The sequence below is a fragment of the Alosa alosa genome, chromosome 3 (assembly GCF_017589495.1).
Source record: "Alosa alosa isolate M-15738 ecotype Scorff River chromosome 3, AALO_Geno_1.1, whole genome shotgun sequence".
NCBI classification, from domain to species: domain Eukaryota; kingdom Metazoa; phylum Chordata; class Actinopteri; order Clupeiformes; family Clupeidae; genus Alosa; species Alosa alosa.
In genome coordinates this window covers 34,860,584-35,004,762 of record NC_063191.1, presented here as the reverse complement: position 1 = coordinate 35,004,762, position 144,179 = coordinate 34,860,584, and the positions used below count along the sequence as shown (strand labels likewise).

The window sequence follows — 144,179 nt, the reverse complement described above, 5'->3', positions numbered from 1 at the left end:
CCTCATTCCCCATCCAGGGTTCAACACACACACACACACACACACACACACACACACACGCACGCACACGCACACACGCACGCACGCACGCACGCACACACACACACACACACACACACCCTCCCTCTATCACCGCTTATTCATGAGCAAACTCTTTCATCGTCAATTAATTCACCGTGGTTAGCCTTACCCTCAAAGCCCTTATCCAAAGATTATCTCTCTTAAGGCAATAAGAAAAAGGCACATAAACTTTTGAGTCCACGCAGGAAAGAAAAGGGGAAACAAATGACTGGATAGAGATAGAGACTTAAAGGCACGTAAGTCGATGGCCCTATTTCTCTTCTCCACAAATGCAATCCAACAAAATGAAAGACTAATTTCGTTTTCTTCCTTGAGCAGGTGGTTGACCAACGGGATGAGAGGGACTTTGTCCAATCTCATCTGAAGTTAGGTATAATCTGGAAGAAATCTGCCGCTCATCACGACCGACGGCTCTCTTCCTGTGTAATCACACCCCACCATGCAAACACACGCTCCATGTGGCGGACAGTGAAGAGAGCACGCAGCTGCGATAGCAACAGAAACCCGCTGGACTGTGGTCATTTCGCTATTTTCGGGTGCAGGATTGAACGTAATCATTTTGGAAATGTCAGCGAGACCCCTAGACACAGCGATGTGATGCTAACAAAATACGTCAGACGTCACTGTTCCTGACTTCAAATAAACACTTCCCCCGAGAAAGTAAGCATGTGTTTTTTTTTACACATTTACCCTATAGTGAACTCCTACCACTGATCACCCAATGTATTTCTTAAGGAGGGGGCATCAGTGAAATGCCTCCTCCTTTGAGGCCTTCTGGTCCTCAGTGACTGACCCCTGCCTGTGCCCACTGAGTCCACTGGGAGGCATGTTCCCTCTCTTACCCCTCTCTCTGCTCACGAGTCCTGACAGGCCATAGGTTAGAGAGAGCCTTGAGAGACTATCACTACAGCCCAAACTCAAGCATCCCCCGTGCCTCTCCATGTCGTGCTGGACCTCATACTGCCTGCTGTGTTTCATTACATGAGCCTACTTCCTCAAGCAGAGTTATTTTATTTTTCACATGTTAGCTCTTCATCAGTCATAGTTTATTGAGTGAGTTATCATAATTAGAAATACTTCCAAAGTATATACTCATTAGTTACTCTTCATTGGCTCCCTATAGCATATACACTACCGTTCAAAAGTTTGGAGTCACATAGAAATGTCCTTGTTTTCATCATCAATGACTGTTGTAGAAAGAAATAGCTAAATGAGTATACAGTTGCCCATTATCAGCATCCATTCATCCAATGTTCCAAAGGCACATTCCGTTTACTAATCTGATATCATTTTAAAAGGCTAACTGAGAAAACATTGGAGAACCATTTTGCAATTATGTAAGCACATAATGTAATCTGAAAACTGCTGCCCTGATTAAAAAAAACAACGCAACTGATCTCAGCTGATGTTCTGTCTATAATGGAGTGGAAGGGAAATTTCGAAGTAACCCCAAACTTTTGAACGGCAGTGTACCGTATTTTCCGGACTATAAGTCGCACCGGAGTATAAGTCACACCAGTCAAAAAATGTGTCATGAAGAGAAAAAAAACATATATAAATATATATATATATGTTGCATATGTTGACTATAAAAAAGTGCTAGTCCACCATTTTTTTTTCCATTGTTGATAACAGGTATTTTTATCATTGATATTGTTGTTGTTATTACTGATATTATCATTATGCTTAATGCAGGCCTTTTGACTTTATTTCAAAGCATTATTTTCAATTTTATATACTGTAAGTCACTTTGGACAAAAGCATCAGCCAAATACCATAAAGATAAACATAAGCATAGTCAAACCAATTATTGAACAGCATTTTTGTGTAAAGGCCCTCCATTAATTTGTTTGATATGTTTATACATTTTGTGAGATTGATCTATATTCCTGCTTACCTGAATCACATGCTTCCGGCTTGACTTATCCTTTGTCCATTCCACACTGGCGCCACGAAGGTCCACTTCATCTGGTCGGTTTCCAGGCTTCTGAATCACGGAAAGTGAGCAGAAATCCAAGTGAAACAAACTGAGATAGCTTTCATTTTATAGTATAGAGGAACCATAATCTTCTATTTCAATAGTTAACATTTTAGTATGGTACTGTAGTAGTATAGTAGCACTCTATTTTCTCCAAAGAAAGCTAAACACTTTGAATACAGAGTCATTGCCAAATATCAAAACCAGTCAGAAAGAATGTATTTATGAAATTCATATGTGTATATCGCCTTCTGTAGGTGTTGCCTAATTCATGAAGACAATGTCCAGTAAACAGTTCTCATTGTTTTCAAAATCCGTGAAAGGTTGAGATGAGCTTGTTTATTCGACTCACAAGCAAATATAAACTCGTTATTCCTGATTCTCAGCAGTGGCCATTTATTATGGTTCAGTTTGTTTAATTCACAGCTGAATTGCTAAAAACATTAGGGATGGACAGTTCAGTCACATCAACACATCAATGAAAATCTGCCTGAGGGTATTGGGGTCAATTAACTCACTTTTGATAGAGCTGGCAATATTATTTCAGAGTCTGCATCACTTAGAGTATTTATACACTTCTAAAAGGGTAAAGTTTGAGGCACTGCATGGATGCCATCTCCCTTCCATTACAAAAATCTTTCTCTCTATCTGACAGTCTCTCTCTCTCTCTCTCTCTCTCCATCTCTTTCTCTCCCTCCCTTACTCCATTACTCCCTCCCATTCTCTCTCCCTCTCTCATTCTCTCTCTCTCTCTCCTGGACCTCATCACAGTCAGCTGGATTAAAATAACACTATAACGTTCTCAGCGTGAGAGGGTAAATATTTCCTCACCAGCTCTCAGAGAGGGGTGAACTCAAGTCCCTAGGATCAAAGCCAAAAGTTAATTTGCCAGTTTTTGAAAATATAGGAACATTTCATTTCTTGCATCCAGCGAGGGCTCAGAGTGTGGTTGCCAGATATGTGCATTTGTAATTAACATTTGACTTGTGGTAGCTATGATAGACAAGCTCAGAAGGGGTTGATTTGGGGCCACCGTTAAATGCTGCCTTTTTTCAGTGGCAGGCCGAGAGCGTACGCAAAGTCATACGCACACCGTAAATAGGATTTCCATGACGATTTTAGCATGAGTGACATACAGCTTTCGTTTCTATCTCTTCGGAGCTGACACATTGACCCAAGGACTGGTCCATGAGCTGCCTTGGAGAACATGTTTGCATTGTGCAGAAGAATATAACTATTCATTGGTGTCTTCAGAAAAGACTGAAAATCAGGTTCACATCTTGCATACTGAGAAACTGTTATGCTGGAATTATGTCTGCTGAAATAGAGCATCAAATCATTATTTTCCTGAAATATAATTTAATTGTTTCAGTCATTAGTCACTGTGTCCTGTTATTCAAGAAAGCCGTTGGTATGTGTGAAACACACACACAAGCTACTTACCTCTGTATGAGTATGCTTGTGCATGCGTGCATGTGTATGTATAAAATAGGCTATGTGGTGTGTGTGTGTGTGTGTGTATGCACGTGCACATGCGTGTGTTAATCTTACCAGATTAACCACTGTTTCCTGTTTGCTTTCTTTGTAAAATAATAGGTGATCAGAGCCGAGGACAACCCATGCAGAAGTCCAGTTCTTCCTGAAAATACATGAGCAGTCCATATAGAAACAGCATTCATTCGCTCACTCACTCATCTTATTTAGAACAGTGGCAGTCATAGATAGACAGCATCTGTACAACTGTATTCCGCTGTGAATGAGTGTGCATCTTTCTTCTGTGCTATACTAGTCCTGATTTACAGTACACTTTATGGTTGTGGTATGCAACAAAGCTCAAAGCTCCCATAACGCCATGGAGTGGTTCAAACAGTATTGACGAGACCGGATCTCAAAATCCGAAGGCTTACACATCCCCTTAATTGAAATCCAATACAACCTGATAATGCTTGAGGGTGACATGCATGTCTGACTTTCAAGCCTGGTGTCTAGTCAGACCTGGTCAATATTACAAGACAGAAGAAAACAATCATCTCTGACCACACAACTGACTGTGTCTTCGGCTCTAATGCAGACCTACCTCTGTTTTTTGCCCCCCTCCGCAATCTTGGCTTTGTTCAGATACACACCCTGCAGTGGAACCTGTCACACAGAGCAAGGTGTGAGCGCTAGCATCTTTGCAGAGTAGCAGTTTCATTAACACACAACATACAAAAATGAGCGTATAGAAAATAGCAAAGAAAAAACGGTGTGCTGTCTTTGCCAGACAATGTCAATCATCAACTTCAGCTCTGGCTTATAAGCTGCTCATAAGCATCTATTGGAAACCTATGACCTATGCATCAAAACTCACAGACAGATCGGCTCCTCCTGGACCACCAATATTATGTTGTGACTGATTCCTCCGATGGCGAGATATCTTTTTAAAAAAAGTAACACAATACATTTTTAAATAATTTTGCTCTGCTACAACACACTGAGTCAGGCACATGGACTGTTCCTAACTAACGTTTGCACAAATTCCCATATTGAACCCATCTGTTTAATTTGGTTGTGTTCAGTTCCCCAATTTAACACACTGACATAACATTAGGTGTTTGAAAAATAGAAGAGATCCCTTTGCACAGCCAACTTAAAAAGGTGCTGGTGGATTGCAGGTTTTAAAGTTCATATATAAAAAGAGGTGGCCACCGCACACTCTTATATTTCTTAGTGATTTTTATTGAGCAACGCGTTTCGCCAGTTGCTTCATCAGGCTCATAACATTAGGTGTGTTGGCACATGGAGAGAAGGACAAAATACGTTGCAGACATCTCCTAGAAACATGACTTCAAATCTCTGTGGTCTTGCTCTATTTCAAGAAGCCTTAAGTACAATGTGCTTCTATAATTAATGTAATTAAGGCTTGTAAAAACAGTAGAGTAACTCATCTGCACTCCTCTGGTGCAAGTACACCTTCTATAAGTACACACAGTATATAAATCACTCATTATGTATTAAAAACTACTACAGTGCTACTCCAGTACATTGAGTTAGGTGGTAGAGTGTCCTATGCATTAGGGTAAATGATAAGTGATGTCTCAGTTCAACTATAGTACAAATGGGTGCTATTGGACTCCAAATAATTAGAATTGACGTGATGTGTCCTATAGAAGAGGACTTTTCTTAGTCTGTGAGATTTTATTTACCAATCAGTCCCCTACCAATATCCACCAGGACTACCATTATAAAGCCTTAAGTCTCACTCTCTCTCGCTCGCTTTCTCTCTCTCTCTCTCTCTCTCTCTCTCTCTCGCGCGCGCTCTCCCTCTCACTCGGTCGCTCTGCTATCTCCAAAGCCACAGATTACACCCATATTTTTTCGAGACTTTCAATGTCTCTCCACTTTGTACCCTCCAGCACTAGCTGCCTGCTCTCTCCATGCCAAAACATTAGCCGCAGCGACTTTTTCAGATCTGACAAATTGAATCCTAAGAAACGAGCAGAAATGGGAGGAACTGAAACAATAGAAAGAGGCCTTTTAAAAAACCCTTCTCTATTCCCGGCCCCTTTTGGAGCGGGTGTTCGTCTGTTATCACTTGTCAAGCTAGCGCTCTGTTGATCTTCGCGCTTTTCATTAAAAATAGATTCAAATGAGAGGCTGGCAGACGGGAGGCCTAGATTTATTTCAAACAGCTGGTCAGTGCTCCAGAGATGTTTGTATGTGTGTGTGTCTGTGTACGTGCATGCACGTGTGTGTGTGTGTGTGTGTGTGTGTGTGTGTGTGTGTGTGTGAATATGGAGTTACGGCGTGTTAAAACACACACACAAATGGACCTTCACTTCATGACTGTTGTTACATCACTACATCACTACACCAGTGCGGGCGAGTCACTGAATGATGACATGGGGCTGGCCTGTGTGTTTAGACACAAGCTATGTAGCTGGGAAAACATCTTTTAACATGGATTTGTTAAAGACAGTCGGGAATCTGTCGAATTGATTCAGCTTACATGGTATTTAGGATTCAAATCAAATAAATGATTAGGGGTTGTTTTTTTATTTCACATATGTTTTTGCATACACACAAAGGAATACTTGTTTGAATAATGTTTGAATTTGAAATTCCATAATGATCCACTATAACTAGACATGGGATTGAAGAAGTCTATCAATACTTCCAAGTATTATCATTTTACTCTTTTGGAAACTTACCCATCACTATCCTGAAAGTTGTCTCTTTTAAACATGAAAACATTTAAAATTGCAGTGCTGGCTTAACTGGGTGTTGCAGAGGTAGTTCAGATGAAAACCTGAATAAGTAGAACTTTTTGAAGTATTTTGCTGATGCAGTTGTGGATGATTTTACAGTGCTACGCTGCCCTCTGCAGTTAATAAGAAGCCATTGTGCAGCCACACTGAGACACAAATAAACATATTTGGCCATATCTTCCCTCTCTCCAGTGGGTTGTGAGACCGGGGAGCTATTTCTGACTCATCTTTATTCTGATCCACTTCACATAGTGACATAGTGGTGCAGTACAAGTAAAGGGGTCAATCGTGTTTTAGGAATGCTTACGTAAGCTTGGCCAGAGAATGGATCAACCCAATTTGACAGCATTTCAGGAGAGGGAAAAATGGTTCACATGGAAAACTGGCTGTCTTTTTTAGTGCAGATTACTCATGTTTAAATAGAGGGAGGGCCAAGTCACACCAGATAACAAACAAAAGGTTACGGGCACATAGAAAAGGGAACAGCTTCAAACTAAACATGAGGGCTAAAATTCAGATCAGAGGACACACTTTTGGACATTGTCACAGCGAATTACCACTCTTTCCCAACACCTCTGACCAAAAAGTGATGCCAGTGGTCCACAGAGACTTTATCAGGAGCTATCTCCCCCTTTGCATCTGTGTGTAGCTGGCCTACTAATCCTGTGATGACACTGCCGTGCCGACAGTGCTGATGACATCACTTACTCTGATGCAACATTCCTGTGATAAAGTAACCTCTATACAGGTTGCACCTGACTGTTGGCATATGCTGACTACCTGCAAGCGTATTAACCATCAGTATAATCACCAGAGAAGTAATGAGGTGTTTTAATTAAACTAACATTACATCAGACTCCTTCAGTGACCTATGAAACAGATTTCCCACTCTATAATCTGTAGATAATGATTCAACATTTCTAGTAAAGAGTCAGGTAATGGTGAAAACAAACATGAATAAGAAACCAAAAAAAAAAGAAAACCAAAATGGCTTTAACTAGATGTACCGCATAGCGGTACAAAATATGACCGCCGCTCAGTCCTGTACATCCGTTCCGCGAAAATAAATCACACTTCAATTTGTCTCCATATTTTACTCCATCCCCCACTCTTGAAACTTTTGTGTATGCTTGTTTGGCATGCCTGAGTGTGTGTGTGCGGCTGCACAGAAAGTACCCTACTGGTGCTGAAAAGGTGAATAGATTGTAGAATAGCCAAAGAAGATGTAGAATTGTTATAAAACCTTTAAAATCTCTAAACAATCACAAGTAGGGCAGTTCATCACAGTTCATCCATTGCAACTGGATTGATGAAAGGTCACTTACACCTGTAGGCTACATTGTATTTGGGAAAAGCAAAAGGTATCAGCATAATGTTATTTATTTATTTATTTTTTATGTATTTATAAACAAAAACATCTCTGTCAGTTCCATGCCGTTTTCAACAGCTATCAAAAACAAAGGTCATTTTGGATGGATGGATTTTTGTGAATGTTTCTTCTTCTCCATAAGATTTTAGTCATCTTTAGTTCATGTAATACTTTTATTGTCAATGCACAAATTAAGTAACAGTAGTCTGAAACGTTATTGTTAATGCACAAATTAAGTAACAGTAGCCTAGTCTGAAACGAAATGCTGTTTTACATCTAACCAGTGGTGCAAATAACTGACATGTCCAAATGGGCCTTGATGAAATGCGTCGCTAGACTGTTCATACACATTTTAACGGGCCAAAGTTGAAGAGCTTTTGTCCGTTATTGTTAGTGCAAATATAGGCTGATTCATGTTCCCTTGCATTGTTTAACTGAGGTCCATGGCTAGTCTGGCTTTCATCAGACCAAGCTCAATCTTTTAAGAAATCAAAAATAAATAGCGGGCAGATCAGGCTGGGTTCACCCAGCCTAGTCCATAGGCACCCGATATTGTTTAATTTTCCGATTGAGATATACACGCTCTGGCTATTCTAAATGCAAAAATGCATCAGGGAGTTATGACAAAACGGTAACTAACAAACTAGATCCTAATAGAAAGTTGTTAGCTTCCCTAAGCTACAGGTAGGATTATAAGGTAGGCCTATTGACAACATAAATTGTCAATAGGCTATGCTGGCGACACAAATAAAATCTCCTTTGGAAACCAATGGCTTACGCCTTACAGTATCAAGCGGACTTAAACTGTCATATCTTGGCGAAAAGTTGTAATAACATTCACGCAGCTCCATGAGTCAAGGAAAGCGCGAATGAAGTAGCCACTTCTAAATGGGACCCACCACACAGTAGCTTAAGGTGTTTTGCTAAAGCAGCCATTATGAAATGAAGGTGTCATTGTTTGGATACTTCACACACACGTGCTTTTTAATTTCACAGACTACAACTACCAAGCTGTAATCAAAGCACATCGATTCCCCTCTCACACCCTGCACGCACTTAAAACAAAATAAACAGGCGTCTCAGTCTCACACATGTATAGGCAAAACTGTATCAGACCGGTGTAAGGGTGGTAAATCTTCCATTGCACAGAATGATTTTGTAGCACGTGCAATAAATGACAGTCGAAATATACAAACAGTGCTGCTATACATTTGCTTGGTATAACCGCATTTATAGTTTTCTACAAATGCAATAAATCAAATGCCTCCATCACTCAACCAACGCTAACGGTAACATTACCTAGGTCCTTATTGATATTACAAGATTAACGTACCTGCAGTAAAAACCAAGCATTATTTCGGCTTCAAGAAGAAATGGGAATTACACTTCATGTGAACATCGTCCTATCCTTATTAGATGTTCGCTGCGGTAAATTACAGTCCTTGTATGAAGCGTCCATTGTTTTTTCCAACCCACTTTTAACTTCCAACAAAATTACGTCTCACTGCAACGATGCACCATCTAGTGGACAAACGACTACTTCTCGCCAATAATGAAACTGCAGCCATGATGATGATGATGAATATTTATTTTGGCTTTCTTTTAATCCTACTGATTTTCATTTTTTACCGGGGGCAAATCACAAATGAGTGATTATGAGCCAGGTTGATGTGGGCCCTTGAGACCAACATACCATAAAAGATTCACAGAGAACTGTGTCTGCCCTACCCTCCTTTCGGGGGGTCCAGTCCAGCGGGGGCTGCAGATGAAAACGAAAAATGACGGTTCCATGCTATCCATGTGGGGGTACATGCTCACCAAGTTTTGTGTACCCGGTCTTTCAGTGTCCCGAATCCTTGTTGGTGTGCGTCACTAAATGTACACATAAATTATTTTATTGTAAGGCCCCCCATGAACGAAAGTACACAAAACTTGGCATGCATTCAGAGGGTGTCATAATGATCCTACACTTCCAATTTCATGCAGTTTTGACTATGTTAGGTCACAGATACCTTCAATTACACCACCTCATTTTTACTTTTTTGTGTTTAACTAGGTGGCGCTATACATGAAATGAGTGGTTATGGAATGGGTTGACATGGCCCCTTGAGATCAACATACAAAAAAAAATTGTCCTCCTAAACCCTACGGTTTTCGAGATATTCACAGAAAACTGTGTCTGCCCTACCCTCCTTTCGGGGGGTCCAATTCAGCGGGGGGGCTACAGATCAAAACGAAAAACGATGGTTCCATGCTATCCATGTGGGGTTACATGTCCACCAAGTTTCGTGTACCCGGTCTTTCAGTGTCCCGGAATCACTGACGGAAATTTGGGCATGCGAAAAAGAAAAAAAGAAAAAAAAAAAAAAAAAAAAAAAAAAAAAAAAAATCTGACTAAACCTATATGATCACTGGCCATAGCTGGCGGGGTCATAATTACAGAAATGTGTAGGTTGGATTTTGAGTTCACCATTTCTGACTTCTAGCATCAGTGTGGAAGAGGCCTGTTTAGCAGAGCATCTGTTTGTGATTATACCAACGGGAAGCCTCCGAGAGAGTGGCGTGAGAATCTGGCTCCAAACACACAGACATTTGTCCACATGGATTTCTCTGGTCAGGGAAACATGTATCTCACACATGCAGCTTATGAGCCAATGTCTGACTGTGACCTGGCACCCTAACCTTTGGCAGTATCCGCAGCTCCCAAATCTAGCACTTCAGCTTGCCTATGTAGGTTTGAGAGGAGGGTTATGATGGTGAATTCAGTTCAATGACCCTAAGTTGCTATGCAATGTCTGAAGGCTTGGCACTCAAATATGTATACGTAGAAACTGGGTTTGTGCAGAGGGAAGAACCTCACTGACACTGAGAAGTTTTTTTTTTAAGCATAATTTTTTACCATTTCACAATGCATTCTTTTACCACTCATGAAAGCCAAGCACAGCAATAGTGTAGCTGACCTTCCAGTCACAGGCTTTCTTATTTATTTTTGTTTCCCCAGACATGACGAGCCCTCACTCGACACAAGTATTATTTAATTCACATAATGTATTAATAGGTGTTCCATCTCACTCACCGACAAGACTGAAGCAAACTCCTGCTCATATTTACGAGAATATAAAAGCTTCTTTTACACAGCTGCAGAAGAACAATGACTTTTCACACTTCATGCAACGCAGATAAGGGCACTGTTGTTCTATTCTATGCATATTTAATACGTGTTGCAATGCAAATGTGTTGCATTCACAGTCACACTTCTATCTATACTATTTGACACAGAGGAGCTACCAGCTTAGCAGATTTCACTGAAATATCATTATACCACCACTCACATGTGATGCACATAGGGAGTTAATCACCTAATGTATTGCAGCAGGTTGTAGAGAAAGTAATCCTCATTAATTACTGTAATTTCCTAAAAGCCGCTCACCCAAAATGTCTGGGGAAATTCCAGAGTTATTTCCAAAAGATATGCAGCCCTCAGTATGAATTTCTATTGTAACAGTATGCTTATGCACAAGCTGAATTATACTTTAATTGTTGCCATTTTTTCAAGAGGAATATTACCATTATCAAACAACAGAGCAGAGATCAGTGTATATAGTGTGGATGGGATCTTGCAAACTCACTGGTTTTCCAGGTGCTTCAGGTTCTGTGATGACCATCGACTTGGTTTGGCTCAGTCTTTCGCCACTACTATTGGTTGTTTTGATTCTCATTGGCACAGTTCCATGTGGGGGCAGAACCAGACCTGGCTGTTTGGCCGCAGTCTGCATATTAGTAATTCTACAGGAAAAGGATATGAGGACATGTTCTAAAATGAGGATACATTCTAAACGATTACCATGGAAATATAATAACCGTCTACAAACAAATTGAGAGTAACATTTACAGTGGCACATCAAAGTTTTATAACATCTAAATGTCCAAATCAATATGGCTTAAAACAATTAAACAAGACTGCAGCTCATGAGATCATATAGCCTATGTTAAAAGATGAGGAGCCCCTCTTTTATGATCTATCTCAAAACGTCAGAACTTATACCATGTAGTGTTCGATGCTATGGTGAGTGGAAAAATAAAAGGAATTTGTAATTTAGCAGAAGTTTCCTGTAGCCTTGTTGCATCACAGATGTCTTGCAACACATGACTCTGTTCTTGGTCTGTCTAAAACAGCATTCTTGTAGCCACGTTCTATATATTTTCAGTCTATCTCGCTCTCTCTGCTTGTTGTTGTTATAAATTAAATATCTAAATGTAGACACAGAAGATGCTGTGAACTTAACTGAGTTGACATTATATGTATTCCTATTGGTACCAAGGCATCTCCACCTCAACCTTGCCTAACCTTAATAAACTTGTGGATGTGGCAATCCTTGAAAACCATCTGTGATCTTGAAAATTTGTGAAGTTTAGCGAGTCAAAAAGAGAGTTCAGTAGACTATTCTCAGCTTAACTTGGCACTTTGGCCATTTGCAAAGCTGATTTGAAATCAACTGCAGTAACAGGAAATCTTGTGAAGCACAGAAGAGAGTGCGGAAACAGACCTTCAGATCAAGTCATGCAAATGTCCTCACATCTCCTCATCTTAAAATCCTCAACTGCAAGAATCTGTTGCTGGTAAATGTTTTGCTACTGGCCCGAGATTCATTTAAATTTTGATCCAACTTGTAGTAAAGCAGAGAGTGAATTGTTATGCGTCTCTGTTTGAGGAGTTATGAGGATGGTATTATACTATATGTATTCTTAACCTCTATATTTTTTTTAAAGTACAGATTTCACTCTACAATAATTCACCCCCCACTACCACACACACTCACACACACACACACACACACACACACACCCACAGCCCATGAGTTTGTCTACTGTATGGCCTTAAATTTGTAAAAAATACTTCAGCTTCCAGACAAAATATTTTAAATATAGTAAAATAGAACTATATCAGCTTTGCCTAGGCCTTATTAACTTAAAGAATGCATATACTATTGCATTTTTTTCTGTCATAGTATCTTACACAACAATATTTACAAACTATGGTGAAGTAGAGAGGACGGAATCATGATAAAAATCCTTTGATCATTTTTATTCTAAGCATCAAGATGTCAGCCACCCAAAGTGGCTTGAGAAACTCGACAGTATTAAAAACTTTTACTTCACCAAAACATAGTCAAAGCTCCCCTACCTGGTTCCTGCCATGTACCCAGAAGACTGTGCAACAGATCAATAAATTGACAAAGAGGGAAAGAGAGTAAGAGACTGACTGTGTCTTCCACTGTGCGGAAGTTTGACTGCATGACGTGGGTTGCTTAACTCAACGTCCCATGTCTTAGGCTGTTGTACAACTGTCTACATGATCGCTGGGGTTTCACGTCTGCAACCTTGCAGCTTCCTGTCAAAGTCTGCCTACACATAAAAATAGCCAGGCCTATGAGCCCACAATATGTAGCGTGCTTCAGCATCTCTGCCATTTTGATGAGGGGGCATTGCAATATCATTGCGGCTCTGATCGCCCATTATTTTACAAAGAAAGCAAACAGGAAACAGTGGTTAATCTGGTAAGATTAACACACGCATGTGCACGTGCACACACACACACACACACACAAAGGCTGTCAATCTGATAATGAAAAAAAAATGAAATAGTTGTTGCTGGAAGTTAGAACTCCTGCTAGCAGTGTGTGTGTTTTTGCCTACTTCTCCTACTTCTCCTTTTCAGGTTGTTTATTCACCATTGCACGCCCTGTAATCATTTGGCGAGCGCCTCTTTCGCAACTATGAAAGTAAACAAGTGATTTTGATCGTGGCAGCCATAGACAAAATTAATTATCTTTTTTCTTAGTCAATTCTGAAAGAAATAAAAGTAAACGTCATTGTCCATGAAACAGCACCAGCCAATTGCTGCAGTCATGAAAACTGACGCGTGGAGATCTATTCTCACTGGTTTCACCCTTAGGCCATAAATGGCAAGCTGAAATTTCACTGAGCTCAGATAGTTTTGTCTTGAGAACTTGAACCATTGTGGCTTTGAGGTGTGTGTGGTTAGACACTCTAAAGTGCCTACATGCTTACGAGTGCCAGATTCAACTGTCAGATCTGACCTTGCTTATTTTTCAATAGCAAAGGGCTAACAATCACACAAGAAAATCATAACATTTTAGGCTAAGCCCTAAGGATCTCAATATCAGTTTAATTAATAGGCTATCCTTAAGTTCAGAGCACACAGTTATCAACACTTTCAAAATAACAATGAGCAGCATGACATTACCAGTTAGCACTGACTGTGGTCCTGCTCTAGAGTTGTGGATACCATACCATGTCAGGTCGAGGTTCCTCACTTTAGAGCCAGGAGCTGTGCTGGTTATCCTCATATATTTGTTGTAGATGACTGCTAGAAGTATGATCCTGTCAAGGCAAAAATGGACAATGGCACAGTCGCTGATGCAGAAGTATAATAGTTCTGGTGGAAATATACCCTTTTAACAGCGAAGGCCTCCATTGTCAAACGTCTATTCTGAGTAATAAGTCTATAGACAAAATAGTAGCTACACAAACATATCTAGAAAATATTTGGTCTTGGATGTCTATGTCAGATCAGGACTTCTCTGTCATCTATATCTATATCTATCTATAAAAAGCATCAGTCTGTGCCACTTGTGTAGACTTTTGCATCTGACTAGATTAGTTTATGGAAAAAGTCAAAGATTTATCAACGGATATTCAATAAATCCAATCTGATGCTTGTTAAGGTTTTTATGTGTTTAAACACACACACAGTCAATGCCCTCAGTTAAAGGTGCAGTCAACGATTGCGCAGGAAGTCACATTTGTTTATGTTTATATTTAAAAGTATTAGCAGACGTTTTTTTGCCCAAAACAACATGCACTATTTTTTAACCAAGGACCAAACGAAACACACCAGGGAGGTAGCTCACTCCTCCCCTCAATATTCCCAGAGAAACTCCACACAGGATTTAATTTTGTTTAGGGGACAGGCCTGGGCTGCCTACAGAGAACAGGTTTTTTTTCCACAGTGTACTCACGAAATGGGCAGCTAGAGGAGACGATTGCTGACAAAATGTGACAAAAAATGTTCTGAGTTTGAAATCGTGTACAATTGTTGACTGTGCCTTTAACAACAACAATGCAGCCCAACTTTCATGTTACAAATAACCCTGTGAGACTTTGAACCTACAATGTTACCAGGCCAGCCACCCCCACAGAATAGCCTTCCTGTAGGCAGAACACCCTTAGGTATAGCGCACATGGAACCTCTCACAGCTGCAATATGGAAGAGAGTGGCTAAATCTGATTCTCCCCCCTAAGGCCTAAGCCCTGAACCCTAAAAGACTTAACTGACACCCATCGATAAGTGATTGTGTTTGAGAGGCTGTAAGTATAATAATAATAATAATAATAATAATAATAGGCTTTATTTGTATAGCACCTTTCATACAGAGAATGCAGCTCAAAGTTATTTGCATTTGGAGCATTTAATACAATAATAGAGAAAAAAAAGAGAATTTGCAAGATGGTAAGGAGATAGATACAACAACACACAATACAACTAATGCAGTGAAAATAGGAAGACCCTGTAAATAGCAGCATAGAATTTAAAATATTGTGAAGAAATAGGGTACAAGTAGCCTAGAAATCTAGACGCACCCTAGCAGCAGCAAATGTAATTTGCAGCCAGGGTAGTCTAGCAACTGGCTTACGAGCTGGAATAATGAAACTTCTATCAGGCCAATCACATCGTGTATAGAGTCGGTGGCGGTTCGGCGTGAATTTCCTGCTACTTGAAAATAGAGAAGATGGATGCTGCTGCTGGCGAACAGCGGTCTTTGAATCGCGACTCGAGTTAAGCTTTTTTTAAATTGGCAATAGTTTGATCAACCAGCCAACTAGCTCTGCTGGTGGGAAAATGCATGGGACTCATGAGTTGTAGCGCTACCCTATTGTGTGCAGAGGAAATTTGAAAGATAACCGTTTATCCCGCCCCTCGGATTGAGCAGTGCCTATGGTAAGTTCCCAAACCCAAAAAGCATGAAGTAGAGCTGCGCCTTGTTTTTAAGTCCTCTTGAGAAAGGTTCTCTGGTGCAGTGGTCAAAAAGTCTTAGTACATTGGCAAGGAGGACTTGCACTCTGAGACCAGTAATCACACAAGGTTGGTTATTAGACCACTGTATTTTTTTTTTTTTCAAAAGTTTTTTTGAGGCAACACAATGTGCAAAAAGTGCAAGAGTGCTGTACAAACGTTTCAGTCAGTGAAGACTATCTTCAGTGCAAAAAAGAGCAGCAGCATAGTGAGACAACCTTTTAAACAGTCTAGAGCAGGTGCATCCAATTAGTGGCCAACAGGCCTAGCAGGTCACAGCTCATTCAGATCACATAATTGAACAATTACATCACAATTTCATTCAATGAGTCTACCTTATAGGGCATAGTGATCAGACATATAGAAAAAAAAAACGTACAATAGACACACACATGTCAAATACATTTGACAGAAAACAGGACATTTCCAATTCTTCGTTTAGACCATTAGGATGAAGAGTCTTTCGATAGAAAATATATCTGCATTCACATTGCAATAAACATTTGTCTAAATTTCCACCTTTTGGGAGTCAAATGATCAATGCCACAGAATTACAGATCCTTAATTGAGTGGTTTCCGTCAGCAAAATGTCTCGCAACAGCTGATTTGGGATCAGCCCTGCGAATAGAGTTTTTATGCTCATTAATTCTGAATCTGAGTTGTCTAGCGGTTTTACCAACATACTGAAGGCCACATTTTAAACATGAAAGAAGGTAAACAACATTGTTAGAGCTGCATGTAATAAGTATTTTAATCTTGTATTCTCTCGTTGTCACATAACTTGAAAAGGTGTTGACTTTTTTAGCAGTGGAACAAGCAGCACAGTTACGGCATGGGAAGAAACCTGTGGCATTGTTCAAACGCTCCTGATGGGTGGATGTTCTGTGTGTATCTGCATGTACCAGTATATCACAAACATTTTTTGCTCTAGAAAAAAGAGAACAGAGGGGGAGAATTAAAGATCTCTTTACCAACATCATCAATTGACAAGATATTCCAATGTTTTTTAACAACATCACATATAGAGTGGCCTAGAGGTGAGAAAGTAGTATTGAAAACACAAGAAAAAGATTTTTGTCTCTTAGGTCTAGCTTTGTCAAAAAGGTAATTTCTATTCTTGCTATGTGCTTTGATGAATGCTCGGGGGGATACCCTCTTTCCAACAATTTGTTAAGAAGCTTATGGGCCTCTACCTGAAAGTCATCATCCCTTGCACATATACGTCGTAGCCTTAAGAACTGACTAAATGGTAAACCTTTTTTGAGGGACATCGGATGATGACTAGTATAGTGTAGGAGACTGTTTTTGTCAGTGGGTTTAGTGTAAAGTGTGGCGTATATATGTCCCTCTTTCAAAAATACCTTCGTATCGAGGAAACTCACTTGGTGATCATCATACTCTAGACTAAATTCAATTGACTCCATGCAAGTATTGAGATGTTGAAGGAAGGTTTGAAGGTCACTGCTTGAACCCCTCAAGATCAAAAATACATCGTCAATATATCTTTTCCAAAACACAATAGATGGTGAAAAAGGATTGTCATTATAGACATATTGGAATAAAAAAAAAAACCCATAAAAAGGTTTGCATAATCTGGGGCAAAACTTGCACCCATTGCTGTGCCATGTGTTTGCAGAAAAAAGTTTTTACCATGAAGAAAATAGTTTTTAGTTAGTACAATTTCAGACATATTAACCAGGAAATCTGATGGTGGGACATGATCAGATCTGGAGTCTAGAAAGAACTTAAGTGCATTCAGGCCAGAGGGGTGAGGGATGTTTGTGTACAAACTCACCACATTCATAGTGGCGAGAATGAGCTCACCACTAGTCAAAGTCAGGTCACTTAGTTGTGTAATGAAGTCTCCTGTGTCCTTGAGATAAGATGGAAGTTTTTCCACTAGTGACCTTATGTGATAGTCAACAAAGTTAGATAATGGTTCGGTTAAAGGTCTCATTCACTGAGAAACCGTTTAATACTTGTTACTTTCGAAATACTATAGCTCACTCCAAGTTGCATATGCATGCTGCACGTGAAAATGATCTTCTACCCCCATTGCCCGCATTAGCCAATGAAAGAAAATACACGGAAAAACAAGCGAATCAGAAAGAGCCCTTCCCAATGACGCCGAAGGGAAACTGATTATTCATGGCCTTGCCAACCTTGGCTTGTGACGCCTACAGGAAGACTGGAAGATTTTGCGGCTAGGGGATTGTCTCTCTGCAGCTAGTAGGAGCTAACAGCAAGTTGCTAACATCGTGAAAAAAAAAATCGTGCCTGTGTTATTTGTGGCAATAACACATCAATGTTGCATGTCTTGCCTTAGAAACAAGAGTTGAGGAAGAAATGGTTCGGATTTATCGTTGGAACACCACCACCGAAGTAGTGCAACATTAGTTCTGTGTTCCAATCATTTCGACCACACTCACTGCCTACAGTTAGAAAGTGGTTTTGCATCGATGTTCTGAAAACCTGGTTCTGTACCATCATGACGATCGACCACCAGCTCACAGGCTGTAAGTACAAACAAACTTTTCCACCTAACGTCTGTTACAAAATAACATGTTCATATCCTTCACGTTAGCATGCATGAAAAGGGTACAGGCTAGGCTTAGGCTAGCCTATATTACAGGAAGCTACACCAGGCACGTAACTGAAGTGTTTTGTTCGCGACGTGTGAAATCAGAGAATGTCTAACAGGAAGGGCTCTGGTAAAATCTATTAGAGGAATGGTCTATTTTCCCGAACGTAGCCTACAGGCCACTAACACGCCAGGTGTAGCTACTTCCATTGATTAGGCCTATTGGAAGCTAATTTCTGTTTATCACCAAGTCTTGGCTCTCTGGTGATGACATCATTGCACTTGGTGACCTTTGCCCTGCTCACTGTAGTTTTTTAAACTCACCTAGGGTCTCTGGTCGTGGTGGTGGTCTAATTACAGTGTTTAAGAACAGTTTTAAATGTAGAATTGTACCAACTGATCTGTTTTCTACTTTTGAACTACAGCTGTTTAAGATCAATGCATCTGTACTTTGTGCCTTAGTCTACCGTCCACCAAAAATTAATTGTAATTTTATTCAAGAATTTGCTGAACTTCTATCTTTTATGGCCTCTCGTGCTGATAAGTTATTAATCTTGGGGGACTAACATCCACATATGCTGCCCATCTAAACCTTTGGTCAATGAGTTTTTAGGCCTTGTGGACTCTTTTAACCTTGTGCAGTCAGTTATGGCCCCACACATCAGAAGGGTCACACACTAGTGTTGTCCTCTGGTTTCTCAGTTTCCAATGTTAAAATAGTTGATACTGGTGTGTCTGACCATTTTATGATTTTATTTGAATCTTCACTGTTTTGTCCCCCCCCTCCACCCCCCTCATCCTACTCCCTTGTCAGAGCTATTAATTCCACCACAGCCTCACAGTTCACGAATACTTTTATGCTCTCTCTTTCACCTGTTGTCTTAGATTCTCTTTCCCCCTGCACCGACACTGAGGATCTACTTACTCTTTTTTAAACATCTTGCCTTGCCACTCTTGATTCTGTAGCTCCTTTAAAACAAAAGCGGTGTAAATCCAATAGGTCTACTCCTTGGCTAAATTCCACTACCTGTTTGCTCAGAAAGGCTTGTAGGAAAGCAGAGCGAAAATGGAAAAAAGATAAACTACAGGTCTCCTATGATATAGTTAGAGATTCTCTTAAGGCTTATCAAAACACTGTCAAAGCAGCAAAGGCAGCTTTCTATGCTGAGCTTATTCACAAAAATGCTCACAGACCAAAAGTGTTGTTTAACACAATTAATAAAATCATAAATCCTCCTACTACAATGTCCTCTCTTCCTGCTACAACAGAAACCTGTGAGATGTTTCTCAATTTCTTTATTGACAAAATTGACAACATAAAGTCTCATATCACACCCTCAATTTCTGATCCTGCTTTGTATCGGTCTGTAGTTTGCCGCCTCCAACAATTCCAACCAGTCTCTTCCTCACAGTCTCTCATATGAAGCCCTCTTCTTGCCACTCTGATATTTTTCCATCTCATCTTTTCAAAGAACCTTTTGCGGCTATTTGCCATTTTATCTTGAGCATCATTAATAGCTCCCTGGCTAATGGAGTAATACCCTCTGGCTTTAAACACGCTATTGTGCAACCTCTCCTGAAAAAAACCTTCCCTTGATCCCATTGATTTGAAAAATTATAGGCCCATTTCTAAACTGCCCTTTCTCTCTAAGATCTTAGAAAAAGTTGTTCTGTCACAAGTCTCTTCCTATTTAAACACCTCTAATATCCTTGACAAGTTTCAATCTGGTTTTAGACCACTTCATAGTACAGAGTCTGCCCTACTTAAGGTCCATAATGATCTATTGCTCTCTGTTGACTCTGGCTCTTGTGCCCTATTGGTCCTGTTAGATCTTAGTGCTGCTTTTGACACCATTGACCACAAGATCCTTTTAAAACGCCTGGGTGTTGAAGTTGATCTGCAAGGCACTGTATTAAATTGGTTCAGATCTTACTTAACTGATAGATCTTTTTCAGTGCATTTAGGCAATGCTTCTTCGTCATCTGCTCCCATTAAGTGTGGTGTCCCCCAGGGTTCTATTTTAGGGCCTCTTATTTTCTTTATACATGCTTCCCCTGGGCTCCATTTTCAATCAATTCAATATTCGTTACCACTGCTACGCAGATGATACCCAATTTTATATATCGGTGGCCCCTGAAAATTCCTGCTCATTGACAAACCTTTTTCTTTGTCTTAATGACATTAAGAATTGGATGGCTAACAACTTTTTACAGCTAAATGACAGCAAAACTGAAGTAATCATTTTTGGACCACCAAATTGTCAACAATGTAAGCAAGTCTCTTGGCCCTCTGTCTGTTAACCATCACAGTGTGGTCAAGAACCTAGGTGTTTTCCTAGACTCTTCTCTGACTTTTAATAAGCAAGTCAACAGCGTTGTCAAGGGAAGTTTTTACCAACTTAGGACAATAGCAAAGCTCAAGTCTTCTCTCTCCTACAGTGATTTAGAAATCCTTATACATGCCTTTATTTCCTCTAGGCTTGATTATTGCAACTCACTGTATGTAGGTGTAACTAAATCTACTCTAAACAGACTCCAGTTGGTCCAAAATGCTGCAGCCAGATTACTGACTGGATCTAAGAAACGTGACCACATTTCACCTGTGTTGGCTAAACTGCACTGGCTTCCTGTGGAACAAAGAATTAATTTTAAAATTCTTCTGTTTGTTTTCAAAGCTTTACATGGTTTAGCACCTCAGTATTTATGTGATCTTTTAATTCCTTACTGTCCTCCTAGACCTCTTCGATCATCTTCCCAGTGTCTTTTTTGTGTTCCTTCTGCCTCTCTTAAATCCAAAGGTGACAGAGCTTTCTCTGTCTATGCTCCCCAGCTTTGGAATAGCTTTCCTGATGTTGTGAAATCCTGCCCCACTATTAGTAGTTTTAAATCCAACCAATCCAATCCAATATTTTTATATTGTAATTTAATATGTTTATATGTATGTATATACATATTTAATATGTTTATATGTATGTATATGTATTATTATTATTATTATTATTATTATTATTATTATTTTTATTATTATTTTATGCAAAGCACTTTGGTGCAATGCTATTGCTTTGAAATGTGCTATATAAATAAATTTGACTTGACTTGACTAATTGTTGCAGTACATAATGCGAACGGAATGCTTCAGTTACGTGCCTGGTGTAGCTAACGTTACACTCATAAGAAACTGACCACACTACCCAGAGATTTAGCTTGTTGAACCTATATTCTTCTAACCTAATCGTTAAACCACAAATAATAATATTAGCAACAATATCTTATGCTCAATTAAGTTCGGGTATTGTTCTAGTCTAAAAAACAATACCCGTGCACTATTAGGCTAAGTTGCTATCACTAGAGCTCAGGTATATTTACACTTCAGTCTAATTTATGTCTTCTTGCCATTATTACATTGACCTTTGTAGGCCTACAATGATGTTTTGTTTGATTACTTGCTGTTTACTTAGTGTTTTGTATGTCTTCCAGAGCACATCCTCATGTCAGGCTACACAGCTTTCTAGCCTACATTAGGCCATCACGTTAGAAGCAAAGGTTTGTGATCTAACTTTTATTGTTGTGCTAGTTCGTTTCTAGAAGTCTTTTTCTAGTAGGCTAATACAGGTTCTTATGTGCTCGTCAATGTTTGGGAAAGTCAATTCATGGGTTTCTTCAGGTCACTTTCCACAGGTGTATAAAATCAAGCACCTCGATTATGAATGCAGACTGCATGGTGCTTGATTAATACACCTGTGTAAATGGACCTGATGAAACCCATGAATTGCATAACAGATAGAATTGATATTACCGAATGTCTTCTTGTGGGTGTGCTACTTAGTACATCATACACCTTACCACAGTCACTAAAATCTTTTTGTTTCCATTGTGCCAGTACAGTTTTGTGTGAGATAGTGAATGTCCTGTGTACTATTAGTATCTTGTAACTTGACAGTAATACACATTTATTTACTTTAGGTACCCAAACAGAATACTTCATGAAAAGTATGAGTATTGGTACAAGCACTTCGGATACACCATGGGCATGGGGGCCTGCTACCTCTACTGCAATCAAGCCTGTTCATCCAAGGCCAGCTAGAAGACCTCGGGTTGATCAAGAGGAGGAGGAGGATGAAAGGGACATCTCCACAATAACACCTGATGGCTCCACCTATGGTCCAGCGCAATCAAAGAGCAATGTAATAGAATCATGACAGCCAACGAATGTGTTTTGTGTGTTGTCCCTTCAGATCCCCAGGACAATACAAGCCGAAACAACAACTCACACCTTTTTTCCCTAAATAATCCCAGCACCATCTTAAAAAGGATCTGTAGGCCAGATGTCTGCCTCGTCTGGCAAAAAGAGGACATTGTTAATTCTGTGCATAGTTTGGATGTTCTTGTTTTGTGTTTGCATTATTTTAATAGACTGCAATATTACTATTTGTCAGTGTTTCACGGACCACCTAGCAAAAAAAAAAAAAAAAAAAAAACAGTAGACCTACTTCAACAGTATATTTACACAATAGGCCTTCTCACTAAACCACCTTGCTTATGGTGTCAGAGGATTCATATGATTTAAACTGGCATAGGTTAAAATCAGTGTTGCAGAACTGTTGGTTCAATATTCCAAACAACTCATCTATTATATTTTACCACATCTACTTGTGGAACACTTGAGATAGCTTGCGGACCACACTTTGAGTACCACTGCTGTATGTAAATATAATAAAGTTATTTATTGAAAATTGACCTGTTTTGTATATTTGTTTTAGGAGTTTTATCAGTTTTTGTCCCTTTTAAGCCAAAATTGTGAGTGATGCAAGTCACCCCGCTCACAATTTGTTTGATCTACTGCCCTCTGGGAAGAGGTACAGAAGCCTGCGCTCCCGCACCACCAGACTCACCAACAGCTTCATACACCAGGCTGTTAGGATGCTGAACTCTCTCCCCCCTCTCCCCACTCCACCCTCAGCTACATAACATCCTGGACTTTTAGACCCAAAATGGCTGCCTTGCACTACTCCACTTGCACTACTCCACTTGTACACTTGCACACTTGCAACTTGTTGTTGTTGTCCTGTTGTCCTGAACACTTCTGAACACACTTCTGCTGCTCTTACATAACTTGCACCACTATGCCACTTGCATACTTAGGTCAAACAAAACTACCTCAGCCATTTATTGGCCTGACTTTTGCACTATTATATTGACTGTCTACTGTTTGCACAATTGCACAATTTCTACCAAATTTTGCTGCTCTTATTTCTTCATTGTATGTGCCTTCTTATTTTTACTTTTTATATTGTTTACTTGAATGTTATGTTTGTCTGTGGACCTAATTGGTAAAATATGTCTTGTCTCCACCGTGGGATAGTAGGAAACGCAATTTCGATCTCTTTGTATGTCTTGACATGTGAAGAAATTGACAATAAAGCAGACTTTGACTTTGATATTGGGCTATGTGGTCTTTCAATGATAGTATCATGGAATTCAAACCATAACTATCTATTCCGATAGCATTAGCAGGCTAGGTCAGTGGCAGAACTGCATTTAGGGTGCTTACCTGTGTTGTGAAGTAAAATATCTACTAGGAAGATTGCAAAGACTTTTGACTGTGTAAAGAAATAGGTCTTTATTTTAAAACGGTTCCAACTGTTTATTACTTGAAAGCAAGATGACGATTGTCACAAACGTTTACCTCTTTTAGGAGAAATTAAGCTGACAGGCAATTGTTACCACTCTATTAAACCAACGTTCACCGACAAACAATCAGGAAGCGGTTCTTCTTCCTACTCGGATACTAGGATCAAACACATGAAGTTGTATCTCCGAAGACATTTTGTGCAACAGTTTTGACTCGAGTTTTAGCCAGGTTTTAGCACTGTAAAGTTGAATATGGAGCATAGCACAGGCAGAATCGGATGAGGACGCACTGGAGGAAGCGTCACAGTACTGTTAGCCAATCAGAGGTGAATTCATTAGCATGTCATTAATATTCATGACTAGAGGCGAAATCCAGTCGTTCCTCCCCGCCCACCTTCCCCACCAAACTAGAACAGCATGAAACAGACGCAGGACAGCATTTTTTTTCACCAAAACCGGCTCACAGAGCATTCATCAATACTACAGACCACTGCAAAATTAATGAAAAAACGATGAGATGAGACCTTTAAGGAACCAATACTAGCAATGAATTTGGAAATGGTGTACTAGAGATTGAAGAGTAGGAGTCTGAGCGAGGAGCTCCTCTGGTTTTCCGATACTTTGGCCTTTCAGATGTCAATAGCCATGGGTACACCCGTCCACCTTTATAATCCATTGTATCCCTCTTAAATTTCACAATCTTTCTTTTCTGTAATTCTTGCTGGTATTTCTCATTAATGGCATTAAGCTCATCTTCGGGTCCACATCACTGCTGGTTTTTAGTTTCCCTTCTACTGAATCAATCTCTTGATGTGGGTCTGGCTCATCAGGCTAGGGTACAAGTTCCCAGACCAAACATCTTGATAGGGTATTGATCTTTGAATAAAATAGAAATGGGTCAGCACCTATGACCTATCCTTAAATTGACAACACCAAAACCGTGTTTATAAACACATTTGGATAAGTGTGGTTTTTGAATAAAATAGAAATGGGTCCACCTATGACCTTTTCCGTTTGATGGCAGTTGTTTAGGCCCACTGATGTTTTTCCAGCCCTCCAGCCTCCCTTTGGGTAACCCAGTGTTTCATGTCACAACGCTATGAATTGTTGGTAATTCCCTTGAGTAAAGTCTGCATAGATGCCGACTTACGGAAAGGGCACAGAAAGGGTGTGAGCGAACACGCATGCACTTCACAGTTTCGCACTGGGACAGCCCTAAGCCCTCACAAAGTTCCCGGGAACGCACAATAAATTCCGTGAAGCAGTGAGGGGAGAGATTGGGTTTCAGCCTAAGTTTTCAAGAGGGGTCTGGCTGCAGACCATGGGGAGAGTGGAGCTCCACTCTAAAACGGAAACACGTGACTTCCACTCCAACAGCCACACTACTTTGTCTTCACCGCGACACAGTTTCAATTTAATAAGCTGCTTCACAGACCAGTCATAATGACTTGCTCTCAAAATGTTGTGTCAATTATAAAACTTCAAATGTTTATTATGAATTGTATGTCAAAGGAAATAAAACAATGTTCACCCATGTGGGCTAAAATCTATCTCTGCTCCAAAGCATTTAGAATAGAATTTGCTATTGAATTCAACATTGTGATTGATTAAAATTATTGTGTCAAGCATGAAAAACTCTAGCCTACAGTATCTAATATCGACGTGAAGACCTGCCACATCAGTGCCAGAAGTGTAGTGGTAAAATAAGAGGTGGGTAAACTATGAATTCTGTGATCACGGTAAGGTGGACTGTCATATTCGGTATTGGATTTTTTAAAGAAGCATTCAGAACTTGTTTGATGATGGTGGAGGTTACTGTCCAATGTTTATAACAATACCAGTGGTTTTAAATGGTTCCTAGAGTGTTGATGAGTGTATATATTGTGAATGTGGTATACAGTGTGATTTTTGAATGTTAGAAGGTGAATAAACTCTTTTGAGAGGTGGATAAACTCTAATAAGAGGTGGATAGACTCTATTTCTGAAAATTCAGATGTGGATAAACTGTGTTTATTTGTGTTTAAGCCTCCAGTACAGCCTTGGTGGCAACACTTATAAATTAATCAGATTTTCTGTATCTATAGCTTAATTAATCTATCGTGAGAATCATTAGGCTATTATGATTAATCCGGTCTAAACCCATCAAAATGCCCTACAATTTCGTTTAGCCTTTAATTTGGGTATGCATTAGCCCAACTTCAGATAGGCTACTTCAGATAGGCTAGGATTTTATTTGCACAAGCGTTTATGAAATTCTCCATCATAGCTTAATAAACCATTATGAAACACAACAAGCTTAAATGGTGATATTAAGATATTGTGATATTGCTTTGGAGCAGAGTTTTTATTAACTCTACATAACAAACATTTTGTAACCTTATTAAAATAGGGAAAAATGTCTAGCGAAATTATGCTTTAAAGCAGTTTTATTGAGTTTTGCAGAGCTTCATCTTTGTAGGCCTATTGTGCACATTGACACCATGCTGCATGGTGATTTTACTCTGTGGACAATTCGCTGATTGTTATAGGCAATACCCTACCACCTTGGCTGAGTTTCAATTTCAGAACGTCAAATAGCCTGACATTTGACACTCGAATCTAACCCCCTTGCAATCAGAGGCAGAGTCGGGGGGCGGGATCTTGGAGTGGACGTGAGTGACATAGGCCCTACTTCCGTCCTATGGAGCTCCACTCTCATGGCCAGTCTGCAGCAGACATGGCAGCAGACCCTCTTGAAGTTTAAAGGAGAACTTGGCAACTATTTCAACGTAATAAACCCGTTTAGTAATCATTTGGATGGTTAAATGACCTGTTCTGGTGAAAATGGTGACTTTCCCCGCTGCACCTAGCGTCCCCAGGCGGAAAACCAACCTTGCAACATTGACACTACCATCCTGGAAAGAGAAGTGAGAAACAAGAAACTCGTTTGAAATCGTGTTTCTTACCTAGTAACATAGTTCTGCCAAACTTATGCTAACCGTTCGCTAGCTTGTAAACAAATCCATGTGCTATATCGTTACCTTTTCCCAGTTTGAAATAGTAGGCTATGCACAATTTCTCCAGCAGAGGGGGAAATCCTGCCAAGTTTCCCTTTAAGGAAATGAGCCTGTTTCCTGTGTTTGCAGTTGTTTCCTGATATTTCTTCAAGCATAGGCCTACCCTTTGGATAACCCTGTTTTTTTACATCATAATGCTATGAAATGTCGATTATTCATTTGGGAAAGTTCTGCATAGATGCCAATTTACTGTCAGAACGTCTGTGAGCAAGCCCTCACTTGACGATTTTACAGTCAGGACAGCACTCACTCACAGCCTTCACGAACTTGCCGACAGCGCGCATGTGAGTCCTTGCGTGGGGACAATGGCATTGTAAGTAAGCAATTTTGGATGTAGGCTACATTTTAGAATGGAGAAAGGGGTGCAGGCACAGGGGAGAGAACGGTCTGGCTTCCAGTAATCTCTGCTGCACTTCTTTCCTTCCGGTAGGGAGCTCCAAGTTTTGTCATCATAACCGATCATATTTGAAACTGAAAGTGCCTTAACTCCAACTCAAATTAACTGAACGACGGTAGCCCACGAAGAAGAGACACGCTGTAGCCGACTGTAGCCCTTTTCCAACACCATGATAACATTAAACCGGTCGGGGAATTAACTAAATGTGAAAGTGAAGTCTACCTTTTAATCTTTTCGTTTTCAATCATCGACAGTGAAAGAAACATCAATCAATATCTAGATTGACATCAAACCGAGTTTACTGAGTTTGAATTGACTTTAGTTTTCGTTCAAATATGATCGGTTATTATGACAAAACGTAGGCTATATTTTTTCCATCCAAGATGGTAGGACCAGTGACGTGCCAGCGCAAAATCAATTATAGTCTAAGTGGGTTTGGTAAAAATTGTAAACATCTTAACGAAAATAAACTCATTTAACATCATTTTAAATGAGTTGGTCATCTTTGGTTTAGTCATTTATTTACAGATTCCTCGTTTGTGTGTGAACCCACATCTGAGCATTGCACTCATCCACCAGAGTTTCTGTAGCCTAGGCAATATATGGTATTCATTAGCTAAATTATTGTATTTATTCATTTATTTACCTACCTTTATTTGGAATAGAACATATTGAGATCTCTTTAAGTGGGCCCTGGCCAAGAAGGATGCACACAGAAAAAACTAAACAAAAGACAATTGACCAAGACAGCAATGACAACAGTGACATACACAAATAAAACTGAAACAATACCAAATTTAAAAACATGAACAGACAGATCAGTGTTTCCTAGAGAATTGAAATCCATTTGTGGTGGTTGGTTTGCAGAATTAACTTGAATGCAACAGTTTTTAACAAATTAGCACAGTGTGGTTATGATGCTAACCAGATTTAAGCACAATTTAGTACAACCTGGAAAATCATTGTGTGGTGGTCAATGTTGATATTGTGGTGGGCTGCCACAAATAAGTCAATGTATGGGAAACACTGCAGATTGATAGAATTGATTGGAAAATGACACAATCTATTAATGAGATGAAGAGCTCCAGTTTTAAATGTTTCTACAGCGTGTTCCATGTAGCCTACTATAACTAAAGGCTGTCTTGCCAAACTCTGATCTTACTGAGGGATCATCAAACAGACCTGGTAGACATTGTACCCAGTTTCACTAGTTTAGTGCAGACATATAAGAAGCTGACCAATAATTGTTGTGTACACAAAGATCAACCAGTGCATTTCTCTCTTTACATAAAGTGAAAGCCAACCAACCATGTCATAAAATACAGTGATGATGAGTAGAGAAATTTGCACGTTATAAATCTCAGTGCTGAATGATACACAGAGTCTAATGACTGTAACACTGTCTTGGAGATATGTCTATAAAGCACATCACCATTAATCTAAAATTAGGTAAAACGTAGATTTATCTAGCTTGCTGTGTAAAACAAAAGCCATTTTTAAAATAAAAACCCAACATTCAGCCAACAACAACAACAAACATTTTTTGAGCTGTTGTTTGACATGCTATTAGAAAGACAGGTCATCCTTCAACATAAAACCCAAGTATTTATATGATGAAACCTGGTATGTTTCAGTAAGTGCAGTAAGTGAAGGTGCAAAACAATAGGTGATTATCATTGGCATACAAATTAATATTGGCATTTTAAACATTATTGCTGAGATGGTTATTATATATATGATTTTGCCTAGTAATTACATTTGCATTCATACACATGGTCTGCTGTGTTAAGCACCATATCAAGCAGGGCATAGCATCTCGGTCCTTCTGTGGATCTGGATGCTGGAGCCATGGGCGGATTATGAACTTTCGGGCCCCTGAGATGCATTAAGGGCCCAGATGCATTAAGGGCCCAGATGCATTAACGGCCCCTGGGCCCAGATGCATTAAGGGCCCCTGAGATGCATTAAGGGCCCAGATGTATTAAGGGCCCCTGGGCCCAGAAGCATTAAGGGCCCCCCACTTATTGTCGTATATGTGGGAGGGGGGTTTGGGGGTCCTCCCCCAGAAATGTTTACATTTTTTTGATGTGATTTCCTGTATTCTGGTGCATTTTGGGGATGGCCAATACTAAATTTAATCAGATTCATAGCCTTCATCCTGATTTGTTGATATTGAGGCAATGATTCCATGCAAAGGCTTGGGCTTCAGGGCCCCCTGACCCCTTGGGCCCCTGGGCCTGGGACCGGTAGGCCCGTGCAGTAATCCATCCCTGGCTGGAACTTTGACTTTTTTAACATTGCAAGCGATCTGCTAGACTGGCCATTGGCCATCTCCTTGGTACGCTTTGCTTCTACAAGGGTCTGGGATCTCGGCTATTGACGAACGTTTGCAAGCTGGATGCGTGGACTCGAAGTTTGAAACGATTGGTTCTGATTTCACCCAATCGCTAACGTTTGGCCATGACGTATGTTATGCGCCAGCTCGATCATGAAGTAAGCTACACTACAACGCTCACCAGGAATTGCGTGCACTGCTGTATACAACAACCATTCCCCACCAGAGCGAATGAGAGTGTGGGTAGAAGATGTTAACAAGTGGCCAGAGATTCATTGGCTCGCTAAATATGGCTGGTATCTGGTTGACAAGCCCACGAAAAAGTAGTACAAGTAGCCATTTTTCTTGATGTTTTCTTGACGTTTTAGTCAATTCACATGCTCACAATTCAATGGGATGGAAAGCTTTGTGACGTGAACCGTGAAGGGGTGAACTGTAGGCTACCGATGCCGGCTTTGCGATACAAATTTAAGAGTTAGTGGAAGAATAGCAAATTGCAGATTACTATTCGACAGTAAGGTTGAAGATAACATATTGTAGGCCTAACGCAGATGAGAAGTTAGGAGACAGGGAGGCTGATATATCGTTCCAAAAACTCCCGTCATTTATTTCCTATAGATGTACAGGCTAGTGCACGGGCAACAGGAGGTGTTCACTACAAAACAACAAACTGATCGCTGATAAATCATGGTCTCAATCACTCGTCATTCATACTCATCGGCCAACAACACAACGCAACACAACTCACTCGCACGTAATCCACTTCTACTCTGACTAAACTTACTAGACGTCTTAGAACCCCCTATACGAACCCCTAAATATTCCCTGGAACTCATTGACACATTCCATGACACAAGAGGGAGAGGGAGACACAAACACGCACGCACACACACACACACACACACACACACACGCCGGGAAAACAGAAGACACAGGGGAAAGCCCAACACGGGAGCAAATAGCCTCGGCGCTCAGATATCAGCTGTGATCATTGAAAACACGCCGCTTCGCTCATAGCGGGTCTGCCGCACATGCTGTAGGCTAATTAATATCGAGGCTACTGCGCAATGCAAATCAAACTTTTCCCAAATCCTGTAGGGCCACGACATCTTTGCCCGAAATAAAATGTGTTAAACACTCCTATTGTTCGGACTTCAATTCCTGAATATTTGGAAACGTAGCCAGCACGGACTGAATTACTTCATTAACTCCCGCCATTGCCAACTCCTCGAGGAGTGGACTACAATTCAAACACAGCGCAGAATCTCAACGTCGTCTCACAACTCCCGCCTCCTGCTCGCTGATTGGCTCGGGGTCGAATTGCTCGTTGCGAGCGAGGCCAATGGCCGGAATGCCAGACGGAGTCGTGGAGGGAGATGAAAATCGAGCGGAAGTACGTAGGAAGGCCAGGCTAGCGATCTGCAGTCCCTTGACTGCTCTTGTTTACTTGGTTTCTCTTGTTAAATGACAGCACCATTAGACAGTGTCAGACGACAATGTTTGAAAGCTTAAAGGTGCAGTCCATGATTTAAGCTCATAACAGTTTTTGTCACATTCAGCAATCATTTCCTACCTGCCCATTCAGGGAGTACAGTGTAAAAATCCCCATTCTGCTAATTAATTTAAATATAAACGTGACTTCCTGCACATTCAATGACTGCACCTTTAATGTGCAGTATTGGATACTGCCGCTGATACTGCCTAGACTAGTCACTACTGAATGTCTCTTCTTAAACAGGTCATTTTTAAGAAGCAAGCTGAACATGGCTGAGAAATCCCCTCTCCAGGAAAGATACCAAGCCTGCATGATCCTGAGTGGAGCTGGAGATGCACTGGGGTACAACCGTGGCAACTGGGAATTTGAGCCAGATGGCGAAAAAATCCATAAGGAGGTAGCAGCGAGAGGGGGCTTGGAGAACCTGGATGTTAAGGAGTTTCCTATTAGTGACGACACTGTCATGCACCTTGCAACAGCTGTAGCCTTAGCGGAAACTGGCAAAGACGCATCAGTGAAAGACTTGTATGGCACCTTGGTCAAAAAGTACATAAAGTGTATGGATGATATGGATGGCAGGGGCCCAGGTAAGAATATGATAAAAAATGTTGTCAATGCCTTTTTTGATGAAACCTCAACTCATTGGGTGAGATCAGAATTTAGCCAATAGATCCCTTCAATGTTTGTAAACATCCAGAGCCTAGTATTAAATATTAATATATTAAATCTTAATAAATTAGTCTTAGCTAATGGAGATTGTCTGCCTAATCCTGAGCTGACGACAGAATGGGTAGAAGATGTTAACAAGTGGCCAGAGATTCATTGGCTCGCTAAATATGGCTGGTATCTGGTTGACAAGCCCAAGAAACAGTAGTACAAGTAGCCATTTTTCTTGATGTTTTCTTGACGTTTTAGTCAATTCACATGCTCACAATTCAATGGGATGGAAAGCTTTGTGACGTGAACCGTGAAGTGGTGAACTGTAGGCTATATCATTAATGTCAGGAATATAGACGACTTCACTACATGTTAGTGGACACTGGTGTACTGTAGGTAGCCAGACTACAGTAGAGGTGCTGCACTTGAAATCACTGGGAAATCGTAATGATACCAAGCTGCCTCCTACATTTTGACTTTTACCAATTTGTTGGAGGGGGTTATTTATTACAGAAACATTTGTCATCTTTCAGTATAAATCTTTAGTTTGACCCCCCTCCACTATAGGTTTAGACGATTTCAGTCTTTTATACTGGTATTATTTATACCTCAAACATTGACAATTTTTGCACAGTGTTGCTTTAACAGTGTAGTAAAACCATTACCCCTACCCTTTCACATCTCCAGGTAACATGTGCATGAGAAGCACTGTCTATTTAAAGGCAAACCAGGCGGGAGACTGGAGGATCCCTTTCAGCAAAGTTGGTGGGGGCTGTGGTGCTGCCATGAGGGCCATGTGTGTGGGCCTGCGCTTCCCCAGGCCTGAGCAGGAGCGCCTCCTGGTGGCCGTGAGTGTGGAGAGCGGCCGCATGACCCACCACCACCCCACGGGCTACCTGGGGGCGCTGGCCGCTGCGCTGTTCACAGCCTACGCGGTGAGGGGCGCACCACGGGTAGAGGCCTGGGGCCAGGGTCTGATGAAGGTGCTGGAGAAGGCCAAGGAGTATGTGCAGCAGGAGGGCTATTGTGTTGAAGAAAACCTGAAACATTGGTGAGAATTCAGCCTGAAAAGGGAATTCATGAGACTGTATATTTTGTCATGATATATTTGAATGTTAAAAGTTTAACATTTTAAAATGTCTAGAAATTTTAATAGAATGTGAAGAAACAACCATTTTATTATATTGCCTAGATATCCTCTAAAGTTACCATGCAAACCAGCTGTTTTGTGATTAGGGCTGGGACAACGCGTCGACGTAATCAATGACGTCGACGCAAAAAATACTTCGACGCAAAATATGCGCATCGATTTGTCAAGCATAAGGTGTGCAGCCAAATATTTTTAATTTTACACCTTCAGTGTTTCCCATACATTGATTAATCTGTAGCGGGGCGCCACGAAATCAAAACCGGCCTATTTAAATTAAAGATCAGACAAAATCCTTTCATTGAGCTGCACTTTTTACGCACGCAGCCTTTCCTTGCCCCGCCTGCTCTCTCTCTCGTAACGAGCCTACTGCCCCTCCTCTGCATGTGCATTTAACAAAATATTCATTGGATTGTTGTTGCCACATAGAAGCATTGCATAGAACTAGGCTAAATTGCTATTAAATCCGCTTACGGCTCCCACACACAGCTGCGTTCCGTCAACGCATTCCAGTGGGTGTTCCCGACGGTAGCTATGCAAATGACTTGAAGTAAAACCGTAATGTGATTGGTTGGTGCCGTCCGTAGATTGGCTTGATTGGCCGGTGCTGTCTGTCGGTGCAGCAACAGCTGAACTCCTCAACGCGAGCAGCGGGAGAAACGCAAAGCGACGGACCCACAATTCAGTTCGGCAACGGATCACGTGAGCCCATTTAAAGTGAATGGGATGCGTCTCCAGCAACGCGATGCACGCAGCTGTGTGTGGGAGCCGTTAGCATCGTGACCATGCTGCGCAAATTTGTTCAAAACTGCTGCATTAAAGTTAACTCTACTAAGGTCATATCACAACATAGTAGGCCTACATTGATGAATCTAAACTAAGTTACGTTATTCAATCAAGCAATATCTGTTAGAATACTGTTTGGATGTCGAGTTTAGCATGCTTACTTACAGCTGCTTGTCAATTTTGTTACTCATGCAGGGCTCATTTTATTGACTCTGACACTGAATGTTTGCAAAATCCCGATGTAAATGGAAAAGTGCTTTCCAAGACTCAAAAGTGCTTGTCCCAAGGAGAAGTACGAACCGTTATTTGAACTAACTACGTTATGATTTTTTTTTTTTATTAGATAAATTTAAGTATACAAACAGTATACAAAGAGTATACAATAATACAGTACAAAAGCATTGTTCAAACTACGCCAGGAGGATGTACATTGCACAAAAATAATAATAAAATAAAATAATAATGATATCATAAAAACACATTGTAAAGCACAAAAAGTGTTTTGACAGCCTTCTTATTATTACTGCTAGAAATTGTTGTTATATATTGTTTAACGTCTATACCAAATTCTGTAAAATTGGGTTTTTTATTCTGAAATTTAGACTTATGAATGTAGTATTTTGTTAATATTATTAATACATTAATCAAGTAGAAATAAGAGGCAAGATTTCTGCTTTCATAAAAACCAAACAAGACATTCTCCCATTTCAAACTAAAGTCTGAATGAATGGAATCAATGATGAGACGAGTAAGCTTACTCCACAAAAGTTTTGAATAAGGGCAAAGCCAAAATAAATGAATAATTGTTTCTCTTTCAACCCCACAAAAAGAACAATTGACATTGATGTCTTTTTTTAATTTCTGCAAATAAAAATTGGTAGGATAAAATCTATGTAGCATTTTGAAAGATATTTATTTAACTTTGTTGGTCAAAAAGAATTTTTGTGGCAAAAGCCAAACTTTTTCCCAACAGATGTCCCCCACACAATTGGACCAGTGTGATAATGAACAAGGAGTAGTAACAAGGTCTTGTTGGAAAAGTATACGAATAGTTCTGTTTATATTCCTTTGTGTCACACACACTGCTCAATGTAGGGAGAAATGGACTCACCCCCATTCCTCTAAAGAGTGAAATAATACCCGATGGTATTGCATCAAATACAATTGAGAATTCCTTTGGAGGAATGGGTATTCCATACGTGTAAAATATGAATATGAATATAGTTGGCCATGCTGGTTAAACAAAATAATATTATTACCAAACCATGTTTTAAAGAAAATAGATCTATTTTTGTAAAGGACATTTCTATTATTCCATATATAGAATTTATGGGGGCTGAAGTTGTGCTTGTAAATTAAAGACCAAGCCAACAACATTTGCTTGTGGAAAGAAGCCAATTTAAGAGGTGTTTTGTCAATACTTTAGCTGCATTGTAAAAGAAAGTTAAGACCACCTTGAGGAATGAAGTTCCATAATGATCTAGGACATCTGAAAAAACACCTGATCTAGTTGATTTTAAATGTATAATTCAGCGTAGTGAAGTCTAAAACATTTAAGCCACCTTTGCTGTATTCATTCATTAAGACTGACTTTCTCATATAATGGGTACGATTTTTCCATACAAAGTTAAATAAAATGTTGTCTATAGCATCGCAAATTTGCTTGTTAACACTGAGAGAGAGTGCAGCATAAGTTAATCTAGAAATCCATTCTGCCTTTGACAATAAGACTCTGCCTTTCAAAGAAAGGTCTCTAAGTAACCATTGATTCAACTTTTTCCTAGTCTTTTCAATTAAAATTAACAGATGACCTTTGAGAGTCATTTTTATCTAAGGTAATACCTAAATACACTACATAATCTTTCACAGGAATATTTGAAATAGAGTCAACGTTAGAATCCTTTATAGCCAACAGTTCACATTTTTTTAAGTTCAGACGGAGACCTGAAGCCTTAGTGAATAATTTTATGATATCAATGGCAAGAGGAACTTGAGAGCTATTCTTAAAGAACAATGTTGTATCGTCAGCTAACTGACTAATAATGATAGTTCGATCAGCAATAGTGATGCCCTGCAGATTGCTTAACTTGAGATGAGTGCACAAAAGTTTGGCTGCCAGCAAGAACAAATAGGGCGATATAGGACATCCTTGCCTAATGCCTCGCTGTACATTAAATCTGGCAGAAGATCCCAATTTAAGATTAATAGAACTATTAGCATTATGGTAAAGGGTTCTGATGACATTGCAAAAATAATCCCCAAAACCAAATTTCTTCAGTGAATGAAAAAGAAAATTATGTTCCACTGTATCAAAAGCCTTAAAAAAGTCTAAGAAAAAAATAAGACTGTTATCTGAAATTAAGTGAGAATAATCAAGTAAATCTAAGACCAATCTTATATTATCAGTAATATGTCTGTTGGGCATGAACCCAGATTGCTCTTCATCAATAACAGAGGGCAGAACTCCTCTTAAAATAATAGCCTTGATCATCTTAAAATAATAGCCAGTATCTTATAATCATTGTTCAATAAACAGATGGGATGCCAATTATCAATATAAAGCAGGTCCTTACAAGGTTTTGGTATAAGTTATTATCCCCTGAGTCATGCTCCAAGGCAGAGTGTTGCTTGAAATACTTTCATTAAATACTTGCAATAAGAAAGGAGCCAACTGCAATGAAAAGTTTTTGTAAAATTCTGATGTTAAACCGTCAGTTCCAGGTGATTTATTGTCTTTGAGAAGGCTTATGCAATTACTGACTTCTGTAAGAGATAAGGGAGAATCACAAGTATCTCTATCCCCTTCAGCTGGGGGATATTCTTTAGCAAATTAAAAATATGTAAAGTATCTGTTTCAGAGTAATTTGTGGTATATAAGGTCTGGTAAAACGTGGAACAAAACTTAGAGATGCGTTTTGGGTCATCAGTTACTGCACCATATATGTTAATTTGATCGATGGTGTTAAGCTTAGCGCGGTATTTTCAAGCTTAAAAAAATAAGCGGAATTTTGTTCTCTTCCTCAAGCCACTGTCTTCTCGACCTAATGAAAACACCTTCTGCCCTCCTTTTATATACTTCATCCAAGTTCTTTTGCAATTTGATAATTTCTACCTTGTCATCCTCTGTTAAGGCATCTGGAGATAGCTGAGATAGCAAAGAAATGTTACTATGATGTTTTTTTTCCTCTAGCGCTCTATGTTTGGCCAGATCGCTCCCAAATGTCCTTAAATATTTGGATGACTCATATTTAAATAACTCCCAATTAAGACTAAAATAATTTTCAACGGTGGCCTTACTAAAAAAATGTGAAATTAAACCAGAGATCTTAGATTTCACTTGTTCATAGCCCAAAAGGGAGTTGTTGAGCTTCCAATAACTGGCTTTTTTACTGATATTGTCTGAGAAAAGTAAGTTAATAGATAAAGAAATCGCTTTATGGTCACTTAAAGGACATGGTGAGTAGGGCTTTGACTCTGAACTTCGTTATTCGAATATAATTCGATTATTTTAAAAATGAAAGATATTCGAACTAATTTTAGGGATCTCTTAATATTCAAACCTGTAGCCTATGGAAATATTTTTTTGTAAATGTATTTGGTTGTAGCCTAAACGTTGTTTTCAATTCAGATTCCGAGGTTTTTTTCACGCCTTCTGAAGTGAAATCGCGAGCTCATTAGCAAGGCTATTATTGGCCATCTGGGCTCCTGTAGGTTAGCATCCTGGCTGGTTCGTGTTTAGTGAGCAGCTCCCACATAGACATTTTTATTTTAAACTTAACCTTCCTCTGATTTTAATCACCTTAGTTATCAATCAAAGCAAACAGGGAAAAGAAATGGCACAACAATCATTTAAAACACTCAAATAAATAAATGTGCAGATACGTCTGAATGAAAAGCAGCACTGGTTGAAGCCTGGAAATATTGTAAACAAAGTAACGTTAGCTTAATTTGCTAGTTTATCATTTATCATATAGGTTAGACTGTTCAGTTTCCCCACGTGTGTTTAAGTTTCAATTGAATACTTTTTCTCCTTGGGACAGGCCCGTTTGAGTCTTGGAAAATACTTTTCCATTTGCATTGGGATTGAGATGATTAGAATTTAGCAGTCAATTTGAATGCAGTAGTTTTGAACAAATTTGTGCAGCGTGCTAATGATGCTAACCGGATTTAATAGCAATTTAGCCAGTCGTCTTGCACGATTAATGTTTGGATTACATGTGCATGTTGAGGAGGGATGCGCCTGTTGAGAGGGAGAGAGAGAGAGAGTGCACGGGGCAAGGAGAGTCTGTGTTGAGGTAACGTTAGGCCTACTTCTACCGCCTACTCTGGTAGAGTTTGACATACTACAATGCAAGATATATTTAGCCTATTTTATTTATGGACAACATAAGGCAGGAGGTGTGTGTTGCTTTTAATTATGAATGTTCTATCTAACGTATTTTTTTATCGATACCGATTACATGTGCTATACATATCGCTATCGTTGTATCGCCCAGCCCTATGCTCAATCATAACAATTTTGACACACGCATTTACTCAGCCTTTCGTGCACGTAGTCTATTGACATTGACTGATACACTGCCCTCTGGTGGACAGAACAAATAGAACTTAAGTTTGATACCAATATCGGTCTTACGGAAGACATTTAATGGTTAAAATATTATTAATACATATTCGAATATATTCGAATTTTAATATTAATAAACAAACGAACTTCGAATATGATTTTTGGGCAAAAGTCAAAGCCCTAATGGTGAGATATTTACTACAATATTCTCTTCATATACGCTGCTAGAGACCAACCAAAAGTCTATGCAGGATAATCTAGAATTAACTTTGTTGTTCCAGGTGAATACAGCTGCATCAGGAAACTTATTTCTCCATACATCCACCAAATTGAAAGTGTCCATAAACCGTTTAAGATAGGAATTTCTAGTGTGACTACCAGGTGGAAATCTATCAATAGCAGGATTGAGGATTTCATTAAAATCCCCTCCCATTACCATGTGGGCATTTGGGAATTTAGCTGACCAAAATTTAAGTTTATTTTCTAATTCCATAAATAACTGCACATTTTCTGTGTTGTCATTGTACCCATACACATTCATAATAAAAGTCCTTTAGGGTCTGAGTGTAGAATATCCCCATTAAATTTATGCTTCAAGGTCAAAACCCCTGCAGACCTTTCACTACAGTTAGCAAACCCAGAGACTTTCTAATGTGGAGACACAGCACTCAAAAAATACTCCACAGAAATGCATAGGGCTAGTTTGTCATGCCAATATGGCCGTTGTCTACACATATCCCACCCCTTCCTCGGCAAAACGTCGACATGTGAATACATTGAGCCAATCATGTGGTGTGATGTGAATACATTGAGCCAATCATGTGGTGTGATGTGAATACATTGAGCCAATCATATGGTGTGTTGTGAAGACATCGTGCCAATCATGTGTTGTGATCTCGCCGCTGGAGCAAGATTGGTGTCGTGAAGCCTTGCACACGCGCAGTTCGACCCAAAGACTGTGCCCGATGAGTGCCCATAAAACGTTGGTATATGGCCGCCGAGTGGAGGGACTTGCCTAAAAGGACTTTGGCAAACCACATATCATTACCCCATTTGCTTCTCCAGAAATTAACATAATTTACAACTGAATGAGATTCCTGACAAAAACAAAAATTTGTATTATGCTGTTTAGCAAACAAAAATAAGGCTTTACGCTTTTACGTTTCTTAATCCCCTGGCGTTAAAGGAAACTATACACAAATAAATGCTTTAAGAGATAAAACTTCTTAGAATATGAGAAAAGTATCAAAAACTGTTACTTAGAGCAACCTGTAACAGTACCTCACTATGAGAAAACCCTTAATTCACTAAGGCATATGAACCAATGTTACCTGTAACAGTACCTCACTATGAGAAAACCCTTAATTCACTAAGGCATATGCACCAATGTTACCTGTAACAGTACCTCACTATGAGAAAACCCTTAATTCACTAAGGCATATGCACCAATGTTACCTGTAACAGTACCTCACTATGAGAAAACCCTTAATTCACTAAGGCATATGAACCAATGTCACCTGTAACAGTACCTCACTATGAGAAAACCCTTAATTCACTAAGGCATATGCACCAATGTCACCTGTAACAGTACCTCACTATGAGAAAACCCTTAATTCACTAAGGCATATGAACCAATGTCACCTGTAACAGTACCTCACTATGAGAAAACCCTTAATTCACTAAGGCATATGAACCAATGTTACCTGTAACAGTACCTCACTATGAGAAAACCCTTAATTCACTAAGGCATATGCACCAATGTTACCTGTAAACCAACACAAACCGGATTTTCCCTCTTTTTCAGCACATTATGTGCAACGTCACGTCACTATTACAGAGGAGAAACAGACTGTTTAATAGTTCAACGCAGTTAGGCCTCTTAACTGTAGCCTAAAACAAAACCTACATGCAGCAACGGGCGAATTCGTGTGACGCGGCACTTCTATGCAGACGGCATCATCTGCGATCTGTCAGCTCTTTTCCCTCGATGAAGGCTCTTGCACCAACTTCTTAATCAATGGCCAGAGCTGAAGTCTGGCTTCCTTGACTGGTTGTGGAAGATCTTCGGCTAGCCACAGGTTGTTGTCCCTCAGATAAGGGTGGTTTTTTGCAGCCTTCCATAAGGAATCTCTGTAGCACCGGAGTACGAATCGAATAATTACTCCTCTTGGTCTGGGTTTCGTGGCGGTGTTCTTGTTTGTGTTGCTCTGAACTGGCCTCCCGAGCAGGCGCGCGGGAACATATTTTTGACCAGGGGTGCTGAATAACAAAATAATGGATGTCCGACGATTTCTCCTCTAGCATGGTATGATTCGAATTTAGACAGCTAAATACGCCATTTCAGCGCCGTGTATGAGTAGACCCTCTGGTAGACCTAAGCGCGAGAACAGCCACATTCCACTGCAACTATGCACAGCACTTGCCACTCCGACTCATCAATAAAAACTGCGCGCACACACACCAGACCCATAGAAGCACATGCACTTGACTTTACATCATTAAACTATTTCAGTATACTGCTTTTCTGATTGTCAAAACCACACCAGAGATGTTTGGCTTGAAAATATAATTAGGCTGCAATGACCTACAATGGCAAACAATTTCTGAGTAGCCTAACTTATGGCGTCTCCACTCCACAGCAAAAGTGTCCTAACCACCAATTACAGCGGTTTCTATCTGAGCGACTCCAATAGTGAAAGGATTTCCGTGTCATATTTCGGTGGCACTAGCTAAGCTGTCGTGGAACTCGAGATGACATGTCTACTGATAGGCAACAGGTTCGTGGATTTGGGCTAGATCAGCCACATTGCCTGACACTAACAGAAACAGCCGTACGTGAGGTCGTGGGCTTGCCAAAGACTAATTGCAAAAGATGCATCCTACCTCATCTGTTGTCGTTTGGTATTCGAAATTGGGCTTTTCACAATCCAACGATATATCCAAGTGCAAACTAGTCGGTGATGGTATATGGAAACTGGCAGTATGCATGCTACACGGAGTTCTAACAGGTGCATGGCCTAATAAGCAGGCAAGATATAACCCACAATCGCCATGGTCTCGTTATCAATTAGTGTTTGTGGTAATAATGGCAGCAACAATAAAACCATCTTGATCTTCATCATTTTGACAGATCAGCAGCCTCTGGATGGTCATATGCATAGTTAGCCTACCTTTAGTTTGCATTTACATTTTAAACACTGAATCTACTGTCTTTACTGCCGGGAGAGAAAAAAAATCCTGTATTCTTTTCTGTAGCCTAATATTCTTTTCTCGAAGTCAACTAGCCTGCTTGCAACGTCTCTCCTCAGCGAGTCACGTCACTTTCACTTCTATAGCTAGACTATAATGTTTAATCTATGGATAGCTATATGCAAAGCTATCCATAACCTGTTTTGCTATTTGCCTATTTGACAACAAATATAATGACACTGCGAATTTGTAGGCCTATATTGACAAAAAGCAAGGGGTGCTGCAGCACCCACCTTCCCGCGCCCTTGCTCCCGAGACGATGTACAACGTCGATTGCTTCTTCAGGTTTAATCTTTGAGTCTGGGAGGACGGCGCGGCACACTTCTACAACTTTATTCATCACGTTCTCCTCCTTGCCTTCTGCCAAGCCATAGATTTTCAGGTTCCATCTTCTGGAGTATGTCTCCAAGTCAGACATACGAGTGAGAAGGGACGAGTGTTTACGCCCGCTACTACCTTCTGAGTATCTTTGATCTCGTTACATGCAAAGTCAAGTGTCTTTTTTAGCCCCTCTATTTTCAGTGAGTTCTCATCTATCTTCTTCGAATTGACGCTGACTAGCATCTCAATAGAATCAGCTCTCTCGTTGATAAGTTTAGAGAGAGTGGCAATGACAACATTGTCTTGTGTCGAATCGTTTTCCATTCCGTATAAAGCCTTTTTAGCTGCAGGAGATTTGCATGGGGTTATAGGTAGAGAGGGAAATTTGTCTTTGGTCATTACAGCTACTGTTGATATAGCATTAGCAGCGTAGTCGTGACACGAGGCTATCAGCACATTACATGGTGGGGTCGAGTTGGTAGAACCGTTTTTATGCATTGTTTTCAAGTCGCGTTTTTGCATTAGGTTGCAGTATTATGTCACTCTAGGGTAACAATGGTTCGTTTTGAGGTTGTTAATGTTGTTTTCTATGAATAATCTTCGAGTTCATATATTTAATGCAGGAGCTCGTCAGAAACACACCTCACACGGCAGCCATCTTGGCACCACCTTTTATGAATTGCATCCACACATCAGCAGCCTTTAACTGTGTTAAGTGTTACAATTGCAAGGGTTCCCTCAGGAACGTCTTAAAGTGGCAGGCACTCAATTAGACCTATACACTTCTGAACTTTATTGAATGCTACCTCTGATTAAGAATACATTACTTTGCACTTGTGTAGTCTTTTATTTTGGAATTTTAAGCAATAAACATATATTGCAATGTTAAGGAATTCATGTTTTTTCATTCAGATATGTAAATCAACATGTATAAATTGCTATTAGTCAATTAACAGGGAGATAATCGAATCGAAATCGAATCGGACTGAAAAAATGAATCGTTAGATAAATCGATGCATCGAAAAAATAAAAGCTAGATTAATCGTTTAAAAAATAATAGTTTATCCCAGCCCTATTTGTAATATGACTTTGTACCATGTGGGACACTATCAAATACAGTGCAAGTCAGTGGAAGAGTGCCATGTGGCTTGGTTCAAGACAACAAGTCCTCGGAATTCCACATAGCACCTTCAACCACACATACCTGGATTCAGACATGTTTGAAAGTGTCTTGGAAATGCCCTTTCTTCATCCAGACATGAGTGTGTGGCATTTGCGCAAATTCACAAATGATTGATGTTGTTTAATCCAAAGACTTGGGTTAAAACAGCCATTGTATAGTAGCCGGGGTGGTAGCAAATTTTAATTTGATCTGTAGGTCTGTAAAGGATACCATTGACAAATTCAAATTCAGGATTGTCTGGGTTCACCTAGGCTAACTGCATAGTTTTATCTTCCATTAAAACACCTGACCTTCTGGCGTTGATTAGATTGATGTTATTTGTACTGTTATTAGTATACATTATGATTAATTGTAAGATCTTACACTTAATTTTATATTAGGGACTACTTCGGGGGCAGCTGGAGAAAATACCTTCAGCATAGAGGAATCCTTGAAGGGACTGGCAAAGCCCAGTTCCCAGATGACTATGAAGTGACGGCGAGGGAGAATTTCTACAGGTCAGTCAGCTTCGATGGAACAGGCGGTGCCAGCGGACACGATGCACCCATGATCGCCTACGACTCACTGCTGCGGGCTAGGGACTCGTGGACTGAGCTGGCCAATCACGGCTTCTTCCACGGAGGTGATAGTGACTCCACTGCTGCCATTGCTGCTGCCTGGTGGGGTGCCCTCTACGGGTTTCACAACGTGCCCCCCAAAAACTACCAAAAGCTTGAGTACTACAGCCGCCTATCTAATGTGGCAGATAAGCTTTACAAGCTGAGGGGTTTGCCACTCTCATGATGGCAGGATTCTGCATGATGCTGTATTATCTATTTGTTTCAGAGTTTGTACGGGTGCTTGAAATCCTTGAAAATGCTTGAATTTTAATGTTGCGTTTTCAAGGTTTGAAAAGTGCTTGCATTTCGGATAAAGTGCTTGAAAATGCTTAAAATTGCAAGTGTATTTCTTTTGACATAAAAAGCTATCTGATGGAATAGTTAGCTTAGCCTATTAGATGCCGAAAGTTGGAGAGTTTAAAATTAAAACTTATCCACCATGGTCCTCGCTTGCGCCTCTGCGTGTGTGACTGATCTGCCCAGTCTATGGATCTGCCAGTCTGTTTTCAAGCGTGACAACGCCCCCCTGCACACAGTCGAAGATGACCATCAACATGAAGTGAGGTTGCCGTTTTAATGAGCGTTGGTTAGAAAACAGCTATTTCGAACTGCTGAACAGAAATCATTTAGGGTCATGATGCATTGCTAGCTAGGTCGCCATTAAAGCTAACATATTATTGATTAGGCTACTTAGCTCCAATCATTGGAAGACAAGGAGAAAGTTAGGTTGAAGAGGGAGACGAAACTTTATGGTATGTGAATGCAAAACTGCACCAGTCATGCCTATGTACCATAGGTCACCTTTCTTTCTTCAAATTTAGTTTTATTTATTAACTAAAAATAGCCGACAAGACAATTATCCTTGCATCAACGCACCGTCACGCAACACATAGTTGTAGATACCTCTGACATGTCAAAATGAAAGTAGAGTTGACTCTGCTATCGCGGAGCTATGTCCTAACTAACAAACGCAACACACAGTGTCTCACGCAGCTCAAATAAACTTCAATACCCACAAATCCATTGTCCAAAATAAATAATCGTCAGACCTGAACAAAGGCTGACTTCAAGGCCTACTCAAAATGTTATGCTGAAACTGAGTTGCAGCTAGCTAACCTGCACTGTAAATGAGATATCAGAGTGTGGACCAATAGTAGCATATTGTAACAAACTGCGAAGTTGTCTTTGAAGGATTTTTATTGAACCAACACTTGAACACACAAACACATAATACGGGGCCAGACCTGGCCATTATGCCCCAGCACTAAACATCTATTTGAGGCTGTATCTAAAACACACACTAGTTAGACCCGGTTATGAACACTGTAACCAACTGTAAACATAAACACGACAGACAGGACATACATTGTCATCCCGCATGGCTTAGAACATCAACATTACACACATACACACACTGCACAGCATCATGGGAGCACAGTCATAACCAGCTAGGCTCAGTTCATTACACAGCCCCCTGAGACTTAGTCCATGTCCCCTTGGCTCAAGTCTAACCCTACGTCAGTCCATGAGCCTGGCTGGGACGCGACGCTGGCATTGTGGGCGCGCCGCTGTCGCGGCGGTGACCTCCGGTGAAGGCTGCACGGTGACCGGTGTTAGAGCTACAGCTCCATTGTCACCAAGTTCCACAGAGTCAGTGTCCGAGTCCCCACGGCCCTCAGCTGAGGCCAGGGGTCGGTACGGGGCCAGTCGATCACGGTGGAGGCGCTTAATCAGTCTCACATGATAGACCCCACGGCCCTCAGCTGACCACGTCAGACAGCTTCTCTAAGACAGGGGTTTTCAACCGGTGGTCCCTAAAAAAAGAGGTGTGTTTGATGAGCTATTGATGAACTATTCTGCATTGGTTTGGATTCACTAGGTCATATGGCTTGGGAGGTATTGAAAAAAGGAGACCATATGGGAAATAAATAATGTATTTTCTTTAAAATATTCATATAAAATACAGCATGCAAACAGTGACTATAAAAATAGGTGTGTCTGATGAGTCTCATAAAGGATAACTATTCTGCATTGGTTTGGAGTCACTAGGTCATATGGCTTGGGAGGTATTGAAAAAAGGAGTCTGTTTCTTAATAATCTGCATTGGTTTGGAGTCACTAGGTCACATGATGTCAAAGCTATTGACAAAAAAGACTATAAAGGTAATTCAGAAGGTAGCCTACTTTATAGACGGTCCCTCGGCTGGGAGCAAGTAGACAGGTCTGTTTGTACATTGTCTGCAAACACTGGGTGAAACCGGCTGCATTAAAAAAAAAAAAAAAGAATATCTGTCGAATATCCGAATATCAAATATCAAACTAACTTCACCTCGGTACAAAACGTTTAGGTAATGACAGTGGATCTAGTTATATGCATAGGTTATGATAATGTGTAGGCAGCGGAATAACTATTGGTTTCCGTTGGTGACTGCTGACTGAGATCACGGATGAGATGAAATAGATCCTGAAACTTCGCCTGGTCTGGAGCAGCCTAACACTTACTGCCAGCTCTTCATGTGAGTAGGAGCACAACACAAGTTATCCTGACATAAAGGTAATCACCACGCGGTTTAGCCTACATCGGATCGCTCCGATATTACAAAATATGTTAAGCCAGTCAAGCAAACTGGCCGTTTTGATCAGTTAAGATGAAGCGCCCAAACCGGTGACGTCGCATGCAACTGTAAGCTAGTTCGTCATCACCATATTACAAAAAAAACCCTCAAACAATTCAACTAATCCTAAAAATAAGGTAGGCCTATGACCACTAGAAGCAATAGGTGACCCCAGTGCACCTATGGAAGGCGAATGCAACCAGTAGGTGGCGATGAGATTACTTTCCCTCCCTATGATTAGACATTCTGGGGCGGGACTGTCGAGGTCTATAAGGAACAGAGTGAGTAGCCTAAGCTTTTTTGGATAGCCTATATGCTTCGTTAGAATGGAGAACAATGATAATAATATGATTTTTGTCTGTAAATAATTTGGACACGATCATATCTTACAATGTTAGCCTTTTTTACATTTCCAACTGACTTTGTCCACGTCTTGCCATTGCGACCGAAAGTAAACGCTGCAGCAGGAAGCAATCCATACCGATTGAAATGTTTCGTTTACTGTCTAGGCTACACTGTTCTTCCTCCTTCCTGATGGGTATTTCACGAAGGCAGAATTAGATAAATGATAAAGCGAGGCTTGACATAGCGTTGTCTGGTCATCCTAGCTCAACACGCCAATCCAGGATGGGTAGCCTAGTCGCGACTATGTCAAGCCAGGTGTAGCCTAAGTAGGCTACAGTAATTCAGGATATGTGCGCGTTCTCGTTTCTCCTCCAAAGAACCCACGGTTGGGATGAAAAAGACGCAGAAAATGGCGTTATTTACACAGTGAACAACCGCTTTTATGTAGACAGCAGCGAATTAAAGCTTGTCTTTTGCGGAAACAGGGCTTTTTCTGTAAAACAGCGAGAGGATGGACCAACTGCACGTGTGAGCTTCCTTATCTCGGCACATTTTTCGCGGTGTTTGAAGATAAGAAAGTCGAGTAAGAAAGTGAGGAAATGTGTAGGCTTAGATTTTGATGCAGTAGGCTACAGACTAAACCACATGTTCCTTTCTCTGCTTTTACCGCATAGGCCAAATAAAATATAGCCTTCACTTAGAAAGATAATGGCAAACTATTCTCGTTTCATAACTTGATTGCATTTTTGTCCGCTGGACCCAGGCCTATTCATCAAACGTCTAGCCTAGTAGGCCCTATGTTAATTATTAAGGCTACCAGTACCACAGTGAAGTGATCTCCTTAGGGTTTTACGATCTTGCTGAGTGCTGTTGCCATTTTTTGGTGGTTCTGTAAAATTTATTATAGCCTTAAGTAGGCTACTTGAGGCGTCTGAGGTGGAAAAGAGGCTGATATGCCTTTCTCACCAGTGAATAGGTATGCTTGGTCCAAATCAGGTCTTCAGTAATATGGACACTAGGATATTTGAAACTCTACCCTTTCCACCTGAGAGCCATTGATTTTGAGTGGTTGGTAAATCTTCTGAAATCTATAAACATTAGTAACATTGAGAAGCTTGTTGCCCTGGCACCAGACTGTCTACTTCATTCAAGCCTGCTCATTGTTCTTAGAAATGATGCCTAGGCCTTCTACTGCTGTGTCATCAGCAAACTTGACAATGATCTTACAGGGCGCTACACCAGGCGCGTAACTGAAGCGTTCCGTTCGTGACGCTATTTCTTCCTAACGTTCAAAACAATGGCCCAAACCAAACGGTCCAAAACATTTTTCCTGCAAGATAACTAATAATCATTATTATTGCAAAAAATAGAGAGCACATATGAAATGGAATAATTGTTATCGGGTACAATGATGCAGGTGAAACCCTGCAGACAGTGACTTTTCCAGTAAACACATCTACTCTCTGTACATTCACAATACATTTGAAACAGCTGCTTGGGATCAGACAGACAAATAAGAAATTTTAGCATGTCAATAATTAAAAACATGCACCAAGTGCTTCATAAATAATAATATGCCTATATCATGCTCTCTACTCTTGGCAAGACTATAGGTAACCATATTGTGCAGCTATATGTGTGAAAAGGGACACTAAAGATGTTCATTGGGCTTCAAAAGTGAGTTGGGAGTCCATTTTTACACCAAGATTTGTGACTGTTAAATACGTTTATTTTAACATTTAACAGATAAAGTCAGTATAGTGTGTGGAAAAGGAAAGTGTAATGCAAAATATGTCTAGGGGTGATCAAACAAAAGTGTAAAACGCAATGTCAGTGTGAGGAGCAATGGGCTGGGGCTCTCCCCAGCGGAGCAACCACTAAAAGACCAGGAGCAAGGCAAGAGCTAGTCTAGAGGAATACGCCTGGATCAGGGGAATATAGGGCGGGGGGAATGTCTCTGATTTCATGGGGCAATGCACATGTTACAGGTCCCAAGTGTGGGACTGACGTAACAAAGATAAGTAGATCCTGTGAAACAGGTGGAAAAACAAGGAGATGACACAGGCTGCTTCTTGTCAGTTTTTCATCCAAAGTGCATCTTTTATTTACTAGCAATCATGTCAAAGTCTGTGCAATAAGTCTGTTTCAACAGTAACATGTTCTTTAACATTACATTTATGTATCTCAATACATTCATCACATACTCATGTATCCCAAAAACACATTCATACATTCACATTTTTCACACCCGTGAGAAATAGGCCACTATGGCTGAATAGTGCAATAACATGGACATACCATTGTATTTAAGTACAGGCTACCTGTAGGAAACCACCTGACTAACCATTCAATACCGAATAGAATTCTAACGTAGCAAAAAGTCAGAGAATAGCACATAAAGATTCAGTTCAATATTATAAAACCTTAACCCGCTTAAATATACAGTACATACAAAACAGCAATATTAAAGGCACTAGTTACATTATGTATACTCAATATGATTCAGATAACAAACATTCATTCCAGTGTCATGGCTTAGTATATTTACATTCATTACTTCAAGATAACTGTTATATCAAAACTGTGTTTTTTAACATACGTCTTCATACTTTACGAAATACTATTCCTTGTATCAACTTATCTATTTATTTACTGTATACTCGTATTCCTTATCAGAATAATCATGTCTTATGACCAGTGTGTATTTATCTATTTATACTCTCAAAACTTTGTTAAATTCTATATCTTATAACCAGTGTGTCTTAACTTATTTATGTTCAAACATCATAAAATATCCGCTTTATAAAAGCAGTGGGTGAACGATTTTCTACTCATCAAACTTTGTGAAATAACCGTGTCTAAAACAGTGTAATGGAGTTCACGACGCTAAGTTAGCAGTTAGCTATGTGGATGTCAACAGGATCTCAAAGGATCCAGTTAGCTAACAGACGGCAGCTAACCGCCTGAAGCACATCAGTTTGCCGCCACAGACAGCTCGCATGGACGGCTGCTGACGTTAACCTCAGCTAGCTGCTTCATACGATGGCAAACCTAATATAACATTTAAATTTAAAAGTTCACAATAACACAAAAACAAGTTATCAAATAGACATCAGTCATGAGTTGCAGACATCATGAAACGGATGGCGCTTATACAGTACTAACCTGTGAAACAGGTGGAAAAACAAGGAGATGACACAGGCTGCTTCTTGTCAGTTTTTCATCCAAAGTGCATCTGTGGGCAGAGCGGTGGTCCGCCCCCCATAGCAACCCAGACGCAACTGCACCTCCTGTGTCACGCTTTATGTTCCTACTAGGCACTAGGCCGTTCTAGAGTAATAATATAAAAATACAGTAATAATCTAATATTGACAAATAAAAAGTCCTACTAGGCATAGTGCCGTTCTAGATGAATCATATAAAAAATACAAATGCAGTTAATAAACAGTTGTGGTCACCTATTTGCGCTTAGCACGCCCCCAACTACAAAAGTGGCTCCCGACACTTGCTCTTAAACATGAAACCTCAAGATCAGTGTAAAGAGATGTCGTGTTCAATAGCAGTGGATGAGGTAAGGGGGTGGCAGGTAAGTAAAGGGAATTGTGTGTGTGGGATGGGCTGAATAAGGTGTGGGCTGAACAGCATAAGAAGTGGGCTGAACAGCATAAGGCGTGGGTTGCATAGCATAAGGTGTAGGCTGGACAGAGTAAGGTGTGGCCTGGAGAGAGTGAGGTGTAGGTGGTATAAGGTGAGGTGGACGCTGGAGAGAGTGAGGTATAGGTGGGATAGGGTGGAATGTAGCCTGAAGAGAGTGAGGTGTAGGCTGGAGAGAGCAAAGTGTAGGTTGAGCAGAGTAGACAGCAGACTGTGAGTGTGGGTGTGTGTAAAATGTTGTCTGAGCATCTATAGCACTGACACTAGTGTGTGGCTGATATGTAGGTTGCCCAAGAGAGGTGTAGGTCAGCATCTGGGGGGGGTGCCTATCTCTGGTAGACCTCCTCAGTTTTGGCTGGACGCCAGACTGAGGCTTGCACACCTTCACCTGAGTCTCTAGCCTGAGGTCGCCTCCTGCTCCTCGCAAGACAGGGGTTCTTCCCATGGTAGTGCAACCTCATCTGGTCCTTCTTGCACGCCTTCCGCCCACATCCTCTTTCAGGTTCAGGCCTGTCATGCTCGAAAGGCCCCTGGTGAGCTCCACTCTGCTCATGGCTGATCTGTGTATCACAGGTAGCACTCTGGTGGGGTGTGACAGTCTCAACTCGCTGCACTTCCCTTGGTATCCGCAGCCAGTAACAAGGCGCTTCTCCATCTGCCTCTGAATCACTCGTGTCACTCTGTGGCTGTGCAACAGTTCTTAGTGGTTGTGTCGACTTTCTCTTTCCCTTTAGTGACTCAGTAGGTGTAGTCGTGACTGGAAGCTCAACAGGTAAGTCGTTTACTTGGAACAGCAAGTTTCGATGAAGGGTGCGGATGGGACGACCTCCAGTCTCAGGGCTAACTTTGTAGACTGGGTTATCTCCAAGCTGCTCTTTGACGACGTAGACCGTCTGTTCCCAATAGGATTTCAGTTTACAGGGTCCTCCTCTTACACCAAGGTTACGGACAAGGACTCTGTCTCCAGGTTGAAGGGTCACACCTTTGTTTCGCTTGTCATAATAGTGTTTGCCTTTTGCACTTGACTGTTGGCTGTTGTCGCCAGCTATTCTGTATGCTTCAATCATTTTCTTTTCCATTTCTCTGCATATCCTCTCGGGCGTGTTTGTTTCTTCCTCGGCTACCAACCCAAAGAGAAGGTCGACAGGAAGGCGTGGATGGTGGCCATATAACAGGTAATATGGAGAGTAGCCAGTCGCCCATGCTTGGTGCAGTTGTATGCATGGATGACATGGGACAGATGATCTTTCCAGCTTTCTTTCTCCTTCTCTCCAAGTGTTCGAGCATTTGTAGAAGGGTCCGATTGAACCTCTCGGGATTGCCTTGTGGATGGTAGGGGAAGTTCTGAATGGCTCACACCAGACAGCTGTCTGAGGGTCCTGAACAGTTCATTTTCAAACTCCCCCCCTTGGTCATGGTGCAGCTTACTTGGATATCCAAACCGAGGGATGAAATCATTGAAGATCTTGTCAGCAGCTGTCTTGCCAGTCTTGTTTTTGTGGCATAGGCTTGTGCAAACCTGGTGAAATGGTCGACTACCACCAGGATGTACTTCATCTACCCACCACGACTTGACTCAAGGTGGAGGAAGTCAATACAGACGAAGTTCAAGGGGTGAGCTTGATGTTACACAACCCATGGGTGCTCGGTCATTTGTAGTGGGTTTCTTCTGTTTGATGCAGCGACACTTCCTGGTGATGTACTCTTCAATCTCCCTTTTCATGAAAGGCCAATAGAAACGTTCTCTGGCAAGGCTCAGAACTCTTTCTACACCCACATGTCCCATGTTGTCGTGCAGGTGTGTGAGAACTGTCTGTCTATAGATGGCAGGCAGAACCAACTGTTGGCGCCCAGTGCTGTTCTGTAGAGGAGGCCATCCTTCACATGCAGCCTGCTCCATTCCCCGACAGTTTTCTGGTGGGCCTGTCGAAAGGCCCCATGCGTATTGTCTCAGTCAACTCTGCTGTTCTTTCTTTTTAAATCAAGGATTTTTCCAATGACAGGATCTTTACGCTGCTCACTTGCCAGCTCAATGGGGCTGATCACTGGAAAGGGCACTGATTGAGTCTGCTGTTCTGATGTTATACTGAGGGCTGCCACCCATGCTACATCACCCTGTTTGGCCATTCTGCTCCCATCCCAGGTAGCACACACTGCCTCTTCTGTCAGTCTTTCTGAGCACTGGTTAATGAAAGCATCAATGTCAAGGGGACAACGAGAAAGAGTGTCTGCATCAATATTTAACTTGCCTGGCCGGTATCTGATCTCAAAGTGGAAGTTCGACAGCTCCCCTACCCAACGGGTAACCCACTGCATTCAGTTTAGCAGTACTCATAACATAGGTCAGGGGGTTGTTATCAGTGTAGATAGTGAAATGAGGGGCATAGTACAGGTAGTCCCGAAATTTGTCACACACTGCCCACTTCAAGGCCAGAAACTCAAGTTTTCCACTGTGGAGGTGATAATTCCGCTCTGCTGATGTTAGCGCGACGTGACCCATAGCCAATCACTCTCATTTTTCCTTCTTGCTTTTGGTAAAGAACCGCTCCCAGGCCCTCTTGTGAAGCATCAGTGTGGAGTATGAAGGGATGGTCAAAGTTTGGGTAAGCCAGCACTGGAGGGTGTGTCAGAATCTCTATTAGGGCGCCAAGGATCTGCTGGTGCTCACCCTTCCACTCAACAGGCATACGGGGAAGGAAGTTGGGGCCCCTTTGTCTTCCCTTTTGTGGGCTCGGGTGGTTGTACCCGGCTTCACCTGGAGCAACTCATACAGCGCCTTGCTATTCGAGAAAAGTCCTGTACATATGCCCGTAGTAGCTCAGAAAGCCAAGTAACCTCGGACATCCCCAACTGTTTGTGGTGTTTTCTCCTTCAACACTCGCATTCGCTTCAAGGTCTTTTGGATCCACCCTCACACCGCTTTGCAGACACCAACCGACCCACGCATCTGACCTCTTTGCTAAAACAACTCACATTTTTCTGGCCTCAGTTTAACCCCCTCGCATGCTGCAGGGCTTGGAGTACATGGCGCAGCACTTCAACATGCTCTTCAAAAGACTTGAGAAACAGAGGACATCGTCCCAGGTAAGGTATGCAACAGTCATCTCTAAGGGTGTCAAGCATATTCTCCATGCTCCGTTGGAAGGCTGCTGGTGCATTTGACAATCCAAAAGGTATCCTGACCCACTCATAAAACCCCCATGGAGTTGTGAAAGCAGTCAGATGCCTGGATCCCTCAGCAATGAAACCTTGGTGGTAGGCTTTGCCTTGGTCTAAGATGGAAAACCAACTATAACCTCCAAGCTTAGTCAAGCAGGTCCTGTATGCGTGGGAGTGGGTGTCGGTCTGGCACAGTCTTTTTGTTGAGGAGCCGGTAGTCGATACACAGCCGTAGTGATCCATCTTTTTTTTCTCACACACACGATAGGTGCGGCATAGGGTGACTGAGACTTTACAATCCATCCTTTCACCAATAGGTCTTGGACATACTCTTTGACTTCCCGGTACAACGGCTTTGGGACTGATGCATAAGCCCTTTGAACAGGGATATCATCTCTGAGTCTGATGGACATCTGGAGCGAGGGGATACACCCAATGTCAGTGTTGTCTTGAGCGAATGCAGCAGACTCCTCATACAACATTTTCCCAAGCACTCCTTGCTGTTCTGGACTGAGGTGGCTGAGGTCAACAGGTGGGTGCCACAAAGTGGAAGGAGTAGTGTTAGGTGCGGTGACATTATTAACTTCAGCCCTTACTGTTCTAGTAGGTGTTGGTTCAGCTGACAGTGTCTCTTGCTTGCCTATTTCAAGGACTTTTGCAACCTGTTGGATGGAGCCTAACAGAGTTCTCTTGGGTAATACGATCTCATGCTTAGTGTAGTTTGCGACGGGCACACTAACAGACGGCCATCTGCCCTGACTGATCTCTAGCAGACTCTCACCAACACTGAGCTGTTCTAGGATGGCACTCTCCTCTGCTGGCTCATACAGAACAAGGCAGTTAGTCATGTCAAAGGTAGGTGGAACTCTGCATTGCACATGTGTTGTCCTCCCAGGTGGGATGGTAACATTGTCTCTACACACTCTATGGTGGCAGTACTGCAGCCCGGTCGTTCTTTGGCTTGTATGAAGTTCACCATGGCGCTGGCTTGTTCTTCTCCACGCCAAGAGCTTTACGCAGAAGGCTGATGACAATGGCTTGTGCATCCTCGCGATACATGCCTGACTGTTGACCATCTCCTGCAGAACATTAGCTCCAAGTAGGGGCTGGGGAGGGGAAGTTGGCTGACCAGAAAAGGAACCTGCATGGTGAGGCTGGGGTTGTCATTTCCTGGGAGGTTGACTGTTAGCTCCACCCATCCGTCATAGGGAATGGCCTGTCCGTTTGCAGCACATAAATTCAAGCTTTCCCCTGGGTCAAGGAGCTCTTGTAAGTGTCTTACTGGATGATTGGGAATGAATGTCTCTTTCCAGGATCTGTCAATGATGCTTACTTGTGACCCAGAGTCAAATAGAACTGTTACAGCATAACCACTGATGAAGCAGTTTAGCAGGCTCTTTCTACCAATCAATGGCACTGTGTGAACTGTACATTTGGGAACTGTCTGTGTCCTCAGAGAGTGAACGTGTGTAGCTCTTTGATCACCTTCACGCCCCTTGGACTCTCTTTGCTGGCGCGTTGATGTTAGTGGCTGGGACTGGAACTGTGAAATGGCCTCTGATTGTCCCTCAACAGAGACCGATTCCCATTTCCTGCTGCTGGCTTCTCTTCAAACAGCCGATGGCCCGATGCCCTGGATCCCCGCACACAAAACAGTGATTACAGTTCTGTAAACCTTGTTGTGTACAGTCGGTGCAGCTGGATGTTCTACCTCTATTTGTGGCGGACTGGTTTGTTGAAGAAGGGGTAATTGAGTGGGAGGTGTCGTGTGAGGCATGGTGTGTCTGATGGCTAACTGGAGTTTGACCAGTGACAGTCCTTGAGTGGGGCGCATGCATGACAGCTATCTGTTGATCCATCAAGGCTGCCACCATGTTAGTTAGAGCCTCCCACTTTTGCATTCAGCTGTTGTATGGACTCACTGTCTCTTTTGTCCATAGACTGGTGTTCTCCATCCATCTGGACACTGTGTGTATGAGCTGTCTTCTGGCTGAACCCTGACCGAGTCTAAGCTGGTGTTCATTCTCATCACTGATTATCTTCATAACCTGGCTAAGAATTTCCTCATCAGTGACATGGCCAGTTGAAAGGAATACTCTGAGTCGCTGCCTGATATCTGTGTGTTTTGATCCTAGGTCTGATAGATGGTGTGAAGGGAAAACTTCCTGAATGGTTTTGGGATCATAACGAATGTCCGCTTTGCCTGCCTTGACTGAAAAGGATTTTCTGTTTGAGCCCAATCATGCGGTAAAAGAAACTGCTGAGGGACTCTTGGTGGTTCTGCTTTGCACACACAACTCCTGGAACAGTTCTGTGCTAGCCTTCTCACACAGATGAGACCTGAGGAAGCCCTTGATTTCATTGGTGGTGATCTCATCCTTGTTGATGAGCATGTCCTTGAAAACACCTGGCTTGACTATCTTCAGCACCCCTCTGACCACCTCTGTCTCCTGAACCCCTCCCTGACTCCCTCATCAATCTGTTTACAAATACTATTGAATGTGATGTCAGAGCTGTGGTCCCCAATCTGTCCCCCATGTACCTTAAATTCTCTACGCTGGAGATAAGACAGGTCCCTTAAAGAAACTGTGCCCCCCCTACTTGCAGTCTGTGCCTGAGTATGATGTGGTGGTGGGAGTAGTTTGGTGCCCCTGTATTATAAAGTATACCACAGTCAGTGCTAGTCATATTTCTGAAGTGTTGTGTCCTGTCCGTTTTACTAACATGAGGCTGACTGACATGCTGACTCGTAATGTTAGTGTTCTGTGTTGAGACCAATGTGCTGTTGTGTAGTATGCACTGTGGTGGTAGCCGATGGAAGAGTTGTGTAGTGTGTGTGTGTGCTGCTGGGAGATGGCAGGTCAGGTGTAGTGTGTGTGTAGCCTACTGCTGGTGATGGGGCAGTGGGTATGTCTTTAACCTTTCTACACCCTTTGTGATGACAGCTGGAATACGATTTTCAATAGCAAAACATACAAGGTCATTTAACATTAGCAGTTGACTCATACCCTCATCTTCAGAACTTGACAAGCTATCCAGACTTCATATAACTAAGAATATAATCTACACATCCCTCTTCATCAGAAGGCTCCAGTGTGTTGGTACCTTGACTGGCCGCTCGATGTCTTTTTGCTTGAGATGGTAGGCTTCAGTACCTGAGAGTTTGTACAAGTTCTTTTTGATGCTCCAGACGAAGTTCTTTATGCGTGCGGTACTCATGGCGTCTGATGAGGCAGCAGTGCGGTTCCCTCTGGCAGAATGAAGACACAAACGCCCTCTGTGGATACCCACCAGCTGTCGCCTCGGCTGTAGTAACGTCCGCGTCGCCTTGCTGTGGCCTCGTGGTTCTGTTATCACTGGATCAACTTCCCATATGGTGGTGACGGAAGACGATCCCGACAAGCCCCAAAATTTGTTACAGGTCCCAAGTTATGGGACTGACGTGAACAAAGATAAGTAGATCCTGTGAAACAGGTGGAAAAACAAGGAGATGACACAGGCTGCTTCTTGTCAGTTTTTCATCCAAAGTGCATCTTTTATTTACTAGCAATCATGTCAAAGTCTGTGCAATAAGTCTGTTTCAACAGTAACATGTTCTTTAACATTACATTTATGTATCTCAATACATTCATCACATACTCATGTATCCCAAAAACACATTCATACATTCACATTTTTCACACCCGTGAGAAATAGGCCACTATGGCTGAATAGTGCAATAACATGGACATACCATTGTATTTAAGTACAGGCTACCTGTAGGAAACCACCTGACTAACCATTCAATACCGAATAGAATTCTAACGTAGCAAAAGTCAGAGAATAGCACATAAAGATTCAGTTCAATATTATAAAACCTTAACCCGTTTAAATATACAGTACATACAAAACAGCAATATTAAAGGCACTAGTTACATTATGTATACTCAATATGATTCAGATAACAAACATTCATTCCAGTGTCATGGCTTAGTATATTTACATTCATTACTTCAAGATAACTGTTATATCAAAACTGTGTTTTTTTTTAACATAACATGTCTTCATACTTTCTGAAATACTATTCCTTGTATCAACTTATCTATTTATTTACTGTATACTGTTATTCCTTATCAGAATAATCATGTCTTATGACCAGTGTGTATTTATCTATTTATACTCTCAAAACTTTGTTAAATTCTATATCTTATAACCAGTGTGTCTTAACTTATTTATGTTTAAACATCATAAAATATCCGTTTTATAAAAGCAGTGGGTGAGCGTATTTCTACTCATCAAACTTTGTGAAATAACCGTGTCTAAAACAGTGTCACGGGGAGTTCACGACGCTAAGTTAGCAGTTAGCTATGTGGATGTCAACAAGATCTCAAAGGATCCAGCTAGCTAACAGGCGGCAGCTAACCGTCTGAAGCACATCAGTTTGCGCCACAGACAGCTCGCGAGGCGGCTGCTGATGTTAACCTCAACTAGCTGCTTCATCACGATGGCAAACCTAATATAACATTTAAATTTAAAAGTTCACAATAACACAAAAACAAGTTATCAAATAGACATCAGTCATGAGTTGCAGACATCATGAAACGGATGGCGTTTATACAATACTAACCTGTGAAACAGGTGGAAAAACAAGGAGATGACACAGGCTGCTTCTTGTCAGTTTTTCATCAAAGTGCATCTGTGGGCAGAGCGGTGGTCCGCTCCCATAGCAACCCAGATGAACTGCACCTCCTGTGTCACGCTTATGTTCCTACTAGGCACTAGGCCGTTCTAGAGTAATAATATAAAAATACAGTAATAATCTAATATTGACAAATAAAAAGTCCTACTAGGCATAGTGCCGTTCTAGATGAATCATATAAAAATACAAATGCAGTTAATAAACCACAACACTTGTGGTCACCTATTTAGGTCGCCACCACATCCCCCAACTACAAAAGTGGCTCCGACACTTGCTCTTAAACATGAAACCTCAAGATCAGTGTAAAGAGATGTCGTGTTCAATAGCAGTGGATGAGGTAAGGGGGTGGCAGGTAAGTAAAGGGAATTGTGTGTGTGGGATGGGCTGAATAAGGTGTGGGGCTGAACAGCATAAGAAGTGGGCTGAACAGCATAAGGCGTGGGTTGCATAGCATAAGGTGTAGGCTGGACAGAGTAAGGTGTGGCCTGGAGAGAGTGAGGTGTAGGTGGTATAAGGTGAGGTGGGCGCTGGGAGAGAGTGAGGTATAGGTGGGATAGGGGGGAATGTAGCCTGAAGAGAGTGAGGTGTAGGCTGGAGAGAGCAAAGTGTAGGTTGAGCAGAGTAGACAGCAGACTGTGAGTGTGGGTGTGTGTAAAATGTTGTCTGAGCATCTATAGCACTGACACTAGTGTGTGGCTGATATGTAGGTTGCCCAAGAGAGGTGTAGGTCAGCATCTGGGGGTGCCTATCTCTGGTAGACCTCCTCAGTGTTGGCTGGACATCAGACTGAGGCGCCTGCACACCTTCACCTGAGTCTCTAGCCTGAGGTCGCTCCTCCTGCTCCTCATAAGACAGGGGTTCTTCCCATGGTAGTGCAACCTCATCTGGTCCTTCTTGAACGTCTTCCGCTCCACATCCTCTTTCAGGTTCAGGCCTGTCATGCTCGAAAGGCCCTGGTGAGCTCCACTCTGCTCATGGCTGATCTGTGTATCACAGGTAGCACTCTGGTGGGGTGTGACAGTCTCAACTTCGCTGCACTTCCCTTGGTATCCAGAGCCAGTAACAAAGGCTTCTCCATCTGCCTCTGAATCACTTTCGTGTCACTCTGTGGCTGTGCAACAGTTCTTAGTGGTTGTGTCGACTTTCTCTTTTCCTTTAGTGACTCAGTAGGTGTAGTCTAAAGCTCAACAGGTAAGTTTTACTTGGAACAGCAAGTTTTAGATGAAGGGTGCGGATGGGGCGACCTCCAGTCTCAGGGCTAACTTTGTAGACTGGGTTATCTCAAGCTGCTCTTTGACGCGTGGACCGTCTGTTCCCAATCAGTTTCAGTTTCAATCAGTTTACAGGGTCCTCCTCTTACACCAAGGTTACGGACAAGGACTCTGTCTCCAGGTTGAAGGGTCACACCTTTGTTTCGCTTGTCATAATAGTGTTTGCCTTTTGCACTTGACTGTTGGCTGTTGTCACCAGCTATTCTGTATGCTTCAATCATTTTCTCTTTCCATTTCTCTGCATATCCTCTCGGCGTGTTTGTTTCTTCCTCGGCTACCAACCCAAAGAGAAGGTCGACAGGAAGGCGTGGATGGTGGCCATATAACAGGTAATATGGAGAGTAGCCAATTAAGCCTCATGCTTGGTGCAGTTGTATGCATGGATGACATGGGACAGATGATCTTTCCAGCTTTCTTTCTCCTTCTCTCCAAGTGTTGAGCATTTGTAGAAGGGTCGATTGAACCTCTCTGGGGGATTGCCTTGTGGATGGTAGGGGAAGTTCTGGAATGGCTCACACCAGACAGCTGTCTGAGGGTCCTGAACAGTTCATTTTCAAACTCCGCCCTTGGTCATGGTGCAGCTTACTTGGATATCAAACCGAGGGATGAAATCATTGAAGATCTTGTCAGCAGCTGTCTTGCCAGTCTTGTTTTTGTGGCATAGGCTTGTGCAAACCTGGTGAAATGGTCGACTACCACCAGGATGTACTCGTACCCACCACGACTTGACTCAAGGTGGAGGAAGTCAATACAGACGAAGTTCAAGGGGTGAAGCTTGATGTTACACAACCCATGGGTGCTCGGTCATTTGTAGTGGGTTTCTTCTGTTTGATGCAGCAACACTTCCTGGTGATGTACTCTTCAATCTCCCTTTTTCATGAAAGGCCAATAGAAACGCGTTCTCTGGCAAGGCTCAGAACTCTTTCTACACCCACATGTCCCATGTTGTCGTGCAGGTGTGTGAGAACTGTCTGTCTATAGATGGCAGGCAGAACCAACTGTTAAGCGGCCCAGTGCTGTTCTGTAGAGGAGGCCATCCTTCACATGCAGCCTGCTCCATTCCCGTGACAGTTTTCTGGTGGGCCTGTCGGCGTCCCTGCGTTGTCTCAGTCAACTCTGCTGTTCTTTCTTTTAAATCAAGGATTTTTCCAATGACAGGATCTTTACGCTGCTCACTTGCCAGCTCAATGGGGCTGATCACTGGAAAGGGCACTGATTGAGTCTGCTGTTCTGATGTTATACTGAGGGCTGCCACCCATGCTACATCACCCTGTTTGGCCATTCTGCTCCCATCCCAGGTAGCACACACTGCCTCTTCTGTCAGTCTTTCTGAGCACTGGTTAATGAAAGCATCAATGTCAAGGGGACAACGAGAAAGTGTGTCTGCATCAATATTTAACTTGCCTGGCGGTATCTGATCTCAAAGTGGAAGTCTGACAGCTCCCTACCCAACGGTAACCCACTGCATTCAGTTTAGCAGTACTCATAACATAGGTCAGGGGTTGTTATCAGTGTAGATAGTGAAATGAGGGGCATAGTACAGGTAGTCCCGAAATTTGTCACACACTGCCCACTTCAAGGCCAGAAACTCAAGTTTTCCACTGTGGAGGTGATAATTTCGTTCTGCTGATGTTGGCGTCGTGACCCATAGCCAATCACTCTCATTTTTCCTTCTTGCTTTTGGTAAAGAACCGCTCCCAGGCCCTCTTGTGAAGCATCAGTGTGGAGTATGAAGGGATGGTCAAAGTTTGGGTAAGCCAGCACTGGAGGGTGTGTCAGAATCTCTATTAGGCTCAAAGGATCTGCTGGTGCTCACCCTTCCACTCAACAGGCATACACGGAAGGAAGTTGGGGCCCCTTTGTCTTCCCTTTTGTGGGCTCGGGTGGTTGTACCCCGTGCTTCACCTGGAGCAACTCATACAGCGGCCTTGCTATTCGAGAAAAGTCCTGTACATATGCCCGGTAGTAGCTCAGAAAGCCAAGTAACCTCCGGACATCCCCAACTGTTTGTGGTGTTTTTCTCCTTCAACACTCGCACCGCTTCAAGGTCTTTTGGATCCACCCTCACACCGTTTGCAGACACCAACCGACCCACGTACCTGACCTCTTTGCGAAACAACTCACATTTTTCTGGCCTCAGTTTAACCCCGTGGCGCTGCAGGGCTTGGAGTACATGGCGCAGCACTTCAACATGCTCTTCAAAAGACTTGGAGAAACAGAGGACATCGTCCAGGTAAGGTATGCAACAGTCATCTCTAAGGGTGTCAAGCATATTCTCCATGCTCCGTTGGAAGGCTGCTGGTGCATTTGACAATCAAAAGGTATCCTGACCCACTCATAAAACCCCATGGAGTTGTGAAAGCAGTCAGATGCCTGGATCCCTCAACAATGAAACCTTGGTGGTAGGCTTTGCCTTGGTCTAAGATGGAAAACCAACTATAACCTCCAAAGCCGAGTCAAGCAGGTCCTGTATGCGTGGGAGGGGGTGTCGGTCTGGCACAGTCTTTTGTTGAGGAGCGGTAGTCGATACACAGCCGTAGTGATCCATCTTTTTTCTCACACACCACGATAGGTGCGGCATAGGGTGACTGAGACTTTACAATCCATCCTTTCACCAATAGGTCTTGGACATACTCTTTGACTTCCCGGTACAACGGCTTTGGGACTGATGCATAAGCCCTTTGAACAGGGATATCATCTCTGAGTCTGATGGACATCTGGGCGAGGGGATACACCCAATGTCAGTGTTGTCTTGGCGAATGCAGCAGACTCCTCATACAACATTTTCCCAAGCACTCCTTGCTGTTCTGGACTGAGGTGGCTGAGGTCAACAGGTGGGTGCCACAAAGTGGAAGGAGTAGTGTTAGGTCTTGGTGACATTATTAACTTCAGCCCTTACTGTTCTAGTAGGTGTTGGTTCAGCTGACAGTGTCTCTTGCTTGCCTATTTCAAGGACTTTTGCAACCTGTTGGATGGAGCCTAACAGAGTTCTCTTGGGTAATCTGATCTCATGCTTAGTGTAGTTTGCGGCGGGCACACTAACAGGCGGCCATCTGCCCTGACTGATCTCTAGCAGACTCTCACCAACACTGAGCTGTTCTAGGATGGCACTCTCCTCTGCTGGCTCATACAGAACAAGGCAGTTAGTCATGTCAAAGGTAGGTGGAACTCTGCATTGCACATGTGTTGTCCTCCCAGGTGGGATGGTAACATTGTCTCTACACACTCTTATGGTGGCAGTACTGCAGCTCGGTCGTTCTTTGGCTTGTATGAAGTTCACCATGGCTGGCTTGTTCTTCTCCCCACGCCAAGAGCTTTTTACGCAGAAGGCTGATGACAATGGCTTGCATCTGCGATACATGCCTGACTGTTGACCATCTCCTGCAGAACATTAGCTCCAAGTAGGGGCTGGGGGGGGAAGTTGGCTGACCAGAAAAGGAACCTGCATGGTGAGGCTGGGGTTGTCATTTCCTGGGAGGTTGACTGTTAGCTCCACCCATCCGTCATAGGGAATGGCCTGTCCGTTTGCAGCACATAAATTCAAGCTTTCCCTGGGTCAAGGAGCTCTTGTAAGTGTCTTACTGGATGATTGGGAATGAATGTCTCTTTCCAGGATCTGTCAATGATGCTTACTTGTGACCCAGAGTCAAATAGAACTGTTACAGCATAACCACTGATGAAGCAGTTTAGCAGGCTCTTTCTACCAATCAATGGCACTGTGTGAACTGTACATTTGGGAACTGTCTGTGTCCTCAGAGAGTGAACGTGTGTAGCTCTTTGATCACCTTCACGCCCCTTGGACTCTCTTTGCTGGCGCGTTGATGTTAGTGGCTGGGACTGGAACTGTGAAATGGCCTCTGATTGTCCCTCAACAGAGACCGATTCCCATTTTCCTGCTGCTGGCTTCTCTTCAAACAGCCGATGGCCCGATGCCCTGGATCCCCGCACACAAAACAGTGATTACAGTTCTGTAAACCTTGTTGTGTACAGTCGGTGCAGCTGGATGTTCTACCTCTATTTGTGGCGGACTGGTTTGTTGAAGAAGGGGGTAATTGAGTGGGAGGTGTGCGTGAGGCATGGTGTGTCTGATGGCGAACTGGAGTTTGACCAGTGACAGTCCTTGAGTGGGGCGCATGCATGACAGCTATCTGTTGATCCATCAAGGCTGCCACCATGTTAGTTAGAGCCTCCACTTTTGCATTCAGCTGTTGTATGGACTCACTGTCTCTTTTGTCCATAGACTGGTGTTCTCCATCCATCTGGACACTGTGTGTATGAGCTGTCTTCTGGCGCGGAACCTGACCGAGTCTGCGCTGGTGTTCATTCTCATCACTGATTATCTTCATAACCTGGCTAAGAATTTCCTCATCAGTGACATGGCCAGTTGAAAGGAATACTCTGAGTCGCTGCCTGATATCTGTGTGTTTTGATCCTAGGCCCTGATAGATGGTGTGAAGGAAAACTTCCTGAATGGTTTTGGGATCATAACGAATGTCCGCACTTGCCTGCCTTGACTGAAAGAGGATTTTCTGTTTGAGCCCAATCATGCGGTAAAGAAACTGCTGAGGGGACTCTTGGTCGTTCTGCTTTGCACACATTAACTCCTGGAACAGTTCTGTGCTAGCCTTCTCACACAGATGAGACCTGAGGAAGCCCTTGATTTCATTGGTGGTGATCTCATCCTTGTTGATGAGCATGTCCTTGAAAACACCTGGCTTGACTATCTTCAGCACCCCTCTGACCACCTCTGTCTCCGTGAACCCCTCCCTGACTCCCTCATCAATCTGTTTACAAATACTATTGAATGTGATGTCAGAGCTGTGGTCCCCAATCTGTCCCCCATGTACCTTAAATTCTCTACGCTGGAGATAAGACAGGTCCCTTAAAGAAACTGTGCCCCCTAACGCAGTCTGTGCCTGAGTATGATGTGGTGGTGGGAGTAGTGTTGGTGCCCCTGTATTATAAAGTATACCACAGTCAGTGCTAGTCATATTTCTGAAGTGTTGTGTCCTGTCCGGTACACTAACATGAGGCTGACTGACATGCTGACTCGTAATGTTAGTGTCTGTGTTGAGACCAATGTGCTGTTGTGTAGTATGCACTGTGGTGGTAGCCGATGGAAGAGTTGTGTAGTGTGTGTGTGTGCTGCTGGGGGAGATGGCAGGTCAGGTGTAGGTGTGTGTAGCCTGTGATGGGGGCAGTGGGTATGTCTTTAACCTTTTCTACACCCTTTGTGATGACAGCTGGAATACGATTTTCAATAGCAAAACATACAAGGTCATTTAACATTAGCAGTTGACTCATACCCTCATCTTCAGAACTTGACAAGCTATCAGACTTCATATAACTAAGAATATAATCTACACATCCCTCTTCATCAGAAGGCTCCAGTGTGTTGGTACCTTGACTGGCCGTTGCGATGTCTTTTGCGAGATGGTAGGCTTCAGTACCTGAGAGTTTGTACAAGTTCTTTTTGATGCTCCAGACGAGTTCTTTGCGTGCGGTACTCATGACGTACTCTGATGAGGCAGCAGTGCGGTTCCCTCTGGCAGAATGAAGACACAAACGCCTCTGTGGATACCCACCAGCTGTCGTCCTCGGCTGTAGTAGCGTCCACGTCGCCTTGCTGTGGCCTCGTGGTTCTGTTATCACTGGATCAACTTCCCCATATGGTGGTGACGGAAGACGATCCCGGACAAGCCCCCAAAATTTGTTACAGGTCCCAAGTGTGGGACTGACGTAACAAAGATAAGTAGATCCTGTGAAACAGGTGGAAAAACAAGGAGATGACACAGGCTGCTTCTTGTCAGTTTTTCATCCAAAGTGCATCTTTTATTTACTAGCAATCATGTCAAAGTCTGTGCAATAAGTCTGTTTCAACAGTAACATGTTCTTTAACATTACATTTATGTATCTCAATACATTCATCACATACTCATGTATCCCAAAACACATTCATACATTCACATTTTTCACACCCGTGAAAATAGGCCACTATGGCTGAATAGTGCAATAACATGGACATACCATTGTATTTAAGTACAGGCTACCTGTAGGAAACCACCTGACTAACCATTCAATACCGAATAGAATTCTAACGTAGCAAAAGTCAGAGAAAAGCACATAAAGATTCAGTTCAATATTATAAAACCTTAACCCGTTTAAATATACAGTACATACAAAACAGCAATATTAAAGGCACTAGTTACATTATGTATACTCAATATGATTCAGATAACAAACATTCATTCGGTGTCATGGCTTAGTATATTTACATTCATTACTTCAAGATAACTGTTATATCAAAACTGTGTTTTTAACATACGCCTTCATACTTTCACGAAAATACTATTCCTTGTATCAACTTATCTATTTATTTACTGTATACTTTCGTATTCCTTATCAGAATAATCATGTCTTATGACCAGTGTGTATTTATCTATTTATACTCTCAAAACTTTGTTAAATTCTATATCTTATAACCAGTGTGTCTTAACTTATTTATGTTCAAACATCATAAAATATCCGTTTTTATAAAAGCAGTGGGTGAACGTATTTCTACTCATCAAACTTTGTGAAATAACCGTGTCTAAAAACAGTGTGCGGGGAGTTCACGGCGCTAAGTTAGCAGTTAGCTATGTGGATGTCAACAGGATCTCAAAGGATCCAGCTAGCTAACAGGCGGCAGCTAACCGTCTGAAGCACATCAGTTTGCCGCCACAGACAGCTCATGAGAGCGGCTGCTGGCGTTAACCTCAGCTAGCTGCTTCATACGATGGCAAACCTAATATAACATTTAAATTTAAAAGTTCACAATAACACAAAAACAAGTTATCAAATAGACATCAGTCATGAGTTGCAGACATCATGAAACGGATGGCGTTTATACAGTACTAACCTGTGAAACAGGTGGAAAAACAAGGAGATGACACAGGCTGCTTCTTGTCAGTTTTTCATCCAAAGTGCATCTGTGGGCAGAGCGGTGGTCCGCTCCCATAGCAACCCAGACGCAACTGCACCTCCTGTGTCACGCGCTTATGTTCCTACTAGGCACTAGGCCGTTCTAGAGTAATAATATAAAAATACAGTAATAATCTAATATTGACAAATAAAAGTCCTACTAGGCATAGTGCCGTTCTAGATGAATCATAAAAAAATACAAATGCAGTTAATAAACACTTGTGGTCACCTATTTGGGTGCGCCACACACACAAAAAAATAAACCATGAAATATTACATTATTACCATCAATTACTTCAACTAAGGCTTGAAAACTGCCAGTGGTACCTAGGTCAGACTAAAATGTGCAACTCCCGAACTCTGAACTCATGAAACATTGTAGCCTAGAGTTTGGCGCGCACGCACACAGCCACATCATGATTCATTGTAACACGCTGTCTGCGCTACTGGTCAGGTGCGTCGAGTATGTGGGATGTTATACACTGTAACACGCAGCCCTAGCCAGCCACGACGTCAAATACATTGAAACACGCAGTCTAGCGCACACACACAGCCCAACCACATGAAATGCAAACAAGGGGGGTGTCGCAGCCGATAACGGTAACGTTGGCAGGGACAGGGGTAGTATGCCTAGACGCGGACGTATCACTATTTTGATCCTCGTTTTGAAAAAAGTGGATGGGGCGCCTGCAGGAATGAATGCGATGGTACGCACACACCCACCTAACTTTCAACACTTTAATAATATTTGTCCCGCTTTGATAATCTTTGATAATCTTGCCTACCTTGTGCTTGCGGCTTGCCCATTTGAAATAACTCCTCTCGCTTTGCTGTCTCCATCCTTTCTGTTTTCGTTGTTTAAAAAAATGTTATATCCATGATGAGTCTTGAGTTAATGAATTAACTTATACCATTGTGTGCTGATAACCAGCATAGATAGTAATACACAGTAAAAAAGTGTCAATTTTACTCTTTAAGAGTCAGATAACATTTGGTCCCACCCTAAATTAGTGTAACATTTACTCTGAAGCCAGTGTAAGATTTTCAGAGTTAATTTTACTCTATTTTGTGTCAAAATTTACAATGAAATGTGTAAAAACATTTAACACTGTGATCTGTTTACACTGTTAGAGTAAAATGATTTCACTACATAGAGTAGTTTCCACTCTAAATAGGCTATTCTTAAAATACACTATATAGTGTATATTTATTTTATTTTATTTTAATGAAATAGTAATGTTTTTAACTGCTATAATATAAGACAATACACACCATCAGGTACTGTAGCACCATTTATTTCCTGATAACTCCTCAGAGATAACAATATGGGACAACATACATAGTGGTGTCATTCTGTCCACATGACATTTGTATGTCAAAAGGCCTTGGATAAGGCAGATCATCAACTTGAAAAGCAACAAAATCGAGTCAAATCTTGAGCCAATTACAAGCTCCACTGGCTCCACAGTTTCCCACTTACTGGTAATAAATTTTGATTGTTTGTAATCTGAATTTAGAGCTGTGAATGGATTCTCTAATTGGTTAAAACATCCCTCCACATTCTTGCATGTTTCAGTGTCTCTTTGATCACGAAATACACCCTGGATGACTGACTCTTTTGCATGCTCATGAATTTCCTGCACAATATCCTCCATAGAGGTCACAAAAGAATTAACAGACTGGGCTACAACTGCTGCCTTTAGATCTGAAATGACAGAGGCACAACTATTTACAAGGTGTTCTGACGATAATGCTGGCTCTGACTCAACCTCAGCCTCATATGTCTCTTCTGCGGGATTTGCATTAGTACTATCAAGAACAGTTTGACAATGTGGTGGTTCAGTTTCAACAATAACATCACATGCACTATTCACATGACACTTATTCAGATGCTTCCTAAGACCAGAAAAACTATTGAAAAAACGTGAGCATCCCACTTGGCCACATTGAAGATAAAGAGTCCTTCCCGTACAGAGTCCATGTATTACTTTGAGGTGCTTTACTAGATTGTTTGCTTCACCAAAGACATTGCTGCAAAGAAAGCACCTCATTGTTTAATTTCAAGAGTGCCTAACGCACCATTCTTGCTCGCAACTCTGCAATTCTTGGTGTTTCCTTAGTTTTCCCCACGTCAATGTTGTAAATGAAAGTTTGCAGAAAAGTGAACAAGTTGTTCAAGACAGGACTGTAAGATGTACCAAACACATAGTGGGCCTTGAAGAGCTCATCCAGGGTTCCAACCGAGCTGGTGGCTTGGCATGGAAGTGCATGCTTGTCGATGGCAATGAAGAAAGAGTGAATGCTGCTTTTTGTGGGTCCCTGAGCAAGGAGGTAGGGCTGACTGCTTTGAGCGATGTTGTCAAGATGCTGCTGCACGCTTGTTCCCGTCTATAACAAAACACATTCAACAACACTATTTATTAAAACAATAACATGAGATCACTCCAATCTCTAAACAATTTAAGGATTCAAGAATTTTATGTCACATGCATAGAATTACTTGCGCAAAGTACATGCAGTGAAACTGTAAGGTTCTCCAGAAGAAAGAAAGGTTCAAAGGGAAGAGTGCTGTGTGTGGGATAGGTGCTCGTAGTAGTATGTGGTGTATAACGTTGGTGTGTGTGTGTGTACTGTAGAACTTTGAGTGATGACAGAAATGAGATAGATAAAATGATACGCCTGAACGAGAGTATAGTTCCATGTCAAATCAGCCTAGAAAATCGCCACGTTTCATTTTCCGTTGGTCTTATTACACTTTCTAACTTGAGGAGACAAATATTAAATAGGAAAATTACCGGAAATCTTAGTAACTTTTAAACATGATGCTAGCACGTGAAGTTAACGGTCTAATCAGATTCAATGATCTATGCTAGGCTGTAGCTAAAAGTTGTATCGCCAGACTCACAGAACGGCTGGATGAACGGGAAAAAGGTAAACATCATTAAAAACATTGTTTTGCTCGAGGGGAGGTGGAAAATGAGCTTAATTCCCCAAATGGTGGAATATCCCTTTAACATTATGCCATCATTTTCCACCATCCTCAATATATTTAGCAACATGCTTCTCCACATTCAAAGACTTACCTTTTTCAACTTCAGTAGATGTCTCAGCATTGCGCATTAAATCAAGAAGGTCTGTGGAGGGGACCAGTCCATGGCTTTCCTTAATGACTCCTGCTTTGAAAGTGGTAGGCCACCTCTCCAGGAACTTGTTGGCAGTCTGCTCACCAAACATCACTCTAAAATCTTGTTCCATCTGTAGTTTGAAAAAGAAAAAAAAGAAGAAAAGGAGGACAACCTGAGTTGGTACCTTGTGCTACATTTTACAATATGTCTCAGTATTCAATGAATGTAGATGCCATACCAGTCCTGGTGTGTCTAGGAACCGTGGAAATACTGAGAAGACCTCTGCTGATTTGTTCTCATCATTGACCATGGTGTGGCGGTATACGAAAGTGACTTTCATCTTTTCAGGGATGGTCTCCTCATCAGCAGTGTGTCTCAACAAAGCGATAGCACATTCCACTTCCTCGTCAGTCAGGACTCTGTCGGCAGTAAAGGGTCTAGTACGCCCATGGCCTGGCCCACCAACTTTAGAACAAGACAATTTTGTTGTTGCTGTTAATAACTACACAGTTGTATATCCTCCTTTAAAACACATTTCACAGGTTAATAATTCCACCTCATGATAAATATTACCTTTAGGAGATTTACTAACTGCAGGACCTCTTTCCTCAGCAGCTTTTCGTTGAATTGTCTTCAACCGCCATGCAATGTAGCCTGAACCACTTTCAGGATCGTAGTAATGTTCCTATGTATAATGTATGCACAGTGTGATATATACATTCATATGATCTCTGAGCTTTGGATAAAAGCGTCTGCTAAATGCATAAATGTAAATGTAAATCTCAGCAGTTCGAAGGGCAAATATATTTTAAAACCTTTACTTACATAGCCATTCTATGAATATGGGTCTTCAAGGTATGGAAACAGAGCGACAATCCCCTGTGCATACATCACTTTTACACTCCGGGGCGGAGATGTCCTGGTGTATTCAATAATCAACATTAATAGATAGCATTGAACAACATGACCTAAACAATAATTGCGATGTTTAAACAATGTCTCATGATAACATATTTGATCCATACTTACCCATGTGTTTCCGTCATCTCTGCAGTAAGTATGTTGATGAGCTGTCTTCTGGTTGAATCTCTAATTGATTTTTTTTTCGCATACTCCTCCATGACACGGTCACCTCCAGGCTTTGTCGTCAAGATTTTTTCAATCAGCTAAGAAATAAAATGTGCAGTATTGTATTTTGAAAAATACTTGGCAATTATGAAACAAATAAAATGCACCTCAAATAAACATATGAATCAAACTCCCCACACACACAACTCACAGCTTTTGCTTCATAGTTAATGCGGCAAGGCCTTTTAGGTTGACTTCCTTCGGCTGCAACTGGCTCCTCAGCTGGGTCACACAACGAGAAGTTGAGGATCACTGTGTCTTCAGATGCAATAGAGCATGGAGATGATGTGGACTGAGGGTTACCTGAGCATTGGGAAATAAGAACACAATTACATAGTTCAACACTTCCACTTCAACGATGTGTGTGTAGTCTTATGCAGGTAGGCAGCAATTACCAGGTGCTTCATTGGCCAATGAAATTAGGAAAGGTCCATGGAACTCTTGTACAATCTCCTCAAAAACCTCAGAGTCGACCTCTGTGTTAGACTGGTCATAAACCTTGATGTCCAACCGTCTGTCTTCAGCAATGTTAAATTTTAGACTCACTAGAGTAAAAGAAATAAACAGTGCACAAAATGTTCTGATGAGAAACAATTGCAATATGCCACCACTTGATTAGGCTACTTTCAATCCGAATTTAGTGACTAACCTTCTCTCAAGAAATCACCGAATGTTAGTTCAGGCAGCTTGATGCACATCTGCACTCCGCCAAACGAGACACGCAGCAGCATTTTCTGTTAAATTTAAGGAAGGTTGAATAACTGTTAATATCCATATCCATCAAAACATTCTCTCAAAGTTATTAGAAAACGTAATGGTCTAATAAACACTCACGGACTTATGGTATCAATAGGCTGATATACGGGGTGCTAATAAACTTGTTAGCTGAGAGTATAACCTCCTGTCTTTCTAATGACTTTCTTGCCATTCAGCAATTGTTGAAATTACTCTCAATGTCTGGTTTCAGACAGGCACAAGTCAAGCACGACAACATAACATCTTGCAAATTATTTCAACTTGGGCAGAAACCACGTTGTCAAGCTAACTTGCTAACATTTTGGTACGTTAACCCAACGTCACCCACCCGGCCGAACAACTTCAATTATCACTAACCCATACATTGCACGGTGTTAACAAGTAAATAAAGTCTAAAAAATGTGTCATTTAAATGAATTTCGTTATCAACTGTATTACTTCTAAGTTCTTGACGTGGTATTGCAGTCGAATGCATCTGAACTTGAAGTCAGTGAGGTATATTGATTAGCTAACTACATCTATGCATGCCTAGCTTAACTTAATACACCTACCATCGTCTATCATCGTCAATGTATTGCAAAAAGTTGGTCGTAAGTGGAAAAATATCTAGCTAGATGGTGAAAACCTACAAATGTTCATACAAACTTACCACGATAGGTCTGCTAGTGGGGAAAGAGACAATTTCCAACGTGCCACTGCCAGCTTGAGCTCCAGTTCAGTTCTAGGATTTTCAGAGGGAATCATCACCATGTAGAGTAGATTTGGTCATTGTGTGCATGTTGGACTTAACTCTCACTTTTGACACTACTATTTAGACGATTTTACTCTGTACATTGTTATAACTACTCTATCCAGAGGAAAATAGGTTTACTCTGCAATAATGACACTCCATTTTTTACTGTGTAGAAAACAACAAGCTAGCCTACAACTTCTGTAGAATGCCTGTGTGTATCTCTCCTGCTCAAACAAAAGGTGCGCGCGTGCATAGTTCTGCATTAAGTTGATTTTGATAACGTTACAATTGACCGATCCCAAGCCCCTCCTCCCATTGTCAGTCCCATAGTTACTGTTGCTAAGTCGGACAAGTTTGCAGGAAAGTGTGCGAGAACGCGTGTTCAACATGGGTGCGCAGCACCATTTAGCAGAGAGTAACAGTGTATGCTAGATTTCTGGGCGTCAAGTAATATTGATATATTCAAAAAACAGTGTCTGCTGTTATCAACGAGGTGGAACACCACAAATTGAGGACAAACCAATCTGGTGTTACGGATCTTAATGGGATGCATGTTAACTGGGGATAAACAATTAGCACGTTATCACAAGCAGGTAGTTTACCTTATTTGCTGCAGATGTGACTGATTCAATAAACAGGTCTGTGCAAACATATGGTGTTGACGTGTCCATAACAAAATCTAACCATATTTAGGGGATTAATTAAAGACGGGTCCAAGTGCTGCAGATCCAAGTTCCCACGCAACTTGGGAGAGTGGCTAGCCTGTTAAGCAGCTCATGTTGGGGAGGTGGAGCGATAGCTTCGCTTCGGTAAGCCGATAGCCTACTTATTATTTTGAATGGCTGCTTTAGAAGGAAGAGTTCAAACTAGACTGCATTTCCGGCGGGAACTGCGAAAGTGTGCTTGCCCTGGTCCGGTCAGCAACGTGAGCAGACAGTGGCATACGCTATGCTGAACCTGGCTTGATCCAGGCATTGTAACGGTGCCTTTCAGTGTTGGAGCAGTGGCAATATCCCAAAAGCTCTAGGAGGGGCTATTCAACTATTGGCTTGCGGGTTGAATGTGATTCGTTGGATTTTACCTTTGGCCTGCCTTCGAATTTAGCTTCTATGACTGAGATCAAATCAATAAAATAAAATGACAGCAGTGATTGGCTGCAAAAATAAATAATGTCACGTGTCTTGCGCCTCTCAAACTGGGCTATCAGGTAACCTACAGAGGAATTGAAATTATGAAATATGACCAAGGCATTAAAAGCTACTTGTTTGTCAGGATACTTTTTCACTGATTTATTTTAAAAAATATGAGCGATGAGTGTGAATGTTATATATTCCATCCCGCCAAATTATGTTTTACTGGTTTATTTGACAAATACTCTATATGGATTTGCTCTATAAAGACCGTTATGTCTGTTTGGGATTGTTTTGTGAGCCTGGGGTTGTTTTGAGAGCCTATTGATGTAGCCTATCTCAGAATAAAGGAATACTTCATATTACTCTAAACCACCGTCTGTAAATCAACTGTATACTACTGTCTACATTGCACTATATTTCTTGACCTGTCTCTGTATGTTTCATCACCTTTCTATACTTTGCCTCACATTGCAACACAGCTCAGATCTTTGGTTGCTAGGAAGGCCAGTCGTTCTAAATGGATGGTTGCTATGGCCAAAGGCCAGTTCTATCTCTGCCGTTGTCAAGCAGGCATATCGTAGAAATTCTGATTAACCTTATCTTATTTAAAACATCTCTATTTTACTTATCCCACTTCCATACAGTGGGTCCCATTAAGAAGTGGCCACTTCATTCAAGGCTACCGTGATTCGCTGCAGCATTAATAAATTAATCTGTCACCATATGCCTATGCTTACGTTTGCAAAGAAAACATTTTAATTTGATCCACATGAAACGTTACATTTCATGTACATGTTGACAATGAGTAGGCTAGTTTTGGTTGTTGGTGGTGTTATTGCATCCCTTAGTTATGCCTACAATGCAAGTTCCCTCGCGATTGGAAGCTCCTGTAGACAATAGTAGACGCATTTCAAAACATCGCGTTAGGAGTCCTTGCCACTTCTTTTAAGCAGTCACAGACGTAGGTGCTACTTTTAGGGCTAAAGTGCTTCGTGAATTACTGTTATTAAAAAAAAATAGCAGTCCTAAAGTTACATCGGCGTCTAAGTTCACGAGTGCAAGCATCTCATATCAAATGACCATGGCATGGCATGGCACTCCTCCCTATAGCTAGCCACACAAGAAATTAATGATACTAAATCTCTGCTTAGCATGCTTCTCCGCTTAGCATTCTAATAACAGAAGGGGCACATTTATGTTGACCACTACAACATGACTCATTATGTCTGTAACGTTAACTGTATAAAACACTTACTTTCATAAAGGGCGACACCATCCAGCACATGGAAACCGATATTTTAGGTTCTTGGCCACAAACTCAAAGCGTGTCTCTCTGGCCCTGTTCTAGAATCTTTGCTCTAAAGGCTGTGTTGCTAAGGCAACATCAAATAAAACAAATGATAGTCTTTCAGTATTAAATGTGTAATGCGTGTGATTCGAATGGATGTGTGTGGTTTGCAATTAGAATAAACAAGAAATAACATTTCCAATAATTTCCCATGATAAATTACATAATATTTGCACCTTCCTTTCTTGGGAATCTCACACCGTATTTCAAGTAGGCTACACTAGTGAAATGTAATACAACGTTGCCACCTAAGCGTTCAGATAGTTCTAGGCTATTTAACATTAACGTTGACATTGCTTGTTTATTCTTTCGTCAACTCCATGCTTTTAGGAAAACAATCTTTTTTATCATAGTACCCTCTTCAATGAGCGATTACCAGCTCGTTTTTGTAACAGAGATAGCTGTTTATTATCCCTAGGTTTACAGAAATACTTATTCATATTAATAATTAGCCTATGGAGTGCTGCCGACCACTGTTCATTCGCCCCAGAATGCCTTGCATGTCTTTACAACAAAACAACACAGTAAAACCTAAATGCCCGTACACATATGCATTTGCATACTTGTATCATTTTTAATAATACTCTCCCATCATGATATGTAACAATAATGAAAAATTTAATTTGAATACCGTCAATGTGAAAACAACTCTATTATGTAAGCTATATATAGCTACTGTTCTCCTTGCTGTTTCAGTTCGTAAGTCCATACTATCCCATGGCAGAGCAAGTATTTCATGATTGGGCAAGGTTGCCTGGAGACATTGTGACTGCTCTGAGACATTGTGCATACATGGAAGGCATTGTGATAGAAGGTGAATGGTGAAAAGGTGAATGGTGCGAGTTACCAAATACCCGTGGGTGGTTTGCCAAATGATGGAAACTTTTGGAATATTTCTTTTTTTTTTTGCCTATGCACCCTCACACTGGAGTCCCCAGTTCATATACAAAATTTGGTATCGATATGTGACAGTGTTCCTGAGATATGGACGACTTCCTGTTTCGGAGCTTCGCCGCCGATTTCGTTTGGCTGTGACGGGCAAACACTTTCGAAAATCAAAAATCCTTCCACTAACATTTGTGAGGCTTGGTCCAAGGATAATGTCACGTCAAGTTTAGTGGGTGTTCGGACCAAATTTGTGACCTGTGAAAATTTAGTTTCGCTTTCTGTTCAATCCAATATGGCGGACGAACGGCACCCACCTGACGTCATCTTCGCGACCAACTTACACCGTACTGACCGGACGCTTTAAAGTTGGAACGGTGTCTCTGTCTCAAAGGGCCTAGGCTAGGGCTGACAAAAAATTAGGGAGACGGGAAAAATAATAATAAAACTTAAGAAGAACAATAAGTGTGCTGCTTTGCAAGCACACTTAATAAACATGATACAAATGTAGGCTATTGAAAAGAAACCACTAGATCTACCCGAGTTTACCCATACAACGCACGACATATCTGCAGTTTGCAGACGTGATTTGTCTTGCACAAGACTTTATCAGTGCCCGCTTATGCTATACTTAATTTAAATGTGGGCAATGTAGTAGGCCTAATATTGGCGATTTCGAGACTGCATAGCCTATACAGCAAGTTTTTCAATCGGCACATGATTTGATCTTTAGAAGACATTGGCTATCTCTCGTTCAGCCATCAATGATGCATCGCAGTAGTCTATTCCGTTTGTTGAAAAAATGGTCATTAGCTTATTTCTGTGAACAGTCTTCTATCCCAAGTTAAATATGGCAAGGTAGCCTATGCCTAAAAGCTGAAAGTATTCTTATTGTGTGTAAGGCGAATGCGTGATTGAAGGTGTAGCCTATTTGGCGCCGTACTTCCAATTGTATGAGTGTGAGTTCAGTTCCTGCAAGGTAGGTATAATTTTTTATGGGGCTTATGTTGTCGTTTCAACAGTGGAAACCAGGTTTAGTTATGTTTTTGTATGTAGTTATGAACACAAAAAAGGGAACATTTTCGTACACACTCAGATTTCTTTACTGAAAAGTAGCAGCCTATCCAAAATGTTAGGCCTATGTCTGTCAACGTTTCACACGGTCAGGATATCGGATGTCACTTCTACAAGTATCCCAGGCATATATTTGAAGCTTTTTGAGCTCTTTAGTTATTTAGTTACTTAGGCTACTCGCAAAAGAAGCATTAGCATTCACATAACCGGCGTTTTGTAGGCTACAGAATGGACACTATAAAATTAAAAATTGACCGAGGTTGACCGAGGTCCTCCGACGTCCTCATTGTGACATAGTAAAAGGGGGCGGGGCTTGGGATCGGTCTATTAATGATGCAGTAACGTTACAATTTATAATTAATTAATGATGCAGTAACGTTACAATTAATAATGCAGTTAATGATATAGGCTACTGTGCAGAATTGAGAAGTTATGGTAGCCTAGGCCAATTTGGTGTGAATACACGCACACAGGGGAAATTCTCTCTCGTTGTTGAGTAGCCTGGCTGATACGCACAGTGCGTACGGCCATGGTTTTGGCGCGCCTTACTGAGAACGTCTGGCTGAAGCTCTCTCTTTTTTCGAGATCCGCTTTCATATTTCCTAATTGTCTCATGCGAAGCCATTGTTGTTTGTGATAGCATGCATTGATACGGGCAAAGACAGGTGACGATAAGACACTTGTTTTCTTTTGTCCCACGCAGGGGCCCCCTAGTGGCCGGGGCCTGGGGCAGCAGCCCCTTTGCCCAATGCCCAAACGCGGCCCTGATGTCTGGTTAGCCTTTGCTCAAATGAGACATAACTTCTGCAGCGGTTTAAAGCAAATGTTGTTACGAACTTCTATTTCTTCAAAAATCGATTCTAAAAATGCTTAAATTACGTTTGTTTCGGCAGCCATTTCGCACTGGTTTCAGTAGGAACTTTTGCCCATGAACACAACGGAATTGAGATCAGTGGGCGTCTCTGAAGCCATTTCCCGGTTGTGAAGGTATTGGCCCAGAAGTTCGTTCAGCATTATGCAAGCTTCTGGGTTCTCAGATTAGGCATAAGAGAGTCCATTATCCATGAGGTCTTTTTATAGCAACATCCATTACTCCCAGCACCAATGGGCACACTCCATGCTCTGCAGATGGCAGCACAGACCAAAGGGGGCAGAACCCCAACAGGCATTAGAAAATGTGTAATACCGGGAATCGCCAGCAGGGCCGGAACACATTCAAACAAGACAAAGCATACATTGGAGAAACAGAAAGATCTAAAAGTCCATAAAAAATATCACATTACCTAGCTCAGCTCCCTCAGATAACATATCCTAAAACCCAGCGATAAAACGGTGCATATCAACTTATTGAGTGAGTTTTCCAAAGCTGTCAATGCACCTCCGATAGCCTATTGTTTGCTCCTGGGATGGTAAGTAGGCCATTCATCTTGCAGACTTTGTACCAAAAAATATAATTATTGGAACTTCCTTAGGCCTACCTCAGAAGGTCTGTCTGTCTCTATGTGTGTGTATTGCGCATGCAGATAACTTAAAAACTACTGGCCTGATTTACTGCAAATTTTCAGACAATGAAAGGAGAGAATTACAAATATAAATGGCAAAGCGCCACATGTGCGGGCTTTGGTGTTCTTGTTAGGAGTCCTGATATTCACGGGCTGATCAACCTCTTGATCATGTGAACTGTTGATTAATTACTCTACCTCATGATGGTATGACCCCATTGTGGGCCCACTGTCACATGTTGCTGCTACAGCAATTTTTGATTATATCTCTAACCTTTTACCTTTTCACAGGAGAAACTCAGGAAACGTAATTAATGTGTCCATTGTCATGTCTTGATTGATTCACTCTGGGGGGTCTCACGGAAGCAAAGGTCTCCTATATTGTGGGTATATCAACCTACTATTGCATTGAACTGAAACTTTTCCATATTAAGCGGAGTCAGATTTATTAGGTTAACAGGGGTTCTATAATCAATTGTTATATTTCCAACAGCACACGGAAAGCTTCATGATTTCCTTCAACCACTTTCAGTTCCCTCATTGGTCCTGAAAAGTGACGTCATTACATTCTAAGGTAACACTTTACTTGACAGTATTGACAGAAGAGTGACATGACACTGTCATGAACACATGACACTGTCATGACACATGAAACCTAATCCTAACCTATAACCCTTATCCTAACCCCAATCCTACCCCTGGGTTATTTTAATAGTTAAAATTAACCCAAATCTAATCTTTACCCTAATCCCAACCCTAATCCCTACCCCAATCCTGGGTTATTGGACTACATAAAGGAAACCCTGATACCTTTTTCCACCATAGAGTGTCATAGTTTACTGCATGGGAAGGTGTACCATATTTATTTTTTCAACTGGAGGGGTGTTCCGTTATAAGTTTAGGGCCCCCAAAGGGCTGATAGTAGTTTGGCTATCAGCAATGGTGCAGTTCCTCATGTTCTAGACAGAACTTCCTAACCCTAAAACTAACCCAAACCTAATCCTTACCCTAACCCCAACCCTTACCCCAATCCTACCCCTGGGTTATTTTTTTGAGCCCATAAGCCACTTGGGAGATTCAAAGATTTGTGTGCCAGTGCATTCTGGTCACTTTTCAGCAGCCAGAGCTTGTTCCCCTAACCTAACCCTAATCATAACTCTAAACCTAACCCTAATCCTAACCCTAATTTGTCATGACAAAAACCGAATGTCAATAACAGAAGCGTTATGTCATAAATGTTTATGACTTGTTTATGACACGTTCATGACAGTGTCATGTCACTCTTATGTCGATACTGTCAAGTAAAGTGTAACCCATTCTAAACTGTGAGAAAAAGATGTTAATTTCCTTAACAGTATAGGGCACAATCAGTTTTAAATGGGTTGAGTAGCAATAGCCTCATTTTAAAGGGTTTTAATTTGTAATTCAAAACTCACTTTATGTGATTTTGTACTGTACGTCGATTTGGGTCTCTAATGCTTCAACATACACTCCACACAAGTGCGACACAAACCGGGCATTGAGTTTTTGTGGGTTAGTTGATGTCAGCTTCTATGAGCTATTCAGATTGCTTCCTTATTTTAAAGCTGCAGTTGGCAAGATTGTTTTTGATCATATTCACTGAAACCGACACTATGCTCCGACAGAACAACATAAATGGTTTTAGAAAAAAAACACACTTCTACCTCCACCTAGAGCCTGTTATTTGTTTTGCAAAAATCCACAGCTCCTGTTTCTTCTGGTCCAATCAGAGCAGGGCTGTGTGAGAAATGACTGTCAATCCATACGCGTAGAATACGGGGGGGACGGGTGGGATATGTCCCCACCACTATTTATCATTTGAATTTTGTCCCCACCACTTCTAAAAATGTACAAACCAATTGCGACCGAAAAAATCCCCACATACTGAAATCATCGAGTCTAAACCATGCGATAGGCGCGCACAATGACATCCTCACAGCATGCACACCTGCCTAGATATGTGTGGATCGAGTGTTGCGCGGTTAAGGTTTTTTAACATCCGCACCCACCCGACCCTCCAGTCATGTAATGCCTGCTAGAGTTGACTGTAGCTCGGAATGCAATCGGTTGCCATAGTAGGCTATCCCAAAATCCAGCGATAAAACAAAGCATGAACTCATGAGTGTCGGTCTGCCCTATATGTATATCCTCTGATTGTAATGTTTACAGATAGGCTATCTAGGCGATATTTGTAACATTTATTTTGTATTTGGCCTGTTATAAAATCATGTAGGCCTATTGAACAATTTAAACACATTGTGAACCCCAAAGTTGGAGACATGCATATAGCCATTGCTGCAAATTTAAAACCGGATTACTCTGGAATGGCTAACTGTACAGGGGAGTGCTTTAAACTTTAATTAAAATTACACCTTTGTGTTCGGTAAGGTCTGCTGTTTATTCTGATATATGGTTTGTCATGTGTTGAGGGAAAGTTCGCGAAGCCAAGATGTAGGGAGACGGGTGCAGAAAATAGGCTATGATTAAACTGCGATGTTCCAAACAGAGTGACAGGATGCAATGCCTAATAATCTCACTGCCTACGGCATAACTGATACAGTGCGCCTAGGCCTACTGTTAAACACCTGAAAAATATTAAGCTGCTGTTTTCTTTTCATGACGAGCACTAGGCCTACGTTTGAATGATTTATGACTGAATGGAACGTTGCATTTTTTAAGCCCAGAACTGCTTATCACGCCGTGGTGACAAAGTTTACACCAACCATCATCTTCTAATGTAGGCCTATCCTTATGTTGAGATGTCAATTCTCTTTGCCCTAGGCTATCATTTGTGCATGAAGCATGTTTTAATTAAGACAGTACACAAGCTATTTTTATTGTTGAATGATTTCATGAATGAATTATAATGCATTGTCGTAGGGCTACAGGATTAGGGCTGGCGCCACTGACCAAGGCCACAGTAGCCTGTGAACCTCTGATTTTCAAAGGGGAATCACGGCCAACGCAGGGGGCAACTCTTCTCTTCAATTTCCCTTCCAAATTACTTTTTATTGTCTGAAGACATCTACCGCAAGAATCTAACATTCTAAGCAACAGCAAAGCAAATGCTTTGGTTAGCAAAAGCTAACCAAAGTGCAGTCGGTTCTCCCGCCATGGTTTTGGAAATCACACACCTGCTGCATCTGAAGGCCCACGCATAATAAGGCCTACGCCTAGGCACGTCCCTGTTGCACGTCACATTAATAGCTGATGCTGCCTCCCAAAATTCCGCGATCATGTGAACAGATCAGCAGGCCTGCAAATTTTCACCTCGCTTTCAGACACACGCTTGCAGCAAAAAGACGCCTCATTGTTTTTTTTTTTTGTCGGGTCTGGTCAGGTTCGGGTAGTTAATCAGTGCATATTGAGGGTCGAGTGGGTGCAGATTGACTCTCCTGACGGGTCGGGTGGGTGCAGATGGTAAAAAATCTTACCCGGCGCAACACTACTGTTGAGCATATTGTAATGCAGCGTTGAATGGATGAATAGCTTACTTAAGGGTAGCCTACCCCGCACTTTTCAAAACACACTCAAGCTTATGGTTATTGTCCCCACCACTTCTAAAAACAAACTGACGCCCTTGTGTCAATCACAGTCTGGTGCGCACTGACGAGCACAAACTCGATGAGAGGGTGCTCGGTGGTAGTGGGGGAGCATGAGAGTTGTAAACATTCAAAATTTTGGCTAAGTCCCCTTAATCTGTCAGACTTGCCAACTGCAGCTTTAATGTCACAATAGAGGAAATTTGAATATTACCATCCCCCAATCTGAAGATTCCCACCCACTAGGTTAGGTGCTTGTTGTCGGAGATCAGCTATTTTGGTTGAATCGTTTCCAATGAGCACCGCATGCGGAAGAGTGTCAATATGCAAAATATCCAAACCCACCTGATATCATCCATATTTCAAGTAGGCCTGTATACAAAAACACCCCTGCACTCAGTCTTGTTTGCATAAAACCAATTTATACCATATAGCCTATGCTGGAAGTGACTCGTACTTGTTGGCATATAACCAACATATACCATGTAGCCTATGCTGGAAGTGACTCGTTCTTGTTGGCATATAACCCACATATACCATGTAGCCTATGCTGGAAGTGACTCGTTCTTGTTGGCATATAACCCACATATACCATGTAGCCTATGCTGGAAGTGACTCGTTCTTGTTGGCATATAACCCACATATACCATGTAGCCTATGCTGGAAGTGACTCGTTCTTGTTGGCATATAACCCACATATACCATGTAGCCTATGCTGGAAGTGACTCGTACTTGTTGGCATATAACCAACATATACCATGTAGCCTATGCTGGAAGTGACTCGTTCTTGTTGGCATATAACCAACATATACCATATAGCCTATGCTGGAAGTGACTCGTTCTTGTTGGCATATAACCCACATATACCATATAGCAGTGGTCACCAAACTACGGCCCGCCACCTCATTTTGGGTGGCCCCTCAAAACATGTCTGTGGTATGTAGCATCCGGCCCGCACGGGAGTACGACATCGTCAAACTATAACCTCCGCAATTCCCCCTATTCATTCTCTATGGCGAGTACACATGTACACAGTACACATGTAATACGCTTTTTGTCCACTGGTGGTTGTTTTGGCGCTGTTTCGCGTTTGCCATCAAAAACGGAATGAAATGTACAGGTCTACCTGCAAACAATGTTAGAGGCCTATGCTGACTGCATCAGTGCTCAAAGTATTCTAAAAGTTTATCCATTAATTGTTAATAACTAACTAACGTCTATTCAAGTCATATTTCTGGGACTTTCTGGGATAATTATTTCTATTTTTTTATTCACTTGTTCAAATGTTCATACAAAGAGTTCACAAAGTTCTCATAAGGTGAGTGAAAGTTGAATGAATGGTGGTAATTTTAGACCACTTTAAATTATTTGTAGGATATTCACAACATGTGCTGGGTATTCAAAGACACAGAGTTCAGAGTTCACACATGTTTAATAAAATATACTTTTGGGACTCCCTGATAATACTTTTGGGAATGCAAAAGTATTTTTATTAGTAGGCCTATTATTTCATTTGAGCTACATTTTACACTGATCTGGCATGACGGCAATATAAAGACAGCTAACAATGGTATTAAATTGCAATAATCTATGATTAAATGTAATAGAATATTCAACTAAGGTAGACTGCTGTTCACAGCACTAAGCTATTTATGGTTACTGATATACTCCGAGTTTCTGGCCCTCTCTTAGAGCCAGGCATAGTGAGCTGGCCCTCGGAAGAAAAAGTTTGGGGACCACTGCCATATAGCCTATGCTGGAAGTGACTCGTTCTTGTTGGCATATAACCAACATATACCATATAGCCTATGCTGGAAGTGACTCGTTCTTGTTGGCATATAACCCATATACCATATACATATACAGCCTATGCTGGAAGTGACCCAGCCCATCTGTTAGTAGGCAGCCAATTTCACATTTATGCACATGCCAGTGACTATTTTAAAGTGCTTTTAAACTTTGGAACAGGCTACATTACCTGTACTGGGCTTTTATACCGAGCCAAATAAAGTTTTACCCATTATCATTTAACATTGTTAGGCTATGTTTAACACCAATAGTAGGCATCTACATGAACTTTGATTCTGCTATGGTTATGGTTATTGTATTTAGTAGACCTTTTGGATAAACTCCAGTAACTTGACTATTAGGCTTCTTAACTACGTAATTTCAAATAGACCAGGCAATGACGTTTGTCACACATTCTTTATTATTCCTCCATAACATATTGCATTTCCTCATACCTCATATTCCCTGTTTTTTTGCCATGGTGCCCGTTGCTGACCAGGACCTCCTGGCACTGCTGTACAATCCTAGTCAGCCAGGTCGTACTCCACTTTGGCGGCAACACAGCGAAGACCCTCTTATCACTCTCCTCGTCAGACATAAAGGCAGCACGGCCCCTTGTAGATAACGATAATCATCTTGGTCTAAAACGTTACAGACTACCCCGAGCTACAAGGCAAAAGCAGTGTTAAACTTCTTATACTGATCAGGTGCAAAAAACTATAACAAGTTCAAAAAGTTCAACATAGATTATAGGTCGAAAGTTAAATGAACGAGTACTTACAGTATGTCCTTTTGATATCTTACAGGTTGGGTCGTTATTGCCCATAACACGCTAGCATTCTGCTAATTCATTACGTCATTTACAGGTTTGAAAGGCTTTTTAGAACAAAGAACAAATTTAGAACAGTGTGTATTTTCTTTTGCCCCTTTTTTTGAATGCAACATTCAAATTTCTAAAGGAAAAAATTATATCCTGAGAAAAAAGTGGATTTTGAGGGGTACAGCTCCATAGACCTCCATTCATTCTGCACTTGCCCACGAGTGCCCTCACGTGGAACCAGAGGAGGAACTGCCACTCTCTGTAAACTGCCGGTTTCAAGAAATGAAAAGGTCATAAGTACTCGTTCATTCAACTTTAGATCTAAAATCTATATTGAACTTGCATAAACTACAATACAATCTATGATTCTTCCACGACAAGCAGGTGAAAGAGATAAATTTAGCCGTCTAGCTCCATAGACCGCCATTCAACCTGCACTCGCCCGCGATCACCCCCAGTGGAATTCTAATGGAACTGCAACCAATTTTGATACAATGGGGCTTAATATCTATAACATCTGCGACCTCCTGACCCCTTACACTCCTTCCCGCTCACTCAGATCCTCTGACCAAAACCTCTTGGCTATCCCCCACTCCAGACTCTCCACCCTGGGTGGCAGGTCCTTCAGTGCCTTGGCCCCAAACTCTGAACTCCCTCCCCCAACCCCTTCGTGGCCTGTCCTTCTTTCCTTTCTTCAAAGCACATCTCAAGACCTTTCTGTTTAATGATCACTTCTCCTCCACACCCAACACATAGTTCCTTACAGATAACTAGTCTTTGTTGTATTGTTTTGTTTGTTTGTTATTGTGTTTCGCTGCCTTTGTCTCTGTTGTATTGTTTGTTTGTTTGTTATTGTGTTTCCCTGCCTTTCTACTATGTAAAGCGACCTTGGGTTTGAGAAAGGCGTTATATAAAAAAAACATTATTATTATTATTATTATTAATAGGAAGTGCCAAGGCTCTCCGTAGATGGGCTCTGGCATCAGTTCCGGAGTGGGTCGTGGCCAGTAACCACTCATTTTGCATTTAAGACTAGAGCCTATTCTGAAAGGGACTGAAACTGGCGACAATGGAGCTGGTGATATGCATCTGAGAGGGATTTTGTGCACACAGCTTCAGGGACATGTTTTGTGCAACCCATAGGCCTATTTTGACTTGTTGAAAAAGAAGTATAATATGGGACCTTCAATAGAAGTAAGTCTTTATTGTCTCTCCCAAGAGAGAAATTTGCTTTGGGCAAACAGAGAGCATCGGCGACACAAACATAAAATAGACTCACTATACATAGAACATGGAACACATGGCATTACCCAAGCACTCACACACACACACACACACACACACGCCACACCCCCACCCACACACAGACACAAACACACGCAGCTGCACTATAGTAGCTTAATTGATAGCGGTACCAGGGAGAACTTGAATCTATTTAGCCTACATGATGGTAGTCGGTATCTTCTTCCCAGAGGCATCAGCACATACTCTGTGTTTAGGACATGGGTTGGGTCTGTGGTTATCTTCAACCCTTGTTTCCTAACTGTCCTCAAAAATCATTTAAAGAGGATGAGTGCTGAATCCCCATTATTTCCCCTGCCTTCTTAACAAGGTTCTGAAGTTGTGCCTTTGAATTTCCGGTCAGGTTACAGAACCATGATCTATACAATATCTAAAACAACATGAGATTTTTAAACATCTTTAGTAAAATAAACAGTTGGTCATCTTTTACAGATTACTTCCTCATTTGTGTATGAACCCACATCTGAGCATTGCCTAAATTACCTTGCACTCATATGCATGGTCTTAGCACATGTGTTACACACCATTCCGAGCAGAGCCTCGCATTTCGGTCCTTGTGTGGATCTGGATGCTGGAATCTGGTTTGACTATGTTTAACATTGCAAGTGATCTGCAGCTGCTTGACTGCTCTTGTTTACTTGGTTGTTCTTGTTAAATGGCAACATCATTAGACAGTTTAAATCAATAGTCAGGGGTTAATGTTTGAAAGCTTAATGTACAGTATTGGATACTGCCACTGATACTGCCTAGATTAATCACTACTGAATGTCTCTCCTTAAACAGATCATTTTTAAAAGGCAAGCTGAGCATGGCTGAGAAATCCCCTCTCCAGGAAAGATACCAAGCCTGCTTGATTCTGAGTGGAGCTGGAGATGCACTGGCGTACAACCGTGGCGACTGGGAATTTGAGTCAAATGGTGAAAAAATCCATAAGGAGGTAGCAGCGAGAGGGGGCTTGGAGAACCTGGATGTTAAGGAGTTTCCGATCAGTGATGACACTGTCATGCACCTTGCAACAGCTGAAGCCTTAGTGGAGACTGGAAAAGACATATCATTAAAAGACTTGTGTGGCACCTTGGTCAAAAAGTACATACAGTGTATGAATGATATGTCTGGCAGGGCCCCAGGTAAGAATCTATTCAAAGAATGTTGTTCAGACCTTTTTCTGATTAAATCTCAACTGGATGAAATCAGAGTGTAGTTTATAGATATAGACTGGAAGTGCTGCACTTTAAATCACTGGGAAAAGATAATGACACCAAGCTGCTTCCTACATTTACATTTTTACAAAATTATTGTGTATACAAAGCATTTTTATCATTTTTAAAATATTTGAAGTCTTTAGTTTAAACTTCCTCCACTATACAGTAGGTGTGCACAATCTCACTCTTATGCTGGTACGGTTTATACCTCATGTGACTCCCACTGTTTTATGCTGGTACGATTTATACCTCATGTGACCTCCCACTGTTTTATGCTGGTACGATTTATACCGCATGTGACCTCCCACTGTTTTATGATTTATACCTCAGTCATGGCCAATTTCACTCTTATGATGGTACGATTTATACCTCAGTCATGGCCAATTCTTCCACAGTGTGTTACTTTAACATCCTCACTGTAGTAAAAACCATTACCTCTACTCTCTCACATCTCCAGGTTTCACATGCATTGATAGCACTGCCCAATTAGCGGCAAACCAGGCGGGAGACTGGAGGATCCCTTTCAGCAAAGTTGGTGGGGGCTGTGGTGCTGCCATGAGGGCCATGTGTGTGGGTCTGCGCTTCCCCAGGCCTGAGCAGGAGCGCCTCCTGGTGGCCGTGAGTGTGGAGAGTGGCCGCATGACCCACCACCACCCCACGGGCTACCTGGGGGCGCTGGCCGCTGCGCTGTTCACAGCCTACGCGGTGAGGGGCACACCACAGGTAGAGGCCTGGGGCCAGGGTCTGATGAAGGTGCTGGAGAAGGTCAAGGAGTATGTGCAGCAGGAGGGGTATTGTGTTAAAGAAAACCTGAAACATTGGTGAGAATTCAGCCTGAAAAGGGAATTAATGAGATTGTATATTTTGATATATTTGAAGGTGCCATGTGGAGTTTAGTTCATAACATTTTTAAATTATCTAGAAATATCAATATAAATGATGTTTTCTAAACAAAGTTCGGGAGGAGCCTTAGGGATGATTGACAGCAATTAACTCACCTGCCTACCGCCGCCAGGGTATTTAAGCCTGTCTCCTTTCCTTACGTCACGCACTCCGGCATTTGCAAAATTATCCCTCCTCCTCCATCTTATTGCCCAGATATCCACTAAAGTTACCATGCAAGCCAGCTGTTTTCACCCTTGCTTGTTTGTGAAATCACTTTGTACCATGCGGGACACTATCAAATTCAGTGCAAGTCAGTGGAAGAGTGTCATGTGGCTTGGTTTAAGACAACTCAAAGCCCTCAGAATTCCACATAGCACTTTCAACCACACATACCTGGATTCAGACACGTTTGAAAGTTTCTTGGAAATGCCCTTTCTTCATCCAGACATGAGTGTGTGGCATTTAGTCGTGTAGATTTCAAATTCACAAATGATGATTGATCTCTTGGGTTAAAACATCCACTGTATAGTTTTATCTTCCATAAAAACACCTAACCTTCTGGCCCTGATTAGGTTGATGTTAGTTATATACTGTATACATTATTATTAATTGTAAGATCTTACACTTGCATTTTTAATTTTGTATTAGGGACTACTTCGGGGACAGCTGGAGAAAATACCTTCAGCATAGAGGAATCCTTGAAGGGACTGGCAAAGCCCAGTTCCCAGATGACTATGGAGTGACGGCGAGGGAGGATTTCTACAGGTCAGTCAGCTACAGGGCAACAGGCGGTGCCAGCGGACACGACGCACCCATGATCGCCTACGACGCACTGCTGCGAGCTGGGGACTCGTGGACTGAGCTGGCCAATCACGGCTTCTTCCACGGAGGTGATAGTGACTCCACTGCTGCCATTGCTGCTGCCTGGTGGGGTGCCCTCTACGGGTTTCACAACGTGCCCCCCAAAAACTACCAAAAGCTTGAGTACTACAGCCGCCTATCTAACGTGGCAGATGAGCTTTACAAGCTGAGGGGTTTGCCAATCTCATGATGTGTTGACTTATTGTCTGTTCTGGAGCAGAAATCTGGGCTTAGACAGGCCATGCATAGATTTATGTAACCAAATGTGAATTTGCAAGCAATTGGATAGACCTAATCAATCAGAGCATCGAAATATGTGAGAACGGCAAAAACATCCGTCTTCTCGACAAATGCCTTAATCACTGTTTTTTGTTTGTTTTTTGAGTTGTAAATAGATAAACTCCATGATTAACTCTATTTTAAAAGTGTTACCTAACCCTAACCTGAAGTGACATGATTAAAATGAACAATAAAATGTACAGGACTAGATGTATTTTTACTCTAAACCTCAATGGCTATAACTAGGTAGACTGGTAAAACAGTGAATAGAAATCATTGGTCCAGCCTAACCAATCTCATTGATAGAGGATACTTCACGTTTACACATTTTTCCGACTGCACTGACATGTTTGCAGGTGTTGCTACTACTGTTTACCACAGTCACTTTTGATTTCGAAATCTGCTCCGCTCCGTACACATGGATATACTCATAGCTCAGTGTTTCCTCTACATGTATTCATCAGCGGCGCAGCGCCGCTCCTGGAATTCAAGCACCACTGCAAAAAAAGTTGCCTAATTAAAAAAAAAAACACGCAAGTGAACTTCAGGAACAGCTGCCGTTCGTTCAGGTTTGATGTCAACAAATAATAGTAGGCTAACGTTGAAGGCGCAGTCAGGGATTCCACAGGAGATCACGCTTGTTTGTGTTTATGTTTAAGTTTATTAGCAGACGCAATTTTGTGCAAAAAACGTAGCCTACATTATGTTAACCAAGGAACCAAATTAAACACGCCAGCGAGATAGCTCGCCCAAGTAGCCTATTCCCAGATAAATTCCACGCATTGTTTCAATTTTGTTTGTGATACAGGCAATGCTTTCAAGCCCTGTGTTGCTAACATACCTAGGCTGTGAAACTAAGGTCTAGGTAGCCTATTGTTGGGTTTAAATTAATTTCAGTAATAGGATACGCAACCATTTACATCTGGAGATAGTTTGTAATTCCTGTAGAGCTCACCAAAATTATAGAAATGAGACAAAACACGGATCTCCTATAATCCAAGATAGAATTTCCTCGAGTTTTTGAGCATTTATTTTACCAAATGACATGGAAAACATAATTCATTTCATCCACATATTCTTATGCACCATGCACAACAACGCTACTAAGTTAGCTAACCGTGAGAATCAAGCAAGCCTCTCAGGCCGTCACGGCATTAAAGTGACAGGCACTCAATTCGACTTCCACAGCACCAATACAGTGTAATGACATGAAAGAGAAGTCTATATAGTTTATACAGTGCTGTGCCAAAGTTAAGACACCCATGCTGAAATTGACTAAAGGGAGGAATAAAAAAAACATGTTTTGCCTTTTGTCTTAATGCCTTAATTAAAAAAATAATAGGACATCAATTATTTTTTAATGTATCATGTATCGTACATAAATAAATGTTATTATATAAATAAATGTCTTAACTTATGCACAGTACTGTATATTAGTAATAGTTTGTACAGTGGCTAATTACTAATAATGTAAAGGAAAAAGGTGAAAGAAAAACATGAATAATCCTGTTCAAGTACTGCAATAATAATGCTTTGTAAATGCTTGTGTTGATAGTTATGTCATAATTTGTAACTCAATCTGTCCATTTCTTTCACAAAATCCACTAGAAGTCACCATTAAGGAGTATTTTTTTCAATGTTTTCTTTTTTTTGGGGGGGGGGGCTTCCTACGATCAACAGCACTGCTGCTGGAAAAATTTCTAGGGGAAACACTGTAGCTAGTTTGTGACTCAATGAGTCGATAACCACCATTGGACATCTCTTATGCTTGACTGTGGTTGTGTTCGAGCTTGTCAAACCAGCTAAGCGTGTAGGCCACATGTAGGAATCGTCATTATTTTTACATTAGATGTAGTACAGCTCACATACTCCACCATTTCACAAATTGTATTTCTGTGTGTTCTGTTAACATGTTGCACATGTTGTATTTCTGTGTGTTCTGTTAACATGTTGTATTTCTATGTGTTCTGTTGACATGTTGCACATTTTGATGGTGTGCACTCCTCACAATTACTTCTTGTTTGCTTTTCAAAAAAACATAAGATGTCCGATTTTGTTTTTAAGTTTAGCTCAAAGTCTAAAGTTCAAGATTTAAAGTGGGCTACAAAGGGTTCGATGGTGGTTTATATGTGAACTCAAACTGTGTGCGTGCATGTGTGTGTGAACATTGCTGCACTTGTCCATGCTTTGCAACAACCCATTTACCCAGCAGATGGAGCCATATTTGTTTGGACTGTTTTGGTTCATAAGATTTTCAGAGAGGATTGGATCCATTTTTACCTCTCAGCGTTTCAGGTTTTGGAACCCTTTTCATCCACTTCAAAAGGTTCAAGGAAATTAGAAGGCACTGAATACCAAGCCACATTGGTAAGTTTAATGTAGGCCTACTGTGCTGAGCTCATGTGTATGAAGCTTTTCCGCTTATGGCAGTTTTGTTTTACAACATGAAACTTTCTGGTCAGAGGAATCTGCTCACTGTAAAAATAACTATCATTCTTTACATGTGTCATCTGTTTTTTTTACTTTTGACGTGTTGCCTGAACACCATTAACCTGACTCTCGCCAGATAAATTTCGTTCCACTTAGCTCCGCCTAGCTTCACTCACATCCATCTGGGACCTCTTCCATTAAGAGGTATTTCTGCACCAGATTTTATGGTAGAGCCAATCAGTACACAGGGCGGGAGTTTCATAGATGTGACATAGAAGCGACTGTGAGACTGTTATCAGCGTCACGGGTTGGCTTCGATGTGAGTGGTTGAAGTAGCACGTCAATAGATGACGGACAAGTGGCTTATCCAATCATATGCAAGCATTTTTGATTAGGCCCAGCCTTCTGAAGCAACACTTCAACGGATTGGTCCCAGATGGATGAGTGGAGCTGGGCGGAACAAAATTCATCTGGCGAGAGTCGGGTTAGAACACCATCGGTATGGACCACAGAGCGGTAGCACAAAACCAATACGTCTTACAAGGCGAAAACGCAGAAAGGCTAGATTCAAGGTATCAAGGTAATCTGTCTGATCTAGAAAATATGATTAGGCAAATTAGGAAAGAAACTGATCAGGAATTGAATCGTAATGTTAAACCAGTGGCCTTGCAACCTACTCTTGAATTAAGTTCACCTGAAAGTGTGGAAGTGGATGAATGTGTTGTAACAGATGATGAACAATGTGCTGGATTACTTGGCCAGATTGCCCTCAACTCAGAAATACTTGATGACTATTGAATGTGAATAAAGAATGGAAATGGAGCCATAACTGCATACAGTGACCTCATAATAAATAGTGAGATTGAATGAGTGATGAATGAAATGTATCAAGACAAGTATTAGGCTACTTTAGTAACATTGTAAAGTTCTGGGAATTATGTACGTAAAGAATTGTATGTCTTAATTATGTGAAATGTGTAAAGTGCCTTAAAATGTTTAAATGATTGTGTTCAGATTACCTTGTGTGATAACGGTTAATGCAATAAATGTTTGTAGGCCTAACTTGTTAGAATGCAACCGATCTCTCTTGATGACTGTAAAAGTGTAGGCTACGTTGTAGCCTAAAATGTAATGTGTCACATTGTTATAATTGTCGTTGAATGTAAACTGTGTAACTTCTGAAACTATCTGTAAACCTACAGTGCTGAATGCAATGTTAGCATCTCCGAAATGTAACCCGAGAATTAACGGTGTATTTTCAAATTGTTGGTTAAGATCTGTGACTTCTAGAATGTTTTAGCTAACGTGGGAATATCCCAGCTATCGTGGGAATGTTCCTGCATCTTCTAGAAGATTCTAAACTGTCATGGGAAAGTAGGATTGATTTGCCTTAGGAATGAGCTACAGGCTTCATTAAGATTAAACATCAAACACAAATAGACATAACCTAAGACGCGACAAGACCCCCCCGTCACAGCCTCTGTTACAGAAGATAAGGTTTCAGCCAAATTACTCACATACTCCCTGGTGGAGCAAAATGGCCCTACAACATCCACATCCAACATAATGTCCACTGGCAAAACCATCTCCCGTCCAAACAATACTCTGGGGGGACTAAAACCTGTACTGGCATGTACGCTACTGCGATATGCTATCATCACATATAGCAGTAACATATCCCAATTGGTCTGATTTTCTTCCACAAAAAATGACAACATTGCGAGCAATGTACGATTAAATCGTTTGATAAGGCCATCTGATTGGGGATGGTAAGGGAAGGTTCTTGTCTTGTTAATATTCAACAACCGGCATACGTCCTTAAACAAAGTGGACTCAAAAGACCTGCCCTGGTCTGAATGGATAGTTCGGGGGGCCCCAAACCTGCAAACCCACTCCTCCACCACCACCCTAGCAAGAGTACAGGCTTCCTGGTTGGGCAGAGGAAATGCTTCTGTCCCTTTAGAAAAATAATCTCCAATGACTAGAATATACTTGTTCTTATTGACAGTTTCAGGCAAGGGCTCCAAGATGTCAAGTGCCACCCTTTCATATGGTCTACACGACTGCTTTACATCATTAAACCATCCAGGCCAGTAAAAGCGGTCCTTCACTTTACCCTGTAATTTTTGTACTCTTAAATGGCCAGCAGTAGGGGAATCATGCAGCTGAGACAAAACTTGAGGGACCAGAACCTGGGGAAGGACAATCTGCACTTGGGCTGCTGCATCTGAATTAGCAGGAGGTAACCGGACCAAGCGAGAATCCCTCAATTGCAGTTTTGCAGCAACCACACAGGGCATGCTTTTGCAGCGCTACATCATTGGGGAGGTCCAGTCCCTTCTTTTTCAGATCTATCAAGAGCCGTAACTCTGGGTCCTCTGTTTGGGCCTTCACCATCTCGTCAGCACACCCCTGCGTCACTTCCCTGCCACCCCCCTCTTGTACAACACACACATTAGGAGCTGGGAGGAATTGCACGGCTGGGCTAATGTTCTCCTCACTTGATCTTGAGTCATTACAACCAAAGGCCGGTAGCCTGGACAGGGCATCTGCATTCGTATGCAACTTCCCTGGCCTATGGATGATCTTGTATTGGAAACTAGCTAATTGTTCTACCCACCTAGCAAGCTGTCCCTCCAAACCCTGAAAGTTATGGAGCCACCTGAGAGAATTATGGAGCCACCTGAGAGAATTATGGTCTGTACGTAAGATGAATTCTTTACCAAGCAAATAATGCTTAAAATATTTGGTGAATGTTACCATACTCAGTAGTTCCTTCTTTGTGGTGGCATACTTCCTTTCCTGCTTCGTTAGGGCTCTGCTTGCATAGGCTACCACATACTCAACGCCACCAGCCTCCTGTGACAAGACCGCCCCAATGCCAACATCGCTGGCATCAGTATCTAATAGAAATGGGCGTGAGGGATCAGGGTAAGCTAATACTGGAGCGGATATTAATTGGGCTTTCAGGTGCTCAAAAGACTTCTGGCATGCTTCAGACCATTTAAAACGCCTACCCTTCTCTGTTAACTGATGAAGTGGCCGTACGATTTCGGCAAATCCTTTAATAAAGCGCCGATAGAAGGACGCCAACCCAACAAAGCTCCTCACCTCTGTCTGATTGGTAGGGATAGGCCATTCTTTTACTGCCTGGACTTTAGCTGGGTCTGCTCTGACTCCTTCGGCTGAGATAATATGGCCAAGGTACTGCACTTCTTTTGAGAACAAATGGCATTTTGAAGGCTTAACCTTAAGATTAGCTCGGTGTAGCTTAAGCAACACTTCCTCCAGACGCGACAAATGTTCTGCAAATGTACGGCCGAATACGACTATGTCATCAAGATAAACCAGACATGTTGTCCACTGTAAATCGGCAAGCACTACATCCATTAATCGTTGAAATGTGCTGGGAGCATTACATAATCCAAAGCTTAACACATTGAACTCAAATAAGCCTTGGCGAGTAATAAAGGCAGTCTTCGGTCTATCCTTGGGGTCAATTTCAAGTTGCCAATAGCCACTGGCGAGAGTCGAAAACCAGCTAGCCTTGTATAGACTGTCTAAGGCATCATCAATCCTGGGGAGGGGGTAGGCATCCTTCTTTGTTACATCATTGAGCCTCCGAAGCCCCCCATCCCGTTTCCTAACGAGGACCACCGGTGCAGCCCAAGGGCTACAAGAAGGCTGTATTACACCACCTGCCTGCATCTGCTTTATTTGCTCAGCACACTCGTCCTGCAGGTGAAGTGGAACACGACGTGGATGCATCTTAAGAGGCTTAGCATCCCCAGTATCAATGCAATGTCTAGCAAGCAGGGTCCTTCCTAAATCCATGTCACCTGAACACAGACAGATGTCTAGACAATAACTCACAAATTGCTCGCTGTTCGATGACCCCCAGCCCCTTTTTATCTAGCCCCAACTGATCCACCAGAGCATCTACAGACCAGGTTTTCCCAGAGCCCCCCTTCATATTTGTTTTAACTTCCTCCATAGCCCCTCCCACTTCAATACCTGTGTGAAGTGTACGAACCCTCATGCCAGCCTTCAACATCAATTCATCATCCGTAACATTGATCACTCGAACTGGGACAACACCTTTATCTACCTGACACACAACCCGGGCCACTAAAATATCGCAGTGATTAGACAATGATGCAGATGGCTCCAACATACCTTCTTCAGGACCGTGGAATGGGTTCAGGACCATACGGGGCCTAACAGGGCCATCAGGGACCAGCAGTGGAAGGGTCTTCCCCATTAGGCAGAAAGCCCCGTCTTTGTAATCAATCATGGCCCCATACTTAGACAGGAAGTCAAAACCTAATAAGACATCACAGGAGGGAACATCAGCCACCAAAAAGTCAACAACCAAGGCAAGGGAATCAAATTTGCAAACAGTCTGCCACACCCCCAAAATATGCATCACCTCCCCATTAACCGCAGAGACATTGCCTTGGTACTCAGACAATTTACATCCACCCTTTGTAAAATCTAGCCACAACTGTTTAGGGATTATAGATCGATCAGCTCCGCTGTCTACCAACACCAGAGACTCAACTCCCCCTACTTGGGCAGTAACATGGCTACCCTTTCTGTTATTAGAGGCCACAGTCTGAGCAAGGGGGCGGGCAGTTTGGCCCTCTGTACCCGCCCCCTTTAGTTTCCCTGAGCATAGGGGCAATCACGGCGCAGATGTCGGTCGCACCCACATTCCCAACACCTTGGACTGCTTTGGACTGCTCACGGCCTAAAGATTTATTTGTGAAAGCCCCCAACCCAATATTAGACCCCCCTGAGGTATTAGATGGAAAGCTTGGGACAGGGGCCTTAGAGGCCCTGTGTAAGACCTGGACTGATGACTGGATTGTTTTTATTTCCTGGCAAAGCCCTTCTACCACTCCCATCAAGGTGTCTAACCGCTCATCAGTTCTGCTTTTACCCTCAGTAACTTCCCTCACACGAGCATCAGGTGTAATGTGAGTCTGCTCCAGTTTTCGAAGAAGCTCCATTTCAGTAGCCAAATGGACTGCCGCCTCTAATGTCTTTGGTTTTGCTGCCCGAAGGCTAACACGAAAATCTGCTGAAGCAAAATAAGACACAAATTGAGCCAACATGTCACGAGTATTATCCTCTAAAGGTAAGCTTTAACAACTAGCCTGCGCAGGGCATTCCCAAACTCTTGGGCAGTCTCATTGGGCAACCTCCTCCTATCAGAAAAGGCCACCCTACTCCACTCGTCACTGCAGCATGGCTCTACAGATCTGGTCATGGCTACCTTCAAGGTAGCATGGTTGGATTTAGCTGCACTGGAAAGGCCGTTATACATTTCACGGGCACGTCCAGAGAGCAACAATGCCAGGAAGTGCAATTTAACGGCCTCATTGCAACCATTGACAGTGGAGGCCAATTCAAACTGTTCAATCCAGTCAGGCCATTCCCGCCCCATGCCAGTGTAAACCTTTGGCATAAACACTGGGCGAGTAATGGCACCGTTCTGGCGGGCACCCATGTCAGGGACTACACCATCATTTGCTACCCTTAAGGGTGCATTGCCCTCATTGCAGACATTTTTTCTTAATTTATCCCACCGCAGCCACCAGTGTAATAAATGGTTATGAATAAAGAATGCTGCCACCACCTTTGTTAATCCGGTATGGTCCGGTGTCAAGAGTCAGAGGACTATCACCACAAATAAGTTACCAAAAGCAGATTTTATTTACATACAATTCATTAAAAGTAATCCACCCTCCCAGCCAGATAAAATTCCCAGTAAAGAGTACCCCCTCTATCTTTAGCACAGGTCACAACACCTCCAGACCCAGACAAAACACTGCAGGTGAATAAAGGCGTCAGCACTCACACACACGCACGCTATACACTACAACCCATAATGGCACTGCACAAAAAGGACCGCTTCACACTCAAGCAAGATCAAACCAACTAGGGAGACAGGGGTGAAACTGTACAAGTCAAAAGTGGGCCTTCATCTCTGGTGAAACTCACTGGCTACAGGCTTCATTAAGATTAAACATCAAACACAAATAGACATAACCTAAGACATAGACAATTGACAAGACACACAAACAAACATTTAAGCAAGAGTATAAAAATAGTGGACTTCCCCGTCGGGGCTAACTTGGTATCTGCCGCCGGAGTCAGCCAGGGAATAATCCAAACGGAGGAGACGAAGATATGCAGCGTGCTCGCAATCAGTTGCGAGTGCGAACAGTCTTTTGGCACTCGCTAAACCCGAGGCCCTCTCTGTCTCAAGGGAGTATTCAGCCTCCCCCTCCTGATACAGTAATTGTTTGCTCCCCTATTCAACTGTCTTCACTGCCGGCCACACTAGAAGTTGCGAACAGCACCCTCCCCGAGTGCCAGCCGCAAACAGTCTCTCTCCATCCGTCGATCGAGCACTTCGCACCTCACTTTATGCCCTCATGCACAGGTGAACATAATTCCGTAAATCCAAATGTAATCAGTCAATCATTCACTCAATCAGGCTGATCGTTCAGTCCATCATTTCCGTTTCTCATCGCAATATTATGCTTCTGCTGAGACCTGCTATTGAGACCTGCACCATGAGAAATTCTTTGTACTCAGTACTTGGCAAATATTTTGATTGATGCTGAATGTGATGGGCTTTTAACCCTTGTGTTACCCTCAAATCTTACCGACATCCTTTATCCTTGGGGTCAATTTGACCCCAGCTAAATAAACCCTCATAAAATGATTATAATTCATATTGTTTCCCATTTTTTTTGTGACAGGTACTTAAAATATGTTTAATAACCACCATCAAAAGCCCTACAAAACAATCCCACCCCCTACACCCATTTGAACCCAGAATACCTGTCATGTGCTTATAGCGAAATATACAAATCATCATAAAATCTCACTGATTGACACAAAATTTGAAAGAACCATCTTTTTAGTGTTTTAATGGCTTCATATGACTTCTTAGTACATATTTGGTTTATCTATAACATTTGGAATGAAAAACTATTTCTGTTATTAGCAGTACTGTGAAAAAATTTACACACATTGCCCTTGGGGTCAATTTGACCCCAACCCAAAAAAACAAATAAACAAAGACAGTTTCAAAAATGTAGTAGATTTTATTTGTAAAAATGAATGTCCTCCTCATCAAAACATCACATAACAGTTCTTCAAGTACTAAGAACTTACAAAAACCTCAGAAAAATACATTTGAGTAATGGTTTTCATATCTGTACACAAGCAAATTCACAATAACATTGCATGAACGTCATCATCAGCAGAACATCAAATAACAGTTCTTCAATTACTAAAAGCTTACAAAACCTGTAAAACATAAAACACTTACAATAGCATTGCATAACAATCCCTGACACAAAATTATAGTCACTGAAACGATGTTGACACAATACAGGAACAGATTTTGGTTCTTCATTTACCAAAAAAGTTTTTTGTGTGCATTTTTAATTGCTGTTGTAGTTACCCATTCAGGCACAAAAAAAAAAAAACTTCACCCCATTATAATCACACTGGAGTGTGCAGATTAGATATTTCTCATATGACATGCTTTTCCAGGTGGGAAAGTAGTGGATTCTAAAGGTCATGAAATAGGTCGCCCTTATTGTGACTTTCAAGTGTTATCCTTTCTAGGGGAAGAAATTGAGAGATCTGTTCTATGAACATATTGAATGTTGGTGCGAGCTCGTTTTTCCACCAGAGAAGAATACATTTCTTTGCAAAGTGTGTGATGGAAATCAACAATCTGCATTTCATTTGGTCCAAATGGTGGCTGCTTATATCATTGAGTAAATAGACGCATGGGGACATCTCAAATTCTAGTTCCAAAACAGCTTTTGTGAATGAAAGAATCATTTTCCAGAAATTATTCAATTTGTCGCAGTGCCAGAACATGTGCAAAAATGTACCTTCTTTGATTTTGCATCTTGGGCAGTTTGGTGAGTTTTCTTTAGAGAATTTATACATTTTCATAGGAGTAAGGTAGAGTTTATGAATGAATTTGAAATTTGTTTCTTTAATCTTGTTGCCAGTAAATGGGAAGAAAATTCTATCACATATATTTTATTATCTATAATTATTATCTTCAAATTTCATGTATAAGTCAGTTTCCCAGGTCTTTAAAAGGGCTGGGAAAACTAGTATAAGTATAAGTATATATACTCTTTTGATCCCGTGAGGGAAATTTGGTTTCTGCATTTATCCCAATCCGTGAATTAGTGAAACACACTAATCCCGGCGCAGTGAGCTGCCTGCAACAACAGCGGTGCTCGGGGAGCAGTGAGGGATTAGGTGCCTTGCTTAAGGGCACTTCAGCCATGCCTACTGGTCGGGGTTCGAACCGGCAAGTCTCCGGTTACAAGTCCGAAGCGCTAACCAGTAGGCCACGGCTGCCCCTAACAACTCTGATTTAAAATGTCGTACAGTTTGCTAATTTGGCCTCTAATAGTAGATGGTGTTATTAGGTTCTCTTCCAATTCAGTCAGTTCGAAATATAACTTGTTTTCTTTAATAAGCGATTTATAGTGCTCTGGATTTGCATGTATTTGAGAAAATCTGAGTTAGGCAAATGAAATTCAGTTAAATGCAAGTATTTTCTTAAATCAGGATTTCCAGGATAGGTGAGTATACAGAAATTAATTTAGCTGCGCCAAACTTTCTTAAACAGTCTCGCCAAACAGATAATGTGTTTACAACAGTAAAATATTGCTCCATGTTTTTTATATTTTTAAAATGTTTGATAAATATGAGAGAGTGTAAAGGTATTGGGTCAACATATCCTGCTTCTATTTGTACCCAATGAGAGTCTGGTCTTCCCAATGATCATGATAGTATGTTGGGGGTCCTTGGCCAGAACATAGTGGTATTTGGGGGGCCTTGTCGTGGAAAAGTTTGGGAACCCCTGACCTAGACCACCCATGGGTTCAGGTTTCATCAGGGTCAGTAGTTTAATTCGGAAGGATAGTCATAGCCATAGTCATAGTCTTTTTTTATATAGCACAATTTAAAACAACATGTGGTTGACCAAAGTGCTAAAAAAAAAATAAAAACAGATAAATAAATAGATAATATAAGACAAAATTAATCAAGACACAAAAAAAGCACAACAGGAAAATAAAAACAAAATAATATGTACATGTATATAGCCTATAATTACATTCCACAATTTCATTTAAAAGCCATTAATAGCATATGTTCTTTTAACTTGGCTTTAAAAGCACCAATAGTTGGTGTAGATCTAATGTGAAAAGGGAGGTTGTTCCAAAACTTGGGCCCAGCTACTGAAAAAAGCACGGCCACCTTTATTTTTTAGACGACTCTGAGGTATTGAGAGCAGTAGTTTATCTGATGACCTCAGAGTTCTGGGAGGGCAGTGAAAGTGTAAAAGCTCACTTAGGTATTGGGGACCCTGTCCATTTAAAGCTTTAAAGACCAAAAGAAGAATTTTGTAATCTACTCTAAATTTCACTGGTAGCCATAGCAGAGATTTCAAAACTGGAGAAATATGTTGTCTTTTTACTTGGTGAGTTGCCTTTCAGCTGCATTTTGCACCATCTGAAGTCGGGATAGAGTGGACTGACTGAGTGACACCAAAATAAAGGGAGTTACTGTAGTCCAGGCGGGATGAAATAAAGGCATGAATCAATATCTCAAAGTCTTGGCTTTACTTAAGATTCTAAGGTGGTAAAAAGATGACTTGACAATAGCATTAATCTGTTTCTCAAATTTAAAATCAGGGTCAAGTAGATAGCCAAGATTTCTTGCATAAGGTTTTACATATCTGGCAAAAGACCCTAGTTCACTAATTGCATCATTTGCAGCTTCATGTGAACCAAAAAATAGAATTTCTGTTTTGGATTCATTCAGTTTTTAAAAATTGGTCGACATCCATTGTTTAATCTCTTTTAGGCAATCAAGCAATGGGTTTAGAGCACCAGAGGAACCAGATTTAAATGGGAGATACAGTTGTGTATCATCCGCATGATGCCAGGATATACCATGCTTTTTTATAATTTGAGTGGCAACATGTACAGTGAGAGTAAAATACAACTAGAAAAGCATTTCCTGAAGGAAATACAGTGCATGAAAATGCAAAAATATGATGTAAAATATCATACAGAGTAAAAACAAACTAACAAAATAGGTGGATAGTTTAAATGGTTAAATTATTTAGGTAGATAGTTGACGATAGCTGACAGTTGGAATGGCTCTCATGTTTGCTAGCAGTTACAGTATGCTTACTATGTTAACAAAGATAATAATGCTAACCAAGTTACTTAACTTTGTTAATTTAGCTAATGTTTTCTAGCAGTTTTTTTAAAAATGTTAATAATGCTAATGCTGTTAACTATGTTAACAATACTAACTATGTGACTTAGCTAACTTAGCTAATAATTTATAGCAGTTATGCTAAACTACTAAGAATGCTAACATGCTAACCATATGACTTAGCTATTCATTTTTAGCAGTTATGCTAACATGTTAATTATGCTAACCATATTACTTAGCTAATGTTTTCTAATAGTTTTATCAAAAATGATAACAACGCTAACTAACATGCTAACTATGCTAACCATGTGACTTAGCTAACCTAGCTAATCCTTTTTAGCAGTTATGCTAACTAGTATGCTAACAATGCTAACATGTAAACTATGCTAACCATATTATTTTACAGTGGGCAGTGCTTGACTTGGCCAGCTTCACTCAAGGGTCCCTTGAGGGATCACGAGTATCACTTGAGAGAGTGTAAAGGTATTGGGTCAATATATCCTGCTTCTATTTGTACCCAATGAGAGTCTGGTCTTCCCAATGATCATGATAGTATGTTGGGGGTCCTTGGCCAGAACATAGTGGTATTTGGGGGGCCTTGTCGTGGAAAAGTTTGGGAACCCCTGACCTAGACCACCCATGGGTTCAGGTTTCATCAGGGTCAGTAGTTTAATTAGAAGGATAGTCATAGCCATAGTCATAGTCTTTTTTTATATAGCACAATTTAAAACAACATGTGGTTGACCAAAGTGCTAAAAAAAATAAAACAGATAAATAAATAGATAATATAAGACAAAATTAATCAAGACACAAAAAAAGCACAACAGGAAAATAAAAACAAAATAATATGTACATGTATATAGCCTATAATTACATTCCACAATTTCATTTAAAAGCCATTAATAGCATATGTTCTTTTAACTTGGCTTTAAAAGCACCAATAGTTGGTGTAGATCTAATGTGAAAAGGGAGGTTGTTCCAAAACTTGGGCCCAGCTACTGAAAAAAAAAACGGCCACCTTTATTTTTTTAGACGACTCTGAGGTATTGAGAGCAGTAGTTTATCTGATGACCTCAGAGTTCTGGGAGGGCAGTGAAAGTGTAAAAGCTCACTTAGGTATTGGGGACCCTGTCCATTTAAAGCTTTAAAGACCAAAAGAAGAATTTTGTAATCTACTCTAAATTTCACTGGTAGCCATAGCAGAGATTTCAAAACTGGAGAAATATGTTGTCTTTTTACTTGGTGAGTTGCCTTTCAGCTGCATTTTGCACCATCTGAAGTCGGGATAGAGTGGACTGACTGAGTGACACCAAAATAAAGGGAGTTACTGTAGTCCAGGCGGGATGAAATAAAGGCATGAATCAATATCTCAAAGTCTTGGCTTTACTTAAGATTCTAAGGTGGTAAAAAGATGACTTGACAATAGCATTAATCTGTTTCTCAAATTTAAAATCAGGGTCAAGTAGATAGCCAAGATTTCTTGCATAAGGTTTTACATATCTGGCAAAAGACCCTAGTTCACTAATTGCATCATTTGCAGCTTCATGTGAACCAAAAAATAGAATTTCTGTTTTGGATTCATTCAGTTTTTAAAAATTGGTCGACATCCATTGTTTAATCTCTTTTAGGCAATCAAGCAATGGGTTTAGAGCACCAGAGGAACCAGATTTAAATGGGAGATACAGTTGTGTATCATCCGCATGATGCCAGGATATACCATGCTTTTTTATAATTTGAGTGGCAACATGTACAGTGAGAGTAAAATACAACTAGAAAAAGCATTTCCTGAAGGAAATACAGTGCATGAAAATGCAAAAATATGATGTAAAATATCATACAGAGTGAAAACAAACTAACAAAATAGGTGGATAGTTTAAATGGTTAAATTATTTAGGTAGATAGTTGACGATAGCTGACAGTTGGAATGGCTCTCATGTTTGCTAGCAGTTACAGTATGCTTACTATGTTAACAAAGATAATAATGCTAACCAAGTTACTTAACTTTGTTAATTTAGCTAATGTTTTCTAGCAGTTTTTTTAAAAATGTTAATAATGCTAATGCTGTTAACTATGTTAACAATACTAACTATGTGACTTAGCTAACTTAGCTAATAATTTATAGCAGTTATGCTAAACTACTAAGAATGCTAACATGCTAACCATATGACTTAGCTATTCATTTTTAGCAGTTATGCTAACATGTTAATTATGCTAACCATATTACTTAGCTAATGTTTTCTAATAGTTTTATCAAAAATGATAACAACGCTAACTAACATGCTAACTATGCTAACCATGTGACTTAGCTAACCTAGCTAATCCTTTTTAGCAGTTATGCTAACTAGTATGCTAACAATGCTAACATGTAAACTATGCTAACCATATTATTTTACAGTGGGCAGTGCTTCGACTTGGCCAGCTTCACTCGCGGTCCGCGAGGGATCACGCAGTATCACTTGAGAGAGTGTAAAGGTATTGGGTCAACATATCCTGCTTCTATTTGTACCCAATGAGAGTCTGGTCTTCCCAATGATCATGATAGTATGTTGGGGGTCCTTGGCCAGAACATAGTGGTATTTGGGGGGCCTTGTCGTGGAAAAGTTTGGGAACCCCTGACCTAGACCACCCATGGGTTCAGGTTTCATCAGGGTCAGTAGTTTAATTCGGAAGGATAGTCATAGCCATAGTCATAGTCTTTTTTTATGTAGCACAATTTAAAACAACATGTGGTTGACCAAAGTGCTAAAAAAATAAAATAAAAACAGATTAATAAATAGATAATATAAGACAAAATTAATCAAGACACAAAAAAAGCACAACAGGAAAATAAAAACAAAATAATATGTACATATATATAGCCTATAATTACATTCCACAATTCATTTAAAAGCCATTAATAGCATATGTTCTTTTAACTTGGCTTTAAAAGCACCAATAGTTGGTGTAGATCTAATGTGAAAAGGGAGGTTGTTCCAAAACTTGGGCCCAGCTACTGAAAAGCACGGCCACCTTTATTTTTTTAGGGATGCGACTCCGAGGTATTGAGAGCAGTAGTTTATCTGATGACCTCAGAGTTCTGGGAGGGCAGTGAAAGTGTAAAAGCTCACTTAGGTATTGGGGACCCTGTCCATTTAAAGCTTTAAAGACCAAAAGAAGAATTTTGTAATCTACTCTAAATTTCACTGGTAGCCATAGCAGAGATTTCAAAACTGGAGAAATATGTTGTCTTTTTACTTGGTGAGTTGCCTTTCAGCTGCATTTTGCACCATCTGAAGTCGGGATAGAGTGGACTGACTGAGTGACACCAAAATAAAGGGAGTTACTGTAGTCCAGGCGGGATGAAATAAAGGCATGAATCAATATCTCAAAGTCTTGGCTTTACTTAAGATTCTAAGGTGGTAAAAGATGACTTGACAATAGCATTAATCTGTTTCTCAAATTTAAAATCAGGGTCAAGTAGATAGCCAAGATTTCTTGCATAAGGTTTTACATATCTGGCAAAAGACCCTAGTTCACTAATTGCATCATTTGCAGCTTCATGTGAACCAAAAAATAGAATTTCTGTTTTGGATTCATTCAGTTTTTAAAAATTGGTCGACATCCATTGTTTAATCTCTTTTAGGCAATCAAGCAATGGGTTTAGAGCACCAGAGGAACCAGATTTAAATGGGAGATACAGTTGTGTATCATCCGCGATGATGCCAGGATATACCATGCTTTTATAATTTGAGTGGCAACATGTACAGTGAGAGTAAAATACAACTAGAAAAGCATTTCCTGAAGGAAATACAGTGCATGAAAATGCAAAAATATGATGTAAAATATCATACAGAGTGAAAACAAACTAACAAAATAGGTGGATAGTTTAAATGGTTAAATTATTTAGGTAGATAGTTGACGATAGCTGACAGTTGGAATGGCTCTCATGTTTTGCTAGCAGTTACAGTATGCTTACTATGTTAACAAAGATAATAATGCTAACCAAGTTACTTAACTTAGTTAATTTAGCTAATGTTTTCTAGCAGTTTTTTTAAAAATGTTAATAATGCTAATGCTGTTAACTATGTTAACAATACTAACTATGTGACTTAGCTAACTTAGCTAATAATTTATAGCAGTTATGCTAAACTACTAAGAATGCTAACATGCTAACCATGTGACTTAGCTATTCATTTTTAGCAGTTATGTTAACATGTTAATTATGCTAACCATATTACTTAGCTAATGTTTTCTAATAGTTTTATCAAAATGATAACAACGCTAACTAACATCTTGTAACTATGCTAACCATGTGACTTAGCTAACCTAGCTAATCCTTTTTTTTGAGTTATGCTAACTAGTATCTTACAATGCTAACATGTAAACTATGCTAACCATATTATTTTACAGTGGGCAGTGCTTCGACTTGGCCAGCTTCACTCGCAGTCCGCGAGGGATCACGCAGTATCACTCGACTTTAATTTGTATTTTTCCAGTGAGATGCTGCAACAACCCAAACAACCGGTAGATGGCTCAAGTGAGCAGGGTGTCTCGTAAAAAGAAATGGAGCCTGGAAAACCCTACACAGACTTCACTATAGACTTTAGCAGACTGGTTTAGAAATAATGTAATATCCAGAAATATGCCTGCCCTGCCCTAATAAAGAAATATTTGGTTAAATGCGAGTGAATCCCGTTTACAACCTTAGAGACGCAGGACAAATTAAACATTCTGGTTTTCTCCGAGTGCAACGATGATAGACATCATTTGGACAAAATATAGAGTATTAACCTCCGTTGCTCACCCAAATGCCTTCCTGTTACGTCCTGTTATCACGGAGTTACAGGCGATAAACGATTTTTGATGGTCACAAGTTTACTTCATTAGGGACTGTTCGTTATTTATTTCAGGGGCTACGGGAGGAGTTTTTGGGAGCATTAGTCCAAAAAGCGTGACCCTCCCTCGCCAGCAATACATTTTTCTATGACCCTCCAAAGTGATTATGAAAAAAAATCACTGTCAACTTTTTCGGGTTTATAGCCTACTGTATTTTAACGTTTTCACATATTTGGCCATAAGCCGTTTATCATAGGCTATCACGAAACCAAACTACAAAGGCGAACACTTTAACAGGGGAATTAATGGGCATGAATCATGCTGAGCGCTATTTAAGCTACCTTAGAATAATAAAAAAAAAGGTTCTATCTGCGTTTTGAGTAGGTACAACCGGGACGATTGAAAGCGGGGGCCAATGAAACATTCCGGTTTTCTCCGAGTGCAAAGATGATAGACAGTCATCATTTGGACAAAACATGGAGCATTTTAACCTCCGTTGCTCAACCAAATGCCTTCCTGTTACATCCTGGTATCACGGAGTTATGAGCGATAAACGATTTTTGATGGTCACAAGTTTACTTCATTAGCGGTTTTTTTTTTGGATTATTAAAGAGTGTTTTCATTTTAAAGGTTTGACTTTGTGCTTATTCAGTAGAGCATTTAGTGCTCTCCCCAATCCCAGACGTTCACATTGCATGTTTGTTTGTAATGGATGCAACCGTGAGATAGGCTATCGTTTGACAATGAGTTGTTAACAGAACCAAGACATATAGCCCAGCAGCAATCTAGGGACTGATCGTTATTTATTGAAGGGGCCACCGGAGGAATTTTGAGTGCTTCAGTTGGAAGTTGCATGACCCTCTCTTGTCTGCTAGAAATTGTTCAATGACCCTCCGACAGAATTGTTAAAAGACATGACCCTCCCTGCCAATTGTCTTCCGCCCGCGCCACAGCCACACACTTTGTGATAACATTCTTAAATCAATCTTTCCGTGAGCTTGCATGCTACCAGTCCTTCCTTTTCAAATGTGTTGCGCCTGTTTGCACAATTTCACAAATAATCATATGTGATTAATAGTATGACAAATAATCCCTGTGCACGGGACCCGAAACAATGCATGCCAACTTTTTCCGTGTTTATCCGCGTATTTTAACTTTCCCCGCTGTCTTGCCCGTTTTAATGTTTTCCCGTAGAATATCCCATATTTTAATACTCTCATAACAGCCCTGCCATCGGGCCTGTCTCTGTGTTGCCCTGTTGCTACCCTTGCCCTTCCAACGAAAACAGATGTCTTCAAATCATCGTTTTCCCTTGCTTGAAGGCAAACTTAGAGTGATGTTAACCTATTTAAGTTTAACGTAGCGATTGTCGTGAAACACGATTCATTTTAAAACTTGCATGTTCGGCCTTATGTCTACGTGCGCACCTGAGGCTACTCAGCTGCAAGATAAATAATTTCCCCTCTTTGTATGTTCACTGCAAGTTGGCCTACCATAACTTACCAACTCTGCACTGTAGACTGGCTATTTATATTTTTCTGTGAAATAAGCAAATGTATTTGTTCAACTTATGAAGCAGAATTACGCATAGGGTACTTGGAACATAATACATTTGACAAAGGACAGATGAATGTTGCTAGTGACAAAATATTAACTTTCAGTGTTTTACGATGTCTTTGTCATGGGGAAGTGTTTTTCCCCATGCATTTATTCTAGGTTACTGTCAGTGACTGCCGTGAGAGAAGCGGGTTCTGTGTTTCGTTCATGTCAGTGACTGACGCGAGAGAAGCGGGGTCTGTGTTGTGTTGTGTTGCGTTGCGTTAATTTATTTTCATTGGGCATGCCGTGCCGTGCCGTCCACAGCTCTTCAGTTCTGACAAAGCCAAAATTACTCCTTTTGAAACAATGAGTGCAGGAAGCGCGTTTGTATGGTTATATTGCTTGACTGAGGGGGGTGTCCCAAGCAGCTTTCAGCCATAAGGCTACTTTGAGAACATTTCAATTCACCCGACACTAATATTCAAAATGTTGAAAACTATTTCGGCATAGCCTATAAAGCAGTTTAATTAAATGGAATGTTAGTTGTAAACAAACGAGCTACTTGGTGAGGCTTGGCCTCTGAATCTTCGTGCCTTAGATGGCAGGAAAAATCTTCACGATAGGCCTATTAACTAACCACCCGATTCACGTTGGCTGGGGAAGGGGCCATCAGACAATTGTGCCCAGTTAATCCGGCCCTTCCCCCAAAAAATCACACCTTCCCACCTCTGACAGCTTAAAAGAAGTCAAGAGGACTCCTTACTCACAGACCTATTCACAAACCTGCGGTTTTGAAATCCTATGCAGCTACAGGAGCTTCCAATCGCGAGGAAGCAATTTTGCATTGTAGGCATAACTAACATGCAATAACGCCGCCAACAACAACCAAAACTAGGCTAATCATTGTCAACATGTAAATTAAATGTAACATTATTGTGAATCAAATATAAAATGTTCTCTTTTTTGCAAACGTAGGCATAGTAACAGAATAATTTAATAATGTTACAAGATACTACATCAATCCATTATGTTTCATTGGGCTACTAGGCTATTTGTTTTGCCTTGATTCATTTAGGCTAGGCCTTTTTTATTCAGGGGCCATGTTCACAAAGAATGTTAAGGCTAAAAGTAGCTCCTAACTGGCTTAATTTAGGAGCAACTCCTAAAATAATGGGCGATGTCACTCCTAACTTTAGGACTCTAATTTTTTTTTCACAAAAGTAATTCACAGAAGCATTTTAGACCTAAAAGTAGCACCTAAGTCTGGGACAGCTTAAGTCGAGAGGACTCCTAACTCACTAAGACCTATTCATAAACAGCTTTTTTGTGGCATTTTACGTTGATGTTTTGAAATAGCCTATGCGCAGGAGCTTCCAATCGCGAGGGAACAATTTTGCATTCATAAAAGGGATGCAATAATGCCACCAACAACAACACAAACTACTCATTGTTAACATGTAAATGAAATGTAACGTTTCATTGTGAATCAAATTAAAATGTTCTCCTCTTTGCAAACGTAGCCTAGGGATATGGTGACAGATTAATTTAATAATGTTGCAAAGGTAGGCTACTGCATCAATCCATAGGCCTATGTTTCATTAGGCTACTAAGCTATTTGTTTTGCCTTACTCTTTATTCATTTAGGCTAGGCCTTTTTATTCAGTTATTAATCATCTTCCGTCCTTCGCACTACTTGTGTGGCGCCGCGCATTCTCCGACCTGTCACCTGTCGGTCATCATTGGAAAGAGGTGTTTGGAATTCCAGCGTTACAATGGAGTCAGCCAATCAAGGTGGTCACTTCAGTCAAGCTCGTGCATGAGTAATGGCGTCATCCATAGCCACGAAGACTCACTCCTAGTTTAGGAGTTGTCTGAAAGGCTTTGTCAATAACTTTTAAGAAAACTCAATCTAAAATCTTTAAGTGCGATTTAGGAGTAGCCTACTCTAGTAGTAAGATACAAGCCTTTGTGAATAGCCTACGGCCCCAGTTATTCATCATCTTCTGTCCTTGTGTAGCCACGCGCATTCTGAGACCTGTCACTCATCATCGTAAGGGAGGTGTTTGGAATCATGCCAGCGTTACAATCATCAGCCAATCAGCCAATCAAGGTGGTCACGCTTGCCCATTTACCCAAATTAATGGTCGAATATTACTGATGATCATTGTTATTTAAGAACATGCAGTGTCGTAGGGTACCAAAAACATCTTGCTTTCGTAAAAAACATCATAACGCACATTCTGGCCCGGGTCTGTTATTTACTGTAGGCTGCGCAAACCACATGCCTTTATTTTGGGCAAGCCTGCATTCATTCATTCATTCAAACTTTATTTATTCTCGGAGGGTCATTGAGGGAAGCCCTCATTTTCAATGAAGCCGAAATTACAGAAGCGAAGCAAAGCGCTCCACAAACAAGACAACATTCGAGGCCTTCTGTTGAAGAATTTTATATAAAGCCTCGCTGACAGTAATCCTCCTGCCCCTGATAGGCCTACCACAGCTGTGGATAGTGTGGAATGTTCAAGTAATAACACAATCCAATGTGTGTCTCAATTGTCCCCCGTTGACCACCTCACACATTTCTCTAGATTTTGCAACGAACTTACATGACACAATGCCATAAAATATGCCAGTTTTAGGACACAGAATAATGTTTGTAATGATACCAGGTAGGCCAGGTATTGTCGGGAAGGTGCATGGTGAAAGTGAAATTTTTACTTTGGAAAACACATTTGCAGATATCATGTGATCATCAGAATATTGCCACATATTCTGTGTTCTGGACTGCAGGTAACTTGTTAAGCCAGTGGTTATCAAACTTTTATTTCATTCCCCACTTTGATCAAGGGGCATGACTGATGATAGTGGAGATAACGTGTTATCCCGAGGCTTTTGCAAGTCAGCATCTTCGACGGTAGTCTATTAAAAATTAAAAAAAGTTTTCGATGTCCCAAACGGAGAGCCATACTTTATTGTTTTTAACGATCTCTATGCTACTCACAAAAATGTAGGCATGGGGACATGATGAAGTAGGTTATCCAACTGTCGGTGTGTTAAATTATTGTGATTACGAGCCAGTGGTTTTCAAACATTATCGGACTTCGGACATCTAACTAAATGCAACAGGCTCATATCGTCCTCGCATTCGCAAAATGAGGACCAGTGTTTTGTCAAATTGCAAATAGCTATTAGTTTTAACTATTTTTTATGATAGTAGCCTATACAAAAAAAGCACTTCATACTATCTTAATCTTGGAATATGGGGAGGGAAGTGGCGCGTCTGCAGTCAGCCAAATATGAATGTAATTCTGCGGCATAAAGCAGATGTAATTGTTTATCGTACAGAAAAAAAAAAAATGACATGTCAAGCAGTCAATTGACTACATTGCAGTCAAGAAGTAGGGCAAAATTAATTCTACGAAACCAAAGCGTGGGTCATAGTTGTCTAAGCCTCTATTAAGTAGCCTGTTAAAAACGCGATAAGCCAGATAGTATTAAATCGGCAACAACATTGTTTTCTGCAGAAGCCTACCCAAGGCTACAGATTAATTCTGAACAGTTATTTCTCTACTGGCTCAATTATCACACCACTGTTATGATTTCGCGTGGATTCGTTAACCCCAACACTGACAATAATGTAGACAGCAAATTTCGATTTCGATTTTCGTGTAGTCAAGCCTTAAGCCATACCCAAGCCCTAAATCGAGGTAATGTTTAATTATGCATGATTTATTTTGTTATTGAATTCGTAGGCTGGGATTACTCGGCAACAATTATGTAAGGGACGGCAGGCAGAAGCGATGTACAGTGGCAGAGCCGGCGCTTTGTGGCTGAAAGTGGTACTAAAGCTTCCACGCTTCCGCATTTCGCGTAATCTTCTCGAATGAAGTGGTCATTTGAAAGCGATGCCCACTGTAGCTAACTTAGCTAATCATTTTTTGTAGTTTTGCTAAAAATGTTAACAATGTTAGCAATGTTAACATGCTAACTATGCTAACCATGTTACTTAGCTAATCATTTTAGCAGTTTTGCTAAAAATGCTAACAATGTTAGCAATGTTAACTATGCTAACCATGCTAACTAGCTACAGTGGGTAGGAGTTATAGTTGATGACAAGTAACAGTTACAACGGCTGAACAGTTAAAAAGTTCAGTAGTTTAAAGGGTTAAATTGTTTAACAGTGAAATATTGTAGTGAGAACTTTTATTTTGAAACAGTTTTTGGCAGAGGAAGCAGTTGAACAGGGTGTGTAGTCTTAATAGAGCCAGTTTGTATGCTTAAAGCCTGACCTGGCATAGGATTCTAATTGCTTAACGGCTCTACTGTGATGTCATCAGCCCATGTTAAGTCTATGGGGAACTTTTGAACAGTTTTTAATTAATAGTTTGCTATTTCAGCTTTATTTGCTATAAAGCTGAAAAATACATAGCACCCATGGCCTAAGTAAGACCTACGCAACGCAGTTTGAATGAAGTTTCTACGTTAAACGGTTGAAGCTGCATTAAATGCGTTAGAAGAAGAAGAAGAAAAAGCCTAGGAAGAACAGTACAGGGCATTTTCATGCACTGTAACTAAGCACTGATCCCTGTGGAACACCATAAGATAAGGGGGCAGATGAAGATGAAGTATCATTGAAAGAAACTGAAAAGGTTCTTCCCTCTATGAAGGAGGCAAACCATTTCAGTGCAGTACCTGAAATTCCAACCCAGTGCTCAAGGCGCTCTAAAAGAATGCAGTGATCTACAGTGTCAAAGGCGGTGCTAAGATCTAGCAGCATAAGTAATGCACATGTCATTCTCTGATAGAAAGGATAGATAGATAGATAGATAGATAGATAGATAGATACTTTATTGATCCTCAAGGGGAAATTCAAGGGTCTCAGTAGCATACAGAAATAACACACAACATGCACTTACAGCAGAAAAGGTAAACATAATAAGTATAAACATATAACTAAACTCCACTGTACAATAAAGACAGTAGAAGATAAGACAGATAAGAAAACTAACAAAACGAAATACTAAATACACTATATAAGTTAAATTAAGAAAGTCCAATGTGCTTGAGGGTGATCAAGCATAAGACGCTTGTAGTGACAGGGCCAGGACTGGTGAGGTGCTAAAGGGAGTGAGTGTCATGGTGAAGGTGCAAACAGTAGTCCAACCATAGTCCTTAGTTATGTGTGCCTGGCAAGGTGCTCAAGAGAGTGAGTGTCATGGTGGAGGTGCAAAAAGTAGTCCAACATTAGTGATTAATCCTGATGACATTTATCCCTCCCTAAAAAAGATAAAGGTGGTTTGGCCCATCTACATAGATCGCTGTTGATGTCATTAGTAAGGGGAATGTAATTCTTTTTAAATAAATCAGCTAGTTGTGGTGTGAAGTGTACTCCTAGATATTTGAAACCTTCTGGTGACCATTTAAAAGGGTAGGCCTATAATTTCTGCATTTCTTCTGTTGGGTTCATATGTAAGAGACATGCATTGGATTTATTATGACCGCCGCGCAGCGTCATATAGGTTTAGTCAGATTTTTTTTTTCTTTTTCTTTTTCGCATGTCCAAATTTCCGTCAAGGATTCCCGGGACACTGAAAGACCGGGGTAGACGAAACTTGGTGGGCATGTAACCCCATCATCATATTTCATTTTTCAATTTTTTTTTTTGTATTTTGATCTCAAGGGGCCATGTCAACCCATTCCATAACCACTTATTTCATGTATAGCGCCACCTAGTTAAACACAAAAAAAGTAAAAATGAGGTGTTGTATCTGTGACCTAACAATGTCAAAACTGCACGAAATTGGAAGTGTAGGATCATTATGACACCCTCTGAATGCACGCCAAGTTTCGTGGAATTCCGTTCATGGGGGGCCACACAATAAATTAATTTATGTCACTATACACCAACTGGCCTGTACTGTAGGTGGCAGGAGACAGTTTTCTGTGAATATCTCGAGAGCCTAGGAGGTCCACCTTTTTTTTGTATGTTGGTCTTAAGGGGGCATGTCAACCCATCCCATTACCACTTATTTCATGTGTAGCGCCACCTAGTTAAAAATTAAAAAGCAAAAAATGAGGTGTTTTTTAATCACAATATCTCTGGCTGACATGGTCAAAACTGCACGAAATTGAAAGTGAAGGATCATTATGACACCCTCCGAATGCATGCCAAGTTTTGTGGGGGGCCTTACAATAAAATAATTTATGTGTACATTTAGTGACCATACACCAACAAGGATTCCCGGGACACTGAAAGACCGGGGTACACGAAACTTGGTGGGCATGTAACCCCACATGGATAGCATGGAACCATCATTTTTCGTTTTGATCTGTAGCCCCCCCGCTGTACTGGACCCCCCGAAAGGAGGGTAGGGCAGACACAGTTTTCTGTGAATATCTTGAGAACCGTGGGGCCTAGGGATGACCAATTTTTTTTTTTATGTTTGCCTCCAGGGGTCATGTTAACCCATTCCATGTGCACACATGTGCATAAACAGATACACACGCACACACATACATTCACAGTAATCATACATATGACACATACTCACACAGTAGACATATGTACGCATGCATGCATGCACATGCACAAACACACATACGCAGGCAAACACACAAGCACGCACACACACACACACACACGCCCACACACATAAACATAAACGTGTACACGCACACATGCACACAATTCAAGAATTTCTCAGAATTGAACTAATCATGTTTTGGTACTTGTTGTCTAGCAGATACCAGTGAGAATTGAGTGTGGAAATGCTATTTAGTGAGACAGTTAGAATCATATAGGCCTTTCAGCGAGATTTATTTTTGTGGAAAAAATGTGCTGGACTGGGCGGCGGTCATATTTTGTACCGCTCTGCGGTACATCTAGTTGTAATTTATCTTATATCCAGATAATTTTCCAAATTGTTGTGCTATATAAGTGTGGTAAGGAATTTTCTGGTTGCTCAACACCTCATTTTTACTTTTTTGTGTTTAACTAGGTGGTGCTATACATTAAATGAGTGTTTATGGAATGGGTTGACATGGCCCTTTGAGATCAACATACAAAAAAAATGGTCCTCCTAAACCTTACGGTTCTTGAGATATTCACAGAAAACTGTGTCTGCCCTACCCTCCTTTCGGGGGGTGCAGCCGCAGCGCGGCGGTCATGATAAATGAAGTTAGAGGGAAAACGGAGCTCTCAGCTCAGGCAGCCATCTTGTTTCCCGTCGGCCTTCCTACCATGCACAGCAATACGCACAGCATATTCAAGCTCTTCATTGTAAGAGGGCAGGTAGAGATTTGAGTTTGTGTACAGAGCATTCACTTTTCAGAGAAACATAATAGAAACAATTTGAATTGTAAGCCTACTTCTAGGTTTAGTGAATATCCCAGTTTTTAAACATGTTTTTTAAAATTTTCTTTAATTCAGACTGCAAATGATTCCGTGACCCCACCCATATTCTTTGCGACCCGCGTCCCGACCCCCAGTTTAAGAACCGCTGCTGTAGTGGACACAGACACAAAACAACCTCCTGTATTCAGTTGTCAAGACCATGTGCTGCCCATTTTACATTTAAATAAAAAGTGACATAAGTCACTTACTGTTTGGTTGTTCTATCTGAAAAGCATTAAAAGCAACAGAACTGAACTTTTCTAGCTCAGATTTCAGTGGCACTGTCCCTTGTTTTAATTTGAATGTACAGTAGTATAAAACATGCGTCCATTTTCCTGTGTGGAGATGGTGGAACGGAATCCTCAGGAGCTGTAATGTGCCAAGTATCTAGAAGTCTTGGCCCTCTCAGTGTGCGGTGGAGGCGCAGGGATCATAGGCAGCTGTGTTGATCATTTTGTCAAACTTGAACAGTTATGTTCACATCACCTCAAAGTCTGGTAACAATTACTCAAACTGCAACCATCTTGCACACAGAAATACAGTTTTCAAAGTCATTAGGTCCTGATAGTTAACAAAATCCAACAGTCTTTTGGAAAGTCAAAACTTAATGTTCCTGCTAGTTTGCATCTAGAAGGTCCATCAGTTCATATAAAGATATGCTACTGTAGCATATACTGTGGCAGTCTGTAGGTTATCTCCAGACTGCCAGTGAGTTCACCGGGTTGGTCAGTTGTAAAGAACTTTGTTGGCGTTGCATCGGTTGTGGAGGCACAGCTGTGTGCAGTTTCACACGAGTCATCATTGCCCTTGGACATTTTCAGCCGGTTGGAAATTGGACTAATTTTATTTTTTATTTTTATTTATTTTATTTATTAATTTGTTTGTTGACTGTCTTGTATGTCTTGGTGTCACGGGTATGCTGGCGACTACGCCGCTCCGTCCGGCATCTATTGTCTTTGTTAGTCTATGTGTCAATGGCAATGTCTTATATGTGGAGCGCTTTGGGTTGCACTCTGTGCATGTTAAATGCGCTATACAAATAAAACTGACTTGACTTGACTTGACTACTGTAGATGAGCTGAGGGTCCGGTGGAGTGTCTTTTGGGGACAGCTTAATCCTATCCATTTCTAGGAATAGTTTCTGAAGCACCTCCAAAGTGTAACGCAGTGTTTGGGGTATGCAAGGTTGAGGGCATAAATCAGTCCCATTAGCAGTGTGCAAGCTTTAGCAGTGCTGCTGCATCCTTGTAACATCTCTTTGCTATTTCCTTAATATTAATGCCTTGATATCTCCTCCTCTTTTTAGTCAACTTTAGCATGGGTTCAAAAATGAGCCTCACTGTGTGTATTAAATATGTATATATATTCGGGTTTCCCTCGCTCCCCGAACCTTCTTGAGGAGCATAAATGTGGCAATGGCCCCCCTCAGATAGGCAGGCATCCAAAACTTAAACTATTTAAATGACGGCCAGCTCACCAGCACTCCCACCTGGTGGACACTCTCCTTAGCCAACGTCACTCATGGGTAAACTGGTCCCTCACGCTCACTCAGGGTAAACTGGTCCCTCACGCTCACTCAGGGTAAACTGGTCCCTCACGCTCACTCAGGGTAAACTGGTCCCTCACACTCACTCATGGGTAAACTGGTCCCTCACACTCACTCAGGGTAGGTCCCTCACGCTCACTCAGGGTAAACTGGTCCCTCACACTTAGCATGGTTCTGCATGGTTTTATTTCAGTTAGTCCCTCTAATAGCTGGTTTGATTTGCATTGAGAGGTGATCTTATGGAAAGTACCCCATGCCAATTGTGAGATACGGTGAGTATGTGATGATGTGGGGCTATTTTAATGTTGAATGTCTAGGGTGTTGATTTTTTATGGTGTGTTCTAGACTAGTGGTTCTCAAACTTTTCACAATGAGTACCACCTCAGAAAACAATTGGCTCATAAAACCGTAAAATACAGTAACGTAGGCGGCATTTAAAATACAAGTAACGTAGGCCCAATTTACAGTTTTTTTATTCTGTCAAAGAATAACACTTGTTTTCACTTCACATGGTACATGCAGTCATACAGACTCAGACTTTTACACCTACAAAACACAACTGGCCAAATGGATAATTTTCTTCACAAAAACACATTTTGTTAAATATACTAGTAACACATCTTTCTCTACACACACTAACTTTACCAAAACACTGGAAATCTGACTCAAAATAAAATTATTCTGTCAAAGAATAACACTTGTTTTCACTTCACAAGGTACATGCAGTCAATCAAAGTACACCAGGTTTCAAAATACTGGCTATTGTTGACATAAAAAAAACTGCATAGACTTTTATGTTTCAGTTTTACAGGTATTTGCATGCAAGTTTTACACTAAATGTCTTGGTTGGGAACTGTATGTCCACATGTTATGTTCACATTCAAAAGCATTCCAGTAAAAAGCAAATCAGTTTTTTTCCATTTACTGTTTACTACAGGAGGTTCAGTAGAAATACTGTTTACAGTGTGATAGAACAGAAAGGGTTTTACAGTATTGCAATGCTTACAGTGAACAAAATATCCATGAAACACACAAACATTCTGAACAAAAAAATAACAGCAAAAAGCCCAGATAAAAAGGGGGGAGCTAAAAAAAAGCACAAAATTACTGTATCTAATCTCTGCGATCTTCAGGGTCTTCAGGGTTAGGCCACATGTTTTCATCAACATCTCATTGATTACATGGTCAATGACAGTGGCACAAATTTCATCACTGACAACAGTTCTTGCAGCCAAATGGAATGCCACCACCACGCATTCTTACACCTCTACCTTGCCCTCTCTTTGGGCCTGCTCTTCTCCCTGGCCCTGCTCCTCTCACTGCTCCTGCATCTCTCACTGCTCCTGCTCTTCTCCCTGGGCCCCTTGCTCTTACTCTTCCTCATCCAGACATTACAGTGTTTGTCTTTTTCTGTTTCTGTTTCTAAAAACTTCACTCCTCAAAGTCCTCCTTTTACTGTATAAGTGTCAATGTAATAGAAAAAAATAACCCCTGCCACTGAGTCTAAGCCAGACTGGAATCAGCTATGGTTGGCCCAATTTACCCAACATAAATCAATTGTGTGTCAATTATTTAATTGTTTGTTTATTATCAGCTGAGATATATTGTTTTGAACTGATATCATTGCAGAAGCAGAAGTTTTTATACTGTATCTAAAGTTTGGAATATTGTTTTTGCTATTGTGGGATGTTGTGTGTTAACATTCGTTAATACTGCAAAAACAATCCATAATTTTGTTGGGAGGTATAGCTTGTCTGTTAAGAAAATATAAGCATTGTGGAAATGTGTTCACTGACTGCATATCGTGTAAAAACGACATGAAATGTGTGAATGGTATGGCCACAAAAGACCGATGCTGTGCTAACTGTATTTAGAGTTTTGAAAATGTGACAACTGGTTGGACAAACGCTTGTTAGCGACTGAAAAAAACTGTAACTACATATCTTACATTGTATACTGTTTTGTGTCGTTTTTTATTTTTATTTTACGTCAGTGATCACATGGTTAAGGCTTTTTTTATTTTATATATACTGTATATATATACTGATATAATTTGAAGTGATTATTTCGTCTTTATGGAAAAAAAAAACATCTTGGAGACTCTCAGAGCACCACTGGAGAGAATGCCTACCACCAGCGGTACCTGTACCACAGTTTGAGAACCACTGTTCTAGACCTTTGATTTAATGAATGTATTGTACTCTAAAGTGAAGGAAAACAACCGGCAGGTGGCAGTGTAACTCTACAATTTTGTTTAACATGTGTTCTGAATATAGAATGTCTGCTTTTTCTATGTTTTACTCTTAAAAGGGCGGATGGTGTCAAGTGAGCTCTTGCGTCTACATGCCCAGACCTGAGCGTAATCTCAGAGAGACCTTGTCAGTTGGGTGATGAGGTTAAAAATACCAGGTGTTGTTAACATTACCTTATCCTTTAGCTTTCCACAAGAGAAATACCAGGTGTTGTTAACATTACCTTATCCTTTAGCTTTCCACAAGAGAAATACCAGGTGTTGTTAACATTACCTTATCCTTTAGCTTTACACAAGAGAAATACCAGGTGTTGTTAACATTACCTTATCCTTTAGCTTTACACAAGAGAAATACCAGGTGTTGTTAACATTACCTTATCCTTTAGCTTTCCACAAGAGAAATACCAGGTGTTGTTAACATTACCTTATCCTTTAGCTTTCCACAAGAGAAATACCAGGTGTTGTTAACATTACCTTATCCTTTAGCTTTCCACAAGAGAAATACCAGGTGTTGTTAACATTACCTTATCCTTTAGCTTTACACAAGAGAAATACCAGGTGTTGTTAACATTACCTTATCCTTTAGCTTTACACAAGAGAAAGCTTGTGACTGAAAATGAAGTCACATGTCATAGAAGTGATAATAGTGACAGGAAAATAGTGATAGAAAAAGTGATGATCATAGACATAGGTAAATTGTGGTGGTTTCAATACAGTGTGTGATGGGCACATTCACAAGCTAGCAGAACATTGCATTTGCCAACCTTTCTGTCATTTTGTGTGCTTCACCTCACTGTGTGTTCACCATGTGCTGAGTGTGTTTCACTAATTCACAGATTGGGATAAATGCAGAGACCAAATTTCCCTCACGGGATCAAAAGAGTATATATACTAATCTATACTACTATACTATTTTCTCGCTAGATGCACCATAGGCCTAAAGAACAACAGATCAGAAGAGGTCATCACAGATGCCCTAAAAAAATAGATGTACTGCAGAGCGGTACAAAATATGACTGTCGCCCAGTCCAGCACAATTTTTCCAGAAATATAAGTCACGCTTGTCAAATTGTGTTCATTTCCTACTTTGTTCCTTTATAGTGTGTTTGTAATTAAGTGTGTGCAGAGTGTGTGGTTGTTTTTGTGTATATGTGTTTTATGTGTGTTTTTTTTTGTCTGTGTTTGTGTGTGTGTGTGTGTGTGTGTGTGTGCGTGTGTTTGTGTATGTAGGTGTGTTTGTATGTGTGGATGCATGTGTGTGTGTGTGTATGTGTGTTTATGTGTTTGTGTGCGTGTGCGTGTTTGTGCGTGTCGTGTGTGTGCATGTATGTGTGTGTGCATGTGTAGTGTGTGTGTGTGTGTGCGCGCATGTGTGTGTGTCTTTATGTATGTGTACATAAATAAAGCAAATCAGGGAACCACCTACTTTGCGATAAGTGCCATGGGATCTTTAACAACCATGGTGAGTCTTGACCTCAATTTAACATTCATGCAACAGAAAACATCTCCTGCAGTACAGTGTCCCTGTCACTGCAATAGGATATTGGGATTGATATTTGTTTGGTAGCTTTTGGCCACAGCGAAGAGTGCCACCTACTGGCCAGCCACCAACACCGCTTCCAGCAGGAACCTACTCTTCCAAGGAGGTTTCTTATCCAAGTACTAACTAAGCCTGCTTAGCTTCAGTAATTCAGCAAAGTCAGGGTATCTGCTGGTCTGGCTGCTGGCTAAAACCAAAAGGTGAAAGGCATATAGGATTCTAAATGTCTCACTGAATTGCATTATGCACACTCAATTCTCACTGGTATCTGCTAGACAACAAGTACCAAAACATTATTAGTTAATAGATTTCACATGTAAAATACAACCCCACCCCCATGTTGCCTGTTCATAATTCTGAGAAATTCTTGAATTGTGTGCATGTGTGCGTGTACATGTTTATGTTTGTGTGTGTGTGTGTGTGTGTATGTGTGTGTGCATGTGCTTGTGGGTGTGCCTGTGTGTGTGCCTTTGTGTGTGCATGTGCATGCATGTGTACATATGTCTACTGTGTGTGTATGTGTCATACGTATGATTACTGTGAATGTATGCGTGTGTGTGTGTGTGTGAATATCTGTTTATGCATATGTGTGCATATGGAATGGGTTAACATGACCCCTGGAGGCAAACATACGCAAAAAATTGGTCATCCTAGGCCCTACGGTTTTCAAGATATTCACAGAAAATTCTGTTGGTGTACGGTCACTAAATGTACACATAAATTGGTATGCATTCGGAGGGTGTCATAATGATCCTACACTTTCAATTTCGTGCAGTTTTGACCATGTCAGCCAGAGATATTGTGATTACAACACCTAATTTTTTGCTTTTTAATTTTTAACTAGGTGGCGCTATACATGAAATGAGTGGTAATGGGATGGGTTGACATGGCCCCTTAAGACCAACATACAAAAAAAAGGTGGTCCTCCTAGGCCATACGGTTCTCGAGATATTCACAGAAAACTGTGTCCGGTCACCTACAGGCCACTTGGTGTACTGTAACATAAATTAATTCATTGTATGGCCCCCCATGAACGGAATTCCACGAAACTTGCATTCAGAGGGTGTCATAATGATTCTACACTTCCAATTTCGTGCAGTTTTGACCATGTTAGGTCACAGATACCTGCGATTACAACACCTCATTTTTACTTTTTTGTTTTTAACTAGGTGGCGCTATACATGAAATGGAATGGGTTGACATGGCCCCTTAAGATCAACATACAAAGAAAAGGTGGCCCTCCTAAACCCTACGGTTCTCAAGATATTCACAGAAAACTGTGTCTGCCCTACCCTCCTTTCGGGGGGTCCAGTACAGCGGGGGGGCTACAGATCAAAACAAAAAACGATGGTTCCATGCTATCCATGTGGGGCTACATGCCCACCAAGTTTCATGTACCCCGGTCTTTCAGTGTCTCGGGAATCCTTGGCGGAAAATTGGCCATGCGAAAAAAAAAAAAAATCTGACTAAACCAATATGACTGCCGCTTTGCTGTGCGGTGGTCATAATAAACTACATTTCAGTTTATATAGATGAAAAAAGTAAACCATATTGTGAAGGAGATCTTTTAGATTAGAGATTAGAAAAAATCTAATGACTGTGAATCATATTCCCAGCTTCATCTTACCTTCACACAAAATGTGACTCACCATCCCACCTTTCAGTTGGGTTAAGTAAAAAGTATAGTTTATAAATAGTATGCATACATATAAGGGTCAGGATGCTAACATGCAATACCTACAAAAACATAAATATTTAGTACAACTAATAAAGTATTTACATTTATAGATTAAAAACATAAACTACCTAAAACAGTCTAATTCTGAATAGGGAAAGGAAATCAGAGAAATCTTGTGTTTAAAAACAGTCTGTGCAGTCATGGGTAAATAAAGCCTTCCACCTGACAAGGACAACTTATGATTCCCAGACTTGTCTGGAGCTGTCGGGGCGCATTCCAGTGCTGCTGCGTGGAACTCCTGCTGCTAGAGTAATTGGAATCGTCCCCCTTCAGGGTTCCAGTAGGAATTGTGAGGCATAAGTATACGGTCAAACAAATGAATAAATTATCATTATACCTCGTAATGAAATTGAATCCCAGGTTACCAAAGTTCTAATGATCCTTCACAGCCATTGAGGTTTAGAGTAAAAAACATGTAATCCAATAGACTTTAGGCCTCATTTCACTTCAATTAAAAAAAAAGCATTCAAATATACTATTTCACTAACACTGTGGTTTGGACATTCATACATGCCATTACTGAATAAACACGTTAGAGACTGAAGACCACCCTATCTGCAGGTAGAGCAGGGGGTCAGTAAGGCCACAAGGCCCTCTGTCGGCCACAGGGAAAGCGTGTGGCTGTACAAAGACCACGAACAGCGGAGCGCTCTCCGTAAAGTGGGGGTTGTGTGTCTGTCAACACCAACACGTGCCATATGTAGCGCCAGGACTCTGCCCCGAGGCCCAGGACCGAGCACCACTAATCTCTAGCTCCGCAGCATCTGGTATGGTCGCTGCACATTCCCCAATGGGGTATGTCATCCCAAAACAACACAAGGGTAGCCGCTCACTCCCCCATATGGAGCAGAAAGCCGTTTCTATGAAACTGACATGAGATCATCAACCTCCCATTGATTGTAATAATGCGTCACCATGCGGCCCATGTAATCAGAAGCAGATTTTGGTGAACCTCTAAACGATCGTCTTGAATGTATTCATTTTAACATATGATTGCAAAGTCAGTAGGAACAACACTTTCCGAGACCCATTCAGAGTATGCAATACTGTATTTGAAAGCATTTGCCTTATCTGTGATACACAGTGCTCAGAGGAGTGGAAAAAAACACTATTTACCATTTACCTTTTTATTTTGGCACAGTAGCTATGCTTATTTGTAAAAGGGCAAGGACAGACTTCTTCCTCCTCATTGAAGCATATTTGCACATTTGAAGATAGATTGCATACTTTATGTACATTGATAAATCTCACTGATTACATCACTACATTGTTGTGTAAGTGGAATCTCATAGTCCATGCTGGGTTATCAGGCTAAAGGCAAAGCCAGAAGGCCAGACATTATGCCACCCTTCAGCAATGTACACTTTGTTAATAATTCATCAGTGTTGTGGGAACGACCAAGACAGGGGATTTGCCACGTCACTTTGGGAAGGTTTCACTTGTTTTATTGATGACAGGGGAGTCTCTCTTGTGAGTGGGAGAGTATCCACCATCCCAGTATCTGAAAGTCAACCTGGCTGAAGTTATGTTTCGTGACAATTGGTGTGGATCATTCTGTGGATTTCATTCTGCTTAATCTATCAATGACTGCTCTGAGTTTAATGCACTGGTTAGTCACTGATAAAGCCCATTTTTCTCAGAGAGTAATTGTGAAATAAGCTAAAATTGACCAAACATGTAGAGATTTAAGTTAAATTAATCCATGGCTGGGAACATGTTCATTTTCATGCATAACATGGTGGTGATAAACTCAGTCAATACAAAGATGGTAAGTGCAACACATTTGTGACCACGAGACATAATGACTATAGAATGAGACAGGAAAAACTTTTTATTCCAATCTTTTTCTGTGTAGATCTCTCTCTCTCTTTCTTTAAAATGGCAGTAACACTGCTTGCCATGTGATGGGCTTTCCGGTTCATTTGCAGTGTTGGGGAACTCTCTGCCTTTGACGTTCCCTCTTTCACTCACTGATCAAAGCGTTGTTGGGGCCTTCTCCTCCAGGAGGCTGGTCGCTCCCCCGCAACGCTGCATTGTGTGAGTGTCTGCAGGGGCACTTTGAGCTGCGGGACTGTGTGTCCAACATCAAGCCTTCACAAAGAACAACGCGCAAATAAGCACCAAGTTCAAAGGGAGAGTGTTGAGCTGAATTAGTTCAAAGGGGAGGTATTAAAAGTTTCCCAAACTGAGACTGAGATATTGTACACCCTTATTTTATTGTATTTCCAAAGTACATTTGCTTATTGTCATTTTTTGATGATAATGTTAACTATCAATCTTCTGTATCCAACACAAAGGGGAGGGGAAAGCAAGAGAGGCATCTAGACCGCAGCAGTGCCCTCGCCATGGCAATACCATGTGAGCCACCGAGGGATTCCCCCTGGATACGATTTGTCCAAACGTGTTAAAAGAGGGGATCCTCATCTCCGGAGCACTCGAGTCGTTCCCCCCTTCTCCACAGAGCAGATTTCGGGTGAATATCCAGCAGCCAATCAGATGAGCTGCATGGCACTGTGTCATTCAGCCAGGCATCCAGTCCCCTCTTGACTCTGCCTCCTGTTGCCAGGGTTGTTCTTGCCCTTCGGGTACATCGGGTACAGTGGTGGAACTGGAGCAGAAAATGTAACGGAGAATACTGGAGTACTTACCCTGTCACCTGAGCAGTACCACACGGTTATGTACAGTTCACCATTTTAGATAATTGGGGTACGACCATGTCTACTTTCACGTGCTTAGTGCTCTGAATTTTTTGGCATCGTGTTTCCTTGTCAGAAGGTTTTGATGAATCAAAATTATGACAAAGTTGCATGGACATTAATGTTTATAGACTTTTTGCTGGAAGGAAAGGTTACTATTTCTTTACTGATTGGATCATTCAAACCATCAAAATGTGGTTGACATGACATTGTGCAGGTCTCAAATGAGAGCTCACACTATGTTATATTTGTAAAGACCCCCCCCCCCCCTGCAGATTGCCTTTAACCCTTCAGATGCAGACCTGGCCTGCAGTTAACTCCAGTGTCCTCTCTCTGATCTGCTCTCCTACAACACAAACAGCTCTAGGTCACTGGGGTCAGAATGGAGGTGGCCTTACAATCTCTCCGTAATTACAGAAATCAAACTGATGGTAATCCTCCAGTGTGGTAACAGTACAAAACACATGTCTCTCAAAGTAAATAACTTAGATGTTGTGACAGCTTATGCGAATATCCTCAATATCTAAGAGAAAACTTTTATGTAACTTCACATTTACCTCCTTGTGATTACTGCACACTTTCTTGACATGATACTACTTTCCAAGACAAAAAAGAAAGAATAAAAAAGTGTCTTGATAATACAGAGCTGCGTAGGTTGCCTTTTCTGAAACTCTTTTGGCAGCAGTTTTAGTTCATAACTCAGAGGGTGGAAGTTTGAAAGTAGGGCTGAACTTGAAGACTTCAAGCCTATGATGATGGGCTTGCGTGTTCTGAAGTCTCTATACCTCAGCGGGGTGGATTATAATTGGCATGCCCCGCTGTTTTTGACAGCCCGGGACATTCTGTATTTTAAAGTATCGTTAGGGAGGCAACAGACCCTTTTAATTCTCCACACCAAATCACTTGATACAAATAGTAGCGTACCAATATTTATTGATGGGTGGAGGCTTTTGTGTCCCCGTGTGAGCCTGACATCAAAACATGTGGAATCAGGTATGACATGTCTCCTGTGGTGTATTACATCCTTGTGTCTCTCGGGTGGTGGGGTGCACTGTATGGGCTACAAATTTCAGTAAGGAAATAAAAAGGCATGGATGTTGATGGTATATTTAGATCTTGGTTCTAGATCTAAATCTAAGGTTGGTTCTAGATCTAAGGTTGTAGACCTGTTTCTGCTCTGAACCTTCTGATTGACAGGTTGAAATGTAGTGTGAGCCTACAAGGACGATTCTTCAGGAAGGTATCCATGGACATAGCTATTAATGAAAATATTTGCAAACTGTTTTCCTGTCTAGAACAAAATGTACTTCACAGGAGAACCATTTTGAACAACTGGTGTGGAATCTTCACAAGTTGTTGATAACATGGTGTCTATATGGAAATGTTAAAGGGAATCGATCTCTGAACATGGCCCTACATGGACATGCTAATTGCCACCACACCAACCTTAAGAGTGAGAATGACAGATGGTTAATGGCCATCGTTCAGTTTAAATTCTCTCCTCCCCGGAAATGTTTGAGTATAGACAGGCACACTGTGGAGTCACCTCCAGGGAAACGGTCTCTCCCTAGAGAGCATTTTCTGGTTGATGGTGCAATAAAATGGTAAAGACAGGAAAGGCCGTGCATGATGTGCACAGATTCTCAATGTAACCTCCAAGGTTACATAGCTAATCTCATGACATTCACAGCAGAGCCAGTCCCTGTGTGACTTGTGTTAAGCACCACACAAATGTGGGGATTAGTTTTTTAACGGACATATGGGGAATTTATGTGATTTTACACAGCAATGTGTTATGGTAAAAGTAAAGAGGAGAAGCACAGTATTGGTGATGCAAATAGCCCATAAACCTGCATTATTTATTCTCCTTTGAGGTGAATATGTCAGAGAGGCACTTTATCCTACAAGGCTGTATAAGTATGACAGTGTGTGATCTCAGGGTGTGTGGCCTCATTCAGCCTCATCCTGTAGGACCTATGAGCATCACCAGTCCAAAGTATATCTGCAATACTGAGCAAATAATTGCTTTCTTTGACGCTATTCTAATATTTGAGCCAAAATAAGTCATCTACAGAAAGATAGGATGAAAACAACAAATGGAACTTGCTCCATTTGTAAAGTGCAGATAGATTCTTAGTGCATATTTAAGACCAATAGAATACAGATAAGATACAATTACCTGTTCTTATAGCCTACAAATAGAGCTACTTTTTCCTTCTATTTGCTCTCACCCTGGCTTATGGTATAGAGCACCCTACTGCCAGGTATCACATTAAATGTTGTATCAGCGATTGCAGGCTCCAAAAAGGCCCAAACATAAATGATCCCATTCATCTAATCTTTCCTAACGATCCGCTAGCTGTCTGCCGCATAAGCAGGCCGTCAAAAAAACGCGTCTCTGTAGGCAGACTAGGCTCCGAGATCTGTACACAAAAACAATTGCTACCAACAACCCACTCAAAGGCAAAATAAAGTGTTTCAACCAATAACCGACGAGATGTGCGTTTAGGAGAGTTTTAATTGCACAGGAGGGAGGGGGAGGGACTAGCGAGCTAGCTCTCTGTTTTGTTTGAACATCAACAGAAGTGACGTATCCACGCTATCGCTGATACAACCTTTAAATATGTAAATAAAAAAAATACTAGTAATAACTCTCAAAAGGATCATAAACAGCTGAAATGTATCCTTTACCTCTCCTTTATCAAGAATAGTTTTGAATGCCAAGGTAGACTTTGGATTTTCTCATTAGGGTACTACTCTCATTGCTCAGTTTCATAATGATCCCTGCAGAAACATGCTCAACTTAGCAAAAACCATCCAAGAACTAAGCAGCTAACATAAGAAAGAAACACAAACAAAGGATTCTGCCAAAGGATTCTGCCCTTTACAACTAAAACAACACACATACTCCATTAAATCCTTGTGATCAGTTCTTGTTTTCTGCCACGGCTAACAAGAACCTGCTAAGAGTTGTTGCTGGAGCACGGCACTGCGTTTGAAGGGAGGCTGGCTGTTAATAATGAATGTGTGACTGCTTTGAGCTTGTCACTGAGAGCTGTTCGCCCTCGTAACATCACAGCTCAGTTAGAGGCATTGTGGTGCAGCCCACGTCTGCTCTGCTGTCTACACAGAAAGCCCAGAGGGGGAAGAGGGATGCTATACAAGTTGGAAACATTTGGGTGGCACATGCAGCGTGTGGGTGTTAAAAAGATAGATATTAAAGGTATTCTTGCTATTACAGGGATACAGAGATGATTAATGTTGATGTAGGCCCATCTTCACATAATGCATGCCAATGTATCATGCATACAAATATGACTAATTGTCCATGAAAGATTCCTAAGTTTCCCCCTAGACATTTTATGCTTAGGTCTACATAAAGCTGTTTTATGACTGCAAAATGTCAAACTAAATAAATAAGGTCTAAATAAGGTCAGTTTCTACAGGTCTAGGTCAATGAGTGCATAAACATACCGTACATATATCACATACACACACACAGTCCATTTTTACACATTTACAAATACAAATACATTTTTATTCATCATAACAAGTTCATGCATCGAGCCATGAAAAGACAAAAACAACAACAACACGGAGTGCTTTGGGTCAGCTGGAGGCACTTCAGTTCTGCATAGCAACTAGCTGGAGTGCTGACACACTTTTAGGTGATTGGCTGAGCTGTGTGCCAGTGCTACAGGCCAAAGTGTTTTAGTAAGTCACTTTAAGGTCATTGTGGTAAGTGAGAACACCATCAGCCTCCAAGGCAAGAGCATGGCAAAACAAGCATGCCGTATTTACTGTTCAGCCATTTATCAACACCAGAATTCAATACTTACTATGCCACATCATTGTATCTTATAGGCTATCCAGCAAATCTGGAAATAAAAGGTCGACCATGTCTTCTCTAAATGAATCATGACAGAGAGACATCTGGCACAGATGTACTGGTGGTAGTCATGGGGTAGCCCCAGGCCCCCAAGGCATTGATGATATCTGGGGCAGTGTAATAGGTCACAAACATTTAATAGGCAAACAAATACAAATAGGTCATTCCTTTAACCAATTACCTCCTCACCTTCCATTAAATGCTGTGCCAACTAGGTGGGATTTCAGTGTCAGATTTTACACATGATAACATTTCAGATGACTTAATCTGGATCTCAGGATCACATTTTTTTTGTTTTGTTTTGAACAACATGCTATGCTCTAAATAACAGAGAGTGATATGTTTTCTGATCACAATCTGGAATTTCTTCAGAGTCAGTGATCTAAAAATGGCCTTATTTCAACACAGCTCGTTCTTCTTTTCTTCTGAAAAACATCTGCAATCATCTTTCACTCTGACGCAAAGGCAAACTATAGCTAATACATCACTCAACTGATATCAAATGTATGCAAATTGCAACAGCTTTCATGTTATGTACAACTGTTATGTCTGTACAATAATCAATACCCTCTCTTGGTGAGATAAATATTTGTACTATTGATTCTCCACTCTGAAAACAGGCACAGTTTGGCAGTCCATGTGGTGAGTGAAATGTTCAATCCATTGCTACGTTGCCTGGTACATACTGTAGGTGCTATGAGTTGTCATGGAGATAAAGCTTCTGCAAAGTGGTCAGAATAGTAAAGGTGATGAGTGGATAGTTTTGACTGATACCATAGGGCTGTATTGTTAAGTTTATAATACATTTTCCCCTATAAACAATAATACTATAGAGTGCATCACCAAATTGCTAGGAGGACTTCCGTTTCAAAGATGATATAATGGTGCTTTCCATTTATCCTCCCACGTTGTTTTCCAAGTTGTTTCTCTGAGTTACAAACAGCTAGTTGCAAATGGAGCTCCCCCTGAAGTCGTTCCTACTTGAACCCGGAGTACCCCGAGTTTGAATTTCCGTGATGGCTGCGCCCGTTGACAGTTCACTAGTTCGCCCTTCTATATGATTGCTTCAGCTAGACTAGAATGTATGGGAGAAGTGCGTGTTTGGCAAGGTAGCTGTCCGTGGTCCTGGAGTGCCTGGAGCGGATATCGCGATAGAGCGATGACCGCTTGCACCCCAAAAGATCACAGAGAAAGGCCGCTACCAACTACATAAGTGCTTGCTGAGCGAGTCGTAAATCCGCTAGATTGGAGCGGATGTAAGACTGGTAGGCATCCGAGGACCAACGGCCCAGTATTTTAATTTGTTGCTCCGATAAGCCGTTGAGCGCAGCTGTTGTGGCAGCTCCTATCCTGAAGGAGTGTGCGGAGTAGCGATCCGCGGGAAAACCAGATTTGACTAGAATGGTTTTTAAGAGTGTCTGGAATCTGTGGCGAGTGATGGGTAGCCCTTCGTCTGACACGAAGGGCGGGCTAGTAGACGAAGCTTGAGCTGACCGATATGAGATGTAGTGAGATAGGTATTGGAAAGGCTGAAGATCTGAGGCGGAGTTAAATGGATATGGAGTGTCCTTTTCGGGACTGATCGGTTTTACTCTGTTTGATGGTAAATCGAATGGTGTCTTGGTCTAGCTGCTCTAGATCTGCGATGCACGGGTGGACATCGGGAATGAAGAGAGACGAAGGGCATGTAAACTCACTACATCTCAGCAGCCCAAAAAGGCCAGTAGAAACATAACGGAGATGGTGGAATCGGAATGCGGTGACATGACCCTTTGCGAAGGGTAGCGAGGCGGGTGGCGAGAATGCTTGAGGTAATGGGAAGGCGGGAGTCTTGGGGGACTGGATGTTGCCTACGGATACCTTTAATTAACAAGCCTATCCTGGTGTCGGAGAAGGGGCATTCGGAGCCGTGGGGGCGTTTGTAGAAGAAATGAATGCCAGCTAGGTAGACTCTAATGGAAGAAACTTTGATCCCGAGTGAAGTGTGGGCGTAGGTGATAAATGATGATATGGTGACTGCATCGAAACTGGGAAATGGTATTGAGTGCTGCGTGGAACTGTTTGAAAGCGACCAAGCAGTCCAGTAGGACTGCATGGTCCCCACTAAAGTCAGGGCTTGAAGGGCTAGGTCGGCCGTGATGGGCTGAAGATAGCTGAGGGGGTGGTTTATGGGAAGATGGTCTCCGAAAAGCTGGGGAGTGGAGTAGGGTACGGGTCCGCCTCTGGAGCCGAGCTTCTGAATCTCTGGAATTTAAGACGAGAGAGAGAGTCAGCAATTCCATTGTGGCAACCGGGGACGTGCGTGGCTCTTATAATAAGCTGGTAGCTGGCTGCTATCCAGATTAGACGCCCTAATAAGAGGGGAAAGCGCAGGGCGATTTTTGAGCTCGAAGTTATTAATGACGTGCACTACGGCTTCGTTGTCGCTGTGGATTATCACACTCTTGGAGGTCCACTCCTTCCCCCAGGTAGGGCCGCGATGGCTACGGGGTAGAGTTCGAACACGGCTGACGATTCGTTTCCAGTTGTTAGCTCTCTGAACTCTAGTGGCCACGGGGATGCAAACCAGCGCCCTTTGAAAAAGCCTCCGAAGCCTGTTGAGGGGGCTGCGTCGGTGTACAACTGGATCTCTTCTGGAGATGATTGGCAGTCGTCGTAGAACATGCACAGACCATTCCCTTCGTCTAAAACATCCTCCAGAGTTTGATATCGGCCAGACACTGGGCATCTAGAGATACGACGTCTTCGAGAGATGGGGTTGCTGAGCGCAGTTTAGGAGATGCGAGATGAAAGGGCGGCCCTGGGGAATGAGTTGACTAGTGGACACTCGACCGCGCCGTGACTGGGGCTATTGCAGAGGGGACAAGATGGCTTAAGTCCTAGGAAAATGCGGTTATGGAGCTCCATATCGAGCGCGCCCCAGTAGGGGTTTTAGTTCCAGAGGCCGACTCTGGCAGCGCATTTTGCTGAAAACAGCCGGTGGTAGCCTACGTATGAAAATGAGCTCCACTGTAGGATACGGCTAGGCCGGCGATGATGGCCAGGTAGTCATTTAGCTTAGTCATTTGCGTCGACTGGAGAACACGAAACAGACGACTTCTGTGTAGTTGGTAAAAGCTACGGTGAACTCGGGTAATGACAGGGTTTTTGATGCTGGGCCAGAATTTTTTAGAGAAAAACCAGTTTGCCGCAAACTAGATCCCGGTTATGAGAGGGAATAGGAAGGGAGGGAAGAATGGTAGAAAGGTCTACGCCTGCACCTGACAAGATGAATGCTGCAGACGGCAGTGGTGGTGGGAGGCGGTGGCAGGGCCTGTGCTGTGGCTAAAGAATAGTTTTGCTGCGGAACGGGGCGTCGTGGTCGGGCCTTCGCTGAGTGCTGATGACCGCTGCCGCGGAGCTGGTCTAGCGATGGAGCCAGGAAGAGATGGGAAGGGAGAAAAGGGGGGAGGGGGGGGAAGCTGCCAGACGACCGAAGGGGAGCAACCTGGGACAGGGTCGCGGGGAGTGGGACGGGAAGGAGAGAGGGGTTAGGGGAGTAGCGGCGCTGTCGCCATCGGCGCCGACTGAGACCAGGTGCTCGCTAACTCATAAGAGAGATGGGGAGCTAGTGAGGTGACTCTTCGAGCTGACGCCTGATGAATTGAGGCATGCTGTACAGGCGTGGCTCCGGAATGGAAAGGGGAGGGAGAGGGGAGGGAGGAGCAGTCGTCGGAACGACTGGAGGTGGGGCAGGCCTGGACCGAGTCCTGGCTAGGGGAGGTGGATGGGGAGGGAAAGAAGGGGGTGGGGGAGTAAGCGGCGCTGTCCGCCACCGGGGCCGTCTGGAGAAGTGGGGTTGGACCCGAGATGCGGCGGAGATCGGCGGGAATGGGCCTGAGCAGCTGACGTGGCGTGGCTGTGGCTGAAGCAGCGGATGATACGCTCTGAAGCGTGTGGTGCGGAAAGTGCTGTCGGGCGTGCCGGTTCGCGAGGTGGCTGGTGGTGTGTGCCGTCCGGGCTGAATGGCCGGGCGGAACGAACCGCGTCGGGATGCCAGAAGGAGCAGCCTGCTTCCTGGTCTGGGGAGGAAAACAAAGTGAGGGAGCCGGGAGGGCGAAAAGATCCGGGCTATCCGACTCGCTTAGCAAGCGGAGGGAGATGGAACTTCCTATCCGACATCACGGAACGCGATGCCGCGGGAATGGAGAGTGCTGGGATCGCGAGCCACTGTCCAGTGGGTAGGGTCAACGCCTTGCTGGCTGGGTGGATTTCCAGTTCCATGAGAGCTGTCTTGTCAATGCGAACAATACGCACTGAATGGTTTCTCGAGCGGAGGCGCAGGGCGTATGGAAAAGGAGGTCGGCTTAAATAGGCCTACCCTCGCGGCGGCAGTGGGTGAGTTAATTGCTGTCAATCATCCCGAAGGCTCCACCTGAACTTTGTTTATAAAACATCATTAAATGAGAGCTGTTGATATGCACTGTTTATTAGCAGTTTTGTCTGATTTGTGTCTCATTAAATCAGTCAGAGAAACAATTGCTAACAAACAGTAGCATTTTGTTCTATGACTTGTTAAAGCAATGGTTCGGAGTAATTTTACCCTAGGGTCCTTTGCACCATGACCCCGAGCCAAACACCCTCCCAGAACCTGTTTTCCCTTCCCTCTTTACTCATAAAACAAGGCATTGAAAAGTTTGTAAGTACACCAGGAGTTTATTTAAGTATTTGCACCCCTGGTACAATTAGCAGTGTATGCTATTCGTACCCTGGTGCAATAAGAAGTAATTCTATTAAATTGACCCGGTGCACACAGCAATGTGTCCTATTAGTACCCGTCTGGTACAAATATCAATGTATGCTATTAAGTACCCCAGTGCACACAGCAATGTGTTCTATTAGTACCCGTCTGGTACAAATATCAATGTATGCTATTAGGTACCCGGTGCACACAGCAATGTGTTCTATTAGTACCCCGTCTGGTACAAATATCAGTGTATGCTATTTGCACCCCTGTGCATTTATTCTGGCATATTGATCACAATGTAATCATATTTTTTTTTTTTAAAAACAAGCAACATGTTTTTTGTTGTTGTTATGTAACAGGGTGTGAATAGCTCAGCTGTGTAATAGACACTCTGAATAAGGTATGCTGTTTGCATCAATGTACAGTTAGAAGTGGATGCTATTCGTACCCTGGTGTTTATAGTACTGCATGCTATTTACACCCTGGTGCATGAACTAGCTAATTGTTGCAATCAAAACTTCTGTTTGAGAACCGATTTCTTGTTCAAATTGTGCGCCTTCTCTCCAGAGACGTTGGTACACATGCACATTCACTCTGCCAAAACCCTTTACACAGGAATCGAACCCCAGTCTCCCACATGCCAGCCATTGTCTGTGACCACTGTACTATCTGCTTCCACACAGTTTATAGGCCTGAACGTCATATTCACAAAATTTCTGTTAACTAACAAACTGACGGTTGTATGTGTTCACTGAACCAAGATTATGAAAATAAAACACAACTTTTCAATATAAAACTCAATCTGAACAGATATAGTGCCGAAACCTTTCAGAATTCTTCACTTTCTGCTGACGGAAAACGAATGCCCGCCAGGTTTTTTGTGCACGTGAGCAACGTCTTTTTGTTGTTATGTCACAGGGTATGAATAGCTCAGCTGTGTGGCCAAGGCTATTCGTACCAGGGGTGTAAATAGACACTCCGTTTATTTAAATAACACTTGCCTGATGGATTCTACTCTCTGCTACTATCTACCGCTGCGTCGACGTTACTTCCGTGATTTGGGAAAAGCCTGTAAAAGTCCTGGCAGGAAGCATGCATAAGGATGTAGATCCAGGAATGCACTAATATTTTGTTGGTAGTACCAGTTTGCAACAATTTGTTACACTAAATTGTAAACACTTTAAACACAAAAAAATATTAAAAACTGGATATACCAAAAAACTTTGATGTAATCGCTTCCTGCCAGGACTTTTACGGGCTTTTCCCAAATCACTTAAGTAACGTCGACGCAGCGGTAGATAGCAGCAGAGTAGAAGCTATCAGGCAAGTGTTATTTAAATAAACCTCTGGTGTACTGGTACTTACAAACTTTCCAATGCCTCGCTTTATGAGTAAAGAACATAGTTGTACTACTGTAGAAGTTTCGTACCATTCTGGGAATTATTAGTGGGGTAATTTACGAGATACTAAGTTGGTTCCATTAGCGCCTGCAGAAAGTCATTCGTTTCTGACAGCGCTACTCGACCAGGGTTCAACCAAGGGAAAACAGGTTCTAGGAGGGTGTTTGGCTCGGGGTCATGGTGCAAAGGACCCTAGAGTAAAATTACTCCGAACCATCGTTTTAACAACTACACATCCGACTCGTTTATATTACATGGATTTGACATAATGCTGCGTTCCAATTGTAAGCCCGGGTCAGTCACAATTATTTCCAGGGTACTAACCGGAAGTTGCAAAAGGAACGCCCCCTGCAGTTTTATCCCAACTCCAACAAGAACAGTAAATGAGAGCTGTAGATACTATGTTTATTAGCAATTCTGTCTGGTTTGTTTCTCGTTAAATCAGTCGTAGAAAGTGTTCAACCTCTATCTGTCGCTATGTTACTATAACATTTGTTTAGCAAATGGTAGCATTGTTCCCACAACTTCTTGACTAACTGGAACGCAACCAGTGTCACATATCAGCCTTTGTGTCGTGATGTCTTTGGGGTTATGAAATGTATGTTTCTGTGTAAGCTATGACTGGGGTGGGCTGAACTCTGAACAAAGCATCTGAATGCTGATATTGGGGGATAGGAACTCTGCACTGATTACACGGACTAATGGACTGGTGTTGGGGTTAATTGAATGATTGGGACATGGGCGAGGATAAGTGCTTTTATGCAGGCCCACCAAGACGGAGGGGGAGAATTTGGCTTTCCAACTGGCAACGGAGGGGGACGTGGTCCGAGATGCAGCAACAAGCCGATCGACGGGTGTCTGCAGGATGAATGCATGCGTACATGCCGACAAAAGGAAAGTAACCTACCTATTCCAACTGTTGTGAGTGAGTGGGCCAGTGTCGGGACTACCGCGATTGTAAAGGCTGTGCATTGTTTTGTCTGTCGTTCCAGAGAGCTGTGGAGTTTGGGACTGTGTCTGGATCAGCGAGGGGAGAGACAGAGAGAAGCGCGCTGTCACCTACTAAAGGGGAGTAATATTTCTCACCTGTAATGAATGAGTGGGCCGCTGTCTGAGTGGTTGTCTTGTCACTTTTCCAGCCTGTGAGGAAGAGAATCGGCGCTTTGGAGGAGCGGACGGGAGAGGTTGCATGCAACGCGACTGAAGTTGGGCGTGGAGTGCGAGATGTTCCAGTCAGCGCATGGCTAAGGGAAGTGATCATAATTTGTTCGCTCAGTGAATGGGCTGGCAGATGACTGAGTGGACTGTGTGAACATATTTGTGTGAAGTGATTCAATGAATTGCGGGCTGCTGAGGCAATTTTATCTGCATGTCATTTTCTTATGGGGTGTTAATGCTACTTATTTTTTTTATTGACATTATCTTTGTTATCTGTGTGATTAATTTCCTGTCATTCGGCTGCCAAAATCGTGAGGTTGTATTGCCTGCCTGCTCCTCCTTAAACCTGGTGTTTGTGTGGCTATCTGTGTATCGTCCACTTTTGTGTGTGGGATTAGCCGGGGTGGGATATTGGTGACGGGCCTGGCCCGGCTGTGTATCACCTGCTCAGACACTACTGCATTACGCTGGGGGGTGTGGCTGCCAACCCGTTGTTCAATAAAACCTGTAAAATTTAACCTTGTCTGGTGGAGTGTGTCACAGAGAGGACTGAATTTGAGTACTTGCTCGGGTAGCCCGGCACAACACAACCAGCTCAGGTTTTTACACAATGACATCATTCCTAAGCACGAGTCATTTTACGAGACAACTGACGCCGCATAATTTTGAAATACTAGTCATTTTACCAGCTTCCCACCCACAATACCTATTATACCAGATGTAAGTAGGGTTTTATGAAACCTACAGTTAATCAATTGTTTTTTTTTCCCTCAGACACAATGTCTTATTACTCAAATATGGAAAGATCATGAGGTGAGACTAATGTAACACTTAGGAGGGCACCAGAACATCCAGTACTGGTTCAAGGCTTAAAGGAATGTTCCGGAGCAAAGACAACCTATTGTCTATTGTCAGAAGCTAACAGGATCAAAATGTTTAGGCTACCTTAGCTGTCTTCCTGTCACGGCCATCTTGAAGGAAAGGATTACCAAGTCGATTAACGAATGCAACAATGCGGTTGCGCAGTGCCAATCAGAGATTTCAAACGAACGAGGGAACAACATGTCAATGCAACACGCTGTTTTCTCTTGATGAAAGTGAAACCATGAGTTTTCCCACATCTCAACTTTGGGTTTTCAGAAATAATCGTTTTCAGTGATACAACCTCATTGAGATCATATGCATTTTCCATATGGGCTCTTAGAAGCCATCTGTCTCCTAGCCGCAGCGTTTTTGTTGCAAACATAATCAACTTAAGCGTGCTCAGATGACGTGATGGACGAGGCGCTGTTGTTGACCTGTCCATCATCGTAAAGCCCGATTTGATTGGTCCGCCCAGTCTCAGGCAAGCATATTTGCTCCACAACGGAGCAATGCCAAACCGAACTTGTTGTGGGTGGGACTAAGTTCGGCTGGCACTCAGGCTACCTTTTTTGGTCTATCTACTAGTTTATTGACGCAAATAAATCCCTACAAACTTGTTTGAAACCGAAAGTTGACAGACGTGGGAGGGAACCTTTTACCTTGGCAACTTGGACCAATGATCGCACAATTCCGACTGAAAACACTTCCGCGTAGGGTACTTTTGTGTTTCCTCGCGTATCGGGCCTTCCTCCTCCCTCCTTGATCTTGCCTCCTCTGGTTGCAATTAGATGACGTCGGGCTTTGAAAGAGTTCCAGGGCACGAGCTGGAGGACCGAGGAGTGAAGCCGTATGCAAATAGAGGTTTGAGAAGAGGCCCATTTTTTCTCTAAGCCTTTCCTTCAAGATGGCCACGACAGGAAGACGGCTAAGGTAGTCTAAAAACACACCCTTCATAAAATAACGTTTTTATAACCTTTTGAAACACTTTTTACAATACTTCGATTTGTCTGTAGACAACCTCACCACACTACCACAGAATTGTCATTCTATTTCGAACATTGTCAGCGGTGTAAAATATTTTGTTTTTGATGTGAGCGTATGCACGGTTCGCTTTCACTGTAAGCCAATTTGGTGTTAATGCAAACAACATTCTTGCTCAAAACTCCACCAATTAACGTAATTATGCTCTCAAACAACATTTTGAACGTGTTAGCTTCTGAAAATAGGTTGTTTTTGCTCCAGAACATTCCAACAGTCTGATTACTTGAAATGCCATGCACCATGATCACTACGTACGTCTAACAGGTGAGACAACAGGTTGCTTCATCAATGATTGTAACTAATAGGGTTGCCTTGTTCCTAAACAGTCAATCTAATTGTCCCAAGGTCTCCAAGCAACGCATGTGTCATTACATAACTCCTCTGCACAAACACATCCAACCCTGTCCCCATTACCTGCTAAACAAACATCAGCAAGACGCCACCAAACCCGTTTTCATCCCACATGCTATTTTCCCTTTCTCGTGGACTATGTCATCACAAACCGTTGTCTTCAAATCAGGCCATGTAATTAAACTTAAATGCTGGCATATGTCATATGTTTGTGTTCAAGACAACAACTGTATTTGTGCCTGGAGAGAAACAACTTGTTCTGACACGTACAGGGGTATTTGGTTTGTAATTTTGTTTTTGTTTAAACTCAAGTTTTTGTCAGCCATTTCTTAGCAGCAAATTAAGAGAGTTTGGGAAACACTAAGCAGGAGAAAATGGTCCAAGTGTGACCACACATCATATATCTATCCAAGTGCAGTTCTGACGCATACAAAGATACACACATAGACTGGAATGTTGAATTAACATAATTATACCAAACAAAATGCTCCTACCAAAGAGCTCATACTGGCTGGGTAGCAGCGGTACTTTGCAATGTAATTAAGGTCAATGGCATTTCAGACTCTCTGGGGTGTTAAGACGTGACAGTTGCACCACTCCAACAATTATCACTGCCTACTAAGAATGGTGTACAGAGTCTCATTTGCGACTTAAGGCTCAATCTGCTCTTGGCTCGCATGATGTGTATTGCTCCTTCACACACACACACACACACACACACACACAAACAGATTCATATTCATATTTTGTGGGTGTCTGAATGCACTCCAATCCTCACTCCTCTCTTCCCATTCTCTGGGTTTCCTTGCGAAGTCTGGTGACCAGACATGGTTGCCTGGCAACCTAGCCTCCACGGGAAAGATGGGATCACTGTGCTGAAGAAGAGGAATGTGGCCACAGCCATGGAAGAAGGAAAGAAACTTTGCATGCGTGTGATTGTTTCTTTTCATCTTTGTGCGCTTCTTTTAAAGATTCAACCCTATTTCAACAACATAATGTGACTCACTAACAAATAAAAAAGTTAAATACTGCAGCTGCCAACGAAAGACAACTCTTGTATTTGGAAGGAATCCTACATGATTTCACCTTCCATGATATGGAATCAGAAACCATTGACCCGTGGTCAGACCCCAGTGTCTTCATCTGGACTCCAGTGTCTTTATCTCAGGGGTCTCAAACTCAAATGAGCTGGGGGCCACTTCTGCCAACGTCATCTGATTGGAGGGCCGGCTATTTCTGAAAATGCAATGTTCTTTTTTTCAAATACCACACAAAACTGCAAACAGAAAGTGCAAGTGTTTTTATTTATTTTTAGACACCTGTGCTAGCAACCTTAGCTTATAAATAAAATAATGATAAAATAAATATTAATACAAATTATAAAACAAACAGAAAGCATAAAAACGGGTATGTGTGTGTTTCACACCAAATAAAAATATTTTCCTCTCATAACTTTTTTTTAACCTGGCAAACTAGGGCCAGGGTTAAGAAAGCAACACCATTAATTTTTTATATCAAAATTTCAAAAGGCCATGGCTCGAAAGTGGTCAGAGATAAAGTCCTACTGTAAATGTAAAAATCTATATAAACAAAAGTTTATGAAGGGGGTAAATGTACCCATCACTGGATGGCAAGCACCTCAAATTATGCACCTTTCAGTAAATACTGGATGAACATATTTGAGCAGGTTTACTTTCCTTTTTTTCATATTACCCACATAACAAATTAACAGGAAAACACCTAAGATGTATACCAACACCTAAGATGTATATGGTTTAGTGATGTATTACTAAACCACAAGGCCTACAATAAAGTATTCTGGTCAAATCAGTTCCTATCGCGGGTAATCTGAGTACCCAGAAGTTCGTGATCATATTAGCGGGTGACTTTGTAGTTCTTTAGAGCCCTGTTTCTACTAGCCCTGCTGTCTGTACCACGTCCATTATGGACACTTTCATCACGATTACCACTGCAACCTCCAAGCTATGTTGGGCAGAGGGTCGAAATAAGCATGACCGGATTTGGCCCGCGGGCCGGGTGTTTGAGACCCCTGCTTTATCTGGACCCCAGTGTCTTCATCTGGACTCCAGTGTCTTCATCTGGACTCCAGTGTCTTTATCTGGACTCCAGTGTCTTTATCTGGACCCCAGTGTGTTTCCAGTGTCTTTATCTGGACCCCAGTGTGTTTCCAGTGTCTTTATCTGGACTCCAGTGTCTTTTTCTGGACTCTAGTGTCTTTATCTGGACTCTAGTGTCTTTATCTGGACTCCAGTGTCTTTTTCTGGACCCCAGTGTCTTTATCTGGACCCCAGTGTCTTTATCTGGACCCCAGTGTCTTTATCTGTTTTTAAACACAATACTGTGTCCAGATAGGGATAGCGCAGTTTGTGTTGTTTCAAACACATTCATTTAAAGAGTGTGGTAACACTTGGCCTCTTTGGTGCTCCTTAGCTTAGGTTACTGCTGGCTTATTTGTCAAATTGACAAGACAACTTACTGTAACCCACCAAGGAGGTTTTGTACAGTCATCAAGCTCCAGCTGTAGACTCTGAGAGCACCGAGTTGTGAAGCACGATACCTTCAATGTTAAGATAATCAATGTTAAGATGATCAATGTTAAGCAGCTGTATCATAAAAGAAAAAAAAAGTTAACTGTTACTAACAACTGTGTTCAACTATTGATGATGATATGATATGATATTTCTCACTGTGGATACACATCAAAACAAGAAATGCCTATATTTATAACGTTGTAGTACATCCAAGTCACCAAACTGTGGTGCAATTGTGCCAAACTCAAATGTAAAATGCAAATATGGTAGGAGCGGCTTCTACTGATGTGCAAAATCTACAACAATTCAGAGAGAGCATAAAATCCACAACTTAATTGCAACAAATGAATGAACATTACAGAACATGTTGGCTAGTCCACAATCCAATGGGTACTATAACACACTGTACTTATTTCAAATTAGCTTGAAAGAAGATACCTCATACTTTGCATGAACTGAATTTGAGAAACCCTGTCACATTTGTGAACTTGCTGGTTGTTGTTGCTGATAGAGAGAAGGGGTAATTGGACACCACAGGGTGTGGAATCACTGCGTTTGCACAGCCAGGTAAAGAAAGGGCTGTCTGAGCTTGCGCTCATGCTCGAGGCTAAACCACTCAATCACTGCTACCAGGAGTTACTGACAGTGTTCAGTGGCATGTTGTTTTGCATCAACAGCAACCAAAAGTGAAATTGTATGCAAACTCGCCCCCATTTTGCATCAGCTGTCAGCCATATTAAGAGAGAGTATCAAATCTAAGCACTATGCAATATTTTACTAGTCCATCTTAACAAAGCTTTTTTTATTTATTATTATTTCCTAGCCTGGAGGCCTGATTGTAGTCTTCACATATTGTTTCAGAAAAGGGACAAAGACCAAGGAGGGGAAACGGGCTCCATTGTCCAGCACTTTTGTCATGGTGATAAGTGATCATGGGATAGCATAAGGGAGGGGTCATTAGCGTCATTAAGCCCAGTGGTGCCCATTAGTGCTGCTGGAACCTTTTGTTTTCTCCTGTATGGACCAGCCGTAGTGCCTCACCCAGCCAGGTGCCTGGCCTGGGAATGTTGGATTATGGATTACTGTCCTCTGAAGGTTCAGGAAGTTCCCCCGGTGCACAAGTGGAATGCCCGCATTCTACACCACATGTGGTTTGAGGAAACGTCTAGGCTGATCTCCCTTGACACTGTAGATACACAGACCTGGAAGTGTGATGTGCAATAAACTCATGTTGCATTTTGTTTTATGTCCTCAAAAAGCTCTATTGCCTTGGTACTGTTGTTTTGTGGCCCAAAACACATAAAACAAAACATAAAAGAAAAACAACCTCAACCTCAATACTATGCTAAAACCATGATAGTAGGCCATACAGGACAAGCACAGTCCTTGACAAGTATCTCATGATAAATCTGTAGTTTAAAAAAAACGTTGAACAGTAAAACAATTATTATTTAAGTACAGTAACACTAATCCCATTTTCAAGAGCTTTGTTTTTTTTATTTCATAAGCCAATCACTAGTCAGTGCACATTAATCAGCCTAATTCAGTCACATTAATGTTTCTGTTTGGAATCCTCAAGTGCTAAAAAAAGAAACCACCCCAGACAAACCCAGGCACTCTTTAAAACCCTTTCATCCCCACGTTGCTCCTCAGACAGTCGAGGCTGCGAGCGCTCCATCTCCCTGAGTCAGTCTGATTTCCTCCTGAGAGGACAGGGTTGGTTAGCGCAATGGTGTCTCCTGACTGGCTGAGATGTATGCTCAAGAGGGGGGGGGGTCAGAGCAGGGAGGGAGGAACAAATGCGAGATGATGAGAGCAATTGGCCTCTCTTTCATCTCATCTTACCATACCCCTTATGCCTCGCAGTCATCCTCAGCAGTCCTAATTACACTCTGACAGGGCCAAATGCGCATTAGCCCTTCTTACACTCTTGCCAAGAGATAAAATCAGACCAAAGGGGGGAAAACCTTGATAGAGACACCAGGATTGACTTCATGATTAGTCCGTGTTAATTTGTTGTATGTTGTCTGTGGTGACTAAGAAATAATTTTAATGAACGAGAGGAACACTTATTATTGGTTTTCCCCTAATATTTTTTTTTTTACTTTTAGTGTTCAGCATTACTCATAGTCAGAACTGTATACAAGCCATATACAGCAGTTTATTTATGAACTGAGTGCCGTTAATTTAAAGATATTCCGTGTGTATATTTGTATGGCCTTAAATAAGATTTCAGAGAATCAAATCGTTAACATACTTAGAATAAAAAATGCACATCTAACTCAACATATAAGCTACTTCGGGCTCCTTTCATAACCGCTTCCAGCTCATAATAACATCCATCTGCATTTCTCTGTGTCATAAACACTGCAGTTTACATGATGTTATTTTCTCATTCTCTCCCACCCTTTTCCATATGGCAAGTTTACAGCCGTTGCCACAGCAACCGCATTGCATGGCCCCTCCCTGGCTCTAGCCCCCCCGCTGCCTGGGATGAAAACCATTAGGCACATTCCATCACATCCAGACTGCCTGGGCCTCAGCAGACTGCCTTCACTTTGCCCATAGGCATCATTAGGGTTGTTTTGGTTGGTTGTTTAAGTGGGGGGTTGTGCTCTGTGCTCTCTGGGATGCAGCAATGACTGGGGGGGGAGAGCGAGGTGTTTCAGTGCAAAGTGCACTAAGAGAGGGCTGGAGTGGAGTGCCCTTAAGGGCTTTGGCTACCTGTAATTGAACTGATGCCGAGGTGGCGGGAGCCAAGCGGTCCAGGCTGCTTTGCCGGAATGGAGATGCCTGGATGGAAGCCCAGGGGAGGAGGACACACAGACCCACGGATGGGGAAGGGGGGCCGAGGAGAGGAGAGGAGAGGGCAGAAGAGGGGGAGTTGGCCTGGGTTAGTCACACAGAACATGTAAACATACACAGAGGCAGATGCGCAGACATGAAGGCATGTGTGCGTATATCTGTGTCTGTGTGCACATTAACACACATATGGACACGTACACATGCATGCACACATACACTGTTCCTCTCATTATACACAGTAGGCAACCATGTTAAAAGCAGCTTTTCTAATAAGCATACATAAAATATTCTGTCATTATCATGTATGACTGTTGCGCCA

General features: G+C 41.6%; 3 protein-coding genes and 1 long non-coding RNA gene across 8 annotated transcripts in view; 2 read left to right on the top strand and 2 right to left on the bottom strand.

The window, feature by feature from the left end:
• Nucleotides 1-14,056, bottom strand: part of arhgap15 (Rho GTPase activating protein 15) — a 48,475-nt gene extending 34,419 nt beyond the window's left edge. The window contains exons 1-6 of one of the 3 annotated variants that reach the window (XM_048238941.1): nucleotides 13,991-14,056; nucleotides 11,305-11,461; nucleotides 4,410-4,475; nucleotides 4,137-4,198; nucleotides 3,611-3,698; nucleotides 1,979-2,068 (exon numbers count right to left, since the gene is read on the bottom strand). In XM_048238941.1, the coding sequence (XP_048094898.1) occupies nucleotides 1,979-2,068; nucleotides 3,611-3,698; nucleotides 4,137-4,198; nucleotides 4,410-4,475; nucleotides 11,305-11,451 (453 nt within the window). In that variant the 5' untranslated portion in view covers nucleotides 11,452-11,461; nucleotides 13,991-14,056. Of the gene's footprint in view, nucleotides 1-1,978; nucleotides 2,069-3,610; nucleotides 3,699-4,136; nucleotides 4,199-4,409; nucleotides 4,476-11,304; nucleotides 11,462-12,860; nucleotides 12,941-13,943 lie in introns of those variants that run through there. The other 2 variants (XM_048238942.1, XM_048238939.1) reach the window with 2 other exon arrangements.
• A 13,052-nt stretch (nucleotides 14,057-27,108) lies between these two features.
• Nucleotides 27,109-44,107, top strand: LOC125291929 (ADP-ribosylhydrolase ARH1-like). The gene is made up of 4 exons (XM_048238943.1): nucleotides 27,109-27,354; nucleotides 31,512-31,855; nucleotides 32,613-32,976; nucleotides 43,559-44,107. The coding sequence occupies exons 1-4, from the start codon at nucleotides 27,347-27,349 to the stop codon at nucleotides 43,959-43,961; spliced, it is 1,119 nt and encodes a 372-aa protein (XP_048094900.1). The 5' UTR covers nucleotides 27,109-27,346; the 3' UTR covers nucleotides 43,962-44,107.
• Nucleotides 44,108-46,642: 2,535 nt separating this feature from the next.
• LOC125291926 (ADP-ribosylhydrolase ARH1-like) lies at nucleotides 46,643-89,056 on the top strand. Of its 3 annotated transcripts, none has more exons than XM_048238938.1 (5): nucleotides 46,646-46,672; nucleotides 78,636-78,716; nucleotides 86,399-86,742; nucleotides 87,275-87,638; nucleotides 88,351-89,056. In XM_048238938.1, the coding sequence occupies exons 3-5, from the start codon at nucleotides 86,424-86,426 to the stop codon at nucleotides 88,751-88,753; spliced, it is 1,086 nt and encodes a 361-aa protein (XP_048094895.1). In that variant the 5' UTR covers nucleotides 46,646-46,672; nucleotides 78,636-78,716; nucleotides 86,399-86,423; the 3' UTR covers nucleotides 88,754-89,056. The 3 variants fall into 3 exon arrangements, with proteins under 3 accessions (XP_048094894.1, XP_048094895.1, XP_048094893.1); XM_048238936.1 differs by lacking the exon at nucleotides 46,646-46,672 and adding an exon at nucleotides 78,449-78,525; XM_048238937.1 differs by lacking the exon at nucleotides 78,636-78,716 and having other exon boundaries at nucleotides 46,643-46,672.
• On the bottom strand, nucleotides 67,738-72,192 carry LOC125291927. Its single transcript, XR_007193087.1, has 10 exons — nucleotides 72,117-72,192; nucleotides 71,361-71,445; nucleotides 71,107-71,256; nucleotides 70,863-71,014; nucleotides 70,613-70,749; nucleotides 70,409-70,502; nucleotides 70,157-70,268; nucleotides 69,822-70,048; nucleotides 69,542-69,713; nucleotides 67,738-68,846 (listed from the first exon to the last, which is right to left on the bottom strand). It is a non-coding gene; the product is annotated as an uncharacterized LOC125291927 (long non-coding RNA).
• Nucleotides 89,057-144,179: the final 55,123 nt, after the last annotated feature.

Bases quoted from the DNA above. Each gene is read 5' to 3' on its own strand.
- LOC125291929 (XM_048238943.1), top strand. The intron at 31,856-32,612 runs GTAAGAATATGA...TCACATCTCCAG, and splicing joins TATGGATGGCAGGGGCCCAG to GTAACATGTGCATGAGAAGC. The intron at 32,977-43,558 runs GTGAGAATTCAG...ATTTTATATTAG, and splicing joins GAAGAAAACCTGAAACATTG to GGACTACTTCGGGGGCAGCT.
- LOC125291926 (XM_048238937.1), top strand. From the start codon at position 86,424: ATGGCTGAGAAATCCCCTCTCCAGGAAAGATACCAAGCCTGCTTGATT. The intron at 86,743-87,274 runs GTAAGAATCTAT...TCACATCTCCAG, and splicing joins TATGTCTGGCAGGGCCCCAG to GTTTCACATGCATTGATAGC. The intron at 87,639-88,350 runs GTGAGAATTCAG...ATTTTGTATTAG, and splicing joins AAAGAAAACCTGAAACATTG to GGACTACTTCGGGGACAGCT.